Here is a 143,301-nt window from a genome sequence, read left to right as displayed (position 1 = left end):
TCTCCGCCGCCATTGCCTTTCTCTCCTCCTCCTCCATTGCCTTGCTCTCCTCCACCAATCCCTTGTACTTCTCTTCCACCAATCCCTTGTACTTCTCCTCCATTGCCTTGTACCCCTCCTCCATCGCCTTGTACTCCTCCATCATTGCCTTTCTCTCCTCCTCCATCATTGCCTTGCTCTCCTCCTCCATCATTGCCTTTCTCTTCTCCATCATTGCCCTGCACTCCTCCAACAATCCATTGAACTCCTCCACCAATCCCTTGCACTCCTCCTCTATTGCCTTGCACTCCTCCGCCATTGCCTGGCTCTCTTCCTCCAACACCTGGCTATCCTCCTCCACCATCACCACTGCCTGGCTCTCCTCCTCCTCCACCACCACTGCCTGGCTCTCCTCCTCCTCCTCCACCATCACTGCCTGGCTCTCCTCCACCACCACCACCACTGCCTGGCTCTCCTCCTCCTCCACCATCACTGCCTGGCTCTCCTCCACCACCACCACCACTGCCTGGCTCTCCTCCTCCTCCACCATCACTGCCTGGCTCTCCTCCTCCTCCACCATCACTGCCTGGCTTTCCTCCACCACCACTGCCTGGCTCTCCTTCTCCTCCACCACCACTGCCTGGCTCTCCTCCTCCTCCACCACCACTGCCTGGCTCTCCTCCATTGCCTTTCTTCCTTTCCCTTTTTTTGCAAAATACTTCTTCAGCCAGGATTTCTTTTTCTTTCTTCCTTTGTCCTTCCCTTTTCTTTCCTCCTCTGTTTCTGTACCTTCCCCAGCGTCGTTTAGTACCGCTGGCGGCCTAATACAGTTAAGGAAACACCACTTCATCTTGAGATGCGTCACCGTCAATGTCTAGTTTGTTTTGAAGTGGTACTGGTGCCTACAGCTCAATTTATACCTTCAGAATGATGACATCAGTGTTGTCACGGTAACAATCTGTTCTAGAATTCTATTTGAAAAACAGCTGTAGGTGCCATATTTGGTCAGTGGTTCAATTTTTTTTAATTCTTTGCATTTTCAATATGCTTTATTCAGCTCATATTCTGCAGCATATATTGTATGAATTTCCATATTTACCTTAATTAGTTTAGGCACAGATAATATTCTGTACTTGCAAACAATGCAGAAACCTACCAAACATTGCCGGGCCGTTCCTGTGCTCACAGAGCGTAGTGAGCTTTACTTTACTCAGGAGGAGGACAGGCTCACATTTTCTGACCGTGGCCATGCTGTGCTATATTGTGAAAGGTGCTGAACTTAGTGATGAGACAGTTAATACCCAGATTCTGGAGATCGCCTCCTCAAAGTGTGGCCCAGCGACTTCAAGCTGGGAATCGGGGCTTGCTAAGTTTATGCAATATCACGTGACCGATGACTTCCGATTCATCCTGAGGTGTAAGAGGCTTTGAATCCTGTTGGCTCTTCACAACTTTTATATACGTAAGTGAGATGATTCTAATTAGCAATGGTAGTGGAGGCCAGTTTTTAACCAAAGAACCAGCCGCCAGGTGATGGGTCACAGCAAGGAGGGGTATGGGGTTGGGTATCAGTGTTTGGGTACATTTAATGGAGGTGAGATAAAACATTTGGTAAGGTTTAGCAGCGTCTGTACTGTCCCTGCATTGTAGGCAGAGCTTTCTGGATAGATTCTGGACACACACACCCCTGTATTGGACAAATGGATTCAGAAAATGGATGGATGGATGGATGGATGGATGGAATGCAGTGTTTTTCATGTGTTTTTATGAGTGGAAGAGAACTTTTACAGAACTGAGTATTTCAGTAAGTAGGAGAAAAATCCATTTTGGATTAATCTTATTGCCTGTATTCTTGCCCCTTATTTTGAGCTGTCCCGCGACCCAGTTGGATGAGCGGTTTGGAAGATGGATGGATGGATGGATTTTGAGCTGTTTTAATGCTGCACTGTTCAGTTGCAAATGGTAGGTCCCTCTGAATCCCATCTTCGCATGTGCAAAGGACTGTGGGTGCATGCGAGACGAGAGCGCGCGGGAGAGCCTGAAGGAATTGGCAGCACGTCGGCGAGCTGCAGTTTATGTATGGTTAGTTTAGTTGTTCCTGGCAGTAAATACAGTCCCTGGTTTTTATGTATGCGTCACTGACGAATGTAAGTACTAAGTTTATTGATTATAAGTGATAAGTGCCGCTGTACTAATTTAGTTTACTTAATTGCGCGGGTAGGTTAACGTGACCTAGCTTGGGTACTGTTATAATTATCGCTGACGAGTGTTCCGTTGTATACCTCGGAAAGATTTTTGCGTTTATTTCCCGTCCAATCATTCCCTCTAATACGAATTGTTGCTAATGTAATGTATTGTTGTGGGTATAGCTGAACCTATCAATGTTAAGGCGAAATGGTACAATTATGCATTATGTTAGACACCTCAGATCTGTCACCTCACATGGGTCAGGGACCCGAACAGGACCCGGCTTCACACATGTTCTCCCCCGTGCTGACCTGGTCTGCCCCCACCTCAGCCCCCCAGGTACGGCTCTCTCTCTCACAGCCACAAGGCTATTTGGGTGGACTGGGGCCAAGAGCAAACTTGGGGAGTTTGGCAAACAGAGCCAGGTTTGGATAGGGGAATTAGGCATTTCAGCAGGGGTGGTGGGTTTGCACGTACAACTTTTCTGATCTGGCTTTCAGCTAAGTAGTAAAGCTCTATTCCAAAATACTGACAAAAGAGACACAGGACAAAGTTATATATACAAACACTAGGAAGGGGCAGAACAAATAGAAATTGAGAATAATGGGCATGTGACCTTCCTCATCTGGCCCCACCCTTCTGTTTTTGCACAGATATAAAAGCAGTTTTCAGGAAACATTCACAAGCTGTGAATATTCTGTGTAGGGAAAATGGAGACGAGGAGGAAAGCCTGATCTGCATCACTGGAACTCGGGTCAGCGGGGGAGCTGATTAGATCGAGGGCCTCATACACTATCCTGCCACCAGACTCCAGGGTAACAGCCCATCTGATGGCCCATAAACCTTCTGATGGCAGGTGGACCATCAGACCCCATTTCCAAGTTCCACCGCAAGATCAAAGAGGCCTCCTACCTCCACGGAGAGACAATAAATATTTAAAAATAATACTTTTTTATGACCTCAGAAAAGGCACTGCAGGATGAACAATGAACTAAAGATCTAAAGGTTCCTTACCTGGGTGAATGGATTAAGCATCAAGAAACTGGACTTACACACGCGCCACCTTCTCATACCTACATTCCCTTTTTACATTCCCCTACCATTCTCCATAAACTGTGACTGACGGCAAGGACGGCCTAGAGCAGACCTGCTACTGGAATGTAGTGTTTAAGTTTCTTTTTGACCATCGTGAAAACAACCATTGAACTACAACAGGTTCCATAAAACAGCCCATAACTGTGGAATCTGCCCAGAAGTCTCTGCTTCCGGCTCCCCAAGTCACGCAGCCGCCACTGACACTCCCCATCTCGCTGTGACCAGTGCTGGGGGTGTCACACTTCTTACCCACTGACTGTAACAATGAATTTATTCAAGATTCGCTATTAATATATATAGTCCAAATAGGAAAAGTATACCTTTCTATATAACTGTGACGGTATTATTCCAGTGCACACGTTCAATATACCTAATTAGGTATGTCATGGGGGGGTGGCTCAGTGGGCTAAGCCTCTGTGCCTGCGATGGGAAGATTGCTGGTTCAAGGCCAGCCTCGGAACCCCCCTGTGGGCCCTTGAGCAAGGCCCTTAATCACCAGGTCCCTGGGTGCCACTCTGAGTGTCTGTCCTTCACAGCCAGCTTCCTCTCACCTACAGACAGCAAGCTGCAGGAGGGTATTAAGCACAGTACAGGTGCTTAATCTGTATGCTATTTCATTATATCAAAAGAAACCTACTGTACTGTACAATAAAGTATTTCACCACTGCTTCTTCCTCAGCTCCCACTGTTTGCTAGCACATGCATCTTTTGATTTCTTAGTGCAATCTGTGCTTTATTTTTTTTCTTGAAATGTAAGTGCAGTATCTGTTTAAGTGTTGTTAATATGTACATTATTATTTCAGTACTGTGTACACTGTCCTTAATGTCTTGCCTCTTGCCCAAATTGACTTGCAACAAGTGGTCCTGCTTCCAAATGCGGAAGTCGATAGATACCTGTATTTTATATGCTGTAGTGTGCTGGGTGTCAGACATTGCAATGCACCTTGCTTTGATTTTGAGCCGTTACATCAGAGGGAGGTAATCTTTTCCAGAAAGGGCCGCTGTGTATGATGGTTTTCACTGCAACTCTCTGAACAGCGAACCTAACAGTTATCCCAATACCTTGATCTTGCTAGCATATTTAAATGTAAACCTATTCAGGAATACAGTGGTAAAGGCATTCAGAGGAGGATTGATGATTATCAGAGGGAACAAAGGGGCTGGGTACTTGTAAGTATCCAGTAGAACCACCAGACTGCTACACTGAATGGTTCTGGATGTGGCTAATCCCTCTGTATTAGGGGATCCGTCCCAGCAAGATGGGGCAAATTATGAATCCCATGGGGCCTCAGCAGAATTACAAACCAGTACAAGGAAAATAGTTGTTAATTTTACATACTACCTTCTGCTGGCCTTATGAGAATATTTAGATTATCATTTTTCCCCATAAGGGGCGGCATGGTGGTGCAGTGGTTAGCACTGTTGCCTCACACCTCTGGGACCTGGGTTCAAGTCTCCACCTGGGTTACATGTGTGTGGAGTTTGCATGTTCTCCCCGTGTCGTCGTGGGGTTTCCTCCGGGTACTCCGGTTTCCCCCCACAGTCCAAAAACATGCTGAGGCTAATTGGAGTTGCTAAATTGCCCGTAGGTGTGCCTGTGTGAGTGAATGGTGTGTGAGTGTGCCCTGCGATGGGCTGGCCCCCCATCCTGGGTTGTTCCCTGCCTCGTGCCCGTTGCTTCCGGGATAGGCTCCGGACCCCCCGCGACCCAATAGGATAAGCGGTTTGGAAAATGGATGGATGGATGGAAGATGCAAGTAATGTCCAGTGCTTGCCAAACCTCTTTGTTATTCCTCAATTAATGAACAAACTAAGTAATAATTTGCTAGCTCCTCTCCAGCCTCTGTGAGACAAAAGCACAGTAAAATTGCTTCCACATGTCAATGGCGAAATACGAGTCAAATTATTGCTTTAAACACCTTTGTTGTGTGGTAATTATTTGTATTAAAAATACATTGGACCAAGTCAAACTATTTTAATGAAGAATTAACATCTCAAACGAGCAAAAAGCCACAACCTGCTAGTAGACCGTGGGAAAATAATTTTTATATTTTCTTGCCATCTCGTGGCCAAAAGTAGGTACTGCAATTTCGGGAAGAAATCTTTTAATTGTTTTCAAACAGCAGAATTCAAATTTTGCCACAAGGCAGCAATATAAAGAGTAAAAAAAAATGAAATTGCAATACTTACTTTTTACCACGAGATGACAGCAAGAAAATAGAAAAATTATTTTCCCACGGTGTACTAGCAATTTTGTGTGGTATTTATTTGTATTAAAAATACCTTCGGCCAAGTCAAAACAAAATATCAAGATTAAAAAAATATATGTTTTACAAGGTCTTTAAAAAATATATTTTTCAGTAATATGGTTTGGCTGCAGGAAAATATCTCCGTCTCGTGGCCAAACGTAGGTACTGCAATTTGAAGAAGAAATCATTTAATTGTTTTCAAATTTAAATTTTTAAACCCCACAAACTCCACACACATGTGACTCAAGCAGAAACTTGAACCTGAATCCCAGAGGTGTGAGGCAACAGTACTAACCACTGCACCTCCATGCCACTCCCGTTTGGAAAATTGAGATGTGAACATACAACATGAAGTCATAGGAACTGGCAGGTGAAACAGGCCATCCTGAGGCTGCGAAAACAGAAAAAATACAATTCAAGAAATTGCCACAACATTAGGAGTTGCAAAATTCACAGTTTGGTACATTCTGAGAAAGAAAGCATTGATAAACTCAGCAACGCAGTAAGGCCTGGATGTCCATGGACGACAACAGTGGTGGATGATCGCAGAATCATTTCCATGGTGAAGAGAAACCCCTTTGTAACAGCCAACCAAGTGAACTACACTCTCCAGGAGGTTGGCGTATCAATATACAAGTCTACCATAAAGAGAAGACTGCATGTAAGCAAATACAGAGGGTTCACTGCAAGATGCAACCACTCATAAGCCTTAAGAATAGAAAGGCTAGATTGGACTTTGCAAAAAAAACATCTAAACATCGTTACAGTGGCACCTATCATTGGCGCCATTACAATTTAAGAAAGTAAGTAGTTTGTGAAGCTGATGTGTTGGAAGCAGGAAAAATTGGCAAGTGTAAGAATCTGAGTGACTTTGACAAGGGCCAAATTGTGATGGCTAACATTTCCAATATGACAGGTCTCGTGGGGTGTTCCTGGTATGCAGTGGGCAGTACCTACTAGAAGTGGCCCAAGGAAGGTCAACCGTTGACCTGGTGATGACCCGTCAGTGTTTTTAATGTCATGGCTGTTGGGTGTATTAAACGAATCGCTCCCCAAATCATTTGGCTCACGTTCAGAAATCTCCAAAACAATCAGCTCCCAAATAGACATTTTATCTAGAACAGCTCCTAAAATTTTCTGGAGTAATGCAGGTGTAGTACAAAACTTCTCTTGTTATAATATATCTTTTTCATCAGTTACAAAAATGATGGCTAGATTCTCAAATCAAATAATCTTAGACCGCCATCTAGTGGACATATTAAGATATGCCCAGGGGCAAGTTCTACATGAAGTAGTTAAAAAAAAAAGTACTGAAAAAAGTATTTCCCAATGCTGTAGTCAGAACCATAATTATTTGGACAGAGACAAAGTTTTTCAATTTTTTAAGTTCCGTACATTACCACAATACATTTTAAAAGAAACAACAAAGAAACATCTCGTGGGCAAAAGTAGGTACTGCAATTTCGGGAAGAAATCATTTAATTGTTTTAAAACTGCAGTATTCAAATTTTGCCACAAGACGGCAATATAAAGAGTACGAAAAAAATGAAATTGCAATACCTACATTTGAGTTTGACTTGGTCCAATGTATTTTTAATACAAATAATTACCACACAAAGCTGATAGTACACCGTGGGAAAATAATTTTAATATTATCTTGCTCCCATCTCGTGGCCAAAAGTAGGTACTGCAATTTCTGCATCTACCCAACTGTATCTCATTTCTTCCTGTTCTATGCTATATGTATGTATATACATACACACGATGATAGATAGATAGAAAGAAAGAAAGAAAGAAAGAAAGAAAGAAAAAGAAAGAAAGAAAGAAAATCCTCGGTCACATATTTGTGCTTTTTTGGGTCTGTAATGTTCAGATTAATTAATATTTTTTGCCTCCACATTTGCCTCTCCTCTCTGATCCTGCTCATTTCCTCACCATATCAGTAGAATATGTAATGCAGTTATATTAGTATAAGTGTCTTTTTGCAAAATGTATAATAAAGAATTGCGACAGATGCACAGCCCCACAGAGCTTGTCATTTTTCTTAAAACACAGACTGCATCTCAGCACGGTGTCGCACCTAAGGGGACAAAGGAATTCCTTCCTCAATCAGTCTTGTTAGTAAATGATTCCATGCTCCTGCATTAAATATTAGCAGTCTACCCTGACCTGATTCCGACATCTCCTCTTCTGATTGCTCTAATACTTCAAGCATAATGCGTATTAAATGTAATAATTAAATAATGACTCAGCATCCAGTCTAGAGGTTCTCCTACCCGTGCAGACTGGGATTGGCTCTGGGTTCCCCGTGGATAAGCAGTTATGGAAGACGGATTAATCGGCGTGGGGTCGTCAGATCCAGTAGATGCACTGAGAGTAGATTTGACTGTGTGCATCCTTCATAAGAAACTTCTCTTCCTTCGAATCAGAGGAGTGGGCCCAGTACTCGAACTAAACCATTATATCGGGTTAATAACCCTGTCCTGGGTTATTCCCTGATTTGTAGCTTCCAGGATTAGGCTCTGGATCCTGCATAGGAGTAGTGGATATAGAAGATGAATGGATGGTCTACTGCTATGGCCACCTGCAGCCTTGCAGTCACCCAGTAATCCAGTCACTACTGAAGTGTCACAAACACATCACTGCTCCCTCTGCAAATACTGATTCATACAAGCTCTTGGGACGCAGAATTACACGGATGTCCAGGCCTGGTGTGACCATCACAAGTTTTTTTAGCGTGACTTTGTGTCTCCTTCCCGTGTCCCTTAGTGTCACAGCAGAAAGTCACAGTGTCCGTCTGCAGACATAGATCACACCTGTGCCTGCACAGCTGGAGGGCACGTACAGTGCACCTTGGGGGCCTGGTGCTGTAAACATATCACCTTTAGAGAAGAAGGATGTAGACCAAAAAAGGAAGAAACCCTTCAACGATGAGAAACAGGGAAGAGCCAGGCTGGAGTTTGCAAAAATTGTGTATTTTACACAGGCTCATACCCATAACCCATAAACTGAGAAATGAGTGAAACTGAAAAATTTGATGCGGTGTGGGAAAGGGGGGCCACACTCCCCTGGGAGACTGTAAGGGGTTGCTGCAGGAGGGTAGTACTCGCTGTGGGATATCAGTCACGATTCAGGATAGACAAGATGGGGGGGCTGCTGACCGTATTTCAACAGATACACGTTCTCAATCAGGAGGGGGGAGCAATTAGTTGTACTCTGGCTTATCTTACTTGAGGTCAGTTGGATGCACACTCAGACGAAGTGGGTTGGTAAGTAAGCTTGTATTTATGTATGGTTCTTTAACAAATGAACAGGAAAAACAAATTACCACAGTGCTTACAATGGTTATTACCATAATACACTAACTGGAATTCATGGCTCTGTGTCCTGAAAGAGAATTCACTGACTTTAATACAGTTTCATTATTGTTATTGCTACTACAAATATTAGAGCTTTATCAAATGCATTATGGTGATGAGGTGATTATTATGAATGATGCTCCCTGTAACAATAACAGCAGTAACAACAAAAGTCATCATCATCATTATTATTAATATCATTTATTTATTTATTGCCCCATGGATAAGCTAGTGGAAGAGGTGGATGGAACAATTGTTTATTATTATTAATAATTATGAAGCTTATGTATATTGAGAAAATATAGTCTAAAGATGAAGAAGCAACGAACACATTTATTTTACATTAGTAATATGGCCACCCTTTCTCCAACCCAGGGGTCAGCAACCTTTTTGAAACGGAGCTACTTCACGGGTACCAAGTCATACGAAGGGCTACCAGTTTGAAATGCCCTCCTAAACTTCAATCTAAACTTCATGTATAATAAACGTTTTAATTGTTTTTTTTTATATACAGTTGAAACCAAAAGTTTACATACACTGTATAAAAAAAACTTTTTTTTTCTTACTGTCTGATATTAAATCATACAAAACTCTTTCAGTTTTAGGCCCGTTCGGATTCCCAGAATAATTTATATTTGCTAAATGTCAAGATAATGTGTGAGAGAATTTTTTAGAGATTTTTTTTGTACTTTCTTCAAAGTCAAAAGATTACATACATTTGCTTAGTATTTGGTAGAATTGCCTTTAAACTGAATGACTTGACGCAAACGCTTTGGGTATCCGTCCACAAGCTTCTCACAACAGTTTAATGGAATTTTGGCCCATTCCTCCTGACAGAACTGGTGTAATTGAGTCAGGTTTGTAGGCCGCCTTGCTCTCACACGTCTTTTCAGCTCTGACCACAAATTTTCTATGGGATTGAGATCAGGGCTTTGTGATGGCCACTCCAAAACATTGACTTTGTTGCCCTTAAGCCACTTTGTAACCAATTTTGCAGTATGCTTAGGGTCATTGTCCATTTGGAAGACCCATTTGCGCCCAAGCTTTAACTTCCTGGCTGATGTCTTGAGATGCTGCTTCAATATTTCAACATACTGTTCTTTCTTCATGATGCCATCTATTTTGTGAAGTGCACCAGTCCCTCCTGCAGCAAAACACCCCCACAACATGATGCTGCCACCTCCGTACTTCACAGTTGGGATGGTGTTCTCAGGCTTGACCACAGGACATGTCTCCAGAAATTAGGGTCTTTGTCCCTGTGTGTATTTGCAAAGTGTAATCTGGCTTTTTTATGTCGCTTTTGGAGTAATGGCTTTTTCCTCGCTGAGTAGCCTTTCAGCGCATGTCGGTACAGGACTCGTTTCACTGTGGATAGTGATACCACTCTTACCAGCTTCAGCCAGCATCCTCACAAGGTCTTTTGCTTTTGTTCTGGGATTGATACGCACATTCCGCACCAAAACACATTCATCTCTTGGACTCAGGAGCCGTATCCTTCCTGAGTGGTATGATGGCTGGACATTCCCATGTTGTTTATACTTGTGTATAATTGTTTGAACAGATGAACGTGGCACCTTCAGGTATCTGGAAATTGCTCCCAAGGTTGAACCAGTCTTGTGGAGGTCCACAATTCTCTTCCTGATGTCTTGGCTGATTTCTTTAGACTTTCCTATGGTGTCACAAAAGGAAGCAGTGTGTTGAGGTGTGCCTTTAAATTCATCCACAGGTGTGCCTCCAATCAACTCAAGTGGTGTCAGTTAACCTATCAGACGCTTCCAAAGCCATGACATCATCATCTGGGCTTTCCCAATTAGTTTAAAGGCATAGTAACCTTAGTGTATGTAAACTTTTGACTTTGAAGAAAGTACTAAAAAAATCTCTAAAAAATTCTCTCACACATTATTTTGATATTTAGCAAATATAAATTATTTTGGGAATCCGAATGGGCCTAACACTGAAAGGGTTTTGTATGATTTAATATCAGACAGTAAGAAAAAAAAGTTATATGTCTTTTTATACAGTGTATGTAAACTTTTGGTTTCAACTGTATATATTGTCAATTTCTAATCTATATAAATGCAAACGTGATTAAAGAAGAATAGCAACAGGATAAGATTTAATTTTAGACCCTGCTCACTGGTGAGTTGTGCTACTTTTAGAACTCGTGCTCTTTGGGGGCATCCTGGTGCCCGCGGGCAGCATGTTGATGATCCCTAAACTAACCTATCCAGGCTGTAGGAACTATAGCTGTTTGTTTGGGGAAAGAGTTGCTTCTCCCTGATTTTGCAGCCAATGCTTCATTGCCACAACCTGCTCACATTCCCCTGTATTTCTCCTGTAAATCTCACCTCTCCCGGTGTATTTCCCCACACCCTGGTCTTCTGTGCCTCTTCTACCATTTCATGACATATCTGCTTGTGGAACCTGTGCTGTTGTAGGAACCTATGCAGCCAGGCCATACATGGTTGTCCAGCAAAGAAGCCCCCCCCCCTTTTTTGGGAGAATGGACTGTGCCTGTGCTGTGGTAACCTTGAATGTCCTGCTTTGAATGTCCTGCCTCCAAGGCTGTCAAGTTGATGCTCCAAGGATCATGTTAGGGCAGAAAGGCTGTCTATCCCTTCCTCTTATTGGAACCCATAAGTCTTTAGCAAGCCAAACTTGTGAAAGAATTTTCTTTACTGGCTTTCCGAACAGACCTTAAACGGCTTAGAAAATGAATCTGTTCTCCACAGGTTTGGCATTGCCTCCACTTTCTACGGGATCAGCCTCAATCTTGCTGGATTCGGTCTGAATATCTACCTAACCCAGTTCATCTACGCGGCCGTAGAGGTGCCAGCTAAGCTACTGGTTTATAACCTTTTGGAAAGAATCGGGAGAAGATACACTGAAGCTGGTGCTTTGCTCTTAGCGGGGATCTGTCTCGCTATTAACATATTTATTCCTAAAGGTGAGTGATCTGTGGCGTCTGCCAATCCTTAAAAAGTGCCCTGCAATGGGCTTCCTTGGATAGGTTCCAGACTCACCTCACCCATGTACTAGTTAAGTGGTTTTGGAATTTTGATGGAGGGGTGACTGGACATATGGTCCTTCACCTACCTGTGTAATGTGGATGAAATTCATTCCAAGCTCTGTTGTCCATAGAGTCCAACTTTGGCATCCCTCCTTAGATAAGTTATTGCATGTCTCACTTAGATAAGTGGGTCTTTCGGTCGATCATTGCGGTGCTGGGAAAGGCAGGTTCCTCAGCCTCCTTTACTACAATCTTCCTGTACACCTCCGAGCTGTACCCCACGGTTGTGAGGTAAGAGATCTTTTTTTTTATCCATTTGTGCCCTAGTGGAACCCCATGCTCACTGTCCGTGAACCCCTCCACCTTAATTCTCTAATACTCCCACCTCTTTCCAGACAAAATGGCCTGGGCTACAACTCCTTCCTGGCCCGCCTGGGCGTGTCCATCGCTCCACTCATCATGTTGTTGGATGAGCTGTGGAAGCCCCTCCCCCAGATTATCTTATGCATCATAGCTATAGCCTCTGGCCTGACAGCAAGGTGTCTCCCAGAAACCATGAACAGACGCCTACCAGAGACCATAGAAGATATCGAGCAAACAAGGTACGGGGATCTAACATCTACTCAGACCTCAAATATGATTCCTAATGACTCCATGGTTGAACTATAGGCCTGCAAACAGCCTGGATGTTTAGTGGTCTATCCATCCATCCATCCATTGCAAATTTTGCAGTTGATGATATACAAAAACAGCATATTGTAACAGATCCTGACTGACTGACTGACACAATACTGCGCAAACAAGTGGATCCAAGATCTAATAAGAGCTTAGATGATTTTAGTATGTTTTTTTGCAGTCAGTGACACACAAACGCTGCACATAACAGATTCCGGCTGCAGAGCACCTTTAAACTGACCCTCGGCAATTAAACAGATTGCAGTTTGGTTTCGCTTTGCCCTGTTTAATTACAGCTTTCTTACATCTCAGCGAGAAGCCTGGTTCACCGGTGCCTAATGACGACCTAGAGAGCGCTGAGGGGAAATGAATCATAGAAACGACTGGGGCTCGTTTACGGAGTCATCTCTGCCTGGACAACAGAGGATATACATGCGTTTGTGACAAAGGATGCTAATCCAACACAGAGCTGCTGTTCTCTTTTTAACCACTGCTTCAATGCAGAAATATATCTTAAATGGAGTAAACGGAGGTGTCCATAGAATAATTCTATACGAGGTGGATTTCACAGTTGCTTCACTGCTGTTTTTAGTGCCGTAATAGCTGCCTGCAGTGTTAAAGCTCCTTCAATGGATATGCAATGTGAGATTCACAGATTGTCAAAGCATTACTTTAAACACCTGAGGAATCTTACTTTCGTTCTTTTTTACTGTACTGAAGCCAATTCCTTCATCCATGCATCAGTGCAAAAAATAGTTTATAAACACTTATTCAGGCAAGACATACGTCATTGAGACCAGGGTTAAAAATCTTTATTTTTTATTATTCAAGTTTATTTATAATCCATTGCAGAGATGGTATAAAAAAAGATGGAATGAAAAATGAGGACTATGGTGATAAATGGATTTTTCTGAAATATTCCACGAGGCTGTATGCAATGTGGAGGATGGATAGCTAAGTTCTATGAGCAGAAACTGTTGGACCACAAAAGCGGTCTCCTTCCTTTCGGAAAGGCTGATGTGAACTTTAGACATCCTTACCCCCAAACATCTCCTCCACAGTACAGCACTTAATTAACAGTAGAGCTGCAGCGCCTGTCGACTAGCGAGCCAACATCACCTCACAGGCTGTGAATGTCAGCGCTTAGGTGAAATTTAGCAGAATTCCTGTTACTTCCGTGATCATCGCAGGTAGCTCAGTTTACCCAAAAATAACAATTTGTCAGTTATTCACAAAACATTTCCTTAATCCTTTCCTGTTTTTGTTCTTTGTCTTTTGAAGAGAGGGCATTTATACGACTCACATTTACAGTAGAAAAAATAAGCGAAAACAGTATATAAATCACTCTTGTACACACCTGGTTTTTACCAAGTTCAGTGATGTCTACACTGTATCCATTGAAAGTAAAACAGAAAGTTCATATGCATACCTTTTAATATTGTAAAAGTAATCAAGCCGTGAGTGCGAGTGCCAATAACGATTAAAAGGTTAAGAATCCATTTTTAGTTTAATAAGCACGCATTACAGTCACATTACAGAAAAATAGAATGTGATTCACCAGAATGACTCAATAAGAAAAAAAAAATTTTTAGTCCAATGACAATTAAAAAAAACATTTAATTTCTCCAATATTTCCTATATAATTACAGTAGTAGAGGCTGGTAGTGCTTTACTTTGGACAGAGGACAAAAAAGCACCTTTAACATCCAGCCTCATATCTGGGAAGTTACGACTGGTTTGAAACTCCATTCTGTTCTGTGTCTTTATCGTAGATGTAGCAGCCAACCTCTCCGATGTTCACACCTTTTGGTCCAAACAGGTACCCGTAGCATGGCACATGGCAGTAAGGCTTACCCTCATGCTGTTATAAAAAGGTAGGAGTCAGGACTCTGGTAATGTACTACAGGAAAAAAATTAACATTATATCCCGCACGACTCTAATTTAAATATAAACGCATGTATCATACTCTCCGGTTTCAGTAGAAAATAAATCATTAAGCGATCACATCTACTGATTCCACACGAGATTTAAACTGTCAGCGACTCACAGCAATTTGTAATCTCACCCACTGATCTCTTCCTTCTCTTTAATATCTGTGAGCAGAATACTGTTTGCTAACGGCACCTTCATCAAACTCTCACGTTAACGTGCCGGTGCAATACCTCAGCATGACCACCAGATGTCAGCGTTTTCTTGCACCGCTCACAACGCAGACAAGGTCTGTGCCAGTTCCTGCCGAGTGACATCACCTTCTCCGCTGCACACCAGAAGATACATACACACACATATATACATATATATAAAAACTCAGCTATTGCCCAATGTAAAGACCAGAAGCTCTGATCTTGCTCCCGTTGGCAGAAAAATGCATACAGTGCGTTACACATGGCATTGGCTTCCTGACATAATGATACGTTGACATAATAATAAAGGGGGGGGGGGGTGCATGGCAATTCAGCTCTGTGTCGGAGAGGTTGGTCATTCCAGGGCCTTCTTAGAAAAGACAAAGAATGATACAAAAAGAGGATTCTTTTGCTGGCACCTTACAGGACCCTAAGAAGATCCAAAGAAGTATTAGTGTTTATTTTATGTGTTATTTTGGTTCAGGACATAAGTTTGCCTGAGAAACAAGGAGGCCAGAGTATCCAATGACAAACAGTCCAGTAATCATGCAAATCGCTGAAAGCATTTTGGGAGGCGGAGAATCCAGGCACCTGATTGGCTGTAGGGAGGGACCACTGGAGCCTGGCTGTGAGTGTAAATAATGCTTTAAAGACATCTGGGTGGGATTTACACAAACCGGCCATGAGCCTCTGTAAAAACACTGCAAACTGTCTCGAGCCACTGTGTCCTGAGCCATGCCTGTCAGTGCTTAATTTAAAAGGACTATGTTTATATGTCTGAAGGTCTTCACGGAAATAGTTTTCCCCTAAATTTACTATTGCAATTTTCATACAGGGTATATGAATGTTTCCATGTAAAAGAAGCAATGTTTTCACTCAAGCTACTTTGGGCAAAAAAAGGTTAAATGAAGCTAAAAAAAATACCATGGTACAATTTTCTAGAAGGTTCTATGAAGTAGGCTGTGTTTCTGCCTTTTATGTGCGAGAAAATCTGAGAAAAAGGTAGCCACACTTGACGGGTTCCAAGTGATTTCACACCCCGCTTTCTTTAACCAGCCACAGAGGCAAACAATGTGAATATTCAGCACTGGAGCTGAAAGTTGGTGGACCTGGTGTAGGTGGAGAGGGGTGGGGTTTCCTGGCTGCCATCACATAGAGCCTGCTCGTTCCATTAAGCCCCCCCCCCCACCCCCAAGAAGAAGATGCCAGAAGAACCACCCCCCAGCCTCCATGCGGGAAAGAACGCTTCTGTTCTGTCCTTAAATGTCACTGGTTTGAGGAAACCTGCTCAAGATACAAAAGAAGGAAAAAGTAACTCCCTTATGGTTTTACAGGCACTGCAATTTGGAGTCACTTTCACATTTTTTAAAGGGGGGGGGGGCAGTTTCTAGCAAAAAATGCATCCTCCCACATGAAGTGCAATAAGAGCTTAAACATGAGGCAGGAGGAAGAATGGGATTGGCTTGGGGGAGTAATGCTCTGAAATACACTCGAGCCGCCAGAAGGGGGCAGGCTTATGTCTCTGGAATGTTGGAGATGCAAGAAGAGGGGGAAACTGTGGTTTAAATGATTAACCTGCACTGAACAGACTGATTGCCCCCCTCCCCCCGCCGCCATTTCTCGCTCCCATTATCAGGGTTCTAGAACAGACGCGCTTTTAGGATTTAGTCAGCTTATATTTGCATTAACTGTGTAGATGTGGAGAACCCATCATTTTTGTGACCTTTACGCTAACGTTGCACATGAGCCAAAATCTGTCTCGCAAAGCTTCTGTGACGTCAGTTAAAGGTTAAAAAAATCTCTGGCTTCGGGTGGATGGAGGGGTGCCAGCTCTCTCGACGGCACATAAAACACGACTGATCTGTGCTACTGCTGGTGTGACCGCAAAAATCTCCCCAGGCAGGCCTGGCCCACCTCCCCAAAAAATGTGCAATTCCAAGTCTGCTTTCTTTCACCTACTTACCAAAATATACCACTTTTCCGCACCCGGGACAGTGTGACGTCTCTCCCGCAAAGGTCTTGATGTAGGGAGGTGCAGCTGGAAAAAGACACAGAATCCTATTTGCACTTTTCTTATATATATACACAAAGCGTAAGTATCAGCCCACGCTGGGGTGTGATTCAGAGCAAAACTCATGGCGATGAATCAGCACTGGTGCAAATGTGCCATCGACAGCAGCTAGGGAGATGTCTGTAAAACGTGCCCAACTATTTGCGGGGAGTGGGGGGCAAATCCCACGCATTCAAAACTCTTAGTAGGGAATAATAAAGCATCTCTTTGCGCCAGTGTTTTTCTGTTACCGTCGCAGATGTTGCCATTTTAGTGGGGAGGGGGCCGTGTTTATCCATGACAATTACAGGATGTCTGTGGAATTTATCAAAGACCTCTCATGAATCACACTCTGAAAGCATCCATCCTAAATACACAATTCGTAATCGCAGTAATATTTCATATAGAGAAGGCTATGATGATGCAATATAACGAAACCAGGAGCATGATTAACAGCCAAAACAGAAATATAGGTATTAATAATTACAATAAACGAGATAAGTGTCTTTGGCAAAAGCTGTCCGACATTCTCAGTAACACCAGCAATGAAACTGATGTTTTCTCTTTGTTGGCTTGTTGTGGAAGATGCTTTCAACCACATGGAAGAAGGTCTGACAGACGTGCAAAGCTTTCGCGATTAAGCTCCATCTTGCGTTCGCCATCTCTCACACAAAGACCTCCAGAGTATGAACGCGGTCACAGATAAAGCGGAATTCAAAAACAAATGCCTAACGTCAGATTTATAATTGAGTTTAATAGCTTTCAAGTTCAAAAAGGAGAAGTCTGATATGCCGGTTGTCAGTTACATAATCATAACCTAACCCCACCCCCCCATCCCACCCTGCAGTTTGAAAGCCGTCCATCTGCTTGCCGGTCGGAAAAGGCTCATTAAAACCAAATGTTGTTTCAGGAAACATGATTAAGGGCAGCCCATTAAAATTCCTGCCCGAGGAACACGGCCGCCCTTCACGGCATTGCCAGCGGCAACTCCTTCCACGCTGAACTAACTTTCCTATTTTAAAGCCATTATCTAAGTTTTCGGGCTGCTGGGGCGGGGTCCTACGTGGTGACCTCATCCTTTCTTCCCATGTGTCCATGGACACGGGGGCTGGAATTCCATGTGCGACCCTGGTGGCTGAGATTAAGGTGTACTGGCAAAGTGAATTCCCACCAGCCATGCGGGAGAACAGAATTCAGCATGATGTGCTGTAATGGCTATTATCCGCACGTTGTAACGGCCATTATCTGCGCGCTGTGACGGCCATTATCCGCGCGCTGTGACGGCCATTACCCATGCGCTGTAACGGCCAATATCCGCACGCTGTAACGGCCATTATCCACATGCTGTAACGGCCATTATCCACGCGCTGTAATGGCCATTATCCAAGCGCTGTAACGGCCATTATCCGCACGCTGTAACGGCCATTATCCACATGCTGTAACGGCCATTATCCACGCGCTGTAACGGCCATTATCCACACGCTGTAATGGCCATTATCCACGCACTGTAACGGCCATTATCCGCATGCTGTAACAGCCATTATTCGTGCACTGTAACGGCCATTATCTGCATGCTGTAACAGCCATTATTCATGCACTATAACGGCCATTATCTGCATGCTGTAACAGCCATTATTCGTGCACTGTAACGGCCATTATCTGCATGCTGTAACAGCCATTATTCATGCACTGTAACGGCCATTATCCACATGCTGTAACGGCCATTATTCATGCACTGTAACGGCCATTATCCACATGCTGTAACGGCCATTATCCGCACGCTGTAACGGCCATTATCCACATGCTGTAACAGCCATTATTCGTGCACTGTAACGGCCATTATCTGCATGCTGTAACGGCCATTATTTGTGCACTGTAACGGCCATTATCCGCATGCTGTAACGGATATTATCCACGCGCTGTAACGGCCATTATCCACGCGCTGTAACGGCCATTATCCACATGCTGTAATGGCCATTATCCGCATGCTGTAACGGCCATTATTCATGCACTGTAACGGCCATTATCCGCATGCTGTAACGGCCATTCTTCGTGCACTGTAACGGCCATTATCCGCATGCTGTAACGGCCATTCTTCGTGCACTGTAACGGCCATTATCTGCATGCTGTAACGGCCATTATCCGCATGCTGTAACGGCCATTCTTCGTGCACTGTAACGGCCATTCTTCGTGCACTGTAACGGCCATTATCTGCATGCTGTAACGGCCATTATCCGCATGCTGTAACGGCCATTCTTCGTGCACTGTAACGGCCATTCTTCGTGCACTGTAACGGCCATTATCCGCATGCTGTAACGGCCATTATCCATGCGCTGTAACACCCTTTTTCCGTGCAGATCTGAGCACAAGACAAAGAGGAGTTCAAAGTTTTCCCTGAACTGTACATTGTGCCCTGGGCCAGAGGCATCCGCTGGGTTTCTGATACACCCCCCCCCCCCCCAGGGAGTTTCATTTCCCCTGATACTTACTAAAAGGATGTTGTTTCCTCCCCTCTGTTGTCTACTGTTTTCTTGTCTTGTGTTGCGCTATTGTTTGTCTTGCACCATCTTGTCTTATTTTTTTATGGTTTATCCTGTCCCCCGATGCCCTGCCCTGCTACTGTGGCATAAAAATTTCACTGTGTTCCTCGGAAAACACATGTGACAATAGAACTTGAAACTTGAAACTCCCGTCCTTATATTTGTTCATAATTAGCACCCAAACAGTTTATGATGCTTGTTTTCTGGGAAAACAATGCTGAGGAGGAAAAATGAAAATTCAGAGGTTGGGTGCGGACAGCAAGTTGTGAAAATTGTAAATCAAGGTCAACAAAAACTGGGCCGGAGGATGGCAGTGGATGTTACCCACTGTGCGTGATCCCTGCTGTGTTTGTTTCTACATGTAGCACACTGGAGGACCCAAGGCAATTGGCATTTCAACACACTGAGTCTTGGCTGGGAAAATCCAGCCGCGGGATTCCTTACCTTTGGGTGGCTGTCGGATTATCTGGCCGGTGGTCCAGGGGGTGGTGGGAGAACCATCAGATGGGCTCTCCATGGATGTGTTGACGGGGGTTGGGGGTGGCGTGTCATATATGTAGGAGCCTGCCCCCCCAATGTTCACGCCTGTAAGAGACTCAGTGTGACCATGTGCTTTATGGCGTCACAGTTACGGGCTCAGAAATGCTGGTTTGGGGGGGGTATATTTGTTAGTTGCTTCTGAAATGGTCTCACACCCTGCCTCACCCCCCCCCCCCACCTCCAAATTCCTCATCTGTGCTAGAACTGGACTTTCTAACAACAGAGTAACCAACAGCTCCCACAAATGCAGTGCTGCCACAATGGGTGGGGGGGGGATGTGGTGGTCGGCATGTAATGTGTGGGGAGGGAAAATATTTTACTGTGGGTTGTGGATATTGTAGATTCCTCGTTTTAATGGTTTATCCAGCAATATGAAGAAGATAGAGTTCTGCCAGAACCTGGACCTCGCCCGGGGTGGGGGGGGGCGGGGGGGGGGGGGGGCAATGGTGACATCACTCTGCCATCTCTGTGATTTTGACCAGCAACCTTCTACCCACAACTCTGAGTAACACAACACACCACCTCCTAAATATATAAATCTTATATCCACGTTACTGTCGCCTGATCCAGGACGGCAATGCAGATCATCCTGGCGTCTTCCTGAAGCATCGGGACCAAGACAAGCTTCACACTGAAATTACAATTTCCATCTGTCCCTAAGTGAGCCCTGGACTCATCTTCTTAATTAAGCCGGCCCCTTCGTGAATACTCCGCCATCCTTATTCCGCTTAAAAAGATGAATCAAGCCCCATCTGGGAAATATCCAATTAAGGTCTTTATTTTAATGGAAAAACAAAAATACTCCGACAGTGTCCATGTCAAACAAAAATGCCTCAAAGACGTCCGGCCGTCCTCCGTGACTTACGCCTGACAGCAGACCTTCTGCTAATGAATTCTGTGCAGCACTGAACTTAAGTGGATTAACCCCATTAAATGTAGGTTCTTTTAAGCACAGTTTACTGTTGTTGTCCAAGTGATTCTTAGTTTTTTACATCTGCAATTACCAAGCAAGCAAATTATCGTGCTTCGGTTTCAGGGAAGTATAGAAGGAAGCGTCTGTCAGCTGCAGTTAGAGGTCTGCATGCTTCGGCACCATTCAAACATCAGGTCACGTGTCGCACGTTTTCCCCAGATACACGAGGAATGGGGTATTTGGGTCACTGCACCGCGAAACACCATGTTTTACTCTACAGGGTTATTTGTGCTTTTTTTAAGATTGCATCGAATCTCTTGGCACGCCTGGAATCATTTCGGTAAAAGCGCTCAAGCAAGATTGTCCCCCCCAAGAACTTTCTGGGGTTATGAAGGGACATCGGCTGCAAATATGCACTTTAGGTTTCAAGATTTCAGAGCAAGTTTGTGTTTATGAGACGCGGTTGTTCAACCACTGGGGGTGTAGGTGGTGTTTAAAATGCTATTGTCATGCTGATGTGGATATTTGTGATTCACTTACCACAGTAATGCTTGTATTAAGCTTCCAAAATAAAACAAAAATACGAAGAATGCCAAAGATTCTGGCTTTGGTCAGTGTTAGAAACATAAACGTCCCTGGCTGTGGATGGACAGAGCCAAGAGCGAAATATTTAGTGGAATATTCAGTCTGTTTTAAAACATTGTACAAGCGACCAAACTGAAACCACCATTTCAAAGATCAGGTTTTTACTACAGCAAATGTGAGGACACTGACAGACCTGGGCTGAGAAGACTAAATCAAATGTGAGGACACTGACAGACCTGGGCTGAAGAGACCCAATCAAATGGGAGGATACTGACAGACCTGGGCTGAAGAGACCCAATCAAATGTGAGGACACTGACAGACCTGGGCTGAAGAGACCCAATCAAATGTGAGGACGCTGACAGACCTGGGCTGAAGAGACCCAATCAAATGTGAGGATACTGACAGACCTGGGCTAATGAGACCCAATTCAGACCCAAAACGATCAACAAGTATCTTGATCACCTCTGGCTGTACAGGTCTAGCGGCAAATGCAGCAAGTGGAGCAGCCCATTACTTAGTTTATCTCTGTCATTTATTAGTAGGGAAAAACAACTTGAGGAGCTGACCAGGCCAAATAGCAAACAAAAACAGAGCTACCTAGCAAATCTGCTGAAAATATACACAACTCACCAAAAACAGTGAGAAATATAATCAAAACAAAATGGTGTTGCACTCGCTGTTTTCCCAGCCAAACATTAATATGAGAGTTTAGCACAGGGATTAAAGTGACCATACTCACTGGATCAGCAAAAAGAAGAACATTTAAGAAGTAATTCAACATGCAAGTGGGAAGTTTATAACATGAGACATCTGTAACTAACAATCCACAGAAAATTTTTAATGGGGCACCAGTAAAACCAACAGGCCTCCCAAACAATCCACAAAACCCAATCGAACAGAGACCTTTATCAAGTTTACTTTCACTGATAGGGGCAAAAATATCCACTGCATGTGATTCTTTTCTTTTAGTAAGAGCGTGAAAGGTTTTCTTTAGAATGTGGGGAAACGATGAGTGGATTAGTGACCTGGTCTTAATGGTGGACAGCCCTGCCGTGCTTAAATCCATCAATAGGAAATGTGGCTCTGAAAGGATTATGAGTCTTACCTTTTGGTCCAAAGAGAGTAGCGTAGCAAGGTTTGTGGCAATAAGGCATCCCATCGTGCTGCACAAATGAAATGTGGGAAAATTAAACTCTCAGACATAAAAAGCCACATAAACTTATTGAAACATGCCTAACAAACTATTCGTTACCAGCCCTTCCCACCACATCAACATATTCATGCTTATTGTAACTAATTGTCATTAAAGAGGTGCCCCCCCCCAATCTTGACCCCCTATTCACTGACATTAGTTCTTGTCTCTTTTCAGTGGGGGACCAGCGATGGCTGGAAAAATCCGACCAGAATTCCTTTCGCGACCTTTATCCCGCTCCTTTATATTTAGCAGACAGCTACCACATGTGCAACATTCCACACCCTTAATATGAAAGGGAAACGCAATAATATTTGCTTGATAAGCAGCGACCCCAGATAGACAGCTGAGGGTATAGACTTTGTCCTCCAATCACCCCCATGATAAACTGAATAACCACAAACAATAAATAAAGTAGCAAGAAATCTCATGGAGATACTCCTTACACCATCTATAAAATAAATCTATTCAAATCTGTTCCTGTTGACAAAGTAATTTTTTAACATGATAAGTCCATAAAGCCACCAGTCCATGTGTCTAACCCATACAATAGTCCAAAAAAATTAAGCCCCTTTCCCCAGTAAAACCACAATCAGTCTGTCCCACCTTTATCCTCGTTTTTCCAAAGTAATTTATATGATATTTACTCTGCAGTGTCCTCCCAAACTATATATTAAACAAAAACTGAATTCCTTTTGATGATGTAGTTCTGCACTCTGACAAGCTGAACTTCAGTCACGTGCAGCTCCATCGACCCCCCCCCCCCCACCCCCACCCCCGGAAGAGAGTGATGTGGATCGATGCACACAAGGAGAGAGGGAGGGGCGTCCTGCTGACCTGCATTACCTTTGTCATCTCGGGGGGGGGATGGTGGATATGGCTGGAATACCATGCTCCTGATCTGCTCTCACTGAAGAGGGCACAGACAAGGCGTGCACCTATCTGATAAGTAGCAGGTCCCTCCCCCATGCCAAGGCTGACAGAGACAATTGGTACTGCTACATGCTTGTGGGATCTGGTTCTGCTGCGGTCTAGGCGCCACCATACACCCCACACCCATGTGACACGTCCGTTTGCCCAGAAGGTGCCCACAGCTGCCCCTGTGAGCCCAGCATCGTGTCCTTCATGGCAGAGAAGGTGGTGAAGGCACGTGTGATGAACGCAGATGGGATTGGCTGAATAAGTGGTACAGAATGCCCTCTGTACCCAGGAATCACCCTCACAGACAGTGAATTATTCCGTGCACGTGAATCACATATTCCTGTGCACGCACCTACAACACGGATAGTGTGATTCCAGAGTCTGTCGATGGGAGGCACTGGAGAGACAACAAATGCGCTTTATATTCACAAAGGTCTCATTATGAAATATTCCGTGTCTGTAACACAAGGCCCGACTTTGTCCGGGAAAACTCCAAGATTGCCATGATAAGAAACGCAGTGGCCATCAGGCACAATAGACACTCTGTTTCCCCCCAACAGAAAGGTCAGCCACAGGCGCAAAGTTTGACAAGCTTCAAAGGATTATGGGTAACAATTACAGGTACTCTGAGCCCTCAGTGCTCAGTGGGGAGGGGGGTTCCAACTGCTAGCACTAACCCAGAGACACAACTGCAAACGATGAGTTAACCCCCCTTTCAGACAGACCTAGACGCTTGGCTATGGTCCCTCTGTGGCAGATACATGGCACTAAAAACCAGCCTCACTGTTCTTTTGGTGCAAAGGATTTAAAAGAGTGATGGATTCTAGAAAGCAGCTAAATGGTTTGTGAAAGCTACAAAAAATGTATCCTTTATATAGCTTTTTCTTCCGGAAATTCCTGGAATGGAGATCCATTTCCCTTAGTCTTGCTACACTAAGCTTAAATCTGTGCAATTTGTCTTCAAGTTCGGCTAAATACTCTACCTGGCCAAAAAACAATCGGCATTTGAATTCTTTTCGTTGGACCGATTTAGCTTTGATTATGGTGCACGTTTGTCATGCCGTTGTTTCCACAGGCTTATGCCACATCTCACCCTTTATTTTCATCCAGATTGACATTCATTTCTCACCGAGATCTTGTATTGACGAGTGAGTCTTACCTCCATAAAGCCTCCTTCAGCACGTCCCAAAGACCTTCAATGAGGTTAAGGTCACAACTCTCTGGAGGCCAAGTCATGCGTGAAAATGCTTCCTCATGCTCCCTGAAGGACTCTTTGACAATTCGAACCCAACGAGTCCTGGCCCGTGCCAACAGGGTGGGGAAAAACCCATTGATGATGTCTGGAGGTGTAACCTGGTGATTCAGTAGATTCAGGCACTCAGCTGATTTCACTTTATTGCTGCGTACCGTTGCTGAGCTGTAATAATAACCCAGTCATTGGCTCTTAAATATTTGCTGATATAAATTCAAATGCCGACTTTTTTTTTGCCCGGGCAGCATACCATGCCAGCAGCTGGTCCACTACCCGTGACCAAAACATCAACGTAACTGTAAGTGCAATGGGAGCCAATTACATCAGGACGGGAAGCATATTTCTGCATCCCCGTTTACCCCTGTATAAAAGCTGCATGACTCGTCCATAAAACCGAATCATTTGACCACATCAGACACTAACAAAACGTCATTCTCCCGCCGCAGACTGTGTACGCGGCTCAGTGCGACGGAGGCGCTAATGAGGAGCAGACTAAAACCTAGCTGGGTTTCATTAAAAATAAACTAGGGCCGGCTTCCTGCACCTCGGGGAAGTCGCGGCACAGTGGGATTCTTCATTGCAGCGTTTCAGACCAGCGAGCCAGAAAATGCTTCTTGTCTTGCTCCACTACCCGCCACCCCCCCGCCCCATCACAGCCCAGCCTCAGCAGCCAGTGATGGGTGTTTAGCAGGGACACCACTGATAATGCTGACGTGTTTCAGGGCCAGGCTGAGGACCTCCGTCTGGGAGCTAGTGGCATGACCACTTAAGTGAGGATTCCGAAAGGAGAGTACTCTGTGCCAATTCCCCAACGGTATACAGAGAGCATTTTGAGGTTCATTCAATAGCTATCACTATTGCCTCACACATCCATGGATATGGGTTCGAATCCCACCTCTGCTCTGTATGTGTGGAGTTTGCATGTTATATAGGTTTCTTTCAGGTTCTTTGGTCTCCCTCCCATAGTCAATAGACATTCAGTTGGGTTAACTGGCATCCCTAAATTGCCAATAGAGTATGACTGTATGTGCCACAGATTGTCATTTAATTTAGGGTGGACCCCAGCCTTCAGTCCTATGCTACTTGTGATAGGCTTCAGACCCGCCCACCCCTGCAAAAATGAGCAAGAACGGGTGAAAGCTGGTTGGATGGATGGATGGATGGAAGTGTCACTGTTATCAATGAGGTGTATACTGTCCATGTGTATGTGAAGGTCATGCCCAGCACCCGTGTATATGTGTTTCCTTTCACATTTCTCCTGAGCACTGAGCTGCCAATCCAGCAGCACAATAGACACTGAGCTATTTTTAGACGCGCAATCTCACTCGCCAGTTAAAGCGGCACGTCCGAGGTCAACTGCCCACACATCGAGCCGTCAGGGTCCAAAATTACCCCGGCATGCAAATCAAACAGCCCAACGTCAGAAACAGAAGCTGCTACGCTCCCGTGGAGAATCTCCGTCCTTACAGTGCCACGGCCTTTTTAAAGAGCTAAATGGGAGAAGTGGAAAAAACACCATTGGTCCATCTTCTAACTGCATATCCTGCTCAATGTCATGGGGCCTGGAGCCTATCCCACGCCGCACTGGGCACCCTAGACGGGACGTCATATTTATAAAAAGCTTTCATGAATGCAGTGAGAAGCATGCGAAGATTAAATCAAGGGCCACAATTAGTCATACACATTTCTTACTGCATATCGCACACATGGCCCATTTCCACTGCCACCAAGAACCGGGCCGTTCCGCGAACTCACTGTTTTCCATTGTAAAGTATGCGAGCCAAACCTGAACTGAACCCGAGCTGAAATCTGAAGGAAAAACTGTATATTCTATATTATTCATTATTAGCAGCAACGCACATTGCAATTCGAAAATTTCCTGTCCCCTAAATTACTATAGAACAAGAATGGAACTGTAAATGCATACTTACGCAAATGAATGCTAATTCGGCCAGCCTTTGATGCTAACGTAATAGGGCGATTCTCACAAGACTCGCTAGTAGAAATTAGCGCACAGCAAATCATGATGTGCACCGTGTGAACTGTAAATCGGTGCCTCTTCAGATTTACGTCACTGTCACTCCCCAAACCCGGGCAGCGCCTTCACTGAGCCGAGCCTTCTGCAGTGGAAAACCCAAGCGAGCTGGAACCGCACTGCAACTAGTCTCTCTCTGCTGGTATGGACCTTAAACCTGAGTGTTTAGCATACTTGCTGTTACTCCCTAGAGACGGTTTCTAATGGGAAGGTGGCGTGCACCACTAGCAGGGCTCCACCAGGTGCTGAAATGAGCTCTCAGTGCCCCCCCCCGCCCACCCCACATTGATGTTGCTTGCCATCCAGGCAGCCGGAAGCCCGGCCCCTTCCTGTTCCCCACGTGGGGCCCGCCTCGGGGGCTCGGTGTCACAAGCATCTCCTTACCTCCGCGTGTCCGCCCGCCGACAGAGTCCGGTTACAGCGCTGGCATTTCAGGCAGAATCGGTGCCAGTTCTTGCCCAGGGAGCTCACTTTCTCAGCTGAGGGGGGGAGGAGGGGCATTAATGCACATTCAACAGGAGGAAAACTGAGAATGGTGTTGAGCCGTCCTATATTAAAATCTACAGAGGAAACCAAGGAGCTCATTTGCATATTTATCAATGGAGTACTGCTCACCAGAATTACTGAGGAACGGCGAAACACTTTTTGATATTAATATTACAATAAAAACAATTCTCCTTTAAAATTCTAAAACCGATGACAAAAACACAAAGGAATGTCGACGTCTCTTTTTAGAGGAAAGTCAGAGTCCTTGTTCTATGCATCGCGTGGGTGTATCGCTTTCGGAGGGACGACAACGTGGTTCTCGCGCCGCGAGTGGAACACGGAGGCAGGCGTTAGTGTCACCGGCTTGGGAAGCGCCCAAATTTGTGCAGCAGAGGAAGTGAGTTTTGGGAGTACGTGGGAGTCGCCGTCTTTCTGTGATTAACTGGGGGGCGGAATGTAGCCTTTACAATGACAAGGATGCAGAATGCTTTGGGGAGGCCTGCCTTATATTTCCATAAATCAATCCCTATTCTTGCAATGATACATGTGGCTCTTTTTTAGAAGCATAAGATACATGGGATGGGGTGTGGGGGGGGTGGGGGTTCCTGCTGGAAACAGTCAACAGCAAACTTGTGAACCTGTGGTGTCAGACCCTGGACGACGACCAAAAACAAGTATAAGTCAATCTTCCTGTCTAGATTAAAGCCAAATATCTGCCAGTTACTCTTCGCTCCATCAGAGACCCAACAGTCAAACGTGTGACGCTAAACAGCTACAGTACTGATCACTTTCCTGGAAAAACCACAACCCCCTCCCCCATTTAACAAACAGCTGTGGTGACTGGCTAGCGGGGGTGGGGGGGGGCACAGTTGACTGACATTTCTTTTCGTCTGTCAGCATGGCTTTTAACTGGGCTTCTCCCCACTTTCAGAGTCAGTCAGTGATCCAAATTAACTCCAAATTAGCTCAGCCTGTATAGGTGGCTCCAGCTCACTGGGTCTGAATGACCAGATCACAAAATAATGAGTTTTTCTTTGGAGGGGGTCAAGGGGTGCAAAACAAACTGGCGTATTCAGTCTCCAGTGCTGTACTGTTATCTGCACACGCTGCCGTAACTCGGGGGTCGATGAAGCAGATTGACGACAGGATGAAGTGGAATGACCAGACTTCACCTCAGTCACATTCTCAATAACATCTCTTATCTAGTCTCATGAAATTCAGAGCAACGTCGCCCTTCCAGAAACAGTCTTGGACATTCGTGTTAAAATAAGGAAGCTTACTAAACTGCCAATACAAACAAACAAATGCATTCCAGGACATTTTTGGGCACCGAACTGAGTTTTCTGTCTCGTGTTTGTCAAAAGTGAACTGCCAAAGGATTTAAGACATGGGATCAGAGATTGTAAATTAAGAACTTGACTGCAGCCTTAGTTCAGTTAAGTTCTACTAAGCCTAAATCCAGTGGCTCTGTTTAGGCTTCTCTGGAGGACACAATAATAACTCAATGAATGCGTGACTGCAGATCATCAAAGGGGTAATACAGGCAGATACTGGTTTTATATCATTTCTCCAACCAGCTCTTGAGAGCAACTTTAGTTGCATTAAATCAAACCAAAGCTACACAGTCAAATGCTTTGTGCATTCAGCTAGGTTCCAAACCCTGGTTTACAATTGACTCTTTGAACGTGACACGGTAGAACACAAATACTAAACACGGGAGCATAAATACTTTTCTCCAAGATTCAAGATAAAACATTACGCCTAAACAATGCCTAAACTACAGCGCAAAAAAATTAAAGGACATAACGTAGCGCCTAATCGCAGCCTCATGTGAACGCTACACAATGGAGATGCCCGGCTGCGTTTCTGAAGTCATCTGAAACGCATTTCCCTTCCCCTGCTAAAAGAGCACCTTTGATGATGTAACGGCACGAGTGGAATATGAAGGAATCGGAGATGTTTCCATGTTGGAAAAGCATCAGGGGAAGGTTTGGAAAGAGCCGGAGGGAAGAATGTGATGGAGCCCAAACGTGTCCCCTTAAAGGGTGCCGGGCGTCCTCGGTTACAATGGCAAAGGGCCTGAATAGTTCCTGTCACAGTGGCCCTGGCAGCGACAATGCAGTGGCGGTGCTGCCCAGCCGCCCTCCGGTGCCAAGCAGCTTATATAACCATTTGTTTCCCTTCTGTCTGTGGTGGCTGATGCAGAATATAGATTAGGTCTCGGACATAGTTGTCCATTAACGTGAGACAGCGCTGCGAAAGTTTATTTATCTGGCCGAGGCCACTTGGTAATCGTCTTTCGCGTAGTCAAACGTCCAAAGATGACAGGCTGGTGAGAGACATTTAAGCCCTGATTGAAAAGTACAACGTGTTGTCAAGCTAAAACAATAACTGATCAAAATGGTGTTTTTCATCAGTGTATTTCAAGAGTGAGGCCAGCGACTGAAGACTGCATAATAATTTCGAAAAATATTGTAACTTTAACTTTAGGCATCTCAGACCTTCAGATTGTCTTTCTATAATTGTCATATCCAAAAACACTTTTAAGTGATGTTATTTTAAGATAATGCAATTGCATGTCGTGAAAAGCATGCATATAGTCTACAATAAAGTACAAAAATAAAATTAAAAATAGCTTGTTGCAAAACATACATGCGCCTGTTAATATCGACCTGTCAAGCGGAGTCTATAGCCCTATATTCTTTATCGCAATGAACGTTGTCCAGCTGTATGTTTATTCAAAAAGATACAATAGCATCTTACCAAAAAACACCGGCTTTTCGCATCTGGGACACTTGGAGGTCATTTTGCATAAATAAGATTGATCTCAGTCCAGTTAACGTGTGATAAGAGTCCCGGCAGCGCTTCGGGTCCTCCGCAGATGCAGAGCAAAAGCTCCGCGCCACCCAAGTTTCCCAACTTTAAAGTGCCGGAGCGCCCCGCCTCCGTTGCGGTCCTGTAGACGCGGGTTCGGCTCTTTTGCTTTTGATAGGTTCCCGCAGACATCACTTAGCGGCGGTTCGGAACCTTCCAGGCTTCTCTCGCCGAACCTCCAGCGCCGGCACCGGGAGGATGATGTGTTCAGCGCCCGTGTGTCGGCAGCAGCGCGCCGCTCAGACTGTGAAAGGCGGCTTTAATACCTTAAGTGTGGAGATGACGAGGTAATTCCGAGTAACCAGTCAAAGGGAAGAGATACACATAGTTAAATATTTATTGCTACTTTTTTTTTTCTTCCGTTCCTTCAAACCAGTTTCATTATACGTTTTTATTTGTAAAACCTGTGTAAGCAGATGCGTCCCCGGCGAAAGGGAAGAATGTAATTTACAGGAAATCTTTGAACGACCCTGAGTTTACATGTCCACACTTTTTTTGATGGGCTTTGAAACAATGGATGGCGTCTTATAGCTGCAAAAACTAAATCTGGACTCATTGTCAGAACAAAAGAAAGGATGTTTTTGAACTATGAATTAAACGCAGCTGGGGATGTTTGTTACTTAATTCTCCAGAAGAGATTGTATCTGTTATTCAACACATTGGATGAAAAATGAACATACAATCAAAGGTTTATATACCCGTACAATCCGGGTCCACCTAAGATCTGAGCCTCGTTTTTGGTGTCCTGTAAGCCCTATTAATGAACATTTATTTTGTATCATCGTAAAACCTTGTATTGAATGTATTACGGTGCCTTGTACTTGTCATGGCTATAATAAGTTTTGTAATACAATTCCTGTCGCAAACTATGAAAAGTGTTGTTATGGGTACAAGACATCAGTTGTATGTTTTTGTAAATAATAACTTCCATGTTTACCGACCTCTGTATTCTCCAATTTGTGATCATCAGAGACCAGTCTAAATATTGCAGCATCTAAGTTCATTGAGAAGCAGGTATTTACAATAAAAATGCATCTTGCAAAACATTCATTAAAATCTTGTAGTGGGGAGGGGGAGGGGTGGTTGCTTGGGGTAGGAGACAGATCACGTTTCCTCTTCTTGCAGCCCTGAGTTTGTTTACGCGAGCGCGTCCTATTGAAATGTATCCTTCCGTATCTTTTGAAAGGCCTCTGTAAAGGAGAATGGGACAGGGAGACAGGGATACCTTCTCGAAGAATCTATGTAAAGATTACATTTCTAAATTTTGGCTTGTAGTATTGTATGCCTTTATCATCAGTTCACGCCATTGACCCACAAAGTTGAGGCATGGATCGCGCGCCGATTACGCCACCTTCTGACGGACTCGGGGTTCCCTCTAGCGGAAGATATGGGCATTTCCACAGAGATTGCGTCAAATCCGAATCACACTAACACGTTTTGATTTATGGGGAGACACCTAATCGGATTTGCCATTTCACTAATTAGAGTGTTGCATTTCATCAAAATTCCTTAATTGTTTCAAAATACCTTTCATGCAGTTGCACGCGGTATATACTATATCCCTGTTAATGTTCACAAGAATATGAAACCTATGGGAAACCAAAAACCAATGCGCGCTCAAAGCAAACTTTCCCAGCGACATTCCAATGATGGAGTTAACAATGTAACAGCATCTGTCCAATTCCTTAGTTAATTATAGCTCGTGCACGAGGAAACGCACAGATCTTCACGCAAACACTTCGTAATCTTTAGGAAATGCGTCCATAATAATAGCTATGAAATATTTGAGGACGTATTGCTGACTGTCATTTGGTATTTGCTTGATGTTAGTGCGCAACGCGTTGAGTGATGAGGTGTAGCGCTTACTTCTTTTACTAGCCTTGAAGTGTAAGTTCCCTGATATGATGCTATTGACATGATTGTCTCGCTTAAAAGTTTTGCCTTTGGCTTCAAAGCAACATCATGGTACGAGTTATGTAACCCCTGAATGGATACTTAGTTGTAATGATGAGTTTTTTCCACCAGGTGGAGTATGTATGCCACACAGACCAGAAAGCCTGATTTAAGTGTCTGAGCTTTCTGAACATGTCCAGTAGGCGAGGTTTTCTCTACTTGATGATTACCTGCAGGTTCTGCCCACGGTCCACTGGTTATTTCCCACTGGATTCAACTAGACAGTGACTGACAGCATACAGAAATTCCACCAATTTTGACTTGCAAAGGCTACTCTGACTACTGTTCTTCCTGTGTGCAGGTGGCTTTAAATTAAATGCTTTTTGGACTGAGACAAGTATTTTTTCATAAGCTAAGAATGTTTAACTCGGCGAGATAAATGTCAACCATTGATATGATCCATGATGCAAAATGTCCGTTTGCCTATCTGATTGATCATAGTTTAATCCCCTGCCTTAAACTGGCTATTTCAAGTCGGTAATAAATTCTAGTGATTTGTGGTCTGTCTGCTCACGTTTGTCGCCTCCTGCAGGCCTCTGACCGGCTCTGGTGTCCAGCAGAAACGTTTCCTTAAAGCAGAAAATACACTTTGTTGGTGTGTTGTGGTAATGCCTTTAAAGGAAACAATCCAGAATTACATTTTGTTTAAATACAGCCTCAGCCTTATAACCAGAATGTATAACTACCTAATAAATGCAACTCCTTATACATTTTATGCAATTACAGTTAGGCTTCTCCCAGATATATACAGTGTCGTCATAAATCTTTTTTTCCAGCCTATAAGCACGGCAGCTCATTCCCTAATAAACGTTATTTATGTTTTTACACATTTGCAATGTCTTCCGTTCCGTCTTGGCCGCAAACACATTTCCTCTCATTATCGTTAGGCTTGAAGTTTCAAATTAACTCTTTAAACAGGAAAAGGTTAGAACACACCCTTGCAGGAAACAATGTCTGCCCAATTACTATTGACTTGATCTCCCAAAATTTAGCTGTATATCGTGAACAGTGCATAATTTGAGTTATTATATTTTTCATTCCGGAAAAAATAATTAGAAACCATACAATTAATCTTCCACCCAGTTTCTCACTGTACACCAATTACACTCCATGCTCTTATTTTTCATTTACTGCAGCTGTGAGTATCTCTAGGTCCATATTGCATTTCTAGGCCGCTGCTGCTTGGCTGATTGACAGACCTCCCAGCCTTTATATGCTGATCTTTTTCCTGCTACACTCCGGGTTGGTGACAGGTAGCAGCAGATGTGAAATCAAACCCCAGACAGGTTCAGATAAGTGTGAGTCCACATAATCATGTGCTCAGAGCTAGCTGCGCAATCCCCCCCCCCCCCCCCCAAAATAATACCCTCCGGCTTACGTATCTTAGAACCTCAGATGCTGGGAGGTAAAGGGTTTGTCGGTGTGGGACAGCTGTTTCGGAAGAAGAGCTAAATCACACTGCAGGTTTGTCATTCCTCCCTCGGGACGGATCTGCCGGCTGGCCTTCCGGCTTCCGTCCTGCTCAGGTTCCGTCTCCGGGAAGCAGCCGGTACTGTTACAGCTTTAAACGCTTTTTTTAAACACTTCCTCTCTGTCTTCGGGCCTCTTTTTTACACCTGTGTATAGGTGCGGCGTGGCAGAGATGCTCATAACGTGATAGCGAGAGATGCCACTGGAATCCGCCACCTCGCTGCTCCAAATAATTATGAACAGACGCCCTGCTAAGTGACTTCCAGAGCTTGTGAGTTAGAAATGGATTTTGTTCGTGTCACCAGTAAGAAAATACCTAGAAGTTCTGCTAAGTGAGCAGAACTCATCTTGCTCTTTGTAGAGTAAGTTGTGTGTGAAGGGCAGCCCCCCACAGCGGGGCCCAGGGAGCTGGGGGGTTAGGGGTCTTGCTCAAGGACCCGCAGACACGCTGAGGCTGGCTTTGCTTAGAATCGTATGCTTGGAGATTTCCATATATATTATTAGAAGCTGTTTTTATTATTAATATAATGGACATTTTTATTACTGTGGATAATTTCCTTTGGCACCATGAATCTCAATGTATGCAATAAAATCCAAAGTGTGAAACGTCTACCATTAATCACAAGTTAATATTATTTTGTGAACTATTGAATTGTTTTTCTATTCACTCATTTATTCCTTTGTGTTTTGGGGAAATGGATTCCAGTGCAATTTAGACCCCATACAGATTGAGTTTCATGTATAAAAAGCTTTTAAATTCACTCTGTTATCCTTCCTTGGGGTCTGAAGAGACCCCAGCCCTCTTCTAATCTTCACGTTATTGACAAACAATTTGCTTTCACATAGAAGCTGCAGGTCGCTGAATGAAATACTAACGGACTTAGAATCACCCTCTTGTGTGAAGGTCAAATCTGCTTGTGAGAAATCAACCTCTCACACGCAGCCATCTGCGGTAACAGGCCTCTGCTCAGGACAGAAGCTCGAATCTTGCTTTCCGTCTCTGTGATGCACATCTAGAAGGTGTACTTCCGAATGTCTGACTGCGTGACATCTCCCTGTTAAGCTACGGGACCACAGACGGTCACATCCTGCTCGTTGTTTGGCTGGTTTGCCGAGACCGGCTTGCGTTGGGTCACTCAGAACGAACGGCGGGCATGTAGCATCTGCAGCTAACAGCGACGCAAAGTCCTACAAAGAATCCGAACTGCTGTCAAAGAGGTCAGAGGTTGTCCCAGATCCCGGTAGCTGTTTGAGTATAACACCAGTAACATATGATGAGAAGCTGAGAAGATGTTAATTCTAACTATGCAAACCTACTTCAGCAATAAAAGACTAAATAACTCTTGTGATGAGCTTTTCCCTAATGACACATTAATGGCATAACATCATCATTAACCATACATATGACAGCAATGGCCACTTGATAACCACCCACAGACCTTGCATTTATAATCATGGGAGAAAAAAATCCTTTTCCAGTATTTGTAATATTCAGTTTATTTGCTATCCACTGTCTGCCCTCTGATTTTCTGGAATGTGTGTGTTTGGCTGTTTTCCAGACGTTTATTTCGCCCGTGCAGTAGTACTGGCATTAAAATAATTACGATATTTCTGGCTGTATATGTCCATATACCACCCTTTCGCTATGACCCATACCAGTGAATGTCTTCTTTCAGTGCTCTCAGAATTGTCTGACCCAGCTAATCACCATGAGTAAATAAGGGGCTGGTTTTGTAGCTACTTGGCTTCCCTTCCATCGGTGTCAGCCTGAAGCCTGTGGCGTTCCTGCAGGATGTCGGTTTAATCTCCCGCTTGCTGCTTGTCTTCCTGCTCCGGAATCCGAGGTCCCTCATTCTGAAGGCTGTTGAGAAATGCTGCACTCAATAGGAACCCAATCAAGCCAGCAGACCTGCTCTCCGATTATTCTGTGAAGGGAAATGGGTTTGACAGTCTTTTAGGGTGCATAACTCCATATAACTGTTCAAACTTACCCTAAACTTCCATGAACTTATTTTTCTGACCAAATATTCTTTGAAACTGTTGATAAAAGAACAAACTAAATGCCTGCTTTACCATACAGGTTTTTGTAACTGATGGACTTGTATGCAATGTCGTTTTCAGACCCAACAATTTAGTTCTGGACTTAGTATTCGTGCCACACCCCGCAGTCCCAATAGAAACCAGACGAGGGCGCACCACATGGGACAGTAACGGATTAGTGGCGGACTCTCAGATTTCAGTGATACATACGGTTTTAATTTATACACAGAGTAAAGATATTTTGTATAATAATGAGAAAATGGATCAAATCCCCATTTATCACTCAGGATGAAAATTACATTACCAGTGTAATACTTTCCGGAAAACATTTATCATTTAAGATGGAAATTACATCTCACCATGACATAATTAATGTTACTTGACTTAACAGTGACTGTATTAAATTCTTTGTTAATTATAATCCCAAATAATAGGTTTTTGCATGTTATATTAATATACTGGAAGTAATCAGAGTTAAATTTTCTGAAAAAAAAATCAAAATGGCACAAACTGCATCCCTGCTGTTCATAATGTATTTACATATACTTCATTATTATTATTCGTATATATTTTAATCACTACTTCACAACACCTCACACCTTGTTTCCTTTTAAATTCATTATCGTATCCCTCCCAAACAAAATTAAAAAACTGTCTTTAAAACGTACCTGTGTTTGACTCAATTTCTCTGTTTTATATCATTGTCAGCTGATAATTTCTGAGTTATTTTGAGCATGGTTTTCTCCTCTACTCCCTCTCAGATTATGTCTGTGCAGATACGTTTGCGTTAGCTGACACACTGGGCCCCCAAGTGTGTTGTAAGCACCACTAGCTGAAGTCTGTGTGGTTTCTTAAGAGTGTGAAGGAGGTAACTTTGGGAATTTTCCATTCTAGAGCCAAATATTCAAACTCCCTGGCAAGAACTTGCCTTTGATCAAGCAGAAATCCAGCATTTAATGACTTTTGAAATTCTAAGCCTTTTATGCACCAAAGAAAGTATGCAGAGTTGATATTCAAAGCAAGTCTGTTCTGACAAGGTATGGTTGCTAAACTCTTTTGAAATTCAATTTCCCTCTAAGATGAGACATGAATTAAATTGGCATCTTGCGTCTCTTCAGACAAACCGGAGTCTGAGACCATGGGATTCCAAGCAATGGGAGATTCTACAGAGACACCTCAGTTTTGCTCCTGGAACTCCGCCGTTTGACACCATTTCCATTTCAGCTTGTGTCAGTTTTTGTACAGCTGACTTTTATATGTTATAATTACAGTAATGAAAGCAGAAAGGTGCAAAGCATCCAAACAGGGACACACACAGAGGCCACTGCAAGGTGTCCTTGGATATCAGACCCTCAGCAAAGAGGAACAGATTATAGTCTATATGTGTTATGTTGTTTTCACTGTAACATATACAACCTTGAAAAGTTGTTTTTTCCCCCTCTCACTGTAGAAGTGTCACCCATGATAGGATGGGACTGGGGGGGGGGGGGGGGATAATTTTGGGGGTCTGGGGGAGGGGGTTAAAAGCAGGGGCTGTACTCAGAATTTATTACCATGAACTGGGAAAGCGCAGTTTGAAGAGCCCAGCCAATCAGAGCATAGGATTTGCCTTGTTGCCATGACATCCAAAGCATCAAAATACAGAACCTTTTTATTGTCGAACATACGGATTGATATCAGGAAAAGACAATGAAAATCTCATTATATTTCCCAACAATGTGGACTGTTGCATTGAAATTTTACATTTTAAAAATCTGCAACAGTGCACACAGATTAAATCACATTTATCCAGTACACGGTTAGAGTGATCCCAGAGGCTACCCCAGCAGCACTGGGTACCAGGCAAGCGACACCTCTGCTTGAATGGCAATTCCAGCCAGTCGCTTAGTACGTTTGGACTTCGCCCTGGCTTCCGCCCACGTTTCGTACTACTATCTAATATGCAGTCAGAGGAATTGGCGGCTCTGAATCGCCTGTAGTATGATGCCATTTGCAACAACACCCAGTCAATAACCGTGAAAAACTGATTCAATTTCCATGTCTTCAGGGACATTCTGGGAGAACTAAACTGGTTACCATTAGAATTTCTGAAAGTAGATCCAGTCTAATGGAGTGAAACGATCAATATGGTACATCTATGTCTCAGTTTAAAATCTCAACCTATAGATGCCTGTGTGAAATGTAATGTCTGGAGATTCTAACTGGATGTGGAGCGCAATGATTAACAAGCGTGTGAAAAGCCGCCGACCTGCGCCTTTAAGGGAACCCCGGCAGCGGGCCGAGCTGCGCGGCCCCGGTGGGCCTGTCAGTCTGCGGCGCGGCCCCGGCCGGCGTCCTGCTTCCTAACTGACGCGGCTCCCATCCAAGCAGGTCCGGACCGGGAGCGAAAAAAAATCACGGCTACCGACTTTAGGCGTCCATTACCCGGGAAATGTTGCCAAAAGCCGGGGTAGGGATCTGACGTAACCATCTAAATGCAAGAGCGCTAGCGGTGTCCCGGCATTTCTGATAGTTTGTAGCAGTTTAAAGCGTCGGCGGACATTAACTCTGTGACGTCAGAGTGGCCGAAAGTTACACGCTGAGTCTGTGCGCACTACCGTTTCTGTGCGGTCGCGTTTGCTAAGCAGGCGGTTTAAAGCAGCTTGTTTATTTAAGTTTTCTCGGCGAAATCCCCTCTCCATGAACTTGGAAGAAACAAAACCCTGGAAAGCGCAGTATAAATCTTGCCGGTGCCGCTGGTAGCAATGAAAGCCGATGGTAACCGGTGAGGCGGCTATGGCTGCCTAGCCTCGTAGTACCTGATTCATTTGGTCTGCGTGTGAGTCACAAACCGCTGCTTTAAATCAACTCCATACGCATGAAACAACAAATAACGGCATTTTAAGTCGCAGGGTTCTCGATTTTTTTACGTATATTGAACGCAGTCGTCAGGCGCCGCTTTATTCAGACTCAGTTGCGTTCGGGTTGCCAGATGTTACTGCTGAACATTGCACAGCTGAAGCTGCTCATCGTGTGTATTTGTATTGAAATACATCAGCACAAACGAATGCACTGATTATCATGTTTAAAGACTTGACCTGATTGAATGCACTGGGTTTTATAATGGATTTAACAGTGAAATAGGAAATGCACCCCTTCCCCGTTTTGTGACTGCAGGAATGAGGGGACATCTCCCCTATCATGGCCCCACAGCAGACGGCACCTCCCGCGCCTCTGCCGCGCTGGGAAATGTCGCTATACTGGCTGCTTTCCCTGGGATCTCATTTTTACTCCTTTTTCGAGCTGCACAAATTCTCCAGAGGTAAGATATGGGAGTCAGTCCGCAAGCTGCTGATAATCAAGGTGGATGAAACGGACAAAGCACGACAGGGTCTTATTCTCCTAATTACCCCCCTGAGTTACCGCTTCCAGTAGCCCACCAGTTGTGTTCTAATGTCATGTATATCAAATTAAAATACATGAATCCGCGGTTTAACACTCACGATCCGCTGCACCCGGAGGGCTAAGCGCTTGATTCATTTAAGCAATTAAGCGATTAACAGGCAGGGAATAGCGCTACTTGGCGAGCTGACAAAGTCCCCTGTTATTCGGTTTAATAAACCTAATAATAGTCAACGACACGGAATCGCGACAAAGCTGCAGACCCAACTGATGTTTCTTGCGGACAACCTCAGGCAATACCGAAGAAATAAAGAAATTAAAATCACTATTGTAATGCAGTACATTATTCACTGCCCCAGAGCGTCCGCCAGCATTATTATTGTGTTACTCTTCCTACTGAATAAGCCCCTCAGACAAGGGCAATAAATCTTGTAATATTAATATCTTTCATATGTAGCTCACCAAGTCCATCAAAAACGTGAGGAGGGAACCGAGGACAATGCGTCCCGTCTTGGTGTCCTCTCCCCAAATGTATAATTAATTTCCCTACATACAGGTCACTACCTTTACTGACTGGCCTATAAAGAGAATGAATTTTTATTACGTTAGTAAATTTTCTGCTTGAATTAAGTTGATGTGTGAAAACGTGCAAGTGAGACGCTTTTGTTCAAATGTGGCGAAGATCAATGTGTAAGATGACAGATGTATTTGGTTTCTTCACTCTTTTTGCATTTATGAACTACTCATCATATAGATTTTCTGCTTGCTGTGACTGTTCGCAAAATGCAACTCGCATTATACGAGCCCTGCTTTGAGAAAACAAGGACTTGCAAAGACGCTGCAGTTTGACGGTAGTCGCCCGCTCTCTCCACTAGGGGGCACTGTGGCCGCGCCCCGGGGGCTTGTCTTGAGGGATCTGCTGCTGTGATTGCAGCAAAGGTGATGGTGCGGTACGTTTCTGACCTGACGTGGCACCGAGTAGGAGTGGTTTCTGTGGAAGCGGTAAGGTGACTGTGGGAGGTTAAGAAGGACTTCTGTTTAAAGCAAGACCTCAAATTATTCATTGGATGCTTTTTGATCCAGCGTTTTCGTTGTGGTAATGTTAGGCTTTATTTTCCTGTCGCTCTGCTAAAGTATATGTCTAAAGTCTGTATCTCATCAGTACTTATTTTACAGTGTGGCACGTGTTTATTGTGGTTGATCGTGAGATGGGATTCATGTGTACATTAGCGGATATCATCCAAATATTAAAGATAAACATACTAAACATAATTTAAAATAAACATTTTCTTGGAGTTTGCAGTACTGCGTCTTCATCTGTTGGGAATTGGTTTGTCTGTTGGACAAATTGATTTTCTGATAGTAATTTAGTTCTTTTTGATCCAGAAGGTCACCAGTGCCGTACTTTGCGATGCAGTCTGAAATCCCCGCACAGCACCATTGCTCCCCATTCCCCCCCCCCCCCTTCCTGGGGGTGTCAGGAGGCTCGGCCACAGCCTTCAGGTCTGCACGTGTGCACCCAGCCCTGGGTTTGTGCTGAAACGTGCTGTTCCGTCCGAGTGACAGTGCTTAGCTGGCTTTATTGTGCGTGTCACTGCCCATGCCAGGCTGTGCCCTGATTGGCTTGGGTATCCTGTCCTGGGTTTGCTCTTTTTGGATTGATGGTCCCAAGTGGCTTAACAGTATTGGAGATGGATGGGCGGGTAGATGGCGTTCATCTTGAGCCTGCTACCGTTTATCACGTGCTGCTGGTCTGACCGTTTGAACCCACTTCCAGTCGGTTCGCCTTTTGATACCACGGTGGCACCTCCAGGATTCAAATCCTGCTCTTGCTGAGATTGTATGTGGGATGCGTTTGTGCTCCAGAGACATGCAGGTTGGTGAATCTCTAGTTGTAAACTGGCCATACTGTGTGACAGTGTGTATGCTCTCTGATGGACTGGCATAATGGTTAGGGTGTACCATTATGGCTGCCTAGGATGGGCAACCTGCCACTTGTGTGTTTTCAGGTCTTGTTTCACCTGCATATGGTGGGAAGGCTGAGCTGTTGAAGCCCCCCTCCCCATTTCTGGATAAACATTTGGAAGATGGATGGATAACTTAAAGCAGGCAGTGACTGTAAAGGTGTGAGATCCCCACTCACCATGTGATTGTGGGTCCCTCTCCTGTCACCGCCCCCGGTTATATACACCCGGAATCCAGTGACAGTCTACCCCATGGGAATGTAATTCGCTGTTTTCTCCTGCCTGTCATTTTTTCCAGCATCTCTCATGTTCAAAACACAGCAAGCAAAGTGGTGTAATTCTATCTGCCTGAACACTTTTCCTGTGTCCTCTGTGAGGAGATGCATATCTGACTGGTAGGTGTTTGGTCCTTAATGCGTTTTTACTCTCTTTATAGAATATGAGGAAAGAATTGGCCGAGAATTTGAATTGGAGAGAGGATTCCTGATCTGGGGATTCAGAAAGGTAGGGGATGTGGGCATGAATATTTGCATTAAAATGAAAATCCAAAGATGAGCTTGTGAATCTCGATGTTCTGTGGCTACTGCTGTGGTGTCCACTGGGTGGCATACTGGTTAATGAACTGCATTGACTTTCATGGACTCGCAGGTTTAAGCTTCTATTCTGATCCAAGGTTGGGCCCTAAAACCGAGAATCGCTGCTGTTTTAATTGGCTGACAAACGTACGGAAATTACTGTCGATCGCAGCATATGTAGTGCAGTTCATAATGCGATGTAATGCACAGAGCTTCGGGCGTCATGAGCGTAAGCTCACATTTGGGCACAAAGGAGAAGTGAGAGGCTTGCGATCCCCTCTGATGAATTATCCAAGGCAGAACAGGCTAAATATAGCACATTAGCACATGCATGTGTGGCTGCCGCATGTGGTAAAGGTCCTATAGTAAGAGCGTCAAAATTCCACTTAAAAATACTTCCACCCACACATCCCTTTTATTTGCTTAGATTTTTGCTTTAAATACACAAAGCAGATTAGATGCATCAGAGATTAAACTTTACCCAGCCTACCCCCATACAACTGTGATTTAATATCGTAATTTCCATGGCGTTGGCAGCCAAACAGATCCATTCTTGGAAAACGTTACAGAACAAAGGAACTTCATGATAATTTTTTCTTTTATCTGTAGGATCCCACAGACTTTGAATGGAGTTTTTGGAGCGAATGGGCAAGAAAATCCTTGCTCTGGTCCTTCCTCGGCCATGCGGTTATCTCCAGGTTGTCTGGTCTCTTTGCTCCACGGGTACGGTATTATTTTTTCCTGCCTCATCTTTTTGGCGAGAACTATAAGAAGTGTGTAGCCGGGCTCTTACTGAGCGCGCTCAGTGGGCTGCAGCTTTGATCCTCAGCGAGAGGGAGAGCGTGGCAGCAGGATGGTTCTTGGATAAATAAACTTTTAATTGTTCTGTGAATCCGTCTGTCCCTCACAGGCCAGGGTGGCGGTTCTGACAGCCTATGGCCTGGCAGCAGCCTGCCACCTGCTGGGCATCAGGGGCCTGGCGGTGGTGCTGCTGCACATGGGCGTGTCTTTCAGCGTGGCACAACTGCGCAAGCCTGCCCTCTGCTGGGCCAGCGCCCTCATGCTGCTCTCTACACTCCACCTGGATTTCCTGGGGGAGCTGCAGGTCAGGCTGCTCACTCGTCACTCACTGTACAGGCTGCTCTTCTGTACAGCACTTCTCTCAAGAAAATGAGAGCGAGCTGGACAAAGGGATCTGATTTTAACTGTGAACCTGTCGGCCCTTGTTGCCGCTCAGGAAACTGCGACCTACCTTGAAAAAGAGCTGGAAGAACACAGTATGTCAAAATGCCGAATTATGTAATAATCACGCTAAAAACATTTCCATCACATAATGTGGTGTTATTACATAATGCATTGCCGCACACTGTGTAACAACACAAAATTTAACACATTTTCTTTAGATAAACGTAGACAAACTTCGGTGAATTTTTCAGGGATTCATTTCCAAAAAGCTTCAGGGCACTAAGCAATTTGTCTCGCACTTGAGATCACTCGTGGATTAATGAGTGTTTTTCAGCAGCCTTTGCAGCTCACGTAGTTCGTAACATCATTCATAAATTCAGTTTTTTGATCCACTTGTTATTTTCTAGGTTATTTTCTTTTGCTGTTCTGTCACAGAGACACAGAAATCCCCCGAAATAGATCACAAAAACACACCGATCCTTTTTTGGATAATGTACTGATGATGATGATAATTTTATATTGCAACATTAACTTATAATATAGGATACTAATTTGTTGCAGTTTGTCAAGTTATTACATAACGGTGTGTAACAATGCATTATGTAATAACACCACAATATCCAATGAAAATTTGTTGCATTTAGTCGAGTTATTACATACTGTGTTGTTACAGGGACCAATCACAAGGTCACAGGCACATAAGTGTGACAGCTGAACCTCCCCACCATCCATCCATCCATCCATTTTCTAAACCGCTTATCCTACTGGGTCGCGGGGGGTCTGGAGCCTATCCCGGAAGCAATGGGCACGAGGCAGGGAACAACCCAGGATGGGGGGCCAGCCCATCGCAGGGCACACTCGCACACCATTCACTCTCACACACACACACCTACGGGCAATTTAGCAACTCCAATTAGCCTCAGCATGTTTTTGGACTGTGGGGGGAAACCGGAGTACCCGGAGGAAACCCCACGACGACATGGGGAGAACATGCAAACTCCACACACATGTGACCCAGGCGGAGACTCGAACCCGGGTCCCAGAGGTGTGAGGCAACAGTGCTAACCACTGTACCACCATGCCATCCCCCCTCCCCACCAGGTGAAACGACCTGAAAACACACTGGGGGGGCTGACCATTTCAGCTGCTGTTGTGGTTTATTCCTCTGAAATATAGAGACACTAAAATAATGGTCTGATAACGGACACCCCCCCCCCCCTCCCAGTCCATCCCATATCTGCCTGGTGCCTGGGGATTTCTAGAGAGGCAGGACCCGGAAAGTTCGTCAGACAGAGCTTTGTGCTTCAGAAGTTGTGCATTAATATTAATTATTCATTCGGGGTCCCCAGTGACACCAGTTGGAGAGCTTGGCGTCCTGCACCGGGAATCCAGGGTATTAGCTGTCTGCGGGTCCCGAGAATTCAGATTAGCACGCAGGTTCTTATAGGGTGGGGTGGATGGCTGGACTCCCCTCCTTGTCTCCCTGGACGATGGTGGTCGTGTCTCTAGATAAATGTGATGCACTCAGTGAGACCAAGGTCTTGGTGTGTCTGAGGAGGCATGGTTGAGGGTTTGATATGTCTGGGGAATGTCCACAAGGGAGTGGTATGTCTGGGGGTGTGGTCCACGGTTGGTGTGTTTGAGGGAATGGTCAAGGATGTGGTACTGGGAGGGGGGTGTCCCAGGGTGTCGTGTGTCAGAAGATGTGACTCTGATCTAGAAAACAGTGGCGAAAATCAGTAAACAGAAGTTAAATTATGCAGCAGAGCTTATTGTACAGCATCTTCTCCGATGGTGAGCTTGACAAGCTATTTGCAGATGGATGTTTACTAAGGTCATTCGGGTTAATTGGCTCGCATCTCCACAAAGCTGTTTCTGAGATCTACACTGTCTTCTGGGTACAAATCCAATTCTTCAAGTATGCAACTGAATATTATCATGGTCTTTGTGGAGCAAAAACAAGTGGGAATCTCTGCTGGTCCCAAGGGTGCTTTGTCTACCCCTTTCTGTCTTTTTATTAAAAATGTCTGTCTTCATGGTATTTGCTGCTACTGGAGGTCATGCTTGTCTTAAAAACCAGGCAGAGATTCTGCCTTCTCCCAGCTTTGGTGAACCCCAGACCCAAATTCAATAAAAGAAATGAATGAACTGTCATTTCTTCTCGGAGTTGAATGGAAAACATACATCCTGTGAGAATCGCCGGGTCAGGGACTCCGCTGGGTGTTATTATTTTTGATTAAATAAAAAAATTTAGTGGGTGTAATTACTGAGCAGGGCTACACCTCCTGATTGAACCTGCTGTCCTCTAATGAAAACACACAAGGTGGAGTTTATTCTATTGAACAGGGTTGATGGTACCATGATGCAGTGAAACCAAGATCACCCTTGTTGTTAGTGCCGTTTTTAGGAACCATAGTGGTTGTTTTTATTTTATTGTTTTGTGTCCAGCCTGAGGTGTCGTCCACCTCATCTTAGATGACAAACAGCCTAATGGTTAAAGGCATACACCTTTTGTGATACTATGATGTCAGCAGAAGGACTATGATGTCATCAAGCACAGAGTGACTCTATTGACTGTCTTGTCATCTCCAGTGCGGCTGTAACCTGTAATTCCTTATTGAGGGTATAAAGCAAGTTCATGGTATGTAAGGAAGAATGACGGGGGGGCTTTGGCTCACCTGTGGTGTCTTTGCTGGGATGCCCAGGTGTGAGTCTGTAAAATTTTTTTGGATTGCCGATTTTTTGAAGTGCCAATCAAACATCGTCTCGTTTCCGTCACTAGTTCCTGTGTCCCTTGAGCACATGCGACATTTGAGGACTGAGGTTTTTTTTTTTTCTTCAGATCTGCATTCCTCTGAATGTGACCACTCAGACCCCCCCCCCCCCCCTGTTGGAGAACAGCTGGGGACGCCGAGCCGCCTTGAAGCTCCGAATTTGGCTTTGCTTTATTTCTGCGGCTGTGGAAATGTCTTTAATCCCTTTAGTCATTTATTCATTGGCCGCTTCACGGTGAAGAGCAAAGATGTCTCCGTGTTTTATTTCTTTATTGGAATTGTGAACTGGCTGTGGTGGACGTGGTCTTCCTATTAAATAATAGCAGGAACACGCGCAACTCAAATTCCCATTAAGACATAAAAAGACTGCAGTATCTTTGCAATTTGGTGTAATTTAGCTCTGAATATCTCCTGTTATTTTTAGGCATATGATCATTTTGGGTCTGGGAGTAAAAATAGCACCTGGTGTTGTTGCATAAACGGCGTATCTTAGAAAATGTTTGCTATGTTCTGCTATGTGACTTCGACTTGTTAGCGCCCGTCTCTCTCTGCCTGGTCCGTGCTAGCGAGAGTGGTTTTGAAACCACTTGAGGGTGGATGTTTAATTAAAATGGGGGGGTCGGGGGGTAGTCTCAGGTGGTCGATTACGCAGTCCCATTTCCAGATATCGCTTGGGCCGTGTGCAGGGGATTGGTCGTGTCCCCCCCCCCCCAATACACACACACCATCGCATCATGGAGGAGTGCTCCAGATGGAGTGTCAGAGGGGGGAGAGGTATGTTGCTCCTGGCAACGCCTGCTAACAAAGAAAGATGAAGAGGAATGAAGGAATGAAGAGGCGATCATGGGCCAAACTCTGTATGTCAGCCAATCGCAAGGCCTCCAGCATTCAGCCTGAAGGGTGTCCAAAAAGCCGGCGAACCTTCCGGAGAGTGGTCCACCTGTGACCAGCGGTCAGGAATCATCTTCTATGGATGTCAGGGAAAACGGCAGAGAGGGAACAAATCCGATCATCAAGGCGTTCAGAAATTTCCCTTTAGAATGAATGATGCCGAGGTATCGCCAATGCTGACGCAGCTCTGTGAGGAACAAGTGAGTTACTCCATAGGGCTGATTCTTTTAAGGGACGATTAACATATCTGTGGTGTATTGTCTTACTAAAAGTGTTGCACATACACAAGTCATTGACTCTAGGATTGGTCCAAGTGGTTGTCTGGCCCTTGAGGTCATTGTTTGGCTTCTTTCCTCCTTAATGGGATGGAGATTCAGCCGCTGGCTGTCCCAGACGGGCTTGGCCATTGCTTTGGAAGCGTTTCGTGAATCCTGTCTGGATTCTGGTTCCTGTGTGTTTGAGCGCTCGCGCACAGCTGCCTTGCGCGCGTGACACGCTCGTTACCCTTTGAGCACACGGGGGTGTACTGCCCCGTGTCTCTTTCCTCGTTATGACGTGATACCCCTTTATCACTGCGAACCAAGGCTACACTAACTGATTGTACTTACAATGCCCCTAAATCCTCATTTCATCCCACTGCACTCTGTATCCGTGTTCCCTTAACCTTGTAAGCCCATTTTGGCAAAAAAAAGCAAATATGAATATTAATTAATTAGCCTCTGCTGAATATCAATTAATTTAAATTCTCCAAGAAACTGGTGATAACCCCTTTGTCCTCTCAAGCTCTGCTGGTCCTTTTACCCTCCCTTCCTAATGTGCAGCTATTTTTCAGCTGCCGGGGATCTTATTCCCTTAAGATCTGCTTTATTTTAATGGACATGTGACTAGGATGCATCGCATTGTTCTCTCTGCTTAAGTGACTCATGATCATCCCGGCTAATATCTAAAGTTCAAAGCTTCTCTTCAAAGCGCTGATGTGTTGAGGGATATTCAAAGCTTTGGGAACTTGTGAAGGGAGAATTTGTCATATTTGCTGTGGTTATGTGTAGGTGTCTGGGTTCGCATTGGCCCGCAAAATGTCATTATCTCTATAAATGAAAGTTTAGCGTTTATGCTAAATTGTTAGTTTTGTACTTTGTCCCTGCAGAGAGGCTGGTATGAGACGGAGGCGGAGTACTACCTTCTGCTTTTCAGTGTGGCTGTCTGCAGCCTCCGCTCCATCAGCTACAGCCTGGACCACTGTTGTCGCCACCTAGTGGTGGGGAGGTTCACAGACATCTTCTGGCTGACTGCGTACACCTTCTACCACCCCCTGTTCTACAATGGGCCCATCATCAGTTTCCAGGATTTCACCCAGCACGTAAGTTCCTACTCCCAAGCCCAGTTCGGAGTCGCCAGAGCGATTAATACAGCCCTTTTCTGCAAACTGAAGGTGGTCAGTGGCTAGCTGAGGGATTTGTAGTTTGTGTGTGGGGCTACAGGGCACCTGACAGATGCTGATGTAATCTGAAGAATGAATGGCCTCATCATCTTGGTCTTCTGCCATCTTCAAGTCACCTCTCCTTTTATTAACAAAACGTTACTGATGCAGTTCACACGTGCAGGAAGAAGCGAGTATCACACGAGGATCGAATCACTGGAGTAAATTAAGTGTTAATCATGTTTGTCTGTCAGCACTGACAGCTATTGACGGAACGCTAATTAAAGTTGTGCTTAATGAGGAGTAGCAGGGGAGAGGCGGGTAGCAGAGTAGCTGCTTTGCTTTCCGGTTCGCTGTTAGACCAAACGGTCTCTCGGCAGACCCAGAGACAGCGGTGCCCCCCATCCCAGGGCGCACATGTGTAATCTCCCCGTTTTATGGTGTGTACCTAATTAGCTGCACTGCTGAAATGTTCAACTGGCATCAGGTCGTCTTCCATTTAGCGGGGGGCCGGCTGCCCCCATGTCTCTGAGATGCCTGTTCGTGTGACATTGAGTTTCTTGGATTGGATTGGGAATATTTTTGTGCTTTTCTCACATAAATATGTTACAGTTCTTATTTCTCTCCACCTTGCTCACGCAGTGTGATTTCGGGTAACTGGCTCTTGAAGTACAGGTGGATCGTGCGTATTGTGGTTGCCATGTGCTCCTCTTTCCCAGAAGTCCCTTTCCCAAGCTCCTGCTGCCTTCAACTCCATCTCAGATGCTTATCCATTTAAATTTAAAGTCTCTTTCGTGTAATTGGTTCCCTCGTCCTTAAAATGGCATCTTGCGTAGCACGGAGCCCGCTACGCAGAACACACCGCCTGAAATTATGCAATTTCACAGGTGGAGACGCTCAGGTGGCTTTGGCGACAGGGAGCCGGCCGGCTACCAGTATTCTTCAGAAGTTGGTTACTATGGTAACCCCAGCACCCTAGCAGCCAGTTAGGAGTCTTATGTTTCTGTATTTGGGGGGGGGCTGATCTCACCAAGTTAATAGCTACTAGCTGGTTAATGGCTACAGGTCCAGGTTTAAGATGGTAATGTTAGCATTCAGCTAATCTTATCAAAGGTAGTTAGGCAAAATGCGATTGAAATGTTGGTCCAGCAGTTTAGCATGGACGTCTTGGTCTCCATGGTTACCGCGAAGGGTTCCATCAGTCGGCGCTGACGTCAGTCTCCCTTGCCGCGTGCCCCGTCGCATCTCCCGCTCGCGGTTCTGTTCTGAAGGGCCCATTTGTGTGTCCCAGACGGATCCCAGCTCATTAAATCCCACAGACTCGCTGGGCTTTTTAATCACTGCTCGTGTCGTTCTGCCCGTCAGAGAGGAAGCCCGACCCGCGAGTCAAAGACCAGCCGGGTGACTTTTTACAGAAGGGGCTGCCTTCACGATTTGTTGGGAATGCAGCCTGTCAGCAGTCTGAGGATCATCAGACAGTAGTGAGAAACACTGCATTTTATCAGTTATACCTCATTTTACTGACATCTCTCTTTCTCAGGGTATTTTGGAAGATTATATGCATTTTTCCAGTAAGATAATTAGTTGTAAACAATTAGGCTCTAATTAGGCTCAAAAAACAACCTAATTAGAGTTAAAGGTTCGGTTTTTGATCTTTGTCAGGTGATATGATCCAAAGTGTATTTGTCTGCTCTTGGCCAGTGGAGATTGAAGCTGTTCACTAATGTTCTTGAGTCAGTTTTTGCATTTTGGATGATAGTGAGTTCAGCTCTTCCTCTAGACACCTGCATGTATCAGCTGTACCCCGTAACATGGTCACGGGTCCCATGTTGGCACGTTCAGCGAGGTGTGGCATGCAGAGCTGCGTGGAAGGAGGATCGGGGTGTGAGTGAAGCAGAGGCGCATTCCTCTTTTGTTGTTGAGGTGGGAAGCTGGGAGGCACAGATCCGGCAGAGAGGAGCGGCTACCCAGATCCGTGTCATGTGCCTACTGCTTCTGTGAAGTGTCAGCCAATCACAGGACTGCTACTTCACCATGCCTCTCAGGACCAGAGAATATCCGTTTGCCATCTCAGTGACATACTGGGGGTGTACTGCTGGTTCATCCATCATACCCTCTTGCGTTGATCTCCTGCTGTATCGCCTATGAGATTCCCGGCCAGATCAGTGACCCGCTTTCCCTCTGGTTCCAGTTGCAGAGCACCAGCGACGGTGGCACCAGCCCGAAGCTAGACCTCCTCGCCTTGCTCCGTAGCGCCGGCCGGATCTTAGCCTGGTGGCTTCTGGCTGAGACCCTGGTCCACCTCATGTACATGCACGCCATCCAGAACAACGAGACCTATCTGCAGATACTGCCCCCGTGGGCCTTGGGTGAGAATCTCCTGGAGTTCCCACTATGCTTTTCTAATTGCCACGGAGTATTTCCCGAATGTTCTGAAGATTCTGTTTCGATGGTACAACATCCGTCCCCTTGAGGGATTTCAGCTAGAAGCCTTTGATCACGCGGAGTTTCCTTCCCAGTGTAACCCAGAAAGCGGCTTTCATTTGGTGCTGCAACCTTTTGAGACTCATTTTCTCAGCTTGTTATGCTGCTCCTGCCTTGGCTCCGTGTAATTAGTCAAGACGTGCAGGCAACACGTACAAGGGGGAAGTACATCGATCCAGACCTCCGTCTTGGTGTGGTTCCACTGGTAGCTTATGTGAGGTGTTCCAACGCCTCCCGTACTGTTGGGGAACTCTGACCCCGTAGATCGCTTTGATACCAAAGCAGAGGCCAGACCATCTGCTGTGTGAGGAACAGTCGTCAGATGCTGGATCATTCTGATCAGAAAGTGATAATTATTCGCATCGCGTTTAGGCGGCAGGCAGCTTCCCGAAACTGATTTGAAATTCGCTCTGACTGCTTTTTGTTTTCTGAGTGTTATGTTCTGTCAACAAGCATGTTTTGTAACGGGCACCAATATGTTTTGTTGACTTTAGATTTTTCATTTACTAGCCTATACTTTCTATACTAGCCATTTCTCCCAAAGTGAAGTGTGTAATCTTAACTAGTTTAGTTTCAAACTTTGTCGTCCAACTTTTCTATTCTGACTCTCATTGAAGGAAAAATTCTGACCCTCGACTTGTTTGATCTGAAAGATCAGAAAGAAACTTCTAGAAGGAGGCGTGGTAGTGCGGCCGGACTGTTTCTGAGGTGCTGAGTGTTCATATGAATGTGTTCTCTAGAGAATTCAGCCACTCGAGAAACAGATGCATCTCTCCCGCTTTGCATTATGGGAAACGCTGTGGCAGAAGGTGTATCTGAAGGGCCAATTTACTACTGAACTTCTGTCAGGTCCTGCGTCACAGAACTGCAAGGCCCTTGGAATATTTTGTTCTTTAAAAGCTGAGGTTTAAGCGCTACTCCCTGAGGTAATTTGAGAGAGGCTGTTTTCTGCCTTCTGATCGTATGAAATCGTGCTTTAGAGCGTGTGCGTAATACTGGAACCCGCGACAACGTCTTACTTCTCCCCAAGGGTGTCTTGTGGTGTCCTTTGCCAGAAAAGAACGGACAAGGCTGTCAGTCATGAGTACCAGTCAGTGAGGGTACCAGTCACCCCGTAATCCCACCTGCTATGAGCTTCAAAGCCTCAATTCCCCTCTCTTTGTATCCCACCCCTCCTCGGCAGATGGTGGCTGCATTTTAACCAGAATTCTGCCCCTTGCTGCCTTGAAGATGGGTATTAAATCCAGATTGCGGAAATCCCTGTTTATGCCCGGCTAGCCTCTCACCTCTCAGCCATTGAAATTCGGCTCAAGCAAATCGCAGCGCGACCTGACACCACTGCCGTCGGCTGGGTCAGCTGGTTTGGCTTATGCAGTCCGTAAGTCATGACTTGCCGTAATAACTGTAATAAATTACACCACTTGGTTTGAAGTGGCGCATTCCGCAATATGAAGGTTTGATTCTAATTATAGAATGTGTCAGTAGATATGTTCCTGTGTAATGCAGTTGTGTTCTGGTTTAAAGTACTTGTCAGAAATGATAGGTGGGGGGGGGGGGGGGGGATGGTGGACACGTAAGAATCTGGTACGCAGTATTTGCGAAAAGCAAGCGTGCTCTGTACAGGTAATCTGTGTTCTTGTGGGGCAGGGGCCATTTAAATGCAAATGAGCCCTGAGTCAGGAGAGTCTGCTATTCTTTGGGGGGGTGGGAGGCGTGGGATGCGGCAGACAGCAGGAGTCTCCGACCCCCTGCTGATGTGCAGCGTTTCAAATGTGGCTTGAAAATATCACGGCAGTTCGCTCTGTCTCTTTCGGACAATGAAGCATCTCCATCCATACCTTGAGTCGTTTGTGACACGCATCCTGTACGTCAGTGTTTCTCAGCCCAGTCCCCACGCCCTCCCCCCCCCCACCACTCCATGTTTTCGCTAGCTCCTAGGGGCTGCGAGCTGGTAGCTCCTCTGACTCAACCTGTCGAGTGCTGCATTAACACAGAGGTCATAGGTTCAAATCCCAGGGATGGCAAACAAATTGTAACCATTTTACTGCACGTTGCTGTGGTCAAAAGTGTCAGATAAATGTATTAGCATGTGAAATGGAAGGGAGCAAAAATGTGGGCTGTCGAATGGGGGGTACGGGAGCACTGGCTTGAGAAACACTGCCGTAAATGATCCAGACCTGGGAGTCAGTCTGTACGCTGGTTTTCTTTTCAGTTACTTGTCTAGCATCGATTTTCTCACCCACATCTGAGTCAAACCTGTCTCACCCACATCTGAGTCAAACGGCATTGGTGCATAATCACTGATTTAGACTGTGTCTGGATGGGAAATGCAAACATTTGGTGACTAAGTGAAGCAGGTCGACGCAAACATGACCCCAGCCTCCAAAAACAGCCCGACGCTCGGTTCGTCGGCGGCCCCAGCAGCCAGCATGGATAGCCGGTGTCTGGCTTCTGCTCTTGATGTAACAAGCAGTGGCACAGAAAGCCCAGCAGTTCTGGGGGTGTCTTTCCTTCTAGCGGGACCCTTGGCTCTTCCCGTTTCGGCCTTCGTTTGTACCGCTGGCCTGGAGTTCAAACCCCCCCATTGTCTAATCTCTTTGCACCATCATAATTAAACACGATTTGCTGTGTGTGATATCAGAGGCCTTACAGGGCGTGACACTGTTCAGGCCTTTGCCACCAGGGGGCGATCCTCCTTAACGTCCTGTAGCTTTGAATGATGAATGGATTGTTTAGCGGGCGACAGAGAGCCGCTGGCTGATTGCCAGGGCCTAAGCTCTATAGGTAGCATGACGCATGTGTGACCTGGAGTAACTGAGGAGAGACTATCATGCTCATTACATGTTTACGGTGCCCCCCAGTGGAGGGGTGCAGATGTTTTCCTGTACCAGCAGGTCACTGGGTAATGGGACCCTCTCTTGCCTCACAGGTGGTCTGGCCCTGGCGCTGGTCCAGTTCTTCTACGTGAAATACCTGGTGCTGTTTGGCCTGCCCGCTCTGCTGGCCCGACTGGATGGACTGGAGCCGCCCCCACAACCTCGCTGTGTCAGCACCATGTACAGCTTCACCGGGATGTGGAGGTGAGGTGAGGGGAGGGCTCTGCTGACCCTTGGCTCCTAGAGGAGACCAACAGGTGAAACCTGCGAGATGTAATGCAGTGCTGCGTATCGCCTGCAGGGGGCAGAGAAGGCAAAGGTTTTTTTATTATTAGAATTAGATTAACTACAGTATTACCAGTAAGAACCTATTTGCTTTGAAACAGAACTTAAAAGCCGTCAGTGTGCTGCTGCACATTAGCATAACCAGGGCTTGCCTTTGTTTATGTGTCGCATTCCCAAAATGCCATCATTCCAAGGCATCTTTGCCGCATTCGTGTTTTCGTCTTCATGTGATGCACTCATATCAAGAATACAAAATTTTTAATCGAAGGATCGTAATTTTTGTGGTTTCATTAGTAAGGATGATTTTAAATTGTTCTTGCCTGCAAGGTGCATTCTGGGTAAAGCCCCTCATTAACATGAGTGGTTAGGGACTGTCTGGCAGTTGCAGGTGCCCCTGGTGTTTCTCCTTGGAACAGAAACACAGCGTGTGTTCGGATCCCTCCCGTCACGTGTGGCCCTCTCTTCTCTGTCATCCTCGCTCTTTATCTGTACGACCCTGTTGCCGAGGTCACGACGTGTCATAGAAGGTGCCGCATCATGGCAGTCCATCCATCCATACATCCATCCATCCATCCATTTTCCAAACCGCTTATCCTACTGGGTCGCGGATCATGGCAGTCAGACCTCAGATTTCTCAGTGATCCCAGTGCCTGTCAGAACATCATGAATTCCCATGCCCTTGAACTGTTTTTCTTCAGAGATATTGTACCCCATGACGCGCTGGTGTTAATGCCCCTAAGGGTGGGGGTGTGGAGGGGGGGCTTATTTCCACACAGCTAATGCAACAAAACCCTGCATCACGTTGGGCTGGAAAACTGCTGTGTAGCCTTCTGCTATAGAGTAATAGATATCTAAGAAGTGTTTTGGTGGTTTTGGTGGGCAGGTTTGAATGTCTGGTGGCACGTTGTTCACTGGCTCGTTTTAGTAGTAGTTTTGCGTTCATGCTGGTGTTCATCTTTGGACCGAACGCAAAGTTCACCTTTGCCTTCTGTTACAAAAACGGCATTGCATAAAAATAGGGCTTGGACGTTATCTTAGGAAAATTTAGCATTTGACATCATGACGCATAATGATTTGTTTTTCCTCTGTTCTCGGTCCTTTATGTTTGGCCCTTAATGAATTTGCATAGATTGTTACATGGGGGGATTTTGGAAGACTAGCAGTGACTGTCAGGTCTGATAGTTCAGAAAAGAATTATTTCTTCAATAGTCAATTCTGATAATACATTGGCCCCGTCTTGCATTAGGAGGATTTCAAGGTTCACAAGTCATCTGTGAAGCTGCACATTGAGATGTGATTCACTGTATACATTCTCATGCTGTTCCCCTCCCTTTTGCTACATGCGTTCTCATGGTGTTCCCCCCTCTTTTGCTGCATACGTTTTCGTGCTGTTCCTCCCCTTCACTTCATACGTTCTCGTGCTGTTCCCCCCTCTTTTGCTGCATACGTTCTTGTGCTGTTCCCCCCTCTTTTGCTGCATACGTTCTTGTGCTGTTCCCCCCTCTTTTGCTGCATACGTTCTCGTGCTGTTCCCCCCTTCTTTTGCTACATGCGTTCTCATGGTGTTCCCCCCTCTTTTGCTGCAAACGTTCTCGTGCTGTTCCCCCCTCTTTTGCTGCATACGTTCTTGTGCTGTTCCCCCCTCTTTTGCTGCATACGTTCTCGTGCTGTTCCCCCCTCATTTGCTGCATACGTTCTCGTGCTGTTCCCCCTCTTTTGCTGCATACGTTCTCGTGCTGTTCCCCCTCTTTTGCTGCATACGTTCTTGTGCTGTTCCCCCTCTTTTGTTGCATACGTTCTCGTGCTGTTCCCCCCTCTTTTGCTGCATACGTTCTCGTGCTGTTCCCCCCTCTTTTGCTGCATACGTTCTCGTGCTGTTCCCCCCTCTTTTGCTGCATACGTTCTCGTGCTGTTCCCCCCTCTTTTGCTGCATACGTTCTCGTGCTGTTCCCCCTCTTTTGCTGCATACGTTCTCGTGTTGTTCCCCCTCTTTTGCTGCATACGTTCTCGTGCTGTTCCCCCCTCTTTTGCTGCATACGTTCTCGTGCTGTTCCCCCCTCTTTTGCTGCATACGTTCTCGTGCTGTTCCCCCCTCTTTTGCTGCATACGTTCTCGTGCTGTTCCCCCCTCTTTTGCTGCATACGTTCTCGTGCTGTTCCCCCCCCTTCACTTCATACGTTCTCGTGATGTTCCCCCCTCTTTTGCTGCATACGTTCTCGTGATGTTCCCCCCTCTTTTGCTGCATACGTTCTCGTGATGTTCCCCCCTCTTTTGCTGCATACGTTCTCGTGATGTTCCCCCCTCATTTGCTGCATACGTTCTCGTGCTGTTCCCCCCCTTCACTTCATACGTTCTCGTGATGTTCCCCCCTCATTTGCTGCATACGTTCTCGTGCTGTTCCCCCCTTTTTGCTGCATACGTTCTCGTGCTGTTCCCCCCTCTTTTTCTGCATATGTTCTCATGCTGTTCCCCCCTCTTTTTCTGCAAACATTCTCATGCTGTTCCTCCCCTATTTTGCTGCATATGTTTCAGATTTTTTTTGAGGTAATAGTTCAGATATTAGTACTGATTAACGACTTATAATGATGATAATGGATAATGATGGAAACGTGAGAGCCGCAGCTTCTTCTCGGTTAAGTCTGAGTTCTCTGCCAGCCATGAATGCATTGCTTGATTCGAGAGGAAACAAGCTCCTTATATCCACCCTTTTACGCTACGTACCTATTGTTCTTTGCGTGTTCCACTGATGCAGTGCAATCAGAGCCAACGTTCGGTCTTTATCAGCAAGATCCACTGAATTTCTCTTAACAGACGGAACTTGATCTGTGCTAAAGGGCAATGAATCTGCAGGGTCACCTTGTATTAGCCATCCTCACCGGTGGAGGAGGTTCGTAGCCTTCAAGGTTAGCGTTCAGGCGGTGATGTTACAGGTAGCTCTTGTCAAAAGTAGGATAGTGAGCCCCTAATGTATTTGGTGTTTTAAAAGGCATTTCATGTGCTTAGAACCTCCTTTGAAGCATTGTTGTATTTTGTGTATTTCATCTGTGGTGGGAAGGGCAGCCTTTCATGAAGGTTGAGCATCTGTGTTTCTTTCGCATCTTTAATCTTTGAGGAAACTTTGGGTGACAGTCCCTGCAGAAACTGGGGTTAAAAGCCTCGCTCAAGGACCCAGCAGTGATATCACTCTGCTGACCACCAGCGACCTTCCGATCACAGAACTGACCCGCTAAGCCGCGTATCACCCCCCTGCACTGCAATTACGTAAGTGACTAAGAACTCAGGAGAGCAGCGAGGGACTTTATTGTTGTGTATTGCTGCAAATGGCAATGCCTTAACCGGCTCTCGAAAGCGACATGGACCCCCACTAAATGATTACAGACACTGGCGGTCACCATGCTGGCCTGTGCGTCTCGGTCTGTCGATATCGGCCTGTGAACCAGGCCGTCCGCAAACCGGCACTCACCGGCTCCACTGCGCTCGTTTAAACTTTATTGCCTTCTTATGAAGTTCCCTCTCAGCCTGGGTCTCGTTAGTATGATTAATATTAGAGGGAAAAAAAGCTGGGTCTTAATGAGAAGCTAATTAACTTTTTTATTTGCTATTTAGGGTCTGGAGTTAGCCATAATTTCTAGTAATTTCCATAAGGCTTTGCTTCAGTGAAAAGCGTATCTCCGCTTTGTTTTTGATATATTTTCTGTCGGTCCAGGTTAAGTTGCCTTTGCGGCTAATTTATTTATTATTTTCTGTGTTTTCAGTGTTGCAACTGTTATACAGTGTAAGCCGATAATAGAATTGTAAAGTGAAATAAAATGTGAACAATTATCCTGTTTTCAGGCCAAGTGTTGCAAAGTGTAGATTGATTGTTTGACAGTTTCTGATTGTCAGTGAAACACTGAGACCAGTTTGTGTGCCGACAGACCTTTTGAAAAGTTCCCGTAGCATTTTTACACTAATGTGTTGCAGTGTAGTTACAGTAATACAGTTAATATCAAATGCCACAGCACATGGGATGAATTATTAAATGCCATTAATTGTGCATAAACTTGATTAAATGCCATAACCACTGCACTCCTTCAGCCTCGAAGGCCGCTTGGATCAGGTCACATTGTGGTCCTGTCTGGGCTCATGGATCAGGCTGACCTCCTGCTCCGGGGAGGGATGCTAACGCTCGATGGATACTAACATACTTTGCACATTTATGGTTAATTGCCGTTTATTATGTATGGTGACTTTATTACTATGTAAATGTCTTTTTGTAAATGTGTTTATATTCTTTACGGTGGTCTGTCTGTCTGCCCTGTCTGTCTGCCCTGTCTGTCTGCCCTGTCTGTCTGCCCTGTCTGGCTGCCTGTCTGGCTGCCTGTCTGTCTGGCTGTCTGGCTGCCTGTCTGTCTGGCTGTCTGCCTGTCTGTGTCTGCCTGCCTGCCTGTCTGTGTCTGCCTGTCTGTGTCTGCCTGTCTGTCTGTCTGTGTCAGCCTGTCTGTCTGGCTGCCTGCCTGTCTGTGTCTATGGCTGTCTGTCTGTGTCTATGCCTGTCTGTCTGTTTCTGTCCATCTGCATGTCTGTCTGCCTGCCTGTCTGTGTCTATGCCTGTCTGACTGTTTCTGTCCATCTGCATGTCTGTCTGTTTGTCTGTCTGTCTGTGTCTCTGCCTGCCTGTGCATGTCTGCCTGCCTGTCTCTGCCTGCCTGTCTGTCTGTGTCCCTTTGTCCTCAGCTGTGACAGGTTACAGAGCCCCATCAATTCCTTTAAACTTCCTCTCTGGGCAGCTCCAGCTGACACCTGCTCGGCACCCCTTTGGGCCCGGATGTAGCGTCGCTCTGACTTAATGTGCTCTGATTTATCTCTCAGAAGCCTGCGCTGCTCAGGCTTCCCCTGCCATGTCCGTGATTAATAGGCCCTATTGTTGGTACTCACCAGACATCCCAGACACGTCTTGAGGATATAGGCCAGGCTTTGCATGGCTGGTTAAAACTGCCACCTGGGTTAAGATGTGGTTAACTGCTGCTAATCGGAGCTTTTTCTGGTACGGAGTTTGGGCCGAGTCACTTTTTTATTGAGTGAAAATGTAGAGCCCGACATGGGGTTGGAACCCACGACTTTGGTGTGAGAGCACACACATGCTGCACCCGGCAAGTCACCGCGGATGTGTCCCTGGAGGATGTTCCAGGAAGTGCCTGTAATCCTCAAACAAGACACTCAGGATCGCTGTTTTCCAGAAGCTTGTCCGCGAGTCTGGAAACGGCAGGTTCACGGTGCCGCCACATGACACTGTGTGAAATACCCCCTGCCCCCCCCCCCCCCCCTTCGCTGAGCGGGTAGCAATAATCAGCACTGGTGGGTGAGATCTGAGCATTATCTAATGGGGCTTTGCTTGATGATTATTGAATTATTTATGCAGCAATTATGCATTTTAATAACATGACACAAATAATCCAGAAGCTGACACATGGGGGGGGGGTGTGGGGGGGGTGTTTTCTCTGTCTACTGACCAGTGGCACTAACACACCTGTCCAGATGTGTTAACTAGTGGCTGGAAAAGCTGGTTAACTGTTCCGGGGATAAGCTAGTGCTTTGGAAGCTAGAAAAGGCTACAATACTGAAACTTTTTTTTTTAACATCTCTGCATTTGACTGCATTGAAATTGTTTTTGCATTTATTGGGGACTAAAAAATGAGAGCTTTTTATATGAGGCACATAATAACCAAGCGGAGAGAAGTGCTTAAATTAGTTTGCTGCTTTAGTGCTCAGAAAGCTGTGGCCTCATTAGATTTCAGATTGTCGTGGGATTAATTAATATCATTACTTGCAGCTGTTGATGTTTCGGGCCTCTTCAGCTTTGTGTCTGTGCTGCTGCAGTCAGTCATGAGTGGCTTTTGAGTTCCCAGCGTTACGTAAGTCCGCAGTCAAGCAAAAAAATAAAAAGGTGACGAAACAAACTTTTTAGTGTAGTTTTGTATAGTCTGGGCTATTCGTATGTGCCCATGTTTGGGCTTCCTGAAGTGGCATGAAAATTATTTTGATCGTTAAGCTTTTAATATGCCGGACCGTGTGTCGTATGAGAGTAGAGTCTGATATCAGAAATCTTGTCTTGCAGGCACTTTGACGTGGGACTGTACCGCTGGCTCTTACGGTGAGTTACATCTGCTTTCCTGCGCTCCAGCTCATCGATGTATTAATGTCGGAGTCGATACACGTTGTCCATTTACATGCTTGACGCTTCCCTTTCACTGTGATGTGCTGTTTGACGGAATCCCCATGGAAAGACTGCCTTCAGGGTCTTCATGTCATCTGTACCTGAAACAGTTCAGTTAAAAAATTGAAAAGTTCAGTTTTGTTAGTATTTATTTACCCGCCCATCAAATGTCACAGGATCGTAGTAAAATGAGATGCAATTAAACGAAGAGGTGAGTATCTTTATTTTCAGGATTGACTGTGTTAATGAATTCGCAGTCAGCAGTACCGACTGGGATAGCCCCTCTGTTTTGGCCAGGGGGTCGACAGGCGGGCGGGAGAACAGGAAAATGTACTTTTAAAGGTCAGCTGTCAGGAGACAATCGACCCATCTAATAACGAGTGAAGTCCAGACCCGCTTTGGTCTCCATAGCGATCCCACATCAACAACTTGTACCTGTTTTTTTTCCCTCTTTCTCTTTGCCGGTCTGCTGAGACCGAATGCGTTCGAGACGCCATGTACCTGTACGGAATGTCACCGGCTGTACAGCACAATGGGGTGGGGATGGGGGAGGGGGGGGCAGATCTCTGTGCTGCTGGGTGACAGTTGAGCCAGCATCTAGTTACCCGCACAGGTGGGTGGTCTGCTGGAAAGATCCAATTGTCCTGTGTACAGGAATGTTAACAGCTGTCTCTTTGGTGTTGGGCCTAAATTAGTGTGTGCTTCGCCACCGATTGCATTTATAAAGGTCAGTTATTTTTACTTGTTAGCAAAGGCTCAGACTGTGTTATAATTTGCTAATTAAACGCAGTGTAACATATTTCAATGTGATCTGTGAAGGTAAAGGTGTCGCAGGAGGGCCTGTGGTCGGCTTGTTCTTTCTCGATCTCCCTTCTGCTTCTGAGAAACTCTGAGGACGCCGTCACCATCACCCTTGACGCGTCGCGAGTCCCGCAGCTGTCCTCTCGTCGTTTTTCTCCGTGTCGATCTGCCTTCCCATGCGTCGGCTGCGGATGCCGGCTGGCCCTGCTTAGACGAGCAGGGTCTTTGTACTAACTGCAGAAAATGCAGCCAGAAGAGTCTGTTCTCCAGCAGACGGGCAGTGTGACTCTGGGCTTTGATTAGATGCTTTCGGCATTAGAAGACGTCGTTCTGAAATAGCTGTACTTCTGACATTGTCCATGTTCAGTGAAATTTCGTTTCTTCCCGTCGCCAAACCCAGGATGACGCTGTTCCCCGCGTCTATATAACAGGAGGCGCGTTTATGCAAGATGTCACTTTGTAGGAATGGGGTTTGCACACATCATGTCGGCTTGGTGAAGCGGCTCAGTCGGAACCTGCTGTGGTCTCCATGGACCCTGTTACCATGGAGGCCAGCGCAGGGAGTGTATAATTAGCGAAGTTTTAAAGTAAGTTATATACTTTCCTGAAGGAAAAGCTTTGTCATCCTATGATTTCTGATGAATTTCAAACGTAAAAATGTTTTTTTAGGCTTGTGCAACAGGTGCTTTGCAATACTTATTCATTCATCTGCATCCAGTGCAAGGAACAACTGTATGATAGCAGATAAGTAGGGGTTAGCAGTAGACTGCAGTAGTGCAGCTGTCTTTGCGAAGCTCACTGTCTCTGTAATGGACGCGTAGTCCTGTGGTGTGTTGGACAGCCCCCCCGCTCCCTCTCCTGCATGGGTGTCCCTGCGCTCGGTGGGGCCCTGTTTCCCCTCAGGGCTGGTTGCAGGGCTCCTGCAGGCATGCGGCATCTTTACTCTGACCTTTGCCTGCAGTCTTGCAGTTCAGTTCCTGCTTCAAACGGGGTAAACGCATCCGAGTATTTGATACCCACCTCCCCCACTGTACTTATGATGCATGAAATGGTAAAAAAAGCCAAAAGGGATTAAGAATGGGGAGGGACTTAGTCTCTCGGGGTGCGTGTAAGTAATGACCTGTCAGTTGTATAGCCTTTCCAAGGGGCTTAGATAGCTGCAGATTAGCATCTGCGCTTCACTGTGATTTTGTGTACCTGCAACAAGACCCTTTAAAGGGACTCCTACGGTAAATATATGGGGGGGGCACACTGTGAAAATGCTCCCCGGTTGGGAGTTTATGCAGCCGGCCTGTTGGCTGTTTGTAGGGGAGCGGTGCCACTCACAGGACACTGACGCCGGCAGTTAGGGTGCTATTTGAATGAATGAAAGGATGAATATTACTTTTGTATAATTCTTTTCAAGACACTCAAAGTGCCTTACAGAAGCAATAGTGACTTCAACCTCCACCACTGCGTAGCAGCCGCCTGGGCGATGTGCTGACAGCCATTCTGCACCGGTACGCTCACCAATCAGTAACTAAGGTGGTGAAGGGGCAGGAGAAAATTCACCAATTAGATACAGTGGATGATTAGGAGGCCAGATTTGATAGGGCCACAGTGGGCAGTGTTAGCCTGGGCATCGGGGTACCACCCCTACTCTTTCCCAAGATGGCCAAGAATCTTTTTTACCTCGATTTTACGTATCATCTACATTTTTACAGCACAGTGTTCCCGTTACTGGCCTGCAGCATTGGAGTCTGTGCAGACCAAAGGGTGAGCTAACCTGTCAGCCACACTCTCTGCATCGTAGCTACTTACCACCACTCAAGCCATGCCCCCTATTGGCCACATACAGTTATTACATTAAAGGATCGGGGGGGCCCAGAGATTTGAGTCGAGCCCCGGAGACAACAATTTGTCTCCTCTTGGTCCCTGTCTTTCATGCTTCATACCCGTCATACAGCTTGGCCTCAAATCCCGTTCAGTGTCATTGCTGTAATGGGTGGTTTTTCAATTATTTTTTTTTCTTTCTTTCTGTAAGCTTCTGTATCCAAACTGTATGGCCGTCCCTGACATTGACACTCCTTACTACCCCGGGGACCCCTCCTGCATTCGGAGACACGCACGCGTCCCCCCGACCCCAGTATCTCCCAGGGTGTCCCCCTCCCCCTTCATATTCGGCGGTCATGTTTCCATTTCTGCAGAAACGGTGCATCATTCTGTCCCGGCAGGACGGCCTCAAATAAAACAACGTTTGATCAGCCGTGTATTTGCATCTCCCTGTTATTCCGCTGCATTATGGGACACGGTCTCAGATGAATGGATTATTTCTTGCAATATTTTCTTTTTTTTTGTGCGCGAGGCTCCAAACCCCATTGGCCTAAATATGCGCATAAGAATGAACGCATAATCCCGTTGGCTCAGTTCCCTTTTGTTTTAGTGTCTGCGTGTGCTTTTTTTCTTTCCTGGTCTTTTGTACTCGCGCAGGCTTGCACGCTGCTAGGTGCCCTGTGCAGCACACGGGCATCGGGAGCAGCGCCTCACTGCACTCTGGCTACACACCTGTGTAAAGAACAGAACCTGTTAGCCCATGACTCCACACGTCGTGCTGCCAGTGCTGCTCCGCCATTCAAGTGAACCGCCATTACTGAAAGAAGCTTAGAATCTGCAGGGTGTTTTCATTTATAAATATCGTATTTCTTTATTTAGTCATTCACTGTCGCCTAACCCTGTCTTACAGGTGAGAGCTGAATAAGTTGCGGTTATGTTGCTGGTCCTTAAATACATCTCTGCGGTACCCCCCCCCCCCCCCCCCCCCATCTGCATGGTTATGGTTCGGTCCATTCAGCTGACCACACCCCCCAACTCCTTCAGTCTATTTTACAAGCTTGGTCTGGATATTGTAAGATAAAAAAATATACTCTGAACCCAGCCTGTTGTTCATTAGTGTCATTAGTGTCATTAGTGACGGACATATCACATGCTGTAACCAGGATCATTCACACCCCACCCCACCCCCGCACTTGTGTACATATCTCTGTACATTTTGTACATATCTCTGTACATCTTTATTTATTTCCAAAACTTTTGTACATTTGTATTTATATCTTTGTGTATCTACCTGCTCCTATTGTTCTATATTACGTTTTTGTGCAAGAGCTCTGTAACACCTAAATTTCTCATTCGTGGGATAATAAAGGTTTATTCTATTCTATTCTATTCTATTATAGAGGTTGAAAAATGAATGCTTAATGCTAATGACAGCAACACTCTCTTAGGGCAGTGTTCCTCTAACTGGTCCTGGAGGACCCCCCCCAGCAAAAAAATGTAGCCTGTCTGACAGAGAGTTTAGTGGGGCCTAAAACATGGGCCGCTATGGGGTTTTGGGCCGTGTTGAGAAATGCTGTCTGAGGGTCAGACCTGGGGGCAGAGGGTGGGCCGGTGGTCACTGTTAATGGGTCTGCACGTCTGGTAGCGCGTGACCAGCCCCCCGGCCGCCCCTGTCCATTAGCCTGGTCACAGTGTTGAGGTACCGGCCTTCAACCCCCCCCCCCGGGCTTGTAGTCTGCTTTGATGTTCACTGAGCCCTGGACTGGTGTTAAAGGACAGAAATAGTAAAGGCAGGATAGGCACTAGTAAGGGCACAAGATAAAGTAAATTAACAAGACATTGTAGAATACAATCAAATAAATAAAAATGAAAATAAATAAATGATAAAAATACAAAAAACCTGAGACCTCATGAAAAATGCGCCCTCAAGTGGCGACCTGTGAAAGGTCCTGACCTGTGGGTATTTCATCCTTAGCAGGACTCCCTTTGGCGCCGGTTGAAGCCAACGGTCGAGTATCAGGTCTGGTTTGTAAAAGGCGGTGAAGTGAGAGTCTTTGCGAATATGCAGAAATGAAAGTATTCTGATGTACCTGAACTCATGCTTGTGTAAATGGAAAATACTTTTTTAAAAAAAAATAATAATACATAAATATAATGATTAACTGTTGTTAATGGCCTGTCTCTCTTTCATATCGCTCAGTGGAAAAAGTATGGAGCCTATTTGAAATTCAGATATGGCATCTGGCTGACTTCTGAAAAGCACATCTCGTTCAGTCCAGCTCAGTCGTGTTACAAACAAACCTCCGTTAGATCACATCCCTTCCCCTGAATGCTGGTCTTGGCTGAACCCATGTGAAACGTGCTGAGCTGAATATAACCTAGAGAGGTGAATGTCATGTCATGACACCTGGTCATGTGACTGCACACATCCAATCAGGGACGGTAGCATATCGAGAGCTGCTTTAACCGTGCACTTGCTGTGTGCTTTGGATGTTGTTGAATGAAACGTGTTCGTCATGGTCGGTCTAAGCTGTTTGGTGTCAGCTAGTGACTCCGTACCATTAAATGATGCTGCCATTTGCCGGTGGTGGAGGGCAGCGCTGCGCTGATTTATATTTCCAATGCATTTCATTAATTTCTTCGCTCTTATTGAAAAATCAAAGCAGATCAGCCCTTGAATGAGGGTCGTGGGATGAGATGCCAGATTCTCGTCCCAGCACACTCTTGTGCTCCGTTGACTAATCATTGTGGGAGGCGATTCCATGGTGCTGGTTCCCAGTCCGCTAAGGAATAAGCTTCCTGCCGCTTAGGGTGGATTAAAACACAAGCCTCACCGAGGACGGCGCGACATCTCGGGGTGATCAGTGTTGTTCGCTGAATCCCTGACTCTGGAGAATTGTCTCCGCAGATGGTTAAACATGGTTGGTTGTTGCTCTCTAGTCCTGTTTTCTTGGTTGAAAGACAGGTGATTTAGGTTGTGATTTGGATTCTGTTTTAAGCAGGCTTTCCCCAATGCAGAAGAAAATGGCGGAGCTAGCGATTTGTTTTTCTGTATCCGATACGTTTTTAAAGCGAGGAGTGCAGGCGGCTGGTCCGACTGGATCAGTGCAGGAGGTCCCATCAAGCACTGGTTAGGCACCATGCCACCTTTTCCTCCCCTTGTTGTTCAAACCAAGAAGCAGGAGCTTTTTCTACCACCCTGAAAGAGGGTTTCATGTGTCGGCACTGTAGCGTTACCGCGAATTTTGTATTCACACAAAATAAAAAATAAATTCCGCAGTCTAATGAGGTGTTACTTAACGTGACCCACTTCTTGAGAGCATTCAACCAAAGACTCAATACCTTTTCTTTTTGTTACACCCTGCTGTAATTTGTAGCTTATTACGCCTATTAAGAATGCTAGCGAGTTTTTTAAACAGATTTAGAGCATTTTTGTTTGCTTGTAATGAGGGGTTTTGTAAATCGCTAGCCCTTGTACAGAGATATGCAGGTGTCTGTTGGCTCTGGGAAATAGGTTCAAGCCTTCAAAACAGCTCACTCAGAATGCTGCCCTCCCCAGCAGTGACGATTCGGCTTAATGACACATGAATGAAGAGTCGGCTCAATAGGAGCCTTTAGGTATCCTTGCTCTTGCAAGAACCTGGCGCTGCATCGGTTGTGGTTCTCAGTTCTTTAGAAATGAGGCATACATTCCACACATGGTCCTGACCCGGTTTCATTTAATAAACTACAAGGAACGCTGGCAGCTGCAAACATACATTTTGTTGTTTCAATAAATATTCAACATTTACTTATTGTTTTTTTGTTTTGAAGTTCAAATATAAATTGTATAAAAATACTACGTCCAGTGAGCCTTTTGCTGTTAGCAAAATCCTTGTGAGACCAGAACTTAAAGAGGACTGATCTTGAGATTCTCCAAGACCGGTGTTTGAGCATTCCATGTTGACGGCGCAAAATCACTATGGAAACTTGGAGCCAATACAGCATGTGCTTCATTACCCTCATCAACCAGTCCCATCTTTCCTCTCCCAATTGGGCCTCACTCCCCCTCCTTTCCTATTGTTTAATTGAACTGTCGAATAGTTTTTCCACTCCTTTACCCCAAGAAATCGTTAAGCAGTCTTTAAATCGGTTCCACCGAGACGTTTTTTTGCCGTCACGCTTATCGATGGCGGAAGGAGCTGAGGCAGGTGGGGGAGCTGCCCTGTTTCTCACTGATCCAGTGCGTTTTAGCCGCCGGCGAAGATGGTGGGGGGGGGAAGCTGGACGGCGCTGATCTGGTGAAGTTTCAAAGTGGGTGAAAATGTTAGGCTGGCCAGACCTGTATCCATATAAACATGCAAAATATCTAAGTACATGCATTTTCTTTCTAATGCTCATTTGTGTGCAATATGTTTGTCATCTTACGTTTGCATGTGAGGCTCAAAACATACAGCTGTATAAGTACCGTATTGACCTACACTGTGCCCTGATTATGGTCATGATGTTTTGCTATGGTGCTTCAGGGTCATAGCAGGAGAGACATACTGTATAAATATGTAGCACAGCCGCTAATCTCCCTTGATGCTAACAGAGCCCCCGTTGCACGTGCGCCCGCCCCCCAGGTACATCTACCTCCCTCTGGGGGGATCTCGGAAGGGCCGTCTCCACACGGCGCTGTCCACCTGCCTGGCCTTCGCCTTCGTCTGTTTCTGGCATGGCGGCCATGACTACCTGCGGAATTGGGCCCTGATGAACTGGGCCAGCCTGACAGTGGAGGCCGCGACACGAACTCTCCTCTCCTCATCCCACGCGTCCGTGGCGATTGTGCGTGAGCCCGCATGGCGCCAGACCTCCCCCAGCCGCTTCTGTGTCACCATTTAGAGGATAAGATGTCCTTTATTTATTTTGCCAACTCTGTCAGTCACACATAAATCCATAATATTATAGTACAAAACACATAACACAAATAACACATAGTAGGTAATTATTATTATTATTATTATTGCTACTAGTTGTTATTGTGTGATTATTATTACTGTTATATGCTGAACCTGGGGGTGTAAATATATCACTGTAGCCTGCAGAATGTGTTATACATTTACATAAGTGTGAAATATGGAAATATTTATCTTGGTGATCTTAAACATGCTTTGCAAATCTCTTGCTCCATGTTTAATTTTGCCATGGGTAATTCTATGATTTTTTTTTAGGTGGAAGGCATAAGAGAGGCTATAATTTATACAGAGGGACCTTATGTTTTCTATGTTTTTGGTAGGTGGGAGACAGGAGAAAGAGCTCTCTGGTTGCCAATCAGCTTCTAGCGGAGCTCTCTACCCCTGTGCTCCTGCCCCTGTGCTCCTGCCCCTCGTCTTTGGGGCTACCTGGTATGTGTGTAGCCATGCTACCAGTGAAAAGGTTTCCGGTTTCTTACTCTGGGAAGGAGATGGTTTGTCTGATCCCGTCCATCAGGCCAGTGTGCCTCCGTGACACGGTGATGGATGATTTGCTAGAATGTTCCTCCCAGCTCGCTGTCACTGTCTCGGGATGGTTATTAAAAAATGCACCCTGCTAAGCGAACTCATAAGGGATGATTTTTAACTTGATCGCATTTCAGAAAATTGAAGCAGACTGGTTTATTTCTGCTGCACACCTGCAATCTGTGGCAAAGAATGGGATTTACTCAGATTTGCTCAGTTTAAGATTGATTTGAAATTGAAATTGTATATCGTATTGGACATGATTTAGTCCAATTAGGGTGAAGCTGATTGAAACTGGAATCATGAATTTAGCATGTAGCTCTACTACCACTGAGGTCCCCTTGATGGGGTATTCTTGGGGTCCTAGCTGTAGGTTATGTCCGGAGCCCCTGCAGCTCCTGTGAAGAACCTCCTTACCCTTTTAGATGGCTAACTATGGGTCTCTGTGGCCACAGCAGCACTGCCTGTCCCCGCCCATGAGAAGACGAGCTCAGGCATTCCTCTCGGCCTTCTCCACTGCCATGCTCATCCTGTCCAACCTGGTCTTCCTGGGAGGGAACCACGTCGGCAGGATCTTCTGGAAGCGCGTCTTCATTCACGGTGAGTGGTCTGGCATGCACAGCCTCGTTTCCCAAGATGCACTTGGTTTTCTTTGTCTTGAGCCCAATATCTGTCAGTTTATATTAAGGACATGTAATATTGTGGAAACAAGCACTTTATTGCAAACATTCATTTTTAATTGTGTCATGGCTTTCCCCCCCAATCATCATACTTCCAACTGTAAGGTGTAACTCTTACTATCTGGCTAAAATTTAAACTGTATTGTTAATTGCATGCATCGTTGAGGCATCCTGTGATTTTCATTGTCGTTGTATATATTTGTCATCACATTTATTTGTTGTGACTTCGAAAAAAATAATTACCAGACGTTTACTAGGTTCGGCATCCATCTCCCTGGTCGTGTGTGAATCCGACGAATGTAATATATTGCAGCCTAATGGATCTGTCGTTTTCTGTGAATGATGTGATGCCATTGATCAGAGATGTAATGGACTGGAGCATTGTGGGTTATTGCTATGGCGTCAGGCGGGGCGCCGTCTGGTTATATTGTGGAATGGAATCTATAACTTATAAATAATCCCCTTCGGTCTAAGTGACACCCCAGAGCCGTTCCGCACATAGCACTTGAGTAGTCCTTAAAACTTCGGGGAGGGGGTAACTGCTGTTGTGACTCCTCAGCCTCCGCAGGCCCAGGTGTGTTGAGGGTCTCTGCAGTGAGCAATCGCTATGTGGAGAGTGACTGCTGAGGGTCTGAGTTACTTACTTTATAGACTTATGTCAGCTTAATGGTTCTTATTCCCCCCCCAACACCCCACGGTGAGCCCCGCTGGTCTATATGCAGGGCCTCCAACATCTCACGACACTGTAAATGCCCACAGTTAAATATAACTGAACCTCTTCGTACCCCAGGCAACAGAGCGAAGGTGCCATGCGATGTTATGCAACCGCTGATTTTCCAGGCGCCCTTGTAGGTGTGTGACTTGTGAATATGCATCTCTTACTTTTCCCCTCCGCGATGAAGGATTCTTGAGTTGTCTCCAGGATCTGGCTGTACGTACCTAGTGCAGCAGCGTCTTTTTGTACTTCCGTAGCGACGAAACCTTGCATAACATAAGGAAGGATAAGAAAAAATCCGCGATGATGGCGAGGAGGCCATGTTGATGGTAATTACGCCACTGGCCTTCCAGAAACATGCCTTCGTTTTCTGTGAGCTTTCGGTTAAGTTCCATGAAACTGACCCTTTGGTTGAAACGGGTCCGCACTCCGCCTTGGCTCACGAAAGCGTGAAGCAATTTCCCGCAGTTCATGGACGGAATGGACCCCCACTGCACTGTCGCCTGTTAGGAATGTCGCAGCCACCCCCCTCAGCCCCCCCCCCCCGCCCCCAACATCTTCACCTTGATGTAATCCAATTGGCCGGCTTTGTGTGGAGGAGGCAGTTGGGGGTTTGCCGATAACGTGGGAAGCTCTCGTTACATTCCGCTTTCACCTGCCACGCTCTCCTGCTCTTTGGTAAAGGCTGGCCAATCCGATTCAAGATCAGCAAGGCTAACTTCTTGTATCTAGATAAAGTGAGATATCTACTATGGCTGGGTCTTAAGTTTTCAGTCCTCCCTAAGCCCTGTAAGGTTCCCCTATAATTGTTCCCGAGACCCTGGATAAATGATGATTGTGCACTATGACCTCAAGTTTCTGTCTTGCTTGTGTGTGTGTGTGTGTGTGTGTGTCACAAAGGAGAGCAAGATGGCACGCGCAGAAACGACAGAATTCTGATTTATCTGTCTGACGTGTGCCGTCACTGCAGAACATTCTTCCTTTAATTTGGCGTATCCAGTGCCGTGTCCAGTGCCGGCCATGTCAGTGGTCACTAGAGGATATGTGATGGTTTGCAGTGCGCTCACTCTGCGGAGTGTGCGGAGGCCAGCGCAGGCGGTGGGCGGCGGCCACTGCTGGGCAGTTTGAGGCAATCCGAGGATCCCGCATGTTTTTGTTTTATAGAGGCGGCCAATTGTGGCTGGGGTGCCTTCATGCGGCTACGTCCCACCGTGAGTGTGTCCTACCAGAAGGTGACTTCAGTGGCCCTGCTCCAGCTCTGTAGAGCAAAACGCTAACCTCTGCTCTTTGTGTTCCCTTATTTTTGTATGTTTGCCCATCAATGCTAGCATTTCCATACAGCAGGCATATGGTCAACCAAACACAGGACTTACGAGATGTACCGCAACTGCGTTTATCTGCTTTGTATTAAAAATGAACGCAACAGGGATACATTTGCGTCAGTGTCCTCATGACACGGACGATCGGCACCCCTCTGAGACCTCCTGCCCGGTCCCCCCTCCCCCCACTGGGCCATGGTGCCCATGGTGACGCCGCCGGAGCAGATATGCTTGGTACCGAGGCGGGAAACAGATGCCAACGTGAAGCTGAGCAGGCCGTCCTGGCACTCATGCTTCCGGGGAAAAGCGCTCGCGTGGGACCTTCTCCTCTCCTTCAGTCACATCCTCCCCCCTTAATGTTACTGTCAGTGGTGTTGGTGGGGGTGTGGAAACGGTCACTTTGCACCCATTGCCTTTGACATTGATGAGGCTGGAGAGCATCCCCCCCCCCCGGGAAGCATCTGTCTCATCAGTTGTTATCATTTTTAAAAGGTGTTTTCCGGACGTCTGGCAGCACTCACACACGGACGGGCCGCCTCTCCCCAGCCGCCTCGGCCTGTGGGCTGCTGGCTTCCTTCAGAGTTTCTCAGGGAATGAATGGACACCATCATTTGTACAGACAATATGATGATTTGGAGCAGATGCCAAAGAAAGCGATTCCGCATTGCCATTGGTGGGGCGGGGCAGGGTTAAAATGGCCGATGAGACGAGGCTGCTGCCTTCCTCAGTGCCAGGGGTGGGGATCCTGTTCCATGGGAGGCCGGTGCAGGTTTTTGGGATGACCTCTCAATGAGCCAATAGTTACAGTGGTTCTCAACTCCGGTCATGGGAACCCACTGTTATTGGCTGATTGCGAGATCATCCCAAAAACCTGCACCGGCCCTCCATGGATCAGGGTCCCCACCCCTCCTCTAGGCGAAAACCGCACCTCCTACAAGACAAATGGTTAGTTACTATCCACTTTGTCATGTTAGGATTCAATGTCACTCCCCCCCCCCCACTCCTGTTCTTTAATGCTACGGCCTGCAATCTGGATGAATGGCGAGTGAGACGTCCCCACGTGGGTGACGGATAAACACGTGTCACGGTTTCAGTGGTTCGTGTCGCTGGATGGCTTGGGTCCACATCTGTCAGAGCTCGGCTTACTCAGGCGGACGGAAGCTGCGGCTGTTTAAATCGTTTCTCAGGCCGCGATGGATGATGAAGACTGCATGCCACGTCACGCCATTTTCTTTTATAGATATGAATTAACTTTTTTGTTTTTCGAGCGATGAATTATTAATTCCAGTGCTCTATTCGAGGCGGTAAGAGTGCTTTCTTGGCCTCGGCGTGGAATGAGGTTTCGTTTGCCGTATTTCCTTCCTGACACGTCATTAATAGAAACAAAACCACGACTAAGAAAAGCCAGATTACTTCAGTGCTGTGAAAAAATGCCTATTGGACAGAGATTCATATGAAATGGGACTTTTATTACTTCTTTATTATTATTGTTTTGTAACTGCTTGTGTAATCTGTCATTGAGAAGAAACTTATAAATAACTGCATTTTTAATTATTTACTCGAAGCAGATCATAGCACATGGTGTTATTTCCAGCTCCTTCGGGCCATTGTCAGAAAGCACGTTTGTTACATTTCATGATATTCGTGTTTATTTTAAACGTTGTCGTGATGTTTGGGTCCTCCCCACGTGAATGCGTCGGGTAGCGTTTCGGTGTTACTGATGTCATTCACGTGAGTCCGTGCGCAGGCAGGTCAGCATGGTGTGTGGATGGGAGGTCCATGTGCAAATGGGTGGGCCATGTGGAAAGGACAGTCCATTTCTACTACAGTGGGATTGTGCTGTTCAAGGGTGGGGCCATAGTGGCACTGGCCCCAGCTGAAAGCTGATTGGCCCCTAGAGTGTCCCCTCTCCTGTCAGTCACCAATTCAAAACATATCATTGGCTAATGATAAGGTTGGTTCCTGAGTGTGTATTATGGGCTCTCTTGTGCCTCGCCGAATCACTAGTGAAGTTTGAAAGTGGACCCTCAGGTCAACGTAATGGTGGCCCTGCCCCCAGGATCCCAGGATTTTGAAGGTGCAAATTAACGTTCGCTGTGTGTTTAATCGCTCTTCCTTCTATGAAGGTGATTCATTCAGTAAATTGTATTTTAATGGTCAATCTTAAACGCACCAATTCTGAGGAACAGCCTGCATGGGGCCATAGACTTGGAGATAGAGGCGTAGGTAAACACTAGAAGTAATCCACTCTCCTCTTCGCTTCTTCCATCATCGTGGGGTCTGCCACCCCTACGATATGAGTAATCTCATATCATTCTTATGGAAGTTTGATTTTGGCGAGTTGTTTGGGTTTTCTGTTGAGTGCATATATACAGATGTGGGGACGTGTACATGGTTGGAGCGTGTGAATAAGTTTAATAACGACACTATGTTAGCCTTGTTGCTTCTGAAGAGGGAGCCTTCTCCTTATCAGCGTCCTTCAGTAGACTTTATTCTGTGGCAGTAATAATCTTGGCGATTTTGCACAAACTGCTGAAATTCTGATAGCCAGTGGTAGAGGGCTGATTGCCGGTCGTGCCCTTTACCTATGCAGTATTTCAGCATGAATACACTTGATCCTATAGAATTATGATTAGCGTATGTTAATGTCATAATTGTTCAGCAGCTTTTGTCTGGTCAGGAAGAAACTGGCATTTTTAGCGCTGGCTGTGTGTTTAACAGAACATCCCTGCTAAGATCACCGCTAATTCAGACCTCCCCCCCCCCCACCCCCACACGGCCTCCTCCATCTTAAACTCCTCCGCTTTGATCCCATTTCCGTCCACCTGCCCGTATTTTGTCTCGGGTAGGACGGGGCCGGACGGTGCCGCCGAACCGTGACTCGCAGAGAAAGAGTCTTTACGGTATCTGTGAAAAGAGAGAGAGAGCGATCACGCTGACTCGCTGTTTGCCTTCCAGGAAGGGGCTATAGTTTCTCCAGTCACGTCTAGCTGCAGAGAACGTGATTATGAGCAAATATTAGGCTGCTCAATAGACCCCATTCACCATGCATTTGCTTGCATTTTGGACACAGTGAGATACGTCTAGCTGTTCTTTAAGGACGCTCTGTATTCAGCCACTGAGTCAGCCAGCAGCTGGACTGTCCTAGTTGATCGTCACTTTGTGATTGATCGGATTACTCTGCTGATTGTTGTTTTGCATTACGCCCACCCTGTAAATACTCATTACAGAAATGACCATTTGTCAAATTGGCATAAAAGAAAGCAGTGTTTGTGTAATCAGCATAAAGCTGGAGACGGCTTTAGGGCGAACAGAAGTTGATGAGGGGACTCGGTATCACACACTCTGTGGTGGTAGCATCTAATTACGCCCCGTCGATTGTGAAACATCAAGACAGACTCTGCTGTAGACTGATTATTTCGGACAGTTTTGTCTATGGGACTCTGGCAGGAAGAATCCATTTCGTGTGTCTGACAAGATGCATTTTGCTCAAAGTTGTTGGAAAGGCAAAAGAATAGTTTTATTGAAAATGCATTTTTAATCCCTATTGCTGTCTACCTACCGAACTGCTTTCTTGATTGTTTCAGTGTTTAATGTTTCTGCTGGTTCACGTGGTGGTGTGCATGTGTCCACCAACTGCCTTCTAGCCACCACACACCCACTAACTGCCTGCTACCTGGCCATAGCCATGCACTCACTACCTGCCTGTCACACGCCCACTATCTACTCAATACCTGCTCGCTACCTGCCTGCCCACTAGCTGCCTAACACGCACCCGCTACCTACCTGCCACCTGCCTGCTACCTGCCCGTTATCCGCCATGTGCCTACTACCTGCCTGCCACCCACCTGGCATGCACCCACTACCTGTCAGATACCTGCCCGTCACACACTCGCTACCTGCCTACTACCTGCCGGCTGCATATCCATTACCTGCCCACTGCTTGCCTCATGCCCAATACACACCCGTTACAAGCCCACCGCCCATTACTCACACCCTATACACCCTCTGCTCGCTGTTTTCTCCCCACGCTCCCTCTCCGTCTCCAGTTCGCACTGCCTCCTGTGACTCGTCTCCCAGCCAGATGGTCACGGCACCCGCAAAATTCTGGGCCTCTCTGCAGCCCCCGCCGTCATGTTTGGAATAGTCCCGGGCTGCTGTGACACAGGATCGGCATCTCGGCATTTTTATCGAAATCATTTATTTGTGGTTTGTCTCTCATCCTTAGGCTCAAGTGTCGCTCGAGGTCTCGGAATCACATTTGCGTCTTCTATTACTTTAGATCCAGGCAAACATTTTTATAGTTGTCTAAATATGACTCTTCTAAAGGATTACATGACTGAGTAGGTAGCTGAAACGAAGCATGCTTCTCACCGAGAGTCGCTCAGATTCTGACTAGATTTGTGTGTGTGATCCGTCTAACGGTTTTCCAGCTTGAAGCTGAATGTCAGTGTTGGAAGCGTAGACCCGTATCACATTCTTGTCTTCACAGATGGGCATGCCTTCGAAAAAAAAAAGGATGCAAAATCATTGCCAGAAGCACATTTTGTTTTCGCTGATTTTTACACCTGTTCCGTGCCCTGCAGTGTCCTCAGCCACAGTGGTTTCCATTGGTCAGCATCATCCAATCAGGACACTCAGGAATTGGGCCTCAAAAGAAGGTAGCAGAAACGCCTGCGATAGGCGTGAGGTGACGTGAGGACATTCGTTTACCTGTTCTCTGGGCTCCATTGCCATGGGAACTCCAGGGAAGCTTGCAGGTTGGACTCGGGGGACATGCGGCCTTTTGGCCACCGGTTGTAGGGCTGGGTGGCTGTGAGTGACTTTGTGGGTTCAGTGTCGATATCAACGGGCGGACTGGTGTCCAGAGCTTGGCAGCCCCCACCGTCTGTCGGATTAACTGTGCCATCGGCCCTCGATAGAAACCTGGCCTCCAGTGTGAAACTGACAGCAGTGTCTAGTGAGACGTGTCTGAGGAGTATGGTGACAGACTCAGTTCAGTCCCACATCAGTACTACGGACCAAAGGCAATCTGGCAGCCAAACAGCGCCCCCTATCTACAGGGAAGAGAGATATGTCTGCCAGACATTGTTCCGAGACCATGATCAAGCGGATAGGGTAGAACTGGCCAGACAGAAGGCCAATCATCTGTGTGGCATGGGGCTGGAAGGTTCTAGAGACTGAAGTGTAGCCAGGGACTTAAAAGGACTAAAAAAAGCCTGAGGTTTTCATACAGACAGATAATAGTACGGCCACGACATTCACGTGATTCCATTTTGCTTTCAGCCATTTTGTCAGCCTGCCTTTCATGCACGTGGGGACACACAGGCACCTGGCTTCAGCTGCTGCCATGCGTGGCTCCCCATGTGCCGTTTATCCGCACAGTGAATATACGGCAGTGACTGCGTTCCTCCGCTTAGCATGCAGGTGCGTTTCCTTTATGAAGGACGACGGGAATTAAGGAGTGTTTCAAAGCCACATGTTTTTAACCACATCACTGATTGTCTCTCACTGTTGATGTGAGCAGGAGTTCAGAGACTCAATGTCTCTGAGTATAACAGTTATGACTTGGGGGTGGGGGGGGCAGTCTAGACACGGGTGCGAGAAAGCTGGTGGATCTCGTCTTTGTGTCTTCACTGCCTTCCGGGGGCCTTTCGTTATGGGTGATCTATTTCACATCTGATTAACCTACCCGACCCATGAGGGCCAGTTGATTTTAATCAACTGCAACAAGATAATTAGATTTTTTTCCAGACTGGCATGTCCAGTCCAGCTGATTTGGGTGGAGATCCCATATTGGCTCATCATTGTGTCCTGCTGTGTTTGTCACCCAGAGGGAGCAGGTGAATGGAACCGGTGATGATTTCATGTTGTGCATCTTTGCCAGGTAAACAGTTCTCTGACAAGAATCCATCTGCTTGACTTGGCTAGCTGGAAGCGAGGCTGTGGGGGGGGGCCTCTGGCCAACGCTATCATTTTGGGGGTGGCTTTCGGCTGTTCCCAACTTCCTTTTTTGTAAGAAAATTGGGATTCAGAAGTGTTACCTGGGCAGCTGACTGTGAAATGTGAGGATTATATTGGCGCTTCAGTTTTCCTCATTTGAAGGCATAAGTTTGAAGGATGGGAGTGTAGATTCAGCCTCGACACCCGAATCAGAGTTGTTCTCTTTTTAAAGAATCAGTCAGGTTTATTGGCCAAGTATGTTCTCACACACGGAATTTGTCTCCGGCTTTCAGTGGCTCTCATACATACAGAGCTAAGCAGCAGTGATTCTAGGATTTTTTTAAAGCTGGGGGTATAAGGGGGGCAGACAGGTTATTTTTAAGGTTAGCCAATGATACGTTTTGATTGTGTGAATGACAGGGAATGGGGCACTCCGGGGAACAAATCAGCTATCACCTGGGACCGATGCTCACGTGGCCCCACCCCTGTATTCACCCCTGCAGTTAAGACAAGGTCACATGCAGTCAGGTTGATATATAATGTGTATGTGTTGTTAAATGTTCAAAAAGTGCAAGAGTGCCGTGCAAGAGTGCCGTGCAAGAGTGCCGTGCAAGAGTGCCGTGCAAGAGTGCCGTGCAAGAGTGCCGTGCAAGAGTGCCGTGCAAGAGTGCCGTGCAAGAGTGCCGTGCAAGAGTGCCGTGCAAGAGTGCGCAAATAAATGTAATGGTCTGATGAGTCAGCAGTCGAGGGACGTGAAGTGAGACAGACTCTGTTACCGTACATCTTCTTCGCCGTCCGTTGGCCCGTTAATGTCTTGTGGCAGACTAACGGTGCCTCTGCGTTAGTCTGGAGGAGCAGTGCAGGAGTGACCTCATTAACTGACATCTTTCTGTGCTACTGTTTGGAGAGCTCTGATTCCTCCATTGTAGGGTGTGAGTAAGGAGCGTCACGGCCAGTACTGGCCTTTCACCTGACAGATAAGCCGGATTGGAGCAGCCCACATGCGGCTATAAAGCTAAAACCGCGGAGTAATACAATGTTGGCACCAAGAGCTCAGGTCTCTTTTCTAGAAGGACGGCGCTCAGTGACAGTAGCAACTCGCTTTTGTTTTGACCCTGCTTTACAGTCTGCGTGTGTGTGTGTGTGTGTGTGTGTGTGTGTGTCACGGGCTGGGATTCTGGAGAGAGGGCTTCAGGCCTATAAGCCTTTGTCCACAGATGAACAGGCAGCACTAAGCATCTGTTTCCACACGTCGTTTGTCCTTATTTTCTTAAATGTAGGCAGTAATCTACGTAAATGATTCTCCATGTAGATTTTTCTTCATTGATAGACATCACATGGTGAACGTGTGTGTGTAGTGTGAAAGTTACAGTACAGGCGGTACTACTCAATCACTGTTAGTTGTGCCTTTTGTTTTTGATTTATGTTCAGTAATAATTTAAAGAGGTGCCTTTTTTTTGGAGTATGAATTGGTTGTGGATTTAAAGGTTTGAGTGTGGACCTTGTGTGCTGTGGCACTTTGTGGTTTTGAGGAGCAGATGTAGAGCTGGGGTTACAAACAGCCCATGTAGCGGCGGCTCATCCCATCGGCGGCGAGCACTCTTACACCGAGGATGATGAAAAGACCAGAGTAAAGCGTGTGCTGCTAAATGAAAGCCTCACTATCGGCGCGACACATGAAAGGGAGAAAGTCCAGTAGAACCGCTTGTCCAAGGGGTTTGGGAACAGGCACCACTGAAAGGGGAGCGTGATCTCCCCCCGGCACAGACAAGGGCTCAGGGGTCTTCATGATCTGCCTGTCAGTCTGAAGCCTTTTGCCTTTTCCTGCTGTCAGGGACACTGCTCAGGATCTTAGGCGTGGTGTCAGTTGATTCACCAGGGTTAACCACTCTGTGAGCTGGGTGCTGGGGGGTGGCTGAACTGTCAATACGCTTTTGATTAGTGATGGCCTAACGAAGATTCATGAACCATTTGCTGTATTTTCTGACCCCAATAGTTGGCCGCTCTCTGTTCATAAAAGGGTTCAAAGCATGTCCCAAAGCAAACAAAGAGCGCCATCTAGTGGGGGTCAAAAAATACAGCAAATGGTTCATGGCGCTTCATTTGGCCGTCACTACTTTTGACCATGGTGTGACTGACTGAGCTTCTCCTAAGTGGATGCACACGTGTGTGTGAGCAGGTGTCTAGTTAGTTTTAGGCAGGTTTGTAATGGGTTAATCTCCGCCTTTTTAGAGCGAGTGCACGGCCATATTTTGAAGCATTTAGTTTGTAGCACTCTTATTGTGTTATTGTGCTATTCCTATTTGTTGTTGCATTCATTTAAACAGGGAGTGGCACCTTAATTTGGTGACTGGGCTTATTGGCGAGTTTTCCCGCCGGCGGGCTTTCGCTTCTCAGGTCCCTGCTCTTGGTTCGGGGTGTTTTTTCCAAATACGCTTGTGCTGTTTGTGGCTAATCATAATCTCTCCCCGAACGTCCCGTCTGCTAACACATGACACAGAACGCAGCATCAAAGCATCGTGTTCCACAGCGACGCACTGCTGCTGCTGAGCGGCTTGATGCCGGAGCCTCCCGACAGATTATTAGCTTATGTAATTAAGGACGCGCAGAGTGTACATGTTAAATAGCATCGTCTGTGTTAACTCCCCCATAGCGGGGGTCAGACAGTCTGATGGGGCATCTCCATGGAATTCTGAGGAGTGCGGTTGCTGGGTTACGATTTTTTAAGGTTTCGTTTGAGGGCCCTTAAGGAGACTCTGTGGTTTTGGGTTCTGCAGCGGACCGTGAAATATTTCATGTACCATTTATCCCCTGTCTATTATTTATCATCTGCAACTATTAAAAATGTTAATATGATATGTCATATGATATCACTGCAGCCCATACTTCTGCTTAACACTGTGGTCTTTGTTCCATTAATGAATCATCGTGGAAGATTAAATTGTCATCCAGTTTAATTTGTGAGAGGTTTCTTATTGATTGTCGTGCCCACCCACCGACCCACCCACCCATTTATCCAGCCATACGATTCTTGCCGTATCAGGTTCTGAACTCCTGATTTATCACCTGGAGAAACAGGGGCATTAATGTTTGTTCTCCTTCGCCTACAGGCTGGTCCACAGTATTTCCACCAGTACTGCTGTTCCTGTACTGCTACGCACAAATCGGACTGGAATGGGACAAGAGATACTGAGCGGACCCACCATCCACGGGCCCTCTGGTGGCTTCGCACCGGGACCACCGTGGTCCAGGATGTAGCACAACGCTGGTGCTGACGGCTCTGTGACCACAACATGCACCATGAAGATTTCCATCTGTATCAAGCCATCGATTCTGCTTAATTCCTTTGTGGCTTATCTTCAATTGTTTGGCACGATGACACGATTTATAGGGGCCACGCCTCAGTCGTTGGATTTGCAGCCCAGGCAATCCAGTGCATTTGTTTGGTAACACTTAAGGGGGATAAGCTGCTTTAGGGAGCCAATCAGATTAGGGAGCGGGTGATAGAGAAATCCTATCTAATTACTACAACTCTTCCAGCATCTATGTGACACGCCTGTCTGTAGAACGTACTCGGGTATTAGGTTTTAAACAGCTTATTGTAAGAATGCAAACCTATTACAAGTGGATTAGTGATGTAGAAATGAATTAAATTCCCGTAATAGGTGTAAGGGCGCTATTTCTTTTGGGGAGGTTTATTGGTGACGTGTCAGGCTGACTGTCAGGACATCACATGCCGCTGCTTATACTGCCTTATTAGGATGTTGCCTGATTTGGCGTAAGCTGTGGGTGTTGCGATTAATTACGTTTGCTCACAGATTTGTTACAAGGAGCGGTAGCAGTCGCCTACCTCAGTGTCTCATCGGCTCCCCCTAGGTGAATGACATGCCCTCATAATTAGGCCCGACTGTGACTCTGCAGGTATGGAGCAGTCCTGTCTGTAACTGGAACACCCACAGCGCGCAGGGCTTTGTACATTGCTGCCTGGTCCCTGAATTCCGTGTTATGAAACTGCATTGGGATAAATAAGTATATATTAAAATTTTAGGGATCAGGCTTCAGCACTGTCCTGACATACCTCTGGGGCTCGGGTTCGAGTCTCCGCTCCAGCTTTACATGTGTGGAGTTTGCATGTCCCCCCCCCCATGTCGTCATGGGGTTTCCTCCAGGTTCTTCAGTTCCCCCCTTACAGTCCGAAAACGTGCTAAGGTGAATTGAAGTTGCCAGATGGCCCCTTTGATGTGGATGGTGAGTGTGCCCTGCGATGGGTTGGCGCCCCATCCTGGGTTATTCACTGCCTTGTGCCCATAGCTTCTGCGTTAGGCTCCGGACCCCCCCAAGCTTGAATAGGACAAGCAGGTATAGAGAATAGATGGATTCATTTTAATCATTGGGGGGGGGGGCTGAAAAAATATATATACAAGCTTTCAAGTATAAAATAGTTTATTATAAATAACATTACATATCTTTACAAATAAACTCTTGTGCTTACAGTAGTTACTTTCCTGTATTAAAATTTTATACAATGACGTGCATAAATCATTGTTTGTGTGTATATATATATATAATCTTCATATTTTCCCTTTCAGCTTAGGGTCACATTCCTCTGTCACTAGCTGGCAGCTTTCACTGCTGACCACAAAAATAGTCCGATATGTGTGTTTAGAAGTGCGGCAGCGACTCAGGTTAACACTGTTTGTGGTGGGTGGGGGACACTCTGCAGACGGGGGGGCAGGTTCGTCGGTCACACTGGGCCAGCTGTTCCTATTTCCGTTTCCATAGCAGCATGACTCCCATTGCAAACTGTGGGTTATTCTAAATGCATCGACAGAACCATGGATTAAAATAGGTTTACTACAGTGTCACCAAAGGCTTTGGATATTATCAGCACTATCTTAGATAAACATCACTGTGCGTAGGCTGTTCCTTGAAACACTATTCACTGATCCCTTCTGGCCCTGAATTTGTTTAACAAGATGCTTAAGCCCGTCCCACCTTTTCATTAGGAGCAGAGAGAACAAATACATTCTACCCGGTCAGACATTATTGCTCATCAGCGGCCCAGAATACAGACATCTTCGCGGTAACAGCCAGGTTCATGGTACCTCATTCTGGTTCTGGGTGTGTAACTCCTCAGCAGGCCCACCGGATCCCAGTCATTTCCGGTAGCAACGGTTCGGAAAGTCCTAGTCTCACTCTGGAACATTTTACGTCGCGGCAAAACGTTACGCCATACCACCAAAGTCCTTACATTTGTGCTCTACAGTAAGACCCTGGTTAGCACATGGAATTCTTTTCTCGAACTCGTCCATTTTTCACTCCTGGCAGCAGGATATTCTCATGACACCAACTAGCTGTAGCACTCCAGTCGTATTCTGGGCCATATTTCACAAATTGTTCCATAATTTGTGACTGTTGACACACTTCTTGGCATTACGGGTACATTTCGTATGAAACGCTTCAAAATACCCAGGTAGAGTCCAGGTTTATCGCTTAAAGCTGAAGAGTTTGGGGGAATTACTGTTCTAACAAGCGTTAACAAACACGCTAACATGAAACGGTATTAGTGTTCAGCAGGATCTGTAATGATCTAGGCTTATTCCATTGTCGGCGAATCTCCAGACATGACTACTTTTTCGGGAATCGTGTCAATAAAATCTGCTGCCGTTTCGCCGTCCTCTAAATCCCTTCTCCGATTTTTCTGAAACAGCTGTCTTTATGGTTGGTAAAGTTGTCACGTTATAAAGCAAATTAGTCACTTGGCCCTGTACAAATTTGAGAACAGCAGGTGCTTTAGTCATGTCTGTTAGTGACTTGCTTACTTACTGTGAAATCTTAATTGAAATTATTATTCAACAAAAGTACACTGAGTCAGGATCAGAGACAGATCTTTCACAGGCAAACAGCTCGTGCTTGTATGGGGGAACAAGGTAATTATGAACCGTTCGATGCCTGTCAGCCTCATCCTAACAATTTTTTATGCTGGACCAACAGGTAAAATGTGATATGTCTACATTATCTAAAATAAGTCATGAAAAAGGTAATGACTGGGGCAACCAGAATATCTGAAGTGAAAGTGATTAATCATCATTGTTGTCGACAAGCAGTGGACAGCTAATTCAGTACTTGGGGAGTAGTACTTTGCTGGCTGGCCCACTACCCTACAACCTTGATTACAAGTATGCTTACCTACCCATTAGGCCACCATGGACCCAAAGATTAAGCAGCCGAACTTCCTACATGTGGGGAATTCGCAGGAGTTAGCACAGCCGCAGTACCATGCTAATGTGAAATGGGCTTTGTCCTGGGTGAACCACCTCCATGATCATGGTATGGTTCAAATCCCTGCCAGGGTACTCCCTTGTATGTACTCCCTTGCTCTGAGGCTTCCTCCAGGTACTCGTGCAATGGGTTGGCACCCTGGGTTGTTTCCTGCCCCACAACCCTGATGGCTGAAAGGGAACTTAAAGCAGAGACTGGACAATCGAAGCATAATTGACTTAACCACCATCTGTGACCCTGTAACTCCTTTCCTGATTATCTGTCCACTCAGGAAATGGAGCAGCTTCTGATAACCCAACCTAATAACTAGCATCTGTAAACTCCACATGGATCTATGGTTTAGGACGTACAAGGCCACAGGGAACAGACGCAGGTAAGCATGTCGTAATCATGCCATGCTTTGCTCTGAGGATGCTGAAGAGGTTAAGGATTTGGAAGACCCATCTGTAATGGAAATGTATAACTACTAACCTCACATTTTCCTCAACCTCTAAAGTCTTTATTATCCAGAGCAACTATGGACAACCAGAAAGGTACAACCTCTTTCACATGCAGCTAATAAGAGCTAATCATTAGTGCAAGAAAACTTCTGCGTCCTTAATCGTGAATTTCTGCTTTTTAATTCTCTGACTTACTCCACTTCGTTCAACGATCTTAGCGGCTGACGCGGGGCTGCAAAGTTGAAGCACGCGGTCTAGTCGTAGCTGGGAGGAGGACAGTGAGCTTATAACGTCAGAAAAGTCCTGGACGGCGTGTAGAATACTAGCTCACCACAAAAGAGCAAAATGATGTTTTTCTTCAGAAACACCAGCAAGTTTAAATTGTCTCAAAATTCTGGCTGAGATAAAAATAGAACTTTTCCCCATTCCATAACTCTACAAAAGAGGGTTAGTTGAACCTCAGTCCTGTACCTGATATATACACAGACAGCCAAGCGCACACGCAGCAGAGCTGTGATCCAGTGAAACCTCAAGCATGTTGGGGCCACAACTACGACGATGCAGTGCTGTAGCTGAGCAAAGGCTCATGGGATGGGCCCTGGACCACTCCTGCTGCTGCCAGTTTGCCATTGTACTCCATGTCGCAGAGGCTCTGGGCCTTTGGACGCCTCCAATTGGAGCTCATTCCTGGGTCTAAGTGCAGTTAGAAAGATGTGCCTGCACAGCCGAACGATGTGGGAATTCTACGAGAAGATGTCTTCCTTGTCTGACTCAGGTGATCCTGGGTGTGAGATGTCAAATATCGGCTGGGGAGAGTCCAGCGGTCTCTTGGCCTTGAGCATCCGCACCATCTCTCCCAGCTGTGCCTCCAGGATGGACATGCGGTTACCGAGGGCTTTGATGTCCTCCTTCAGTTCATGCTTGAGCTCCAGGATGGAGGCCTGTATGGAATGCTCGGGAATGGGGTAGAAGGTGTGCTTCACCTCCGGTTGAATAGGGCTCCGGTCCTGTGGAGTCCGAGCATCTCCCACATTGTCCAGCCGGAGGTCACTTTTGGTTATGCCACTGTCGCAGGAGTCTGTCTTCTTCAGAGAGGTCTCCTCGTGTGACTTGGTCCTTTCTGGCAAGGTCTCCATCGATTCTGCTTTGGACACTTTGTTCCAACCATCTGACTTGCCTACCGCCTCCTTGAACCTTCCCCAGCCTTTTCCTCTGGTGGGCTCCGTGGACTTGGAGTTTGGGTGGCTGCCCAGTGTGGGAGCCTGGAGTTTGGCACGGTCTGACACGCCGGAGGTAGAGGCAGCAGAGACCGAGGGCACGGGCGTGGCAGGACTTTCGGTCACCGTGACAATGCTGGTGGTGGGGGTAATATCGTGGGTGGTAGCCTGCTCTATCTGCGCAACACCCTTCTCCACGTCCATCTCGTCAAAGGTGCGCTCCGCAGCAAGTCGAGCCTCCTTCTGCTGCCGAAACCTCTGGAAGAGCCGGCGTACAGGGTGGTCAGGGGGCAGGTTCAGAGGGGCCTCGTTCTTCCTCCTCAGCAGCTCCTCCTCCTCACGCTTAACGTCGCTGATCTTTCGGAACACAATCTGAAATGACAGCATGGGGGAGCTGTTATTAAAACTTTGAACTGTGACACTTTAAAGTGAAGACCATGACCCATGAGTCCCAGATTCACGTAGCACATGCCAAAGCAAGACCATCAATCAAGAATCACCCCAGGGAAAAAATATACCTGATGTTTTCAATTCAGAATTCCAAGACGGAGCAGAAGATGGGTCTTAGGACTAAAAACAAGACCATCTGTGTCAAATTCATTAAAACGACACCAGGTTAACGGGTATGGAGGCACTGTGGGTAGGATTCTGTGCCCGTGATCAGAAGGTCACCAGCTCACATCCCAGGGTTGGCAGAGTGTTTTCACCATTGGGCCCTTGAGCGAGGCCCTTAGCCCCAACTGCTCCGGGGACGGGCTGACTCTGCCTTCTCAAAAACACGTCGCTTTGGCTACAAGCATCTGCTAAATTAATAAATGACTCAGTATATTCTTACGCCTCTATTTTTTGCCTCTTCCTTACCCTACTGAATGCTTAATTAAAATTTTATAGAAGTACCGCAACAGATAAAACATGGGCAACTTTACGACATCTCCAAGTGTTATTGGAATCATTTATATAAAATTACCATAATCAATTTGTTTTCCCAGCCCCTGTGACGGTATATCTGGTCCTTTGGACTAGAAAGAAAAATTTCACGCACAATAAAAATCTCACGGCTTTCAGGCAACACTGGAGGCATCTGATCGATGGGGGAAAGTCAGCTGAAAATAGCAGAAAAAGGCGCAGGCACTACAGGAGAACAGAATTCACCTCATAATTCATTTAAAGCCATCAAACTGAAAAGCACAAATAAAAAGATCCCGCTGATTCCTTCACGCAGCCCTTATGAAAAATTAAATCGCTGTGCGGCTGGAGGCTCGTCTCGGGGAAAGACTTAAAAAGCCCTTTTTCAGGAACACTGTCCCACCTGGGACCAAACACATGCCAACCTCACATTCCACGCGAGATGCATCGGCCATGACACTCGCTGATAAGACCTCTGCCACAATAGTTCTGATGATCTTTTGACGTCCCCCAGAAGAATTACTGAAGAATGCAAAAATATTAGCTCAATATTAGATGCAGGCTCACGTAGGTTCCTCGGGACAGGCCTTGTGACCAGGTTGTGGTTCCAGGAGCCAGCATGGTTCCCTGAAATAGCCCACAGCCCATGCTCAATGTACCGAAAGACTCAAGTGAACTCAGTTTGGGGCAAAGGAGCACTCTTCATCTACCCCATACCATCATTCACATACATGGTATATTAATTCAATAATCGCCACACGAGGCTTTGATTTAAATTTCACTGCATTTTCTCCTGACTTATCCTCCTCATTCCTTTTAAGCTTTTGTTCTTTACAAAACACACACTTCCCACTCCAGGGTGATAATCGTGGTCCCGATGCTAACGGCCAACCTGCATTAGCCCTTCAAACAGAACCCGTCTGAAAGGACCTTGAAGGCGAGGTCCGGCTGAAAGGCTGTTGTCCCATTAACGCGAAGTAAGAGCCAGGGCTGCTTTTGGCGAGCAGAGTGCCCTGTAGAAGGGCGGCAGGCAGAAGGGGAAGATGCAGGCGTTGGGCATGCAGAGGTCAATAAATTCATCAAGCTGCGGAATGTGCTCCTCCGCAGACCACTAACTCCAATCACCCCACTGTGCCATTCCGGATTCCAGAGTGCTGCTTCGGTTAGCCTCTATCAAGACAGACGTTTGTGCACCTCTGAGCACGTCGTCCTTTTTCTGCGTGATAAGCAGTTGCCTTCTGCAGAACCGCGGAAAAAAAAAAAAAAATTGACTCTAGGATCTGGGACTCGACTACGGCCGTCGAAAAAACACTATACAATACAGCGTCATCCATCCACGCAAGAGGCTGCGATGTTATTGTTCTCCTCCTCGGATGGTAATCGAGACGAAATTTAATTTCAGTGAGGCATTATAATGCCACAGTTAAGTATGATCTAATGGGTCAGCGTCTCAGATGTTATGTAAATCCCCCCCCCTCCCACCCATTTTTATCCACACAAGAGGTATAATTACAGCACAGTTGTACTTATGGTTGACGCGGCATTGATGTTTTCGTCTGGAAAAGTGGTTCTCTGTTGAAAGGGTTGTGTAACTGGGGCCACTGGTTTCTTAGGACTGTGACCTAGGGGGCCAGTTGATGTTTTACCACAGAGGGCCTGATAGTGACATAGGAAAACAAGTCCACAGAATCTTTTGCTCCAAGGAACTGATCTACTGTATACACTGTATGGAGGGGGGGGGCACAACCTGGACGATGCGCAGAACTCCTCCTGTCCTCTCCCGCAATGATCTGTATGACACATTCTTTTCAGTCCTCGATGCCACCGACAGGCTAAAATTATACAACACACTATATATACACACACATTTTCCATGACGGCTGCAGTGGCTGACCTGGACTTATTGCATGTCCTAGCTGCTCGAATTGGTAACCTGGAGTAAGCTTCAAAGTAACACCGTAAAAACCATTAGAGAAATTCTGCCGGTACCAGCCTGGAAGCCACACCACACGGGGCGAGAAAACACTCGCACACTCACAGCACAGAAAGAGCGTACGATGGCGGGATGCACCTTGAGAAGAGCAGCCCCAGTAACACCTCTCACTCTACAGGTGATAGCAATCTCACACTCGATCAGATGGCGGCAGAGGGAGAATGTTCAGCGGTGAGCCGGCTCTTCTCAAAATTGGCTCTTTTTGAAAGGCGAGGCACACAGACTCGCTGCGATTTCCCGCCTAAACGCCGGGCCCCGCTTCAGCGGCCGCGAAAATGTCATCTGGGAACCCCGTGGGGGGGGGAGGACGCCTCAAATCGCGGCTTTTGCCCAGGCGGCCGCCCAGCATCTCTGATGTGACCTTCCACCGACACACAGCTCCACGGGCTCCAGGGAGGGGAATGCCACGCCTCCTGCCTCCCTGTACCGGGCCACGCACCTCACCTGCCATAATCCTGCCCCTCACCAGGCAGCTCGTATTCTGCAATAGCATCGCTCTCGTCATGCTACGCTCCCGGCCCCCGATTGCACGTCACTCACCAGCAGACCCAGAATATGTTATCAGATTTTTTTCAGCCTCACAGTTTTCCCGTAACTAACATTCCCAGGTCACAGAACTCCCCCCCCGCCCCAAACCAGAAACTCAATAAACACTACTCTCCACCACCCCCCACCCCCCCTTCGACCACTTTAGAGAAATCAGTCACCAGCAATGCTACTCATGACTGTCTAAATCACACGGCAGAACGTTCCACTGTCCATATTTCACTGCCCTTCATGCTTTTATTAGCGAGAACTGCTTACATTGGGTAAATTCTGCACAACCTGCACCATGCACTGCATCCTGAAGCGTAAGCATCACTCCCAGTTTGCCGGGAGGCAGAGGGCTGCCACCCTGTTAATGTTTCGTACACACAGGTTTCCACACTCCAGACTTCTTACATGCACTGACTTGATCTATTGGTATTCGGGGCCGCAGCGCCGGTTCTGACACCATTTCCGTGACTTCCGGACCGTCCGGGCCACCGTGCAGCAGCGCGTCTGTGTCTGCCTCGTACTGGCTGAACTTACGGAGCCGCTCGTCGACTGATTCAGCCCAGCTGGCATCTCTGGCTCACTGCTGCCCAGAGGTCATGGAGACCGACAGGGTAAAAGCCACGCGAGTTAAACACAAGGCTTTGAAAATCCCATCCCTGGGAGGCAGACGACCCGCATCTAATTGAGAGTTTCTCTTCCCCTTGTCCCATTTCTTTTTTTAAACAATGCCATATTGTAGATAAACAAAAATAAAACAAATGGTGCGCCTTGCAGGGACGACGCGGGTATTACGCAGGTCTTGTGATCCCATCACATCCGCTCGAGCTGCGTTAGACCTTCCCATGCGTTTAGTAACCTTCTCACCCGAGAATGCGGCGTGCTGAAAACGAGACACCCTCCATGCTAATGAGCTGTCAGGCCTCCCCCCCCCGGCCCCGTCTCTCCCTCCCGGTTTCATTATGTCTCCACAATTCAATTACTCCCCCTAATAAATGCTGCCGCTCCCACAGGTAGCAAGGTGCGTTTGGCCTCCGGTAGGCTAAGGCTCCCACTCAGCCCTGAAGGTGTCACTGGGTCCTCAGGCAGCCAAAGGGCTCATCAGTCGCTCTCAGGATTTGCACCAAGACACCCACAAGGCATCAGATCCACGGCACCTAGGTAAGTGGAGGTATTCAGCACATGGAAACTCAGATGACCGGTCAAGAGGCACAGTGCTGTAACTACTAACTACATAAAGGCCAGTAAACACCAATGGGACGGTCATGTGGCCTCTGATCTACTCTCTCCTCACATCCGCCTGACTGTAAACAAACAGAGTCCACATGGCCATCGGGGGGGGGGGGGGGGTGCCGGAACCTTCCAGAATAATGGAGCAGCCAATAAATGGAGCAACACCTTGTTAACTCCCTCAACAAGATGGGCCAGACGTCCTGTTTGAAATGGGGGAAGTTATCCGTCCAGCGGACAAGGGAACGAGATGCTCACCTGCATAAGCATTTCCTTATTTTGGGCCGAACGCTAAGCCCAGGCAGCTTGAATAGGGCCTGTGCAAAGTATGGGACGCCTTCAAGTTTATCCAAGCTAAACGACAAGGATTTATTGTGAGCTGTAGCTATGGCGCAGTCAGCAGTTCAGACGCAGAACGCTGCTGGAAATTCAGGTGTTATGCGCCCCCCCCCCCCCCAAGAAGCACCTCATCCAGAACGTCAGAGAGCCGCTTATGGGAGCTCAGGCTGATTCTGCTGCTTAATCACCCAGCTGAGCCCGGGGGCGGATGATAGGGGGGGCTGTGTCCACTGCCGTGGTTTTTATTTAGCCGCCGTACCGTCGGAAATGCACCAGCAGTCACGCTAACAGGGGTGGGGAGAGCAAAGGGGCTGGGGGTGGCAAAAGCCTATCAGAAGAACCTTGTAGGAATGCCCTCCGTGAATCACTAAGGGGAAACAAAACAGGAAGATGAGTCTGTTATGAAATCCTGACCTTTGACCTTAACCTGATGTTCGCCATATACATTATAATCCTGGGCCCTCTGAGCGAAGGGGAACACCTGAAGTTCGTGCTACTGCCCACTTTCGGTTTCAAACTGAGGGATATACATACACACATTCGTTCTTGAGGCCATATTCTATAATAATAAACCGAGTGATAGTAAGAGCAGTAGGATGTGTTACAAGTAGAACACCAAGCTTCAAGGTCCTTGCAAGCACACACAGGCCAGCCATTGCTAACATAACGCCATGTCTTTTATTGCAATGGTCTTTTGAGCATTGCATTCCCTCCGGGGCAGGTGACCATGGTGACAGCAGATATTTCCTGTGTGCCCCCCCCCCCTTTCATTGCAAAGGGACAGCTGAAAGCTGACCAGTGGATGACAACAGCTACATGGTGACATCATTAAACCCCGCCCCCCTATGTTCAGTTCAGCGTTACTGGCTGACAGCTGGCCTCCGGGGCTCAACAGGATACCTGCTTCCTTAATGGTTACCTACCCCCCCCTCCCCCAGTCTCGGAAAGCAGAGGGTAGTAGGGGGCAAAGTGTGCAAAAGCGCACCCAAGCACGAAGCGAAACAGCGAGATGAACTCATGTATTTACGGGGGGCCTGGCTGCCCTCATGGATTAGCTGCATCCTGCTCATCTCAGCGTGCCGTTCACTTTCACCCTGCAGCGACAGAGAGGCCAGACGCCTGCGGTGTGGACACCACATTCCGTACAATCACAGCCCATAAAAAGTGGAGCAAGTTTGTTCATCCTTCCCTAACGGACTAAACATGTATTTATGAAAAAGTGTTTTTCTTACAGCTGGAAAGCACCATTTTGGTCGGGTGATATTTGCTGGTTCCTGCTGCTGGTTCCCAGAACAACAGCACAAGGGTCAATAAACCAGCTTTGATGTCATGTTTGCGGCTGGGGGGGGGCGGGGGGCGGGGAGGATATTAAAATCGGAAAGACCTGAAAAAGCAATGAAGGGCCAGAGCGGATGCAGTTCATCCAATGGCAAGCGGGCCTCCACCCCCACCCTCGTGCCAAAGCGAAATCAGGAAGCAGGGTTAATTTTCTCCCAAAAATGAAGCTGTAAGTGGGATAGGGAGGGGGGGGGGTCATCAATCAAATTCCCTCAGCCCCCACAGGAGGCATTTCTCATAACCTCCATTCATTAAAGTCACTGGGACCTCAAGCGAGACTGAGGGGGGGTGTCAGTGTCACACCTCGTGACCCAGAACTGCGCTGGCGGGAAAACCACCAGCGCACCCACCTCACACGCCACAGCGACTCGCCGCTAATACAGCACAATACCATGGTGCATCTGTGCAAACTGCACTGAAATCAAGCTCAAGATTACCAGCTGTGTGTAAAATCCAACCAATTTCAGCCAAGCAAGCTGGTGAGAGGCAGGAGTGTCCTCTCAAACCACAATACATTTTTAAAATTTAGATTTAAAAAAGCATAAGAAGGGATACAATGAGTAAATGGGCAGAATGGGGGAGTGATTTTCTCTGTCGTTAAAGCTGCATGTGAACATGACTGCAGGAACACGAGCCGTCCACAGCGAAGCCCCCTACTCCTCACACACAGAGTGACGTGCCAGACCGCTGGAGGAACACTGCCTCGCTTTGTTTTACCGCATTACACGGTGTATTTATGCAAACCTACACTGCCAGGCTGCCAGTTATCAAAATTGCTTTTCCAAACTGTGTTTATTATAGGAGTATTTGTTAGGGGAATCAAGCTTCACATTCATTACTGGGGGGGGGGGGGGTAATTATTTAGAGCTGTCTCCCACATCGAGGTGAGGATGGCATAGAAATACGTACTCTGTCGGACTCGCTGAGCCGTTTCGAGGGACAGCGATGCCTCAGGCTGAAGGAGGAGACACAGCGGGGATTTGCCGACGCTTCGCGGGGACTGACTTTGGAGAACAAGCAGCTCAGGAGAACAAGTGTTGGAGAAGACGCCATCGTATGGCAGCAGCCTTCCCGACCGCTTTAGGATACTGACATCGATTTTATTTTAAACTGCTTCGTGTACCATGCACTGCACTCGCACCTCCGTAACTAGAGCAACAGCGCCAATCCGTCAGGTGTTACACAACATCACCGTTTGTTTCCATTTCCCATATCCAACAAAGTAGGATCAGACAGGCCCCGCTCAAGGGTCACTCCACTGACCACGGGACTGGAACCAGTGACCTGATCACAGGCACAGTGTCCTAACCCACTCAGCCACACAGCGCCTCCATGCAGCCAAGATTAGGCACGTGGGAGAGACTCCTCCATGGATGCTGAGCTCCAGCGTCACGGAGTCGAGTAAAAACCCTCAGCGTTTGTAGATGAATTGCATGAAATCGACGCCGGGTTTGTTACGAGGTGACTCAACCCTGATGAAGTTGGGAGGGAGGTTTGATCAATAGATCATTTGCTGCCTGGTGGCTAAATGAACAGTATTTGGGGTTGTTTATATCTGCCGAAGAAATAGCTTGAAAGATGATGCAACCAGAGACTTTACAAACGACACGGAGAGAGAGAGAGAGAGTGTTGTGTCTTTAAGAGCTCGTCCCCAAACAGCAGACTGTCCACCCCGGCTTGGGTCCAGCTATTAGACACACCCAGGTAAATGGGACTGTTCGTCAATACAGGTCTGCTTTCTCAGCGCAATTTGACAGGCAATGACAGACCACCCTATTCTTGCAATTTTACTGCAATGCACTTTTTCTAACTAGCATATAACAAAGTCTGAGCACAAAGAATAATCTATTACAAGCACTGAATGACTTAAAGGTTTAAAAAGGGGATAGATATCGATGATAAGCCCCTCGCGATTCTGTCATGCCGTACTGCAACAAAAAAAAAAAGCTTTGTCCTTAGCATCTAGTCAGCCTTGCTCTCCTGGTAACAGACCGGTTAATGACAACATCGAAAACACCCGACAGCTTTGAGCTCTCTCCATTCGACAGTAGTGATAATCATTTGGTTTTTCAGGTCAGGTCCAGTTTAAAATGGAGCAGTGTTACAAGTCCCATTTTAGGCTTCTCGTTCCATTACACAGCGCTAACCACTGCACACACCAAGACCACACCGTATGGCGATGGTTGCCAAGAGACGGGGCAATCGTAATAGTACTGCAAAATCCTGCTATCCAAAGACGATGGACACTGCATCTTACTGTATTTGCTTAAGAATAAGAGCTTTTTTTTGGCTCTAATCTCTTTAAATCTGCAGCGTAATGAGACAGGCAGGGGTGATAATTTCAGCCCTGATGACGCAAACATAGTAACAGCACATTTCAAGTTAAGGAAGTAAATCAGCTTAGCAGTAGTACAGTGGAGGTGAATTGATGCGCAGTCTGGTCAAGAGTGTAAACATGCATCCTCTGCATTTACTTTAACATGAGGGAAATACCGCAGTAGCGGCTCTAAAGTGATACTCCCACCTCATTGGCTGCCTATGGAAGGTGTGTCCGCCAAGCCATATGTAATGAAATTACAATACATGATGGTGTTTACTGTGTTACCTTTGGTGAGCCATGTTTTCTGTATGTGTCCATGTTGGTATTCCCACTGGATGTCCACAACAATTACCACAGAAATTCAGCAACAATTTGTCAGGACAGCTCACCCCAAACAGGCAGGGCAGCATAATTTATGAGGTTTTACACAGGCCTAGATGCAGTCATTCAAGCTGTTTTTATGTCTAGAATCATTTCTCTGTTCAAAAGACTTTAAGCACAAACTGCTAGTCTCTCCACCGTTTGTAATTATTAAAACAATTAATCCAGGGCTATGATTTTAATGCCAATTTTAAATTCATTTTCGGTTTGTTCAGTCGTCACAACGAAATCCTGTCATTTCAAAAGTACACAAGCTCACTTTCCACATATGAAAGGTCATGGAAATGCCATGTTAACATTCAGAAATCAGCATCAGTTGTGGATTCATGAGTCCGATTGTGTCATTTTCCATTGTGTTCATGGTTGCTTAGTAACGATTAACCCCTTTGACCACATGCTGAAGGCCCAGATACACAGGCCTCTCCCATCTCCAGAGCGCAGGGGGAACAGGCTCTGCCGGAGTTCAACTTCATCTGGCCCACGTTGCCTTTTACCCACTATCAAGCATGTTCTCAAACTTTGCACATAATCTGTAAAACCTGCAGGACGCCAGCGCTGCAGGAACGCATTTCAGCCATCATGCCAACTGTCCCAATCAGGATCTTCGCCTGTCGTCCGTTCAAACAAGGCGAAACGTCAACTCCGGCTTCCCGCACCAATGACTGCATCCTGGACATCATGCTGTCCATCAGCATTACTCCGCTGGCGAACGCAGCGCCTGACGCACACGTTTAGAGGAGGAACGGGAACAGCGGAGTGTCAGTGATGGCTGACGGAGGGAGCACCGCGCCAGCTCGCCCAGCGGAGGCATTACCGGCTGCATCTGCTGACGGGTCGGGATTAAGTTCCGCATGGTCACCACTGCGTGCAACCTGACCCCCTCCCATCACCCTGTTCCCTGGCTCTCTCTCAAGCATCAAATCTGCTGCCCTGCGAATGGATGGATTGACTGGGTGGACCTCTGCCCTTTTGGCGCCAGGACCTTGATAACCGTCGTCAGAAGCTCGGCCAAGGGAACGCAGCCAAGTTGCAGTAAGACGCACGTAGCATGGAGAGCCGGGCATGCTGCTCCGCATCCACGGTGTGGTTTGGTGTATGAGCGAAATGACGACCCCCCCCACTGTGGGTAGAGTGATTATTACGCTGCCACCTATGAGCAAAGTGCCCAATCACGTACCCAGTTAAAGCAAGCAACGGGAAACGGGTTAAACATTTGGCTAATCCCTCCCGCGGTGAACTTCAAAGCCTCTTTTCTCCCCCCGCTGCTCTGATGGATGACAAGCTAGGCAATCACAATGATCTCAAGCCCATGGCAGCCACTGCCAGAGCTGTTCGTTATACGCATTCCACTCCAGAACGCAGCAGGGCTCCCCCTAGTGCTTAAAAGCCCTCAATTCAGCCACAATTTCAGTGATTCTCCCCCATTTGCCCGCCTCCTCCCCGATTAAAATGCTTTAACTAATTTCAGCTTTGATTTCTCGACTTCCACTTTTACTCGGAGGCTGAGGCAGAATGGCAGCTCATCTTCTTCCCTATTAAAACTGCCGTTGCCCTTACTTTATAGAGAAATTGCTTCTTACCGGTCAAAGAGGAAAAAAAATAAATCTGCCCGACACCATTAATATACAGTGTAGAGAGAAAGAGATGCATCTGCGTACAATGAAGTTCAATTCAGGGAAAGAGAAACTGTTTAAAGCCATTTATCTGCTGTGCACTGAGTGTATATTTGCTCAGAATAAAACACCACAATTTAACATATTAAGAGCAACACAATATAAACTAACTGGCATGTCTTCTGCTCTCCAAAAAGTTACCGACGTCTGGTTGGATGGCTGGAAGAACATCGCTTTGGTGCCCAAACCTCTCCTCTGAGGCACCTCATTCATTTCATGTATTCGTTAAATTTCACCACCAGCTCACTCACTCGCTCAGTCACTTTATTTATTTTTCAAAGTCAATAAGGTATTGATTAGTCATACGAGTTGTGTTAGTGGTCAGGGGTTTTGAAATGACTAAGCTAACACACTTTTACAAACAATAATATCAGCTTTACACTTCCATGAAGATCTTTTAACCATCGATTTCTCTCGACTGCTCAAGACTTTCGCGAAGCCGTATATCAGTTCGCTCACACTCAGCTAAGCTGGCTCTTCACACCAAGCACAATAGCTTCTCCAAGGCGAGTCCACAGCCCCTTACTGCCTTTGGGTTCGGGAGCAGAGAGCAGACGCCAGTGTGTGGTTTAGAGGTTTGAGGATGACGATGGTCAGATACCAAAAACAAGGATTACAGCTTCCGTTCAAAGGTTCATCTGCTTTTTAAGATACAGAACTCTAGAATGAGCGCAGTAATACAGCGTAATGGTTCTGCTATTCTGACTGCAGGGATAATAGTATTTACTTGATTTAGGATTCATCCACCCGGTTTCCGAAATTGCTTATCCAGTTCAGGGTCACGGTGAGTCTATCCCATGAAGCTGAGAGTAAGTGACATAGAAGTGCGTATCCATGCACTCACACATGCATGTGTACTATGGGTAATTTTGAGAAAGAAATTTAGCAAAATCGGAGATATAACAGAAGCACGAAGATGCCCCCAGTATCAGGGAGACTGTGTAGGAGCTGAAGCAGCAGGTGTGAGGCCACAGCGCCCCCCCATCACGCCACCTCACCCGCGTCGAGTAATGACTTGTGCAGTATTTGCTTGGCAGAAGTACCTAGCAACAGTGAGCCAAAGGCTGTCATGCTGCCAATTCACTCCTATGTTATTTGCATTTGTTTTATTAAATGCCACGACGCTCCTTCAAATCCTGCATGAGCACCGGCCAAATATACAAACACAAATATTAGATGCACACCACAGTCCATGAGAAGGTACTGGGAGTGGAATCGGATGCCAGGTGGACTAGACGAGCAGTGCTTCACATTTAAGGAGATCCTCTCACCGGCGTGTCAAAGGGACGTGGTGCAGGCCACCACAGAAGATCAGAGCCAGGGCCTTAAATGTTCTCCGTGTAGGAGAGCAGGTCCAAAAACACCAAAATGAAGGGAAAATTCAGTATATGGCAGAAAATTAACCCATCTAACTTTGATCCAGCTTTTTGTTTAACGTAAACTATTTAAGAAATGAGCCAGTGGACGTTTGACAAACTTGTATGTATGCTGCAGTCCGACGCGGGAACAGCAGAGGGGGAAACGTCCCAGGTCACCCCATCTCGAGAACACCCTCTCAGCTCTCCATCCCAGGCAAGCCACCCTATCATCAAACCCATCGGCTGTATGTGCTGACTCTGAAGATCACCCACATCACAGCAGAGAAGTGAGCGGGGGCAGGGGAGGGGTCACGCTGATGTCACGCATCACAAAACCAATCAAGCCGACCTAATACATCTTAATGTTGCATAAATGCTTTGCTGTATCGATTCACGGCTGAAATGGGGGTAACGGATGGACTTTGGTAAACAAGCCAATGCATCCATTGCTGCAGTCCGTCAGCATAAACCCAATGACTTAATGACTCATTCCTGTCTTCTTCAGTTCCATGTCCCTTGTGTAATTAAACTGACCTTCTGCCTCATGGGCTGAAGTCAGATCTCTTCTGACGGACTATAAAACCCAAGTGGCCCCAAAGGAGCTTTGAAACCGGAAACCACCTCGGGGCTCGGAAGTCTGTCGGATCCCAGCCCGCTTCGGTCACGCACACCATCACCTGCCAATAAAAGCTCCAGTACTTTACATAAATTTTACCTGCTTTTCCATTTGATTGGATTACAAATCACTGAAAGCACATACATGGGGGTGGCCACAGGGGCCATCGATGGAAACTGACTGGCCCCTTCAATACCCCATCCCGTCACCCACCGATTCGAAACATTTGATTGGGTAACGATAAGGTTGGGCCCTCTATATTAATTATGGCCCCTCTTATGCTGCCCAGTTAAAAAAAAAAAAAAAAAAAAAAACATGCCTGCGTTGGTTACACAGGGCCCCCCCGCTTGGAAATGACATGCTCCTCCAGCGTTTGCAGTACAGAGCCGTATTTTAATTGGTCGACAAGCAGCACAGGCATTAAATTGATCGGTGCTTCATATCAGCAAGCGTTTCAGTCTTTTCTGCTAAAACAAGGAAACAGGATTCGAAGAGAATCATACACTGTGGGGGGGGGGGGGGGGAAATCACTTAGTGCTGTTTATTGAGAACAACTTTTGAATAAATTATAGGTTCGTTTAAATTATACATTAGTGCTTTTTCTTTTAAACTGACACAGCAGTTTTGTTCAACCTGGACAGAAAAGCTTTTGTTTAACCAGGAGAGAAAAATATCCTTAAATCGTAAGGCTACCATGTTAATTACGATGGAGCCGCTCCGCTTCGGAATTGCAACAATAAGTATGTGTCTCCTTCAGTTTTCCCCTCTCGAAAGGTTAATTGGACAAAACGGAGACACGAGAACTTCAGAATTGCTGTCGTCCACGGCGGGAAGCAGCAGCTGGGTCACGCAGAGCCCTTTGGATCATGAAGACCACAGGGCAACACAAGACAGGGAAATATACCTTATTTCTAATGAAACACAATAGCTGGGAGTGCATGCTGTATGGAAGTACGCTGACTTCAAAAGCACAGATGTTTTAATGCTTATATTTATAAGCATATCCTGTAATCAAATAATTAATGATTGTGATGTGAAAGGTCCTTCATATGGCCGATTCGTTACTGCATTACATATTGCATAATTCTAAAGACTGATTACATTAGATTTCATATAGATACACGGTGGAGCGTTTACAGGGGCGGGGCTAGCAAAGGTAGGTGCATCTGTATGAATTAGGGGCTGTATCCTAGAATTGCATGTACATGGTCTATAAGCACGAGCTGACTTTGTATGCCACAGTCTTTATCTGCCAAAACAGGCCGAACCAGCCACCTTAGCAAGTGGACGCCTCGCGTAAACATGGATGAGTGCTTTCCGGATCCTTGCCTTAAATCCCACCCGTCTGCTCTGCTTGCGATGTGTCGGCTGCGGCGCCTTATCGGCATTTGCTCACACACTCGTCCTGATGAATAAACCCTGTAGCTACGGCCGAAATCGCCCCTAGACAGATGCGCGTTTACCAGGCGGCCCACGCCACCGAGCGGCTCATCGATCAATTAATCCCGATTCCCTCCAGGTTCGGCGTGCAGCTCGCTCCCCGTTGTGGTCCATTCATCGCCATCGTACGGAACGCTGGCGACCGGAAGCAGCCTGATTTGTTCTTTGTCAACAAGAAGCCGGATATCTTATTAATCCATTATCTTATGAGACAACGTGAAGTGTTTCAGTTTTTAGATTTTGGAGAACAAACTATAAGCTCACACATTGCACTTACACAATTCACTCGCCGAACTGCCAGCACTGCCTACTTTGACTAATTGTATATTTTTCTCCCCCTACCCCTCCTGGGAGGTGCCACCTGGAGACCCCAATTTATCAAGATATCCTGCACACCCTGCTACATGCGACGTCTCCACTACGCATGATTCCCTCCTGTCCAGCTCACCCTTCTGCCTATATCATCCTCCATGTCTGCCTGGCTACCTTACTACTGGTTGCCTGGCAATCTGAAGGAGCGCCAACACCGGCTTGTAATCACCTCCCTGCTCCCGGGTTGTGGCTCAGACTGTGTGACTTGCTACTTCGCCATCGCTCCGATTTGACTCTCCCTTCCGACCCCCAGGAGGTTGGGCTCCCCCTTTGAGTCTGGTCCATCCCAATGTTTCTTCCTTCTAGGGAGTTTTTCCTTGCCTCCGTAGCCTCTGGCTTACTCACTGGGGGCTTTGGGCAGGGATGCTGTAAAGCATTTTGAGACAATATAATGTTGTGAAAACGCGCTACACAAATTTTTTGTTGTTGCTGTTGTTGTAAGACTGGTATGACAGTCCTATGCTTTCAACAGTAACCCAGGCAAACTACATAATGGTACAGCAACAACTCAAAAGCATGGAGGCTTAGCCAAAACGCTAATGTTACTGCTAATATTATGCTACGCATAACTGGTTCATATGCTAATAAAAATTTTAATGGTGGTGTTAAACCATTAACGATAATTAGCATTTTAAGTCTGTGGAGGCTTCCCCAGCAGGTGGTGGCGGCCGGGGGGGTGGGGGTTGGTGTTGACACAATGTAGGTAATACGCGCCAAGGCAGACTAATGCATTGACCAAATTAAACCTGTAATAGGCTTGCCAGAGTCCCCACAAAAATATGAGCTGATTTGCAGCAAATAGGATTACTGGAGCTTTTACGCAGCACGCCATTAACCTTGACGAGGGAGGGCGTGGCTTAGGCCCGGGATCCTCATTTGGCGGCATGTAATTGCCATATTAAAAGCGGCTTTACAGCACGCTAGGAGTGCAGAGCTAGGCTGTCGCAGGTGTATTCGGAGCAGCAGATCCGCTGCTCCGCCGGCATGCAAAAATGCCAAGTGGAAGAACACCTTCTCGCAAGATTAGCAGCATCTGAAGAAGCAATAAATGTTTGATGGTGTTTCGTAACGTTTCTTCAGGAGTGACCGCTGACTCTGCCCTCATTTTGCCTTGAATAATTGCCCAACGCGTGAAGAGTCCTTCCATCATTAGGCAAAGAGCACGGGGCGGTACTGTTTGCACGCAAACTTGATTATACAACAGCACAGGAGTACACCTCATCAGGGTTATAAGAACGTTACTGGACGGAGATTTCAGGAGAGGGGAGCTGCTACTCCTCCATAACGTGACCTCGCTGGAGGTTCCTGCAATGCTCAGAGAAAGGTTCCTGCAGGGAAGCCTGACAGCCAAGAGGAAGGGGGCTGTGAAATCTGAGCAGCCCCCCCAGAAAACCCAGTGTACGATGGCCTTTACGCTATTACCATCCTGGCATTAAAGGAGTGTCTAGCTAGATCTTGACACACAGTCCAAATGCAGGTTTTGGAAATTAGTGTCTCTCTCTCTCTCTCTCTCCCTCCCCAAACACCCCCCCCCCCCCCAACCTGCTGTAGATGGCTGACAAAGCCAGTGCAATTCCAGCGTCAATTCCACTGCGATATTTTCTCTCCTCCCACAAACCTTCACAGGAGACTTAGCACCAACTGGGGAACCAGTTCAGTCGGAGGGTTCCAATTACACAGTAAGTCCCTGGAAATGCCTGAGCTGAACACTGATGTGTCCTCATTGTACCCCAACCAGCTTATTAAGTAACGGATCCAGCATCAGCTCAGGTCTCAGACGTTCACAAGCACATCCAGTCATGCCGGGCGACGTTCAGCTTTTAGGGCTCCTTACTCCTCCGTCAAAGCGTCCATAGCCCCGGCTAACTCCATTAGCGCGCTTCCCTGGCACGCCAAAGGAGTGGCCAGCCGCCTGGGACCCCCGGCTGCCACAGGACGAGATTTAGAACTTTTAGAACTTTTAGCATGAGGTTCATCAGTGGGAGCCGGCCAAGCCAATCTCCTGTCAGCGACTTGCAGTTGTTTCTTTCAAACGGCTGTGCTGATTAAAACCCTTCGGAGGTGATCCAGGGGTCATTGTTAGTGGGGGGGGGGGGGGGGGGGCAGAACAAAGCAGCACCTGCGACAGAAGCCTCCTGCCAGGCAGGATGGGGGGGGTTACTGCAAAACTGGCCCTCGGAACAACGCCAACGAGCTACATCATATTTGCTCATTTACATCATAATGAATATTTAATTATTCTGATGATCCTCGGAAAGTTCGGCCCCTGGTATTTACTCAAGCAGACACAGTTCAGCATATAAACACCCCAACGGCACATCAATGCCCTTAAATAAACTCCGCAGGAAAGTATAAGGCAACGCGCTATGCGCCATTAGCCAGTCATGAATGCATTCGAATACATTATGCTTATTTAATTTCCAAAAACACTCCATTTGCCTCTCCAAAGCACTTCTCTTTGGGCGCTCAGAAATAAAAACAAGAAGAGGGTAGAGTAACCTTCAGAAAACAGTTTTGTAAGCTGCAGGAGATTTTTGCTAGACAGAGTGAAGACGAATTCATGCGTTAGGGGGTTGAGGTGCTTATCTGCACTGTGTGGAGATGGGGATGGGGGTAGGGTTGGGTTAGGGTCCAGAAAGCCGACACTTCGCCCTCGAGGCTCGGCTCATGCTACAGGAATGGCCAAACCGAGGAGCCTCAGCCTGTCGGACATCAAATCCTGAGCCGGCGGCAGATGTGCTTCAGGTGACACTGCACAGATGTTTATGTAAATAGGAGCATGACATGGAGAAAGAGGCGGAGGGAATGAATATGCTAATAAGGAGCAGCGACCCTATAGTCAGAACATCATGGATGTAGCCTTGAAGGTCGACTGCTTTGGGCCTCGTCATAAAAGGACACTCTGGGACGTTTCACACCATGAAACAAACGCTGGGACGTGCAGTTCCCACTTCGGGCAAACCGCCATCACGTCCCCGCGCCGATGGAGAAGAGAGACACCGTCTCGGGGTGCAGATGGGGACCGTGGTGGGAATTACACTCATCATCGCAAGGTAGAGGCTGCGCCAACGCTCCCATAAATCACGACGGCATCCCGTTTGCAGTGAACACGCAGCTGCGATGGATCCAGCGCGCCGTCTTCGCCTGCGAAACGTGTTCCCGCCGCAGCGCAGGTGCATGGGAGGAGTGATGTATGCAATTACAGGAGAAGAGCACTGGGGTTTGGTTGCAATTATCCACCTTTTTGCACACTATAATCCCTACCCACCACAACCACTTAAAACAAATACCAGGAGGTCAGAGCCCTATAGACATACATGACTAAGAACACAATCTGGCATCCCCAGTCACCTGACCACCATCAACACGGCAGCACACCATCAGTCATGCCACAGACATACTATAAACCTACAGTTATCACTGTCCAGAATACCTGAATCTGTCAAGGGTCGACAATCACTGTGATGTATTGAACAAAGAAACAGAAGGGAAGGTTAAATAAATAGCAAGGAGTGTGGGACGTTATACACCCCTCTCTCTTTCACGTTATACACCGCTCCCCCTTTCACGTTATACACCCCTCCTTCACGTTATACACCCCTCCCTCTTTCACGTTATACACCCCTCCCTCTGTCACGTTATACACCCCTCCCTCTGTCACGTTATACACCCCTCCCTCTGTCACGTTATACACCCCTCCCTCTTTCACATTATACACCCCTCTCTCTTTCACGTTATACACCGCTCCCCCTTTCACGTTATACACCCCTCTCTCTTTCACGTTATACACCACTCCCCCTTTCACGTTATACACCCCTCCTTCACATTATACACCCCTCCCTCTGTCACGTTATACACCCCTCCCTCTGTCACGTTATACACCCCTCCCTCTGTCACGTTATACACCCCTCCCTCTATCACGTTATACACCCCTCTCTATATCAGCCATCAGTGAGCCTAAACGCCAAGGCACTTGGGCAAAGAGCAGTAGGATGAAAAGACATCGATACACGATACATCGATACAAAGACCTTCCTGTCAGAATGAACGACCGCGGCATAAACACACAACGCTTTAGTGACCGAGTAAGCAGTCGATTAAATCAGACCATCGGATCGTGAAAATATGTTCAATGCACCCAGCTTCTCCCTCTCGGGAGCAAATGCACGACAGGACTCATTTCCCAGCGAAGCCCCTCTTTGCGCCAGACTCAGCGCTTACTGGATCACGGCCTGGAGTGGGGGGGGGGGGGGGAGGGGGGGCGCTCTGCTCACAGAAATATAATTAATGTGAAAGGTTTGAGCCCGCACATGTCCTCCAGGCACAAGCATGCCTCTGTGCATCACTGCACCCAGAGAGCTGAAAGATGATGACCGCTTTGGGGGCCATTAACCCTTGAAGATGAGATGACGAGTTGGGGGGGGGAGTTCCTCAGGGCCTGCCATCTTATGCCTACATGCTCTCCTGGCTGTGGGAACGTGCCCAATGTGCCCAAATCCAGTAGGTATCGTTTCTATGGCAATCCATTTTGGCTTTAATTCATTTCTAGAGGACATCACAAATTCAATAATAACTACTTACAATGCAAATTCCTGATATGAGAAAATCCTGATATGACTAATTAAAATGTGATGTTCTGGTACCAGAAATTTGACCAACTAGTTAAAGCGCATATTGTTGATATGGGAAATTCGATTTTTAACTAGTTCTGAATCCCACTAAAATAGAATTTCCAGTATCAAGAATTGAAATTATAACTTGCTACAACTGAATTTCTGATATCAAACTATTTGCATTCCAACAACTCAAATTTGATATCTTCTAAAAATAAACTAAATCCAAAACGGCTATCCATGTCCAAACAACCATTCAGGATGCACATAAATAGATCCAGTGGCCTTCATGGGACACAAGCCAGCTGGCCACCAGTGTCAACGTGCCCCCAGTAAAGGTGACCGACCTGAGCCAGGTAAGAGTCCGTGCCCTTACTCACCCTCTTCCTCAGGTTGTACGTCAGAAGCAGGTTGCGGGAGAAGTGGTTGGAGAAGGCCGTGTAGAACTCCAGAACCTTCTGCAGGGCGTCGCGCTTGATGACATGGAGGTCGCAGTATGTCAGGGCTCGAACGTTAGCACAGGCCTGGGCGAGGGTCACTTCCTTCCAGAACACGTCGCCAAATACATCCCCCTTCCCTGGAGAAAGGACAGGTCATCTTTGGTAAACTTTGCTAAGTGTGAGCAAAACTATAGACAAAAACTGTGCGATAAAACAAAATATGACAGCAAATGCACACTGTGTGGGAAAGAGTTTATCACATTCAGCCGTCCGCAAGGTTTCAAATGCAGAAACGATGTCCAAAGCAAATAAGGAAAGTTTATTCAAAATGACGCAAAAGGTACAAGAAACCGTTGGCACCCTGGAAGGTTCTGGAGAATTAAGTCATAGTCATTGACCACCAGGGACACTAAAACTGTCACATTTACCCAGCATACCTACCAATACAATTTAACAAAGAACAGCAAGCGCACAAACACACTTAGCATTTAGGGAAAAATAAAATGCAGGATTTATAAAGAGCATCCCATCATTCGAAAGCCCCGCAGCTTATCTGAGCTGAAACTCACCTATTAATCTACCCTGAAGTCTCAGTCTTAAAAACACATTAAGTTAATGAATTTACAGGGCCCCTTTAAATGCACGTTAAAGCACTTTGGCTGCATTTGCATTGCTAATAGGAAGGGGAGAATGATTACTGTGTTCCCAGACTAGAGAGACGCCACCCTTAACCCAGCAACCCAGCATTCTGCAAAGGTCTTTCGCCACCATAAACCACGTCACTAGAACAAGTGGTTTCACTGACCTCTAACTGCAAGCTACACCAGAATGATCTCGGCCGTAGAATTATTTCACCATCCTCACTAAGTGGTTTCACTTTGAGGAGGACCGATTTTGCCCTGGCGGGACCCCCGCATCCCCCTTTTCATGTACAGCCCAAAAATAGTCGAGATATGAAGGATTATTTAGAAACTAGAACCCACATTTCTCATAGTTTAAATTGTCATATTCTCACATGTTGGCCATTTTCTAGTGAACTCAGTGGGGAATACAGATTGGGGGGCTTTCACAGATCAGTAGGAAGGAGTTTTCCTCCTAATGGCAGTCGGAAGGGGGCACCACTCGCACACACTCAAATATGTATGATATAGGGTGATGTGTGTTCAGAATGGTCGAATAACCCGCCTGCACACTCAGCCAAACTTCACATGCTCCATCACAGCTCCCGCTGATGAACGTGCGACGCGTCACTTGTCGTACAGCACAAGTGGTGGTGAAATCGGTCAAAGGCACCACACACAGGCTGAGGGGGCCTCTCTCGTCCTCACGGCGCAGCTACAGAGCAGGCGGCACGCGGCCGGGCTGAGGTGTCACCAGGAATTACCCCGGTGAGCGGAACCTGCCGGGAGGGCTGGAGGCTGGCGGTGACACAGACTGCATCAGCCCAGCTCTGTCAATTCAAGCTGGAGGACAAAGGAAAGCGAGCCTCTGATGATCTTCTTACTTTGTTCGTCTCTTTCTAGTCCTTTTCCACCAAAAGGAGAACATCACGCAACACCAAACGGTCCCTCGGCCTGAACTGTACTCTAGACTTTAAAACCCAAAAGGTGTGTCCCTCTGCAACAGAAGCCATCTGCTACATGGTTAGGGTTAGGGTGCCATTCCAAACTGCACGGCGACGGAATATATTTATTTAACGGGATGAAGAAATACATGAAAATGCAATTATTGCAATTATTATGAAAGGGGCTTTGAGACCACATGCTACAAGTCCAACGCCCCCCCCCCAGGCAGAAAGCTGCAGGGTCACAATGGTCATAACAGGAAGGTGGGAAAGATGGTGGCACAGGAGGTAGTGCTCTCGTTCGGCAACTGGAGGGTTGCAGGTTCAAGCCCTGGTTCCTCCTGACCCCATCAAAGTGTCCTTGAGCAAGACACTGAACCCCAAATTGCTCCCGGTGAGCAGGTTGGCACCTTGCATGGCAGCCTCCGCCACCGGTGTGTGAATGAGTGTGTGGATGGGTGAATGTGAGGCATGAAATGTAAAGCGCTTTGAGTACTCGTAGGAGTAGAAAAGCGCTATATAAATGCAGTCCATTTACCATTTACCATTTGCCCTTAACAGCATTTGTATGAAGGTCTGAATGAAAGCGGTTAGTCTGATCCACCTGGAAAGGTTTTCCACCCTCAAGTAAGGGACACACATGGTTCAAGAGACGGTACCTGAGACTGGCGGTCAATCTCCAACAAAAGGCAGCTCTGTTGTATTTCTAGTATTTTCAGATTAGATATTGAACCAAATGTTGTTAAAGCTGAATCAAATCTAATCTAATCTAATCAGACAGCAATGACTGTCCTTGTAAATTTACTCCGGCAGTGAGAGCCGGGGGGTTTTCTGCTAAGACAGGGCCCTCAAGCACAATCCACTTGGGTGTACAAACGTGTCTGTCGCCCCAGACTCCATGTTTTCCCATCATCAGTGGCAACGGCTGCCCTTCTCCAGCGACCCTTCCGGAAGCTGTCTCCAGTGCTGAACGAATGCCAGTGGGGATTCAGCATGGTAGAAGGCTCTCTGCGATTCCGGAGACAGAGCGCCATCATGCAACAACAAGCTCCCAACTCGGAGCAAAACCAGAACCTCGTCGACGTTAAACTCCGCATCTCTCGTTGTGGCCATCATACCGCTCTTCAGCGAAGGTAACCACACAAAAGGTTTGGTGGAAGAGGCCTCGCCGGTCTGACTCATGCAGACATCTGTACAAATAACATGCTCGGCAACGAGCGCGACCCGCACCTTTCATCCTCTCACTATTATCACACTCGACGCCTTTTGCTTAAACAAACATTTCTGAGCAGGCAATGGCAAGGACACTGTCGCCGGGTCCTCTGAGGACAAGCAAGCTTGCATAGAAAAGTACAGCACCCAGGGATGTCAGGGCAGCCCTGCGCAATGCCATTCAAAAATTAAAAAAAACTCTTTCCTTAGCTACAATGCAACATATGGGTAGTGGTAGGACATAGTTTAGAAGCATTTTTTATGCAAATGTTCTTAATTGACTAAGTTTGCTCCAAGGAGAGAGAGTTTGTAACCACTCTGAATAGGTATATTTCACTCAGGGATTGTTTACGCCAGTGTAGAGCTCACTGTTTAACTGCACGAACCCCATTAAACTGTGGGGAGATAAATGAGAGGCCATATTTTCACCATATTTTCACCAACACAACAAACTCAGCATCCCCGACATCATCATAACATTTAAAAACGAGCATCATTCCAAACAACCAACACGCAAAAAAACACTGACATTTCGCAAGAAAACAGGTCAAACAAATTGTCCCCCCCTATGGTGACCACTCTCTCCATGAGTGCAAATCTATCGACCCCCACCAAGATAAGACAGAGGGCGAGCTCTCATCTGCTTTAAGACTGGACTGGGACACCTCCTAGTTGACCTTAGATAAATCACCCAGAAAATCTGTATCGATCCAGCTGAGGGGAAGCAAACAATGACACCAGTAACTGTTGTATTTTCACAGTCGTCTGTCTTTTGCCCCCCCACCACCAGTGATATTTGAGCATCATAAAAAGATCACCTGACTTCAGGACAGTTGGGGAAAACTCAGCCACAACCCCCGACTCCATCCCCATTGTATGCAAGCTGACCTCCCATAGAATATGCCAGCACCTCCCCCCCCCAAATCTCTCACTCCTTCTGGCACAGAACATCCTGGAACCCCCATGCCATAGTTTCCATTTTCAACTGAAACCCATGTGGAGTTCTGCAGTTCTGCATGAAACATCTTACTTATTGCAAGGAGTTTTTACCAGTGCAACAACAGCTGAGTTTATGTTGAGTAAATGCAACTACAGTTGAGTTGAGCACAGATTCATTTGTTCATGGATGTAGGAAAACAAGCCTTTGGGTCATCATTACCACACACACCAAGCTGGTCACGCAGGTGCAGAGCTCACACAAAGCTTACCCAAGATGGCGACGACCTCATCATCCTGGATGACCTCTAAGGACCCAGACACCACGAAACAAAGGCTGTCCACGCTCTCGCCTGCGTGGTATATGAGATCCCCAGGGGCACAGTGGATAGTCTGGAACTCCATGGCCAGGGCACGCAGGCAGCCGTCACTGGCCAGCCGGAAGGCTGGGTGCTCCTTGAACACCTTCCTGTTCAGGTGCACACAGATGTCCGCCCGCATGTCCTTGGGACAAATCTGCAGTACCTGCAGGGGGTGACGGAGGGAGAGAGGAACGAGAGGGGAGTGAACAGGACCTAATCACCAGCAGAGCGAGTTGCGATAGCGTTCTTCCCGCACCAAAGTGGCCCATCACACCGACACCGAGCGTCACCTAGGAGACCACAGCGACTCAGTGTGTGGGAACCACAGCCTTGGTTAGCTCATACAAGAACATCAGCCTCTCCATTTCCCAGCAGATGCATGCCATCTACCACCTTTCACAGCCTCCTGTTTTACCCCCCACTCTGTTCGGGGGACCCCCCCCCCCTCATGCGAGTCATACTCTCATTTTGGCTCCCAGCAGTTACCATGGGTACCACTACAGAACAAAATCATCAAAAACAAGCTGGACTCAAAGCTTTCCAAAACGAAACGCCGACTTTTCAATCAGTTATAACCGATTTTTTCCACTACGTCCAAATACTCTTATGAGAATATCATAACCATGGAATATTTTTCATGAAATTCCTATAATTCTACAATTGTTAGGGTTTTGACCATTTAGCACTATTGAGACTGACTGATTATGTACGGTATACATATTTACATTTTTAGAATACTGCAAAATGTTTATTTCAATGGCATAGATTATAGCAGTGTTTCTCAGTGTTTTGTCACTGTCGTTCCCCAAAGCGGCAACGCCTTTACCGAGCCGACCTTCCTGCAGTGGAAAACCGAAGTGAGCTGGAACCACACTGCAACTAGCAAGGCGGTTACAGCTCGGTTCCTGTATGTCAGTGGACAAGTGCCATTAGAGAACTTACCTTTTCAGTATCTATGCCTCTGGACATGGACCAGGTGGAGGCGATATAGTCCATGACCCTCTCACTCAGGCCCTTGGGCACCTGGTAGAGCTTCAGGAAGTCTCTGACGCTGTTGAGCATCTCATGGTACCTGTTGGTGTTGGCGTACATCTGCTGGAAGATGGTGGTCACATTACCAAAGATGGTGGCGTAGAGGAGAGCTGGAAAGACAGACAAACAGAAGAGTAAGGAGAGGCACTCTGATGCACCCAAATCTACAGACGACAGGTAACGCTAATGCGTCTCAGGTCTGCATTCAGAAGGACAAGTCGGGCGCGTGCTGGTTTGGGAAAAGGGCAGCATTTTAACAATTCTGACATAACCATCACTGCACAGAAAAAAACAACAACCATTGCTTAAAAACATATCTGCGTACGTTGTTTAGTACAAAAGAAAAATCAATACCGAATATTTAGCGGAATGTGAGAAAAGCATTCCGCTTTCCTGCGCGAATAAAGATTTTTTTAACCTGAACGGTTAAAAAAGAAAATAAAATAAAAATTTATCGACGAGTGTAAAATTGACAAGGTACGGCTAATATGGCGATAATACGGGGCAGTACAGCTGACTGCTGGTTTGCTCAGTGTGTACACAGCAGGACACAATGGCTGCTTTGGTAGCTGGTACAAGTCACTCAACACCGTCTTTCCAAGAGCCTCCGGCAAGGTGTATCCCCCCCCATGTAAACTCGGCTGTGACACACAAGTGCTACAAAGGCATCAGCTAGCCTCCACCTGTATGGCACGGGGGAGGGGTTATGCAAACAGACCCAGATAATAGCAGGACGACAGCACATCCATACTGAAGCATGTGGGGGCGCCGGAACTCACACAACTCAGTGGCTGCCTGCTTACCTGTGACACCCAACCAGTCCAGCCCCCACCCACCCACTAGAGCAGTTTCTGCTCCACAGGATGGCGGAAAGGGCAGGAAATGGACTGTGTCCCACAAAAATAATTAACCATGTGACAGGACACCAGGCCACAGTGGCAGGGGAACGGCAGAGTAACGCCACCCGACAGATCCTGTCCGCCAGCATCACACCGGAGGCCAGCGTGCAGGAAGTGGCTCGGTGACACTGCTTATTTTGCAGAATTGGTGACATATTCGTGTCCTGGCCTGTAAAGGGCATGCTGACCAGCGCTGTTCCTGAAATGGGATTTATCAGCACTAAAAGAAGTTCATACTGGCTTTGAATACAGACCCTCAGTTCCCCAGTTCTGGTTCTGCTGACATCTCAAACCGAGCTACTCGATTCTCATTTAACTACGGCGAGAAACAAGCGCTTCAGCAGACGCCAACAGGGATGCATCCATCGTACAAAGGGTGGGCATCCGGTACCAGGGTGTCACTGCAGCACATTTACAGGTAGGAGAGGGATGTTCAGCATGCGACAGCCCTCCGTGCAGGAGATGCACTCATCAGGCAGGAATTAAACCATCCACAACACAAACCAGGCTCTTATAAAGGCTCAGAACTGCTACCAGGATTCACTCACATCTTTACATTCGACCATTTTCAATGCGTCACACTAAAAGGCCCAGCAAGGTGGTGCTATAAACACACAATCCTGCCTTAAAAAGCGCGCAACATATTCCTAAGCTCCTAAAACCTGCACGACATCCCATTAGCGATGGAACTGCAAGGATTTCCCCTCCAAGCCATGAGAGCATTTCTGAGGTGTTGATTATAACTATTTCCAGAAATGTTACTGGAACAGTTCAGGTTAGACTCCACCAAAGGGCACTACTAACGACTCCTCCCCAGTGGAGCATCAAGGGGAAGCAGCTGAGAGAACCATCAGTGATACTTACCGGGGGCCTTTATCAGAGGCCGGCCTCTACGGTGCATCCCCCCCCCCCGACAGGCACACAGATAACACCTGCTGTGTGTTAAATGGGCCTTATCTGGCTCTCCAGGGGAAGCAGAGTGAGGGGGGGGGAGGCACAGCACCATATCCTCTTCCCTGTCTAGGCAGGACCCCCCCCCCCCGGTCCTGTGTACCAGTTGGGCTCAGCACCCCTCATGCCTTGACACTCCCGGCCTCATTAAATCTGCTGGATCATCGGAGGTACAACGTCGTCAGGAAGTTGACACAATAATTCACATCAGCAAGCATTTTCCGGGAGGGGGCCACTGTCAGCAGCTTTTATTTAGGAGGAAGTGTCTACAGATCGCAACAATATAAAACTACGGAATAGCCAGCGGCATCAAAACCCCTCTCCCCTCTTCTCCGTAAATCCCGGCATTCAGAATCCTGCCTGCGTGAGCTCTCTGCCCACTATAAACTTAAAACCCTTCAAGCCCCCCCCCCCCCAGAAGCGAGAGAGGCGCATCCTGTGAGATTAACGGAGACAGGTGAGGCTGGTCGCACCTGCTCCCCTGTGGGATGCCGACGCACTGTGTGACTGTCTGAGGCAGAGTGCCCGTTGTGCTAATCCGTTTAGCATTGACGGAGCAGACTCGGGCACCGCTATCTCCAAAGGGGACGCGATTCCGCGCCAACGCCATGTTCCGGACTCCTCAGACGACTCCCACCGGCGGAAATTCCATTCGCTGCACCAAAGCCAGGCTCTAACTCAATTTTCCTCACTTGCAGAAAAGGATGGCTTTAACGTCTATCGATTCTCCGCTCCACCCCCCTCGAAACCCAATCTGCCGGATTTTTCCCTTGCGCAGAAACGATCCAGCAATGAGGCCGTGTACCTCCCTTTTGTTGACCAAGGGTTTTTCCGCGGTAACAGTCCAATAGACGGCAAAAACGGCCACGTTAAGTTTGCGTGGAATGTTGCTTAGTAGACGACCTCATACAGGGCGGTTGTAGTTGTAAAGCTAGCTTCCTAATGCAGGAGTACGACAACGGGGCAACGGTAGGGATTTGAAAATGCAAGTCATGTATGAATCTACGCAAGAGTCCACAGAGTGCAGGGACGGCTGGAGGAAAAGGCTTGTGAGCAGGCTGGCAAATGCGCTTTATGACTGGACTAGTTAGCATTGCTGCTAACACGCCTCTGATGATCAATGGGAAAAAAGCTTCCAAATGGACAGGTATCCTGTTGAGCAATATCTACTACTGGATAGGATTTATAATATCCAGCCTAAAACCACTACAGGGACTGGTAGGCCTGGCACACACTCTGTGCTTTGTATGAGCAGAAAGACTACGTATTGAACAAGGACTACGCGGGTCTAAGGAGAGCAATCAGGTGTAAGATTAATCTCTGAACAGTGCAGAGGGCCTCGAACCACAGCAGAAGTCAGGACAAGGTACAAGGAACAGAGGGAGAAACCTAAGATAGCCACCAAGGAGCATTCTGACAACATAACCATGGTAACCATGACTGGGGAAGCAAAAAATAAAACAATCATGAAAACAGGCCACTACCAAAGCAAATCAGAATCGCTGATAGGCAAACAGAAACATTCATTTTCACTTGTTAACATGAAGAACCCTCTTTCAGTCAGGCTGGTAATCTGGGTGCACACAGGTTCTGCTCTTAATTGCAGCTGCTCCAATTTAGGTTCCTCAGCAACGCTTGTCTGTTTCGTGATTAATACCTGCACAATTGGCTCCTTAAATCAGGTTTTGTTTGGCTGATTAGCCGAGGGAGCCCTTCTGGAAGCTGGGGGGAGGGGCATCTTCGGTCGGTACCAGTGCTGCCTTCAAGGCTGGTGATGTGTCCGTCGTTTGCCATCTGCGGCAGTCAGTGAAGACCTCAGAACTCTGGTCGGAGTTGAAATCGATCAGAACGGGAGAGACGGATACGCGCCGAGTTGTGTTACAACACGAGGATTCCCGGGATGGCTCGCATTGACGGACAGTAAACATTGTGCAGGCATACGGACAGCGGCCAGTTTGTGACGGAAGGGCCTGCTATCCTAACTTTTACATCAAGGGTCTCGTTAGCCAATGGAGGACGGAGTCAGCAGTGTCAAGCATCGTGATTGGACGGGACAAGGACTCGAAGACAGGTAGCTTTACTTAAGCAGCTCACACTGTTACCTGCACCAGAGGCCAAAAATATTGGCAGATCTGGGAAAACGCATATAATTATCTTCCGTAAGACTGGCTAAATCAATGTATAATTGCAGCAGAGGGCTAAACACTGTAATTAAAATATGGAGAGTAATTTTCTCTCTGGAATTACAGCTCGGCAATCTAACAGGTCTCCGCAAAACTGAGAATGACCTGGAATATGCCAATGCAGATTTCATTATTTTTTTTATTATTTAAAAACAGCGAGGGGTCCACATCCCGTGGAGCATTTCTGAGCCGCCGTGTTTCCAGAACGTGCCGTGAGAACACCACGAGCCGATCAGTATCTCCAAAGGAACAACCTTTTGGGATTTAGAAAGGCATTCTAAAATTCACGTACCATACAACAGAAATAATGGAAACGTCAGAGAACAGAGCTAGAGTGTTAATTAAGGAACGTTTTTGCGTGACTAAACAGGACAATAAACTCAGCACCGAAGCTTTCATTTCCCAGATACAGAGCTCACAGTGCCGGCTGCTGTATCGGATACAGATATTGATCCGATACAGATATTGATGACACACACACACTAGGTCCGTAGGTGACCAAAGATGTCACCCCCTGCCTCCCCACCGACGAGGGGCAGTCTAGCTCTGTGCCTGCTGCTTAAAAGAAAACCACAGGCAGCACTATTTACAGCCCACACCAAAAGGCTGTCCACCACTTACACACGCCAGGTCGCGGCCTTTGGCTTCCGGAACCATCTGACAGAATGTATAACGAGACCCTCCCCGCCAAGGGGGTATTTGAAGCTGCAGATCAGAGGGTTGTAGTGTCTGCCATAAGTGTTGGTAGACTATTGGGGGTCCCCCCCCCCCCAAGTCCGGCAGTCACCATTACCCCCCCCTAAGCGGGGGATGCGATGCTGAAGGATGTTATGCTTGAAGGCTGAGGTAACTCGATTGGCTGTGTGCCCCCCACAGCTAGGATGTTCACACTACCTCAGTTAGCCAACATACTGCCTCCCCCGACTGCTCACTCAGACACACTCATTATGTGACCTTCACGGCCACTCAACCTGTTACCCATCTCTGTTCTGTAATGGGCCTGGATGCATCAGGGGGCTTCCGAGGTCCAATGAGAACAGCGGTCCTGGTCCCACCAGCTAACAGCTGCTGACTGGACTAATACCTGAGCCTGGATAGGAAGAGATACGCGAAAGGCCCGCAAAACCGACTTCCTGTCAACCCTGAGGAGCTTAACTAGGCTTGGCAGACTGACGCGAAGCAAACCAGCACGGGGCGGCTGAAGTGCACCTCTCGCCTGGGGCCGCGCTCCCGCAGGAATGCCCATGCTCTCCAAGACCATGCAGAGCGAACAACAAAACCTCATATTCAGCACCTCTGCAAGCTAGTCAGCAGTTCCTATTTAGCTGCCCGAAACAGCACATAGGAGATACATGTAGCCCAGAAATATCATATGCAGAACATGAATTATTTCGCGGTTTTTACCAGCCTGCTGGTTTCAAATCACATTCGATTCACCTCAGATATTGTTACAAGAAATAGTATCGTGGTAAGAAAAGGAAACATCCATTTTTCTCTGAACTAACACGGAAAACGAGGCCTCTGGCAGTGAGGAGCATCAGCGCTACCCTGTCCCCACGACAACGCAAGCCCTCCCGCTGGCGGAGGCTCCAAATGCTCGCTCTCCTCGTCCAAGCGGCGAGGTCCCTCTCCTGACCACCAGGCTGGAAAGCCTCCCTCCATTTGTGAAGCTAGCGTCGCGTACGGCTAAATTGTAATCTGCCTCTTGCCTGTAAGCCAACACAGAGAGACGGGCAGTCTGACACAGACAATGAACGTCCGTATTTCCCCAAGTGTGCTGCATATGCAAACGCCTGAATGAAACAGCATCCAGCCAGACCCTGTACTTGAGACACAGTAACGAATAAAGGAAGGATGAAGCATTTGTCCAAGCAGTCCCCCCGCCCCCACCCCTGTCCCCCTGGGAAAGAAAGGCAATAAGACACAGGCATTCCACACTAGGGGAAAAAGTAACCCTCCCTTCCGTCAGGCAGACTTCGGCGCGAGTAAAAGTTACTCGTGTCTGTATAATAAGGAGACCCCAGAACCTCTGTTGCTACAGTAACGGAGAGCCCTTTCCATTCCCTGTCAAATCTCCCACTGACAGCCGCGCTCCACAACGGCGGGTAAAAATAGAGCGTTCAGAGCTTGGCAGCTTCCTGAGGAAAAAACAAGACAAAATTATTGGGCACATCTGTTTTTTTTTTTATTTTTTATAAAGTTAGTAAATCTAACAGCAGCCACATATCACGCCAAACATGGCCGCAAGAGGGAGTCCGTATCCCTGGCAGAATCAGCGGCTAAACAGCACCCAGGAAATCAGTCGTTAGGGTCAGCCAGCTTGGCCGTGGGGCAACTACACCCCTCCCATGGCACCTCTGCGGGCCACGCTATTGCCATGACAACAGGCTGGGGCATCAGGCGGCCAGGGGCATATTTAAGGAGGAAACGCAGGGGCTGAAGCTGAAAGCTGATTGGCCCCCGGAGTGCCCTCTCCGCTGTCACTCACCAATTCAAAACATATTATTGGCTAATAAGGTTGGTCCTTCTTATCCCCGCCTTCCTAGAATCCTAGGATCGCCCATGCAGGAGGCAAGACGACGCCTTGGGCACCCGGCTTGGCGACTCGCACATGGGAAGGAAACTAAACCTCAGCACTTTTGCGCTCTACAGAGGGTCCAGCCAGCAGAGGCCAAGCAAGAGTGGCGGAGGGAGACAGCTTGGGCTGATAGGGCAGGGATTCCGCCAACATGTGGGCAAACGGCAGGCCAGGAAGCCAGATGACACCAACCACATGACGCACACAAACTGATAAAAGACCTTATAGAGAACTGGTGCCTGTAGATGGAAGGATGTGACATCATCTGCTGAGTTATTCCTAAGAGGCTAAACTTCCTGACATAATTCGCCAAACAACTGGGGAGTTATGGGGAGGATTTAGCTCACAGCAGGACCAGTGTAAGGAAACAAACATGCAGCCAGGTACACAGAGCAGACACAGGGAGGAGCCAGCAGAGGGTTCAGATCCCCAACCTATCACTGCTATTATACCCCTGAGAAGATACTCAAACCAACGTTTTTAATAATCACCACGGCTAAGAGTAATATCGTGAAGCAGTTTCGATAAAGGATTATAAGACAAAGTACAGCCACCATGGGAAGCGAGTCGTATTTCAAAGCACAGGGGGCAGAAGCAGATTGTGGCTGGATGTGAAGGTAAGGAAGAGCGATTTGTCAGAGATCGAACAGAAGGTATGACACTCCTGACGATAATGTTTCACAACAGCCATGGAGCACGCTGCCAAATATCTGTCTGCTAATGTGTGCAAACAAATACAGGGATCTGTGACGGGCAGCTTTAAAAGTGAGGATTTTATAACGGATTAGAGTGCAGGCACTCAGCTGTAGATACCAGCAAATGAAGGTCTCGCCGCTCCACGCGGAGGTACCGCAGAAACCAGCTAGACGCGCACTCGCAGATACGGGCCATAAGCGGACGCAGAAGGATAAGGGCACCCCACTCAGCCCCCGATCCCACGCACAGAGACACAGAAACGCCAACGCAGACCGAGGGATGGGATTCACACACTGACGTCTGTGCAACAGCCCAGATACAGCGGCACATGGACAAAAACCAACGGCAATATGACAATTTGGACTCATTCGCTTGACCGCCATAATGGCATGGATGGCGGAACTATGGGTGTGAAAAAAAAAAACAATCCTGCATGTGGACAATGTTTAAACATAAAAACACTAAATCCTAAATGAAAGTAGCCAAAGTACAAGCCCAGTAAATCTTACACATTAGAGTAGATCCTTTGTTTGAGAAAGGTGGTGTCAACCGTACCATCTAAAACAGTGTCCCGAGACACTTCCCCAGTCCTGCCAGCAGGGTGACCATCAACACAACTGGCACATAATGTGGGCAAAGCACACGGCAGTGGAGAGTTCCATCCTCCCAAGTATCGGCGGAGCCTGGCCGTTGGCCAGCCCCAGCAGCTAACGGCTCGCAGCTAAGAGCTTGGAGGAATCCGCAGCGGGATCGGCTCGTCACGCCTGGCGGGGAGAGACTGAATGGGGAGGGCTGAATGACTGGTACATGAGGGGCTTTGAGCCGCACTACAAACGAATTCGATTTTAATGCTTCATCGACCCATGGGATCAGCACAGCTCGATGGGATTTTAAACACAATTTTACTGGTTAACGCGTCCCCACTAGATGAGGTTATTTCAAAAGTCAGTTAAAAAAAAATTATAAATTTTTATCATCCTCATGTAAACACAGTTTTCCCAAATGTTTATTCTGTGGGGATCGCATACCTGCTACTCTAAGAGGCTACTAACTTCCTGGAAGTCACGTACAGTGGAAAAGGTGCCGATTAAAGAATTCATTCGCTCGAGGTCCCTCCCAAAGCCCACTCAAAAACTGCACCTCTCAAATAAAGCAAAACAAATTGGAGATTATATCAAAACAGCAAGCATAGAAACAGCTGAGAGCTGCATTCTCAAGCTGCCAGATAAAGACTACCCGAAAAATTTCATTTAAATGGAACACTCTTGTTCGTAAGGTGGAACATTAGTAACCATCCATCCCATTTGACCAAGACTGACCTACAGAAAGCTAGACGGAACAAAAACATTTTCCTGCAATCCTCAAACACCAGGGCAACAGAAAAAGGGGGTGGGGTCCACGGCTACTCACATCCAATCATCATCATGGCCACGGCGAAGATCTTCTCGCCATCAGTGGTGGGGGCGATGTTCCCGAATCCGATGCTGGTGAGACTGGTCATGGTGAAGTAGAGGGAGGTGATGTACACAGAGTCCTTGCTGGGGCCGCCCTCCCACCTGCCCAAACCGCTGGCGTTGAAGCGGTATGGCGAGCCCACGGTCTCGGCCAGCATGTAGAGCCAGCTGTCCGTGCGCACAGAATTGGTGTCCTCATCGATGACCTCATAGTCGCCGATGCTGTACCAGATGCAGGCCAGCCAGTGGGCAGCCAGGCCAAACACACAGACCAGCAGAACTAGCACGGCGGCACCGTACTCAATGTAGTGATCCAGCTTGCGGGCCACACGGCCCAGACGCAGCAGCCGGACCACCTTAAGGGAGCTGAACAAGCTGCTGATACCCTGGGGGGGGGGGGAACAAAAGGGCAGTCAGCTAGATCATTTGCAACGATACGGCTCGAGTTTACAGGGTTTGGGCAGCCCTTTTGTGTTTGTACGGCTCAGTCTCAGATACCGCGTTTCCACCACCACGGAGCCGGTGCCGGTGCCGGGCCGGTTCTCGCTTGGTGCTTTTTGAGAACCTGCACGCGTTTCCACCGGTTTCAAAAAAGAACAGAACGAAAATGTTACGTAGGTGGAAGTGAAAGTAAAGGTTCGTATGAATTACATATTTTTTGGTTTGATCTGCTTCAGATTTAAATTTTTTATAAGCTGCCAAACTGAAAAAAAAGAGCCTTTGAGCCTCAGTTTTCACAGTATGGTCGGTGGTTCTCGGTCCCTATTGCCTGCATTCACTTTTGTCTCCTTAAAAGCTGCGTTACTCCCCAGTCTGTGTGCGAGTTTATTCAGTTGCTGTGTCACCGCTATCCTTTTAAAGGATCGTGCAAAGAGCCTGCTAAAAACTGAACTTTGCAGATCACCTCATGATCTCTTCGCCACTTGAGCGCCACAATATTTTATTTATTCAACCTGCGGCATGTTTATATTTCATTATTAAATCTGGCCAGCAGATTGATATTTCATTTTCCACTGAATTAAAAAAAACAAAAAAAAAACTACGTAACGTTATTCCACTAATCAGCTGGCAAGTTGTTTCACTGCCGGCACCAGCGATATTAGACAAAACTATATTTGTTATGGATTAAGTTTTCCGGGTTTGGACGCGATAGCATAAGTGGGAGGGACTAACTGTATGGATCTAAATTCTGAGACCAGCTTTTCTGTGCTGTCATGCTGGAGCCGTTTTTTTCTGGCCCAGGGCCAGTATTTTGCAATGGAAACGCACAAGACCGGTTCTGGATTTGGGAAAAAGCTCGGCACCAGCTCTGGCACCGTGTTGGAAAGGAAGCAACAGTCAGCCATTTGAATAGAGTGAGCACCTGGTCCTCTCCATCACGCTGTCAACAGTTTCCCCTTTATTCCACATCATTCCTACGAGTAAAGAATGACTCTGATGACTCTGGATGAGTCAAGGATGACTCTGGAACCCAAGGCCCCGCTGGGGGTTAGGTTCCACCTGTGCCCAACAGCTAAGGCAGCACACGGTCAAAAAAAATGGTCCATTGAGCAAATAAACAGACAGAACCTGGCTCTGGCTACTCAGTACTACAGACAGCAAGTGAAGAATATACCTGTTTATATATATATTATATATTATATATACACACATGCATGCTGTGATGAGGCACCAGAGAGCCCTGACCAGCACTCAGACACACTGGGGCGACCACAGAAACCCCCAGTGAAAGGAGAGAGATCTTCCAGCTCAAAACAATATTCCCTCACATAGAGCACCATCCTGTGTTTCCACCCACACCTCAACATGTTCGGGCATCAACGGGGAAAGAAGTTGAACTACTCAGGCGTATCGTTACAGGCTGCAACCATGAATCTTTATCCTTATCCTAACACCCTGACTGCAGGACACAAGATTCAGTTATGCAGACGTGTCAGTAGTACATCGTCTGCCTGAAGTTCTTAACCTGATGTCACTGGTTGTGCACTGCTGACGGAGGAGGATTCAAAATCACACCTCAAAGCTATTCCATTAACTACTAAGAATTCACTCCCACTCCTCCAGTCTGCAGACACTTGAAAGCACACTGAGGATGTCTAGGGAGAGATACCCAATCAGGACGCTCACTTCGCATTAGACCCCAACCCCAAACCCCCACCTTAACAATGGCAGCAGCTGTGTTACATTTGGGCACTTCTGGCTATTAGTCATCAACAAGGGGGGGGGGGGGAGACAGAATAAACACAAAACAGCAAATGCAAATGAATTCATGACTGAATGCTGACAGCTTTATCTTCTCAGGAGGACCATATACAGCCACACAGTATCTAGTCAGTCACACACACACACAAGCATGGATTACAGGTGTTACTGAAACAAAAACCTTGTGTGTGTGTGTGTGTGTGTGTGTGTGTAAGAGAGGGAGAATTTCTACAAGTACTGGAAATACATTGTGTGCGGGCCAGTTAGCTGCACATTCATACATTTTTAGTCATATTCACCCATTAAACTAGCACTACAGCTCACAGGACAGCTTTTCAGCTAGTTTAGAAGATGAAAACCGTGAGTTTGCCTACTTGAGTGACAGCGCGGTGGTTCCAGTTCTTCACGTCCCACAAACAAAGAGGAGGAGAACAGGCCATGCAAACAGAAAAGGGTTCGAAGGAGAGAGAGAGAGACAAAAATGCTGAAATCAAAAAGCATGTGAACAGCCAGTGAAACAAACTTTAGAAAGAGCAGCGGCTAAAGGGAAATGATATTCAAATGAACAACGGAGGGGAAAATCAAAGCACAAATGAACAGATCAAAAAGGTAATTAAGCTCATAAGGTGGAACAATAGTTACAAATTAGACAAAGAAAAAACGTGAATAACAGCAATACAACATTTATTATTATTACCACTTTGATGCAGGATGTGAACCAGTAGTACCACTATCATTTTCCTTGACATGCAACAGAACCCCAACCAGCTTTGGCATTAGATACCCGGAGTATAACATATAAACACAAACATAACCCTATATAAAAAAAGCAAGCTTGCTTGGATCCCTCAGCAGTGCTATTTTCGGAGCGTGAGTGGGCGTGTTCTGCCTCGCCGCTGAAGTGGCCGATCCTTGCGTCTCCAGGGCATCAGTGGGAAGTGTGGGAGTGCGGCGGCCTCCCGCTGGGACCGCCACAGTGCCCTTGGACCCGTCGGAGCATTGGTTACAAAATACAGACACCGAGGCAGACAGAAGCAGTAAGCAAAAATAATACCTATGTGATTTTGTTCCGTTTCGGCATCAGGTGAGGCGCTGGAGCTCGACTGCCAGTTGTCTTGCACCTTGCAAAACGAACAGTATTCTGTCCAAAACATAAAGCTGACCACATGTGGGGGGGGGTACATTTTTGGTGGTTTCAGGATTGGAGAAACATTCCTTGAGCCATTTCCTTATAGAGAAGCAGGCAATGGGCTTGCACGAGTCAGGGCATCGTCGCAGCCAGCCAGCGTCGGTGGAGCGTTAAACACTCATCTGACTCTCAGTCAGAATCCAGATCCCTCCTTATTGAAGCCGGCTCTACCAGAGAGGCTTAACCGAAAGCCTGAGGTGTATCTGAAGACGTACGATGCTTCTGCGAGCACACCAGCTTATCTGCACCACTTACACACTAACGAACATGGCAGCTGCATCCCCAAGCTGACCGTACCAACATTAGGCTTCAAAAATAATTGTCAGGGGCTCATCTTCTCCAGCCGGTTAGCTTCATTAGTAATAAAAAGGACTCTGATTCAGCTGAGGTTCGTGGGCGAATGAGACAAGTGGTGGCATTGCAGCTGTGGGATAAGACAAATCGGCAGAGCTTTACGGACACTGTCATGGTCGCTGGTAGTCCACTGCAAAACTAAGAATTATATAAATCTGTCATATCTCAATCCAGCTTATAGGATCCTATCCATCCCTGTAAGCCTAAAGTTGGCCCTGTTCTCTCCCACCAGACCTTTCAGATCTAAGAAGATCACAAACCTGAAGCTAAAAGTGATCAAAGAACTTTGAAGTGTGTTCTGATCTCTGGGACCAGGTTCTGTAACTTACACAGAACTTCAACAAAGAAAGAAAGAGCCAGTTGAAGTTCTATACTCCAGTGATAATACAAGTGGAAAAACAAGAAGATTCATAAGTAATCAATGGGGGCTGGCATTGACAAAGAAAGCAAAGTGAGAATTTAAGAAATTATACACAAAAAACCTACAACAATAAAAGCTTTGTTAGAGGGAGACTGTGGGATAGTGGGTAGGATCAATAAAACACAAAAACGTGTAAAGGGAAGACTCTAGGGCTGAACGATTTAGGGAAAATATCTAATTGCGATTATTCTTGACATATTGCAATTACGATTTGATTACTGGTATTTAATACATAAAGCTTCAGTTCGATATTCCGTGTGTAACAGATTTAAAACATGACGCCGCATTGCCACAGAATACAGCATCAAAATAGCAACTGGTCTATATTCTAACGCAATAATGGGAACGTAAACATGTGAATTGCATGTTTCCAGCATGTATTTATTGCTTTTTTAAAAACTGCTGCGAAAGTAGTTTCGCAAAGTCATGCCGTGCTTCTCACGTGTCGGTCATGGTCGCCAATCAGAAGTGGCGAAGGCGACTGTGGACACGCCCCCAAACAGCGGACACATGAAACCCAAGGAAAACAAAACAAAATAGCAAAATACTGCTTCTGCTGCTGAGGCATAATCTGGGAACAGCGTCCACAATGACTCATATGATCACTGTCATCGTATGACGATGTCAAATGTTCAGTTTGATTAGAAACTGTCCTTCATATAGGGGAATGAGGTATTCACAGTTACCGTTACATGTGGCTTGATTTTTTAAATATGTATCTGCCGGTATTAGACCTGAGCTATGTATGTAAGGGTTAAGCCCTGGGTCAGATGTGCTGTACAATGCATTTCCTAAATCGCAGCCTTTGCCATCAGCTAATTGCATTGTAAAATTTTTCATCAATCTGTATGCAGATGATACTGGGATTAAAACATGTACGATGATGCAGCGCGATCTCCCTGCCCCTCCAACAGACTCGGCCATGATGCAGCGCAATCTCCCTGCCCCTCCAACAGACTCGGCCATGATGCAGCGCGATCTCCCTGCCCCTCCAACAGACTGAGCCATGATGCAGTGCGAACTCCATGGTCCTCCAACAGACTTGGCCATGATGCAGCGTGATCTCCCTGCCCCTCCAACAGACTCGGCCATGATGCAGTGCGAACTCCATGCTCCTCCAACAGACTGAGCCATGATGCAGTGCGATCACTCTGCCCCTCCAACAGACTCGGCCATGATGCAGTGCGATCTCCCTGCCCCTCCAACAGACTCGGCCATGATGCAGTGCGATCTCCCTGCCCCTCCAACAGACTCGGCCATGATGCAGTGCGATCACTCTGCCCCTCCAACAAACTCAGCCATGATGCAGTGCGATCACTCTGCCCCTCCAACAAACTCAGCCATGATGCAGTGCGATCACTCTGCCCCTCCAACAAACTCAGCCATGATGCAGTGCGGTTGCAGTGCGATCTCCCTGCCCCTCCAACAGACTCAGCACGGCTCGAATTGCACAAGCAGGGCGAAATAAAAAGTGCCTTTATGCGGAATGCAGTTTAAGAACCAGTGTCAAGATCCAGCAGAATCACGCAATGACTAATTTATGATGACAGGTGGGGGGGATGTCTGATAAATTACTGCCCCACCACCCCCCAAATCAAACACACACGCACCCCTATTCCTCTCTGCTACAAATGTCACCCAGCATCATCAGCCCAAATATTCAGTGTAGGAATTTTGTGATATTGGACCCCCACCCTAGACCAATCCAATTATGCTCCAAAATCTTTAAGGCCCCTGAGTGACAGGGGTCCTTGGTATTGTCCTAACTTTCTCTTTGGGGTCCCAGATTCAGTCATACATAAGGAAGGGCAGTACTGGATAACCTGCAGTGAGCTTTCTTTAAGCAACAGACTTGATACAGTTATTAAGACATTGACCCGAATCAAATAACTGGCGAATCGATGATGTAAAACCATTGCTCTTGTGGCGAGGCGCCTTGATCACTCTGCATACGCGAATGTCACGGTGGCGGATGGCACAGGCCTCAAAGCCTGACTGGGGAACGAGACAGAAGCATTTGCAGGATAAACAGGCCTGAGCCCAGTTACTGGCACTGCCATTTCTGCTGGGAGCTCATTTAATTGGTGGGAGTTGGTATCCCTCAGCACGTAATTAAAACAGATGTTGTACGAAACAAACAATGTTGAGCTTTTTGTTTCTGGTTCCGCCCAACTTGTTCCCCCCTCCATCACACTGGCAGTGCACTTCAGTGGCCTGCAACAAGACTTGTGAGTGCAGGAAGGTTTACAGACCCGCCACACAGCAATAAACCTCCCCCCAAATCCCTGCCATCTCAGGTGTCAGTAATTGGTGCGGGTTCCCCCACTCACTTCCCCTTGCAAAACGCAAACAAACCAACTTCTGACTGATCAGCCAATCCCCTTCCAAACTGTTCCTCCATCCCAGGCTGCAGCAGATACATGCTAAAGGCCTAGCATCAGATAAGCCTTTAAATAGAAACTGCCTTCCTCAAATAGGCCTCAGAGGCAGCAATAAGGAACAACCGATGGATGCAGTAGGCCAGGTGGAATCCTGGGAACGTCTGCGCAACTCGCAGCGATCCATCTGAAAGTCCAATTAAAATATGGATGGCTAGGAATGAAACAACGATAATTTAAAAATCATCTTCGCTGTATGCTTTCTAATCTGACAATAAGTGCTTCGGGAAGAGAGAAACTGGTTTAGAAGCACAAGTTTAGCAAGAGGGGACAGTGCGAAAATTCTCAGCTCTGTTCCAGCATCTCATGCCGAACGAAAAGTACACTGTAAACAAGAGACAACAGGATGGGAAAGAAAGCATGTAAAAACATTTATGTACGGCAGATAGAGTCGTGTGTTAAATGATCATTCCACAGTCTGTTCCTGTTGACGCAGGAGACAAGTAAGAATCTGTGGCCCATGAAATGAGAGAAAAAACAAACTCAGTGGCGGGATTTAAGCAGTCCAGACACAGACGGCTTAAAATACAACCACTCACCATCATGAAGAACAAGTAGAGAACCAGATAATGAGACGCAGTACATATTTAACAAGGCCTGGAGTAAACACCGGGGAGCGGTTAATGTCAATGAAGGATTCTGGGAAGGGGACTGACCTCATCCACATTCTCAAAGGCGTTGATGACATCGTACGGCAGGCATGACAGCAGGTCGATGACGAACCACGTCTTCAGATAGTTCATGCGGATGAGCTTGGGGTCAGAGATGACCTCGCCGGCCGGCCCGACGAAGGTGGTGTGGAAATTGAGCACGATGTCCACCAGGAAGATGACGTCCACGATGCTGTCCACCACCAGCCAGGTCACGTTGTTCTGCTTGGTCTTGAAAGACACGTTGTAGGGCACCATGATGGCAGTGTAGAAGGTGAGGATGAGGATGACCCAGTCCCAGGTGGTCTTGAAGGCACAGTAGTGGAGGATGATGTGAGGAGGGGTCTTCGGAGTCTCCTGCTTGTACTGGGGCAGGATGTCAGAGCCAAGCTGCAGCACCTGGACCATGGGAAGACGGTGGTCAATCATCTATGGTGTGAAGCTCTCGATTGACCCAAGTCTCCACAGTAAGTAGCTGGGGAAGGAGGATGTGTGTAAGGAATGTTTAGCAAGACTGCGTACTGTGGAACACAACATACTTTTCCGTACATCTTCTAATCCCAGTATCATCTGCATACAGATTGATGAAAAGTTTTACAGAAGACGGAAAATCAAACAGCTTATAGAAACTATCGCACAGCAACGCCCTGCGAGGATAGAAGAGGTGATGGCAAAGAGGTGAGGCGGCCAACAGAGGGTGCCCTTTCTACCTCTGCTAGGCGAGAGTGCTTGTGGACGTTCTCCCCCTTGTGTACGGTGGGCTGCAGCTGCTGCAGGACGCCTCGGCTGCTTGTCAGAGCACGGGTTAGACGGGCGAACTTCCCCCAACCTAGTTTAGGTAAGAAAGCCAGATGGCAATGTTAGCGAACCCCGGGTGGTATTGACGCAAGAGATGGGTCACATGATTGGTACCTCGAAAACACACAGCAATATTTACCCTATAGAAGAGAAACAAAGAGATAAGAAGGTTAAGACAGGTCAAAACATACAGCAAGTCGAAGAAGAACTTGTAGGAATAGCGAGCGCTGGCCCCCACTTGGTAATATAGCTCCACCCACCTTTGGATGAATCATCTTCGATTGGCTGTTTAAATGCTGTGATGTCACTGAAGGTGCACAGGAACAGCACCACCTTGTCTTGTTCATTGCGGATGGGAGCGATTTTGACGAAGAACCATACCGGTGTTCCTGAAACGCAATCAAGAGATCACAAACTCAAGGGACCACAGTACTCCGCCCACCCCAAACAATGAAACACTCCATCTGAGTTTACACAGATCATCTAAATTAGCCATGTTCTTTTCTGACCATCATTCAAGGGAGACTCTCTTTTATACCCTCAACAAAAGTTCCAAGAGATGTTTTTAGAAAAAGTATCCATTTCCAGGGGAAAGAAGATCTCCAGGGAAGTGCAGGGTCCAAAGAAACTTACGGTTCTTCTTGTACATGAGTATTTCGAATGAGTTCATCTCATAGTTCTCGAAGGTCAGCCGTACTTTCTCAGTGGTCTCTTTATCCGTGAGCTCGCCGTACATGAAGCTGAAAGCACAGTGAGAAGCTGACTGTAGCATCACTGTGACATTACAAACACCAGGGTAAAGAAGCTGGGGGGCATGACAGGCGCAGGACTCCGAACAGAGCCGGGGCCCATGATCACCAGACAGAAAGCCGACATCTGCCTTTTACACAGAATCTACCGCTCTTGCATCAGCCATCTCTACCATTTGCTTCCCCCTCTGGCCCAGCGAAAGGCCTTCAGCCAAAGAGCAGCGAAGATTATCTGTATAAAAAGAGGCAAAATCCCACCCAGATCCCATGAGCTGCTCTATTGATTGAATCAGTAAGGCCAACATACACAGGCATGTTCTGTTGACAGAATTGCACCCCATACAAACACAAACATTGAGCAGATCCACAGCTGAGGAACGACACTCATTAACTGAATCATTGCTGATTAATCACAGGTGTGACTGCTAGAAACAGCATGCAGACAACAGATGGAAGGTCAGGCTTTCCTAGCCCAAGACCTCATCTCTGGTTCATGCACCAGAAGAACCAGCAGAAGATTCCGGAACACAAAGAGTCAATTGATCTGGCGAGAGACTGATCTGCAATCAATCAGATTAAGTGACTGCACGCCTACAGATAGAACAGCTCGAAAACGAGCACTTAACAAGCATGAGAGACACTTGTGAGCCTTCCTGTAATGAAGCATCTATTAGCAGGCCATTTTAGCCTTAGCGCACACATTCATGAAAGAATAAATCAAGTAAAGGCTGAGAGTTCAGCCCTGGTCGGTCATGTGATCAAGGAACACGGGGGGGGGGGGTTAGTTCAGCTCGTATCACAGGTGGGCGGATTCGCTGACCCGCGCCTCCTGTCAGACGCATTCATCATGAGAGCCACATGGGTCACGAAAGACTTGGCCGTGCCAATTGTCCAGTCACATCTAGTGACTATCACCATTTGTCACAAATATACCCCCCATGTATAGCAGTATTATAGCACTAATACTTCATTTCATTAAGATTTCATTAAGGGGGGGGGGGCAGATACCCAGTTCACCAGCATCCCACTGTCCAGGCCTGGCAAGCTGGTACGTATATTGTGTTCTCGCCTAGAACGTTTGATTAATTGGTTCCCAAATTGAACCAATTTAGCCACCTCCGTTGACTAAACAGGGATGGAAACCCTACCAATACAGATAAAATCAGGACAGGAGACTGACATCTTAATGGCTGAACATGTTTCTGCAGAAGCAGAATCATGGGAAGTTGTCCTACCGCAGCCGTACGCAGGACAAACCACAAAGCCGTGTGACCAGCGAGCCACCAGTACCTGAAAACCACGGAAGCTCGCGAGTCACCTGATCCAAGCCCTGCGGAAAGTGGTCTGTCACGGTGACAGCTAAGGTCCCACATCGCGGGAGCCTGTGAAAGCTGATGCCAGCCACAGCAGAAAAGTAGAAGGCACCCCCCCCCCCCGACATTTCCACTGCACGCTTTGATGTTGTCCCTCTGCACCCACCCACCCCCCCAACTTGGGAAATGACTGAAAGCGATCCACATTACCATAGAGGACACCAATGCGCAGCAGATCTAAAAATACGAGCTGAGATTCTGAACTCTGACAAGCATTAGGCTCTGAAGTCAAAGCTCTGAGGACCATGCAGACCGATGGCGGTTAGACTGAGCTCCTGTCCCCCACGAGACAAACCGAGTGCATCCTGCTGCCTTGCAGAGAAAACCTCCCCCCGTCACTTAACATGGACGCGTCTTTAAAAAGAGCAAGGAGAAGCAGCGTGGAAATACCAGCAATCGCAGGTGAGAAAACTCCTCTCGCCACTCTGGCTTAACGTCTTCGAATCGGACAGTAAGAGGCCAGAATCACCTGGAAACGCATCCCTGATGTAAATCCCCCCCCACTGCCCTCCACATATCAAACTCTCCCCCGTGCCATTCTTCAAAGGGACAAACCAAACCCAAACTAGATATCCTTTCTTACGGTAATCCCAAAAGTTGAAGAATGGAAATATAAAAGGAAATGCAATGAAGATCCAATTATAAAAGCTACGTATGGATTACGGTTTACAAACTACATCTAGCTTTGTTAGCAATGCACTATAATGTGAAAACAGCAAACCGTTCAAATACGTGGATCCTTTAAAAAAAACGACCTGCATGATTCTAATCACATGACCCCGTGAAGCAGGACCAGGCAGCGTCAGCGTCAGGAGACGGTTTCCTTTCTGCAGCAGGTGACCGTAGCGATACGGGAGGCTACCTGCACGTGCTGCTCTTCTGCATGACCTCGGCCCGGTGGTAGCCGGAAAGCTTGCAGAATCCATCGTTGCTGTACACGATGGGCCAGTCCACGATCTGGGCGTTGCCCAGAACAAAGTTGGTGTCTGCCGTAAGGGATTCGAGAGAGAGTGGGAAAAGGACACTGTTACTCATTTTTAGACCAAATATGGTGAATATCAGGAGGGGAATGTGTCTAGCTGGACTTATACATACACACGACTATCATGGGTATGGTCACAATGAAATCAACACAAATCGACGCATAAAGATGATGACAGCACTGAGGTCCCTCCCACCCTCACAGATTCCCGCGTCTGGACATTGGAGAACATGGGGTAACCAGAAGAGAGCTGACAGTCACCGAAACCAGAACCAAACCTCATGTTCCTATACCCCCCCCCCCCCCCAACAGTTACTGGCTAACCCGTTTTTAGAAAATTCCTCACTGACAGCTCAATAAAGAGTAATGAGTTAATTATAATATTTCACATAATTACTCCAACCAAAAACACTTGCAATTTATCTTAGGCAATTAAAAAGAAATGGGCAATTAAAAAGAAATGAGAAACTGTAGTAAATGTTTACAGGAAGGCATCAACTAATTAAACACTGGTTAAAGCCTTGCATCCTTAAGAGAGCCAGATTTGGCTCCATTTGTACATAGCAATCAATGACAATAATGTGCCACTCTGACAAGGTGATGCGTTACAAGCCGTCCTGAAGAGCAGCACAAAAGTGAATCTTGTCTCACTCCCACGGACCTGAACCTTCCCTCGGGCAAGAACGACCTTTCACCTTTCACCTACATGACCTCAGTCTTGTACTATGCAGGTGATGCAGGTGCTGAGGCCAAGCGAAACCATGAGAACCATTCCTAGTGTTAGCTTATTCCCAGTTGGCCCCTGCCCATTGCACCAACGGCATTATGGGAAATTCCAGACCTTCCTGCAAATATTGACATCACGATGGACAGTCAAAAGAGTATTAAGGAAAACGCAACATGTATAATAAAAAGATTTTAGGACTAGAAAACTTTAACACATTGCACTTTACACAGCTAATTCCATTAAAAATGACAGGAGAGGGACATCGGGAATAGGGGGAATCGGGAGATGTTACCTAACAAGCAAAAGGACAAGGATTTCCTCTCTATATGAACAAACAGCTACTCTTCCGACAAAGACAACACTACGTTCCATGCCAACATTTGTTATTTTACTGTGCTTACATGACCTTGTCGTTTACACACCGATTACCTAGGCTTCTTGGTTACAAAAATAACCAGGCCCACAGTGTGCAGTAGTTCAGTTAGTTTACAGCGTCTGTATGTCTTTTTATTAAACCATCGAGTAGGAATAAGATACAATTATAGGGGGGGGGGGGGGGTGGGGGAGATGGAAGGGAGGTTGATGTTAAAGTTATGCGTTCTTTGCCGAAACTAACAAAGCAAATTAACAAATAAATTGGTACAGAACATGAACATGGAAAAAAAGGAATAAACAACGGTGTCGACATTGTGTATACCTGTCTGTCTATGTGACAATGTCCAAACCTGAAAAGTTAAAGGAGAGATGGTTAAAGCAAACAGGCAGTGCCCGTTCAAGAACAAAACTACACACCAGCACTACAGCGACAAACTATTGCAAAACTGTCATCGGTGGCCAACGCAATATGGCGCATTAAACCCCATCCGTAAAAAAATGCAAAGGTTGCAACACCCAATATTTAGTATTTGAAATTTGAGATAATTTCACAAGAGTCTGTGTGGTTCTGTTTCGTTCACGCTGCCCAGCTCCCGTTATTCTGGTTACCGTCTACTAACTAGGCTACACGGACATTGATAAGATCTGCCAAGATCTGGGGAAAAGGGAATTTTACCCCAGTGTTTAAAAGTGTTTAAAAGTCCCCCGATGTAAAAGGGCAACGAACCAAAACTTTTTTGTGACAATCAAGCTTTATTTCCATGGTGCACCACCATCAGTTAGTGTAAACCTGTATAGCATACTTATAATGTTATCGTTAAATTGTAATTTAACTAATGGACGACTTGATGTAGGCTAACAGTGACCAGCTGGTGTTTGCATTAGCGTGAAATCATATTAAGACCAAAGAGGTTTACCTAAACCCTTTCAGCATCTATTTCTTAGAAACTCAACATTTACCCTCTCTAACAATCTCTCTGCTTTAAGCCCACAGTGAGCAACGCAAAATTGATAGCATCATTTAAGAAAATGGCACAAAACGGAATTTTAAAACCTTGTCTGCCATAAGGGATTAAACAGCTTTCGCGCTTATTTTTTTACAGACTCGGTATCATGCTGTTTAACATTTGAGGTTTTTAATGACCGCGTTTTAATAGCAATCAAGTTGTCACTGATGGACGGGAAAAGTTCGCTTTGAATTGTGGCTTACGGAGTGGATCATGCGTAACATTATGAATTATCGCCGCCATTAAACTGTCACATTGCAGCTACAATAAATCAGTTGATTTGTCTAACAATAGACTAACATAAAACAATAAAAAAACATCCTTGAGTTATAGCAGAGGCGAATTCAGTGGCTCGCATTCAGTGCGGTTTTACAATGGTACAGAGACAATAGAAAGCAATAATGTTTATAGGTGTATATAATATATGGCAATAAAACGCACGAGAAGTTTTACGTGTTTTGCTGCTTATCGCATGGCAAACGTTTTCATTTCTGTGTAATACATATGATCTGCAGCGCCTTCTTGATAAACTCTAAGGGGAATTGGCGCACCTGCGAAGGGGACCGTCTGATCATCTTACCAAAACCCCGGGTCGATTATTACGCTAATACTATCCAGTATCGACGCACTTACAGTCAGACAATGAATAACATAAACACACCTATCAAAAACACGCCTCAAAGCTTCGACATACTTGTTCAAGTTATTATTAGAAAAATCTGCGTTATGGTTAAGCGGCTGTTTCCGTTTGTCATATATAATTACTATCAATTAAATTGTAATTAATTAGAACGGACATTCGGTTTTTACGTTACAGAATAACCGGAGTATTATCAAAATTATAGGCATGTATTTTGATATTACACTGATTAAGGCGATACGTAAATACAGCCTATATGTAGTCTGGCTCAAATAACAGTGCAAAATAACAAGCAATTAAACTGCGCAAGTTTTGCGGGAAACAAAAACATTTTCTGGAATCGTAGACATCAGATTACTCCTACCGTAGCACCTACACGTTTATTTACTATTACACGCAACTTTTAAAAATACAGATATGTGCGTCAGAACGGGAAATTTGGTCAATTACTTTATGTATGTTGACAAAAGATGCGGCTTTCTTATGGTAGTGGATTTCGGTTTAAGTTTCAGACGTTAGGCTACAATATACATGTATTTTTAAAAAAACATTCCCTGTTGTAGTACTAACTGTTCAAATGGCACAAAATCTCCCGCTGAAGATGCATTAAAGTCCATACGGACCCTGCAGCGTACTATAGTCATTTAAAGTTCCATCAATAAACGAACTTCACCCCCCCCCCCCCCCCCCCCCCAAAAAAAAAAACGTTTCACTTCTTACCGTTAGATCGCCTGACAATATTTTCTAGGAAAGTGTTCTGGGGGGCCACGAGTCCTCGCCGTCCGCCTGCCATGCCGCCTTCGTCATTCAGATCCTCCGTAAGGTGGGAAGGCTTCAGCGTACTGGGATGCCGGAGCTGCATGCAAGGCGATGAGCCTGGTCTTCTGTCTTCATGGTCTCCGCTCCCACTGACATTAGGGTACAAGGCTCTCCTCACGATGTCCGAGACGGTTGCCCCCCCCCTGTTGAGTGCAAAATGAGCGGATTCTCACGCTTGGGTACCAACCGGTACTTGCATCCACTCTTTAACTTCTACACTAACTTGGATTCCCATCTGCTGGCAACCAAAGGAATTGCGGCTTATTTGCTTGGGGAAAAGGCATGGACCCAAAGCTACACTGATGGACTCGAGGGGGAACGCCCCCCCCCCATAATGTCGTTAATATGTCGTTAAGGCTCCCTCTATAAATAGGCAAAAATGCCACTATGGGCTGCACTTCACATCGAAAAAAAATGATGGAGTGCTGTCTAGGGTGCCCCCTTCATGTGAAAGAGTATGATGATGTGCCCAAGGAAATGTGATGAAGCATATTAATGAGTGCCCTACCCCTCTAGTGGGGAAAAGGTGACGCAGTGTCCTAAAAAAGTGCCCTTATTTGGTACGTATGGATCCCCATCCAATGGGAAAGGAGGCAGCTACGTAGGTGCCCTCGGGGCCACCCCCACACAATTAAGTGTCCCAAAGGGTGCCCTTCCCCAAAGTGAGAATGGATGTAATGCTGTAGAGTAGGGCTCCCAAAGCGTGTCATGTCCATAGACTGGTTTGCAAGTTTCCCTGACAGGGGGAGGGGTGTGGCAATTTCACTGTTTACATTTTTCCAGATGCAAACAGAACAAAAAACGTAAGAGTTAACAAAAACTGAAAATGTTGTTTATTTCTGAAATTTTGCAGCCCAGTGAAATTCCAGCCTTGGACTGTGGTCTGTGAACCAGTGGTTCGGAAACCCTCTTGTAAGGGTACTTCCTATTCCTAAGTGGCGGTGATGAAGTGCCCAAGATGGTGCCCCTCCAGTGGAGAAAATGTGAGGCAGAGCTGAAGGCCTGTAGGGTGTCTGTTTATGTGTGAGAATATGTGGAACTGTCCAAATGGATGCCCCTCCAGTGGAAAAAAAATGTGACGTAGTGCCACAGGAGGTGTCCGTACAACTGGATAAACCTGAGGTATATGACGAAGTGCCCTCTGTGGTGCCCTTCCGAGTGGGCAAACATAAGGAAGTGCCCTCTGATGTGCCCTTCCAAGTGGGCGAACATGATGAAGTGCCCTCTGATGTGCCCTTCCAAGTGAGCAAATATGATAAAGTGCCCTCTGTGGTGCCCCTTCAAGTGGGCAAACATGAGGATGTGTCTTTGCAATGAAGAGAAAAATTCTTTAATTGGTGCCCTTCCAGTAAAGATAATAGGATACAGTTGCCCCCTATGAGATGCAATTTCCAGTATATGTGAGAACACTGTTTTACCATACATAGCATACCATGCTACTAGTGGAGGTAAGGGGGATGCATTTCATGCAATAGGTGGCCTTTTTACTTTTTTGCCCCTGTCCTTCAAACGGCCTGACTCCGCTACCGTAAAGCTAAGTGGAGCCTTGAAATTATTTCTCTGAATTTTGATAAACATCGATTTTCATCTCTCGAGTGATCCACTTACTGGCGTTTCAAAGTCATCTGAAAGCAATATTCCTATTAGAAGAACCGGGATGCTTCGACACAAGGAAGCACGACCCGAGATAAATCAATATTCCTTTAACAAAGCAGACTAACAAAGCAAATCTTTCGCGCAAAGCCGGCAATATTGAAGATCAGCATTGCTGTCGTCGAAAGCAAACGCATCCAGAAGCAGGGCGACGTTTGTGCAAGTCAGTTTAGTATTAAACTGAGAAACGAATCCGCCACACCAGTAGATCTGTAGTACCCGCCACAACTATTTGTATTACAGACCTACATGGTTTACCGCGATTTTATTATTTGTGTTTTTTATGACGTCATGCAGTTATTTTTTAATCAAAAACTGTAGATGGGCTTCCAAATGCAAAGAAACAATGTAATATTCAGTAAGTACTGTAATATTCAGTAAGTAAGTGTCTTGGTGACAAACTAAGGTTGCATTTGACATCCATTACAGTATTGGTCATTAACAGTATTGGTCATTAACAGTGTTTCATCCGTGTTTTGACAGTTATCAAACTTGCAGAGAAAAAAGCAATTAGCGCAAAGCGCTCTAGCGTTTAACTATTCGCGCTCCATGTGCCTGTGTACATTAAATGTTGGTTTTTGTCTCCACCTGCTGAAACTGTAGACCAAGCGCAGCATCAGAAAAGGATCCTAACATACTTTGTCAGTACGGTGTAGGCCAATTTACAGATGGAGATTAATACAGCTATGAAATGCAGACATAAGCATTATGAAGACTAATTCAATATTACATGCCGAGAAAATTAACATATATTATAGTTCATGATATGCTTAATATTTGAGGTTTAATATTTCAGGCCAGTTTCCAAACCTACCCCATACTCTGACATCTATCGACCACCATCTGGTTACACTAAATCCTCAGTCAACAAGAGAATTATCACTCACCTGACGCTGGAGTGAGTGGCAGATCCTGACAAAGGCATAACGGACAACTACCCGGGGCAGCATCTTCAGCATTTGAAATCTAATTTAATTTTAGTTAGTTTTCAATGTGGTTTGATTAAGTTTTTTTATTTTTAAAATACATAATTTTATATAGGTCTATTTTAGTTTAAGTTTTAGTAATGCTATTTCGAGAGATATACTGAAAGTTGTAGAAGTATATGTGTCTAAATACTACATGAATACACGGGCAAACCAGGTTCCAGGTGTTGTTAATGGTAATTAAAGATTACTCGTTACTTCAGCTAAATAGTATTTTAAATCGGTAAAGGAAAGTATTTGTTGTTTGTTTTTATCTGAAGCGTTTAGTTTCCATTTAGTTGTCGTTTTATAATTTTCGTGTCAGTTCACGAAATTGTTTTCTAATAGTTTTAGTCGACGTTGACGATAATAAATCCGATTTAGAACTAGTTGAAACGCGACTGTGAGACATGCTGTCAGTTTTCTGTTCATCCTTGAGTTTCTCTGTCCATGGATCGATGAAACGACGACGATCCAAAAGTCAGCTCCGTGGGATCGTCCTGGGGAAAAGTTACATTTCGCTGTTTGGCTTGAATGAACGATTTCCCATTCCGACTAAACGCTGAAAACTCCTAAGACCAGATCAGTCTACCATTTAAATGTGATTACGAGCATTTGAAAATATAGAATGGCATAACGTACCACTGATACCGACAGCCTAAACCCATGTAATACCTTTACCTTGCTGTATTAATAAAAAAGAGGACATCGCCCATTCACGGATACTCAGAATATGGAATAACCACAAACCAGTTAGATATAGAAATGACTCATTCTAGATCATTGCTCACCTGGAGGTGATGCATGTTTTCAGAATCAGTCATAGACATTTCATGGGCGTTATCACTCTGGTGTTGTTGGGCCGGGGTGCTTCGCAAAGACACCTCTTGTTAGCATCTCCCAAAGCCGGGGCTGGTGAGCCATCTGCAGTCTAGAGGGGGCAGGTACTACCTCTCCAGATTAAAAGGAAGATGGAGGGGGGGGTTGTGTTTTGTACCCTGAGAGCTGCTGGTTCAGCTCCCTGCATAAGAACTGCGACAAATACAAACACGCTCAACTGCAAGGTGCCGGTGACCTGCAGCACGGACTTTAATTACCTCTAATACTGCGCCAGCTGCCAGTGCAGACAGCCCCTCACCCTGGCCAAAGAAGGTATTGCAACCAAAAAAAAGCTCTGCATAAAACACAATAAGCAAATTGATTTATATAGTATTGCGTCCAAAAGTGCCTATCAGAAGGACCACATTGAGAGAACTGCCGGAATACCTGCACATGCAAGATCTGGCCCCAGACTGCTAATAGAAAACAGACATTTATCTGTCCACAGACTGAAAGTCAAATAAAGGCAGGCTTAACAAATGTAGTGTGTAATATTCTACATTACACTTAATTTAGCTATGATGCAGGAATTCAGAGGAACTTCTATTGATAAGATGGCAAACAAGTATAGTATAGCAATGAGGTTTCCAACAAAGGTCACTGTGGGACTGGCAACCAGCCGTGTCTCTCCTGCTTAAGCAAGGCTGCAGGACATACAGTGCGCCTCCACATGGACATTTCTAGAACTGGAAGGTGCTCCAAATACACACTGCCATCTGTCACCTGCCTACACCCACCTTTTTGCCCATACACAGAGGCAGGGAAGTTCACGGGTTACTGCTTCATGCCCTTGAAACTTGCCTGGGAGCCTTGAAACCACTGCATTTGACATGTTTATTAAATGTCACGCCATGCAGACACCAGTCACTGCAGAATGCCGTTTAATACAGGCTGCAATGAAAAAATTAGAGGCAAACACAAACCATGGTGTTTTATGCAAAATGTGATTTAATACATATATGTTTCTAGCAGAGTGAAAGTGACAAATCCCAAGACTTGAAGCTTACAGTTAATTTAAGTTACAACATCTCAATGTCAAGTTCGACCAATCCACAGCTTCAGAAGGGATCTTGCGAACGGCCGTGACCGTTACTGATTGGACCACTTCTTCGTGGTATTGAGGTGGCCTAAGTGCTCCACAATGAACCTGTGTTCAGGAAGTTTGCCAGCTGTGGCCTCCTTGAAGTTCAGCCAGTTCTGCAGGCGGCGCTCGGCCGCATGACGGTACTCCTGTTCGCGGGTCATGAACGGGCGGCTCAGCCAGTACTCATTCTCCGCCTCCTGCTCCAGTCGTGCGATCATGTTGCGCTTCATCTGCCAGGTGACGTGCCGCGGACGCCGGTACTTCCCAATCCACTGCTTTCCCGGTATGCCCTTCCGGAACAACGCCAATGTGAGGAACATCCCGGCACCTCCGCTTCGGCGAACTCCTCATGGGCAACAAAACAATAAAAAAATTAATAATCAGTTACTCTCGGTTATTTGTAATGCAGGTCCTTTGCAAGGTAACGGTATACCATTATACGCAGAAAATGTTTTTCTTTGTCTGTAATTCAAAGCCTTGCTAAAAACGGGCACACTTTCAGTTCGAATACTACTATAAATTAACTCGTTAACTATACTTCGGGTATAAAGAACCGTAGCTATGTAAGAACAATAAAGCCAAAATGTGAATTACCTTTCAACCACCAAAGAAATTATAAAATCTTGATGTGGTGTATTTTTCTGTGGAAAACGTTCCCGTTGTCATTCATCGCACTTCCCATAATCCTTTCTTCTGACCTTCACACTCTACATCCGGTTAAACTAACTACGGCAAACAACAGAGATCATAATTACTTGAACCGCGTTTTTGTAAACACGAAAGTCTCCACGTAGAAATTTAGACATAGACTAGTCGTTGTTTGGACAATCCATACCAACCAAGGTTTAAATTTGACAATACACATTTGTGTAAATGTAATGGTAATTTTATAGAATATATACTTTATTCATTTTCAGGGAGAAATGTCTTTTCACCTATCTGATCTCACTTGCTGTGAAACATGCTGGAGCAGTTGGGGTTAAGGTAGGGTGACCATACATCCTCTTTTTCCTCAACTTGTCCTCTTTTTTTGCCTGAAATGTCTGGGATTTTGATTTGTTTCACGTTGACATTTGCTTTCTACAGCCGTAATGCTTTGTGTGGGCGTATCTGTGTTTTGTGTCGAAGCCCTTGTGTCCTACTTAAAGGCCTTACTCAAGGGTCCAACAGCATCATCAGTCTGCGGGCCACAGGGTTCAAACTGGCGACCTTCCGATCACAGACTCTTGAAGTTCTACGCCACTATGCCACACACCACCCATAAAGAAACCTATATGGGCCAAAGTGTAGCCTCGCACTTCCAGATTCATGGGGCCATTTCCCGGTGAAAGGGCGCCTAAATAGGACATAGTTTTCCATTGTGTTTGAGTGTGTGTTCTGCAATGGACTGGAATCCCATCCAGGGGGTCCTGTGTCATCAGATGAGCTCCAACCTCACCATTTCTCTGCATTGGATAAGCAGTTATGGAAAGCAGCATGTTGGAAGCATGATATTCAGGATCTTGAACTTATTAGATTTTAATGACACAAGAGCTAAGTCCCATTTTATTTCCACATTTACAAACTGAAAATGTTTCACTAAAACACCAAGACAGCACAGCATAACCCAGTTTCTAAAAAGCTGGACTTGCCCCTTGTAATATGATTACATATGAATATGTGTGTTATATAATTAATATACTTTATGTATAAATCCATACAAAAACAACAAAGGTGAGGCACTAGAAAACCAATCATATTTACCTCAGAAATATATTAAACAGTAAAATTATTAACATACACATTTGTGACCTGTACATTTATACATAATAGCAGTGAAGCACCCGGTCAATAACAAATCACACAGGCAGGGTTGAGACTCCTTCAAGTTTTAATATTGTGCACCAGTGAGACTGAACCGAGATGATTTGCATCATAATGTCCTCGTATGAACACTGGGGTAACTGTAGGGGGTGGAGTCAAGGACAGGGTGGAGGGGGAGTGATATGTCCTCACATTTAATCCTTCTCTTTGCTCCTGCCATGTCGTGATCAGCTAAGGCAACAAAATGGACATTCACTCCAGGGCAGTTCTATCTCAGGGAGGAAGTTACATCACGCAATACAACACAGCATACACAGTCCTCCAGAGTCGGCCCACGATGCACCTGGGGTGGGCCAGCACAGGCGTCTGTTCTTCTCCGCAATGGTGAGATCACAGCTTTTTTTTAAAAAATATCTTGAAATCCTCTTTTCAACTTAATCTTGAACTGCAAAAAAAAATGAACTGTTTTTCTATTGTTAAACAATTAAGGTGTGAGAAATTGGGACCATACGCAAGTATTACTGTAATACAACATGAAATACCATTGCACAGTTAACCCGATGGTTAAATTACTAAAAATGAACACGTAAAAATGTACCGTAACTAGTAGTTTTACATACTTTAATCATAATTACAAAGGGGATATACCTAAATAAAATCAAATAAATTCTATTTTTTTTAATCTTGTACAGGTGAATGCCTCAAAATTACAAAGCAGCACATTACAGGCATAATACGACAGAATAAATACAAGACTTTTGCTAAAAAAAAAAAAAAAAAAAAAAATAGTAATCCAGCACATATAAGCGAAACCGTAACAAGTAACCATACAAATCAGCCCAAGGCGATTCAAGAGCTACTGTTAGAAAATAATAACAATTACAAATCAAAGGTATGGACATCGCCCTACACAACGGCAGAACTCTGCTTTCCCAAAGTAACACTCAGGCAGTGTGATTGGGGTTGGCTTATTAAAACACCCCTTGTACTGGTGCGTGAGCAGAATTCAAAAACAAAGCAAAAAGTAATAGCTTCAGCTCCAAAACTACAATGATTTTTCCCCAATTCTACTTTTAGGTTTTTTTTTTCTTGCTCTTTAAGCAATTAATAAGTAATAAAATACAGCAAAAGGGGGAAAACACAAAGTCAGGCCGGGGGGGGGGATGCATACAGTTCCTTTGCCTCTCAGTTTTACATTTGTTATTCTAAATTTTTTTCCCAAGATCGCAATAGTGCCTTTTTAGCATAAAAAGTCAGTTTAAAATGTTAAAAAAATTCACAGAGTCAATTCTACCAGTTTAACAGATGACAATACCAGGAAAGTATTTCAAACTCAAAGGAAATGACAGTTTTAGACACCAACGTACATTTTCTGTACAGAAGTCAACTATACAATACCTGCAGATGTTATGCTAAGATTTTCATTATAGTACAACTCTTCTCAGCAGTGTGTCTATGTGTATGGGAGGGGTGGGGGGGGGGGGGGAGAGACCAACATTTTTACCTCTTTGTACGGGTGTTTTGGGGTCTTTAGCTGGATTTACATTTGGATTAAAAATCGGCCCTGGACTTTGGGGTCCCGCATGATAAATTTTGCCGAGCCGGGGGCGGGGGGGCATCCCCCCCCCCCCAACGATAACCCATGAGGCCACCGCTATGCCACAAGGCCAGTCTGGGCCTGACGCTCTAGCTTCCTGCAAGGAGGATAAACTTCTGCTCATCTACGTCATCTAGGTGATGGACATGGCTGGGGAGGGACACGAGAGATTTTTTTAAACTTATTTCCTTCACTGGCCAAGTAAGACAGCAGTAGCCTAAAATACCAATACCCTGTGCATTTGACTTTAACACTGTACAACTCCTGGCTGTCCACCCTGATTCTGTCTGGCAAACAGGGGTGGTTCTCTGACTATCTCTCCCTCTCTCTCTCAGTCAAGCTCTCCTTGTTAACCTCATTTTCCTTTTCCTCAGAGCTTGAGCTCATTGGCGACCTTGGAGGCGATGTTCTTGAAGGCGATGGAGGTCCCCGATATCCGCTTGAAGCGCACGCCGTTGAGCGAGAGGCGGGGCAGCTTGCAGACCTCCATCTCCCATTGGACCAGGTTGTCCTGGCGGGCGTCGCCGTGGACGCAGAAGAGCAGGAAGCGCTCGCGCTGCTCGTAGTCGCAGTTGTTGGCGTCCAGCACCTTGCGGATCTCACGCATCATGTCACTGGGGTCCATGGAGCTAGTGGTCTTCATGCTCCAGGTGAAGCGTAGGGAGCGAGGCTTCGAGTCCCGGCTGTCCTCTTTGGACTCACCGGAGGCACTCCTGGGGAGGGGGTGGAGGGGGGGGGCACAAGGGAAAACCGTGAACGGGATGGAAGCTTCGGGATGGAAGGACTGAACACCGGTAAGGGGTGTTTCTCAATACCAAGAATGTAAAGATCATACTTGTGGTCTTCAGTCCTGCTAACTTGCCTCCCAAGAACAGACTTGGGCCGCATCGAATCACGGGATTTCTTTCATTTGGTGAGGATGCAACCAATGATATTTGGGGTTCATTCAAGAGCGACATCCGGGGATATTTACTGTCTGTGCGTCTGTTCTTAGTATTGGAACTGGTCTTTGGCGAGGGAAGACAGCATGAAACCAGTACATAAGAACACAAGTACAGGGAAGTGCACATACTGAGAAACACCCCAGAGGTCTGGGAGAAAGGCGTCATGATCCATGGACGTTTGATGACCACGACTGAGGGTCACGATGACATAATGGGTACAGGTGTGTAATGTGCATCGCTGTGCTCTACATCCCACCGAATGGTCCTAACAGTAGCGGCAGCACATGTACATCCACGTTAAAGAAAATAAAGCACATACAGACAAGGAGGATCAAGGCGCAAAGCCTAAGTCGCATGTGTTCATTCAAGCACACAATGCTGCAATCCCATGATCCTCACTCCACATGCTCCCAGAATTCCATGCTCCCATGGAACACCGTCCACCCCACCCCCCCACCCAAGCCCAATGGAGCTCCAACACACTGCAACCCTCCCCAGATGAGATATTGCTAAACAGAGAAAACGAAAAAAAAAAAATATTTTGGACCACACTGACTCTAAGCATCTGTTTTTTTTTTTTTTAACTGTGTGAAGCTACCATTCCAGACCATCATCTTCACCCTGAGCAACATGCCCGCCTCCCCTTCCTCCTTCCTTCCGCTGTTAGTCAGCGCAAACTCAGCCGCAGCTCACCTCCGGGGCTTCCCCTCATTCCCAGCCATCCCGGTGAGTCAGTCTTCCAAGGATCAAGGCCCTGGTGACATGGGATGCGACATGATGGGATGGGTCCCCCCCCCCCCCCCCCCCAACCACCAGCAGGCTGAGCTTCAGAATGCGCCCTCTCACCTCAGGAATTCTGTCCGGCCACTGGCCTCGCCTTCGCTGGGAACCCTCGGAGACAATCGAGAGCAGACAGTTCAGTGTCACGGTAATGCTAGAGCAATGCCAGGGCAGGGCACCAGGGGGCGCCACAGCGACAGGCACTCGCACAAACACAGCTGCAGGTGTGTGCACACACTGACACGCCCACACACATACGACATGCACGGAGGAAGCTAGGGCACATTCTCACACGCAGACATACACACACACACTAGACGAACCCCAATGGAAAACTTGACAGCACATCCAGCAGGCGTCAAGTTTTTAAACAAGGGTCCGCGATGCTGAGGCACTACAGCTACAGCCAGCACTGACACGCGGGAAACAGCTGCTCCACCCACAGCGACACCGTGCACCAGCAGCACCACCGCAAACAGCGCAAGGCCCAGACCTCCCTGCCCCATCAGCTACAGGCACGCTAGGTCACCAGGGAACATGGAGACGAGGCAAAGCGTGAGGCACAGATACACAGAAACAATGACAGCTGTTTACCCTGCCGATATCTTCGTGCGCATCCCATTACGAGGCCGCGAACCTGGAATCACACTCGCAAACAACACACTCGCGTTTCACATCTCACACTCCGGGTTACACACTATCAGTCCCGAGAGATACCTGGTGTAGTGCAAGCTAATGAACTCCTACGTATCACAACCCACCCAGTGGGAACTAAAAGCAAAACACCTAATGCCTAATAAAGGGTGAAGTGCACTCGCTAAGTGAAGTCCGGTCTGCAGTATCTCTGTAACTGGACGTGGAAAGATTTTACTTTGGGGAAATTCCAGTTTCATACAGTTTTATGTCACGTAAATAAATAAATAATCACAACAATGAGAACAACTATATACGCAATAGCAGTTCCATTTAAACACGGTCAACTGGCAGTTAACAGCTAGAACCTATGATTTTCAGCGGTATCAGAACGAGTTCAGAAACAACTGTTAAGATGTCTACTTTCTATCCATGGGGTTACATTTAAACATATCTCTATATCTTGGAAATATGTGATACATTTACAATTAAATATCCTCCAGGGAGGATGAACTCCTCAAAAGAAAAGACAAAAATACAGAGGGAAGCAAACCTCGGTTGATTTTAAATGTTCTATAAAACTTAACTTG

At 46.5% G+C, this 143,301-nt stretch overlaps 6 protein-coding genes across 17 annotated transcripts in view; 2 read left to right on the top strand and 4 right to left on the bottom strand.

Moving 5' to 3' along the window:
- Window positions 1-11,372: 11,372 nt before the first annotated feature.
- On the top strand, window positions 11,373-12,800 carry LOC125738596 (solute carrier family 22 member 7-like). The gene is made up of 4 exons (XM_049007752.1): window positions 11,373-11,393; window positions 11,537-11,816; window positions 12,062-12,170; window positions 12,275-12,800. Exons 1-4 carry the CDS (start codon window positions 11,373-11,375, stop codon window positions 12,546-12,548), a joined length of 684 nt encoding a protein of 227 aa, XP_048863709.1. The 3' UTR covers window positions 12,549-12,800.
- A 541-nt stretch (window positions 12,801-13,341) lies between these two features.
- On the bottom strand, window positions 13,342-30,504 carry crip3 (cysteine-rich protein 3). Its single transcript, XM_049006694.1, has 7 exons — window positions 29,957-30,504; window positions 27,092-27,186; window positions 22,413-22,470; window positions 19,713-19,853; window positions 16,642-16,716; window positions 14,718-14,812; window positions 13,342-14,415 (listed from the first exon to the last, which is right to left on the bottom strand). The coding sequence occupies exons 1-7, from the start codon at window positions 29,997-29,999 to the stop codon at window positions 14,281-14,283; spliced, it is 642 nt and encodes a 213-aa protein (XP_048862651.1). The 5' UTR covers window positions 30,000-30,504; the 3' UTR covers window positions 13,342-14,280.
- A 7,317-nt stretch (window positions 30,505-37,821) lies between these two features.
- Window positions 37,822-80,829, top strand: hhat (hedgehog acyltransferase). Of its 6 annotated transcripts, none has more exons than XM_049006663.1 (13): window positions 37,822-37,979; window positions 38,687-38,831; window positions 41,312-41,379; window positions 42,060-42,173; window positions 42,361-42,555; window positions 47,448-47,660; window positions 49,912-50,089; window positions 53,134-53,284; window positions 59,463-59,498; window positions 66,779-66,980; window positions 67,432-67,540; window positions 68,092-68,233; window positions 79,401-80,829. In XM_049006663.1, the coding sequence occupies exons 2-13, from the start codon at window positions 38,711-38,713 to the stop codon at window positions 79,546-79,548; spliced, it is 1,677 nt and encodes a 558-aa protein (XP_048862620.1). In that variant the 5' UTR covers window positions 37,822-37,979; window positions 38,687-38,710; the 3' UTR covers window positions 79,549-80,829. The 6 variants fall into 6 exon arrangements, with proteins under 6 accessions (XP_048862620.1, XP_048862618.1, XP_048862619.1 ...); XM_049006661.1 differs by having other exon boundaries at window positions 68,089-68,233; XM_049006662.1 differs by having other exon boundaries at window positions 38,654-38,831; window positions 68,089-68,233.
- Window positions 80,763-132,359, bottom strand: kcnh1a (potassium voltage-gated channel, subfamily H (eag-related), member 1a). Of its 2 annotated transcripts, XM_049006653.1 has the most exons (11): window positions 132,275-132,359; window positions 128,686-128,809; window positions 126,335-126,441; window positions 125,962-126,090; window positions 125,614-125,732; window positions 124,910-125,302; window positions 117,606-118,035; window positions 108,799-108,998; window positions 107,767-108,019; window positions 103,723-103,919; window positions 80,763-84,601 (listed from the first exon to the last, which is right to left on the bottom strand). In XM_049006653.1, exons 1-11 carry the CDS (start codon window positions 132,345-132,347, stop codon window positions 83,756-83,758), a joined length of 2,871 nt encoding a protein of 956 aa, XP_048862610.1. In that variant the 5' UTR covers window positions 132,348-132,359; the 3' UTR covers window positions 80,763-83,755. The 2 variants fall into 2 exon arrangements, with proteins under 2 accessions (XP_048862610.1, XP_048862611.1); XM_049006654.1 differs by lacking the exons at window positions 128,686-128,809; window positions 132,275-132,359 and adding an exon at window positions 126,758-126,978.
- A 4,436-nt stretch (window positions 132,360-136,795) lies between these two features.
- Window positions 136,796-137,703, bottom strand: mrpl57 (mitochondrial ribosomal protein L57). 2 transcript variants are annotated; one of them, XM_049006696.1, is made up of 2 exons: window positions 137,549-137,703; window positions 136,796-137,297 (listed from the first exon to the last, which is right to left on the bottom strand). In XM_049006696.1, the coding sequence occupies exon 2, from the start codon at window positions 137,272-137,274 to the stop codon at window positions 136,960-136,962; it is 315 nt and encodes a 104-aa protein (XP_048862653.1). In that variant the 5' UTR covers window positions 137,275-137,297; window positions 137,549-137,703; the 3' UTR covers window positions 136,796-136,959. The 2 variants fall into 2 exon arrangements, with proteins under 2 accessions (XP_048862653.1, XP_048862652.1); XM_049006695.1 differs by having other exon boundaries at window positions 136,796-137,300; window positions 137,549-137,699.
- A 1,103-nt stretch (window positions 137,704-138,806) lies between these two features.
- LOC125738089 (serine/threonine-protein kinase MARK1-like) overlaps window positions 138,807-143,301 on the bottom strand; it is a 46,264-nt gene continuing 41,769 nt past the window's right edge. For 3 of the 5 annotated variants that reach the window (XM_049006657.1, XM_049006656.1, XM_049006659.1), the window contains exons 17-18: window positions 142,145-142,189; window positions 138,807-141,067 (exon numbers count right to left, since the gene is read on the bottom strand). In XM_049006657.1, the coding sequence (XP_048862614.1) occupies window positions 140,725-141,067; window positions 142,145-142,189 (388 nt within the window). In that variant the 3' untranslated portion in view covers window positions 138,807-140,724. Of the gene's footprint in view, window positions 141,068-142,144; window positions 142,218-143,301 lie in introns of all 5 variants that reach the window. The other 2 variants (XM_049006660.1, XM_049006658.1) reach the window with 2 other exon arrangements.

The sequence above is a fragment of the Brienomyrus brachyistius genome, chromosome 3, assembly GCF_023856365.1.
Source record: "Brienomyrus brachyistius isolate T26 chromosome 3, BBRACH_0.4, whole genome shotgun sequence".
In the NCBI taxonomy this organism is placed as follows: Eukaryota; Metazoa; Chordata; class Actinopteri; order Osteoglossiformes; family Mormyridae; genus Brienomyrus; species Brienomyrus brachyistius.
The sequence above is the reverse complement of the archived record's forward strand: the minus strand, read 5'-3'. Positions and strand labels throughout refer to the sequence as shown.

What these genes read in the sequence shown, in the direction of transcription:
- LOC125738596 (XM_049007752.1), top strand. Translation starts at nt 11,373, where the DNA reads ATGGACTGTGCCTGTGCTGTG. An exon ending in TGGACTGTGCCTGTGCTGTG is followed by an intron (nt 11,394 to 11,536) that starts GTAACCTTGAAT and finishes AACTTGTGAAAG; the next exon opens with AATTTTCTTTACTGGCTTTC. An exon ending in CTGTACCCCACGGTTGTGAG is followed by an intron (nt 12,171 to 12,274) that starts GTAAGAGATCTT and finishes ACCTCTTTCCAG; the next exon opens with ACAAAATGGCCTGGGCTACA.
- crip3 (XM_049006694.1), bottom strand. Translation starts at nt 29,999, where the DNA reads ATGACCTCCAAGTGTCCCAGATGCGAAAAGCCGGTGTTTTTTG. An exon ending in CGAAAAGCCGGTGTTTTTTG is followed by an intron (nt 27,187 to 29,956) that starts GTAAGATGCTAT and finishes TCCCCCCCTCAG; the next exon opens with CTGAGAAAGTGAGCTCCCTG. An exon ending in CATCTGGTGGTCATGCTGAG is followed by an intron (nt 14,416 to 14,717) that starts GTATTGCACCGG and finishes TTTTTATAACAG; the next exon opens with CATGAGGGTAAGCCTTACTG.
- hhat (XM_049006661.1), top strand. Translation starts at nt 38,711, where the DNA reads ATGGCCCCACAGCAGACGGCACCTCCCGCGCCTCTGCCGCGCTGGGAA. An exon ending in ATTTCCTGGGGGAGCTGCAG is followed by an intron (nt 42,556 to 47,447) that starts GTCAGGCTGCTC and finishes TTGTCCCTGCAG; the next exon opens with AGAGGCTGGTATGAGACGGA. An exon ending in ACTGCCCCCGTGGGCCTTGG is followed by an intron (nt 50,090 to 53,133) that starts GTGAGAATCTCC and finishes CTTGCCTCACAG; the next exon opens with GTGGTCTGGCCCTGGCGCTG.
- kcnh1a (XM_049006653.1), bottom strand. Translation starts at nt 132,347, where the DNA reads ATGGCAGGCGGACGGCGAGGACTCGTGGCCCCCCAGAACACTTTCCTA. An exon ending in GGCCATGATGATGATTGGAT is followed by an intron (nt 108,999 to 117,605) that starts GTGAGTAGCCGT and finishes CTGTCTTTCCAG; the next exon opens with CTCTCCTCTACGCCACCATC. An exon ending in CGTACAACCTGAGGAAGAGG is followed by an intron (nt 84,602 to 103,722) that starts GTGAGTAAGGGC and finishes CTGTCATTTCAG; the next exon opens with ATTGTGTTCCGAAAGATCAG.
- mrpl57 (XM_049006696.1), bottom strand. Translation starts at nt 137,274, where the DNA reads ATGTTCCTCACATTGGCGTTGTTCCGGAAGGGCATACCGGGAAAGCAG.